General features: G+C 40.9%; 4 protein-coding genes across 4 annotated transcripts; 1 reads left to right on the forward strand and 3 right to left on the reverse strand.

Annotated features, from left to right (window-relative positions):
- Window positions 1–22,921: 22,921 nt before the first annotated feature.
- On the reverse strand, window positions 22,922–27,044 carry LOC117558695 (sodium-dependent neutral amino acid transporter B(0)AT1-like). The gene is made up of 12 exons (XM_034235043.1): window positions 26,849–27,044; window positions 25,732–25,872; window positions 25,514–25,651; window positions 25,246–25,427; window positions 25,017–25,127; window positions 24,827–24,939; window positions 24,567–24,695; window positions 24,140–24,296; window positions 23,856–24,060; window positions 23,612–23,771; window positions 23,247–23,409; window positions 22,922–23,065 (listed from the first exon to the last, which is right to left on the reverse strand). Exons 1-12 carry the CDS (start codon window positions 27,042–27,044, stop codon window positions 22,922–22,924), a joined length of 1,839 nt encoding a protein of 612 aa, XP_034090934.1.
- A 2,204-nt stretch (window positions 27,045–29,248) lies between these two features.
- Window positions 29,249–35,573, reverse strand: LOC117558697 (sodium-dependent neutral amino acid transporter B(0)AT1-like). Its single transcript, XM_034235045.1, has 12 exons — window positions 35,375–35,573; window positions 34,459–34,599; window positions 33,786–33,923; window positions 33,494–33,675; window positions 33,258–33,368; window positions 32,304–32,416; window positions 32,089–32,217; window positions 31,837–31,993; window positions 31,521–31,725; window positions 31,242–31,401; window positions 30,100–30,262; window positions 29,249–29,458 (listed from the first exon to the last, which is right to left on the reverse strand). Exons 1-12 carry the CDS (start codon window positions 35,571–35,573, stop codon window positions 29,249–29,251), a joined length of 1,908 nt encoding a protein of 635 aa, XP_034090936.1.
- A 1,983-nt stretch (window positions 35,574–37,556) lies between these two features.
- On the reverse strand, window positions 37,557–49,297 carry LOC117558683 (sodium-dependent neutral amino acid transporter B(0)AT1-like). The gene is made up of 12 exons (XM_034235027.1): window positions 49,099–49,297; window positions 41,622–41,762; window positions 40,760–40,897; window positions 40,484–40,665; window positions 39,981–40,091; window positions 39,781–39,893; window positions 39,527–39,655; window positions 39,280–39,442; window positions 38,419–38,623; window positions 38,151–38,310; window positions 37,836–37,998; window positions 37,557–37,757 (listed from the first exon to the last, which is right to left on the reverse strand). The coding sequence occupies exons 1-12, from the start codon at window positions 49,295–49,297 to the stop codon at window positions 37,557–37,559; spliced, it is 1,905 nt and encodes a 634-aa protein (XP_034090918.1).
- A 6,175-nt stretch (window positions 49,298–55,472) lies between these two features.
- Window positions 55,473–116,583, forward strand: fhod3a (formin homology 2 domain containing 3a). Its single transcript, XM_034235050.1, is given in 28 exon segments — window positions 55,473–55,967; window positions 60,701–60,810; window positions 64,496–64,563; window positions 82,136–82,203; window positions 83,003–83,108; window positions 88,023–88,117; window positions 88,656–88,767; window positions 88,935–89,029; window positions 89,634–89,777; window positions 89,956–90,188; window positions 94,268–94,681; window positions 95,498–95,557; window positions 96,071–96,205; window positions 96,668–96,718; window positions 98,364–98,587; window positions 99,866–100,219; window positions 101,077–101,747; window positions 102,467–102,607; window positions 105,611–105,769; window positions 106,092–106,274; window positions 107,569–107,688; window positions 108,435–108,596; window positions 108,881–109,071; window positions 111,664–111,868; window positions 112,833–112,856; window positions 113,505–113,715; window positions 114,451–114,612; window positions 115,195–116,583. Coding segments are annotated over 28 exon segments (4,740 nt in total). The 5' UTR covers window positions 55,473–55,802; the 3' UTR covers window positions 115,272–116,583.
- Window positions 116,584–144,179: the final 27,596 nt, after the last annotated feature.

The raw sequence follows: 144,179 nt of genomic DNA on the forward strand, positions 1-144,179 counted from the left end.
TCATGGAGAGGACTATGATGATGGGTGGAATGCACCAGCAGCAGCAGAGCCTGGGGTAGCAGTGGCTCAAGGTGCAGAGGAGGAGGGCACTGACATCAGAGAGGGTTTGATGCGCTACCTGAATACCTAAATATGCATTATATTGTATTCATTGTATTGAACATAAATAAATCCTTTTTTTTTCATATACATGTGTTTGTCAAATGTTTTAAACAAATGTTGTTATCTGAATTGAATATTTAGTAAATATTTGAATTTCAAGCACCAGTAAGTACTGCCCCATAATAAGAACATTTGAGGAAATATCAGATCATGAAAAGAAAATCTTTCTAATAAATTAAGCGAATATCAAAGCTAACTATAAACATAAATACTAAAGTGTAAAACACAGCAAAACTATATTCATAAATGCAAGTGTAAAATAGTGTGGACAATTGTAAACATGGATGGAGGCTAAAGTATCCACAACATAAAATAATATATTAAAATATAACCTCAATCTTTCTTCTAGACATGTTAAAAGCTTGCTTGAATGGGTTATAGGTTTCTTTTGTTCTCTTGTCTTTGAAATATATAAGGAATGTGTTGTTTGAGTCTAGTAGAACGAGGGTATTACAATTGAGCAATTTCTACATGTATTATGTATTTATCATGTATTCTTAATACTATTACAAAATAAACATGTAATAATGTTTTAGAGGAGGACCTCAAGCTAGCAAACTCAATTTCTTGCTTTAAATCTCTTAAAACTAAGGGGCTTTTTCCTAACTGATGGTGTTTGTTATTGCTTTATAAATTCATGTATGTTTATATCTTCTCTAAATCAAGATTATGTGAATCTGATTTTTTTCTGTTGGGTGCAATTCATTATCAACAAGAGATAAGATAAGTAAAATAAGTACTTTATTGATGGCAGTATAAAAATACAAAAAAAATGTTATCAAAAAGGCATGCCATTAAACAATACAAATAAAAAAATGTAAAACTGTATTGCAGCCAGCATAAATATACATGGCATTGTAAAAATAAAATGAACATTTTAAAGAAAATAAATAAACAAGAAAGTACAAATGTTGCATTTAAAAATTAACTAGATAAAAAATATATAATATGTACCATAACTATTAAGGTTATTTAAAGTATCACGGAGGAGACGGGCCACGTCGGCTGCCCAGTCCCCCTAGCACCTCGCCAAGAGTGCGCAGGAAGGCTAGGTTGAAGGTCTCTGCTTGAGCGGCCTCCTCCCTTCTCAAGGCCGCATCCAACTCCCATCTCCGCTCAGCAGACGCTTTGGCCCAGTCCAAGTGCCGTTCCTGCTGGGCCATGTGCTGTTCATGGTGCTGTTCATGGTGCCGTTCCTGCTGGGCCCGATCCTCTCCTCCTCGTTTCCTCTTGCCTGGGTGACAATAAGATAATAATTAGCAATAAGGAAAAAACACAGGACAGGTACAGGTCACACAAGGATATAAGAATAACATGTATAAACAGAACAACAGTAAGGTGAACTAAAGAAAGTTCTGGCCCTAGATGTTTACAATGATTGTGAAAGTGAATTACATTATGTCCAGCCTGTTGATAATGAATATAAATATATGTATATGATAGGATGTCACACACAACTGTACTAGCTGCTTACTAGCTAAGACTTTACTTGTAACAGAGCATTTCCACACAGTGGTATAGCTTATTTTAATTACTGACGATGGATGATCCAAGGTTTAAAAAAAAAAAAACACAATTCCAGTCGTTTTGCCATTTCTATTTCTTACCTAGAACCACACGCTGCGGTGTCGTGATGGCACTCGGCGTTGGTGGTTGAGTTGGTGTCGATTCTTCGGCTGGTGTCTGTGGTCGAGCTGGGGTCCGTTCTGGATTCGATGACGATGTTGTGGACGGAACACTGCCATCACCCGTTGTTCGGGAATGTTCCTCCTCATGAGTCCCAATGTAATCATCGAGAACAGCAAAATGACTTGTTATTTCCACAAACTACTGCAGCAGAATACTAAATAGCAACAACAACTATAGAAAAGAAAAACTGAACGTAAACAATGGCACATATGGTGTTAGCAAACAATAGCTCTAGCTAAGGCTATCTGCCTAGGCCAGGGGTTGGCAACCCGCGGCCCACGGGCCGCATGCGGCCCTTTAAGCCCTCTGCTCTGGCTCCCTTGAGCTTAGACAAAAATAAGAAGGAAATAAAATAAAACTATTTGTAGGACTATTTATATTTTGTTGCACGGTTGAAAATGTTACGTATCTTGTATTTTGAGGTGATGCTGTGACACATAAATAAAAAACAAAAAGGTTTTAATTAGGTCAACTAAAATATGCGTCACATCCTGCTACGGTCCCGCGCGAGCGCCTTTTCTTAGAGGCGAATAACCTGGCCCACGGCTCGATGAGCGAACTATGGATAAATCAAAGAAAAGTACCGGAGGAACACAGGATTTAATTCTGTGTGGACAGAGTTATATGCTTTCACAGCAAACGATGCTGGTTTACCGGTATGTTTGATATGTAGAGAGAAGTTGTCAAAGGTGCTGCAGCCTTTACGTATCGACAGTGGTGTAGTGGGGATTTTTTTACTGGGGGGACAGTATTTTAATTAGGTCATCCCAAACAATGCCACACAAGTGCGCAGTGCACTCACAAAACGGGCAGACAGGTCCACAGAAACTACCGGTATGCTTAGTCCTACTTTAGTTACTGTACTGAAAAAAAGCAGACGGCACTGCGCTCAACACACACACAGACTCAAAACCATGGACACACTGGCACATAAATTACATAAACAATTTATAGGCCTAAATTGCATGAGCTACAGGGGTTCCCAAACTGTTTCAGCATGAGACCCAAAACAGAAATGTTGTGGTCCTAAGGGACCCAAGCTCAACAAATATCATGATTTTCCATAATATCTACAGTTATAAACAAAGAATGCAACACACCATGAATTTAAAATGAAAATATTTATTTAATTATAAAAGTGCATCGAAGCAATTAGGTTTCTCACCATAACAACCTTCCCTTTGGCTTGCCCAGAAAAAATAAGGATCAAAGCAGAAAGACGAAACATGGGAAGTGCAGTCAAGTATATACAGTACAAATCAAATTTAAATTATACAATTATCAAAAGTGCAATATTAAGTTTGTCACTAGCTCAAAAACGATGTACACACCATTTTAAATGAACAAAGAACACACATGTTATAAACAGAAAGGGACAAAACACTAGGAAGTGCAGTATACAGTACATCACAGGTGAAACCACATTTAAATTATCAGAAGTGCAACATTAAGTTTGTCACTAGATCAAAAACTATGTACACACATTTGTTAAACACTTTTAAATGAACAGAGCTGTTGTAAAACACTGAGACAAAAAAACTCCAACACTTGGCAACTGATTAACTTTTTTTTTGTGGAGGCTTACTTGATAGGATGCCCTCAGTGCCCCTCTGTTCCCTTTGAATGCCATACAATAACAGAGAAGATATTATCATTAACATTGCTGGGTTATTGGGTGACTTTTAACACCAGCCGGCGTACGTATACCCAATGTGGACCTGGCAACCACATTTATAGCGCATTACATTAGTTACTTGTTAGACGCTTTTATCCAAAGCGACTTACATACTCAATACTGTGGGGAATCCCACAGAGGGATTTTGACAGGGTTGTTGCACAAAAGATCCAAGCGCGCACAGAAGAAATCTGAGATCAGACATTTCACGAGCGCACAGAAACAGCCTGAGTGCGAGGAGAAGGTTTTAAGCTGGAACTTGGAAATCTGTAAGCAGCAATATATCTGAGTGCAAGCGTACAGTTTGAGCAGAAGCAAAGCAAATCTAAGCGCAAGCAGGCACTATTTGAGTGCGAGGACAGGGTTTGAGGGAAAAAAATACATATTCTGAACGTGAAATCAATAAAGTATGCTCTCAAATTTAAAGTCCACGCTCTTGAATAAAGATAGGGAATAACCCCCATATGTATTCCTATGTGCATCACATTGCAGCAGTCACGTCTGTGCGGCTGATACTTTCTCTCGCTTTCCTTCTCATACTGCCTGTCACTTTCCCTCTAATCTTCCTGTGGTTATTGTTTCTGTTTTTCTCCCGGCCGTTTTAAAAACATTTCAGGCAAGTAAAAGTTGAAACACCGCGGGAGCGAGTAGAGGACGCGCGAGAGCGCGCATCTGGCGGTCCGCTCCGGGGCTCAGTCTGCATTTCATCCAACTTTGCATTAACGAAACAATTTCACAACAGACCCTGACAAGCTCACAAACACACAAAACAAATGATTAAAATTAGTGATTTACTTTTCCGCCGTCAAAACACCGCTTCTTGAAAGACTCTTCTTTGCAGATGAAAAAATCCTTCGATTTGTCCCGATGCAGAGGATGTTTTGTTTGGAGATGTCAGTTCAATTTACTCATTTTCAAGCTTTCGTTACTTAGCACCTCTCCACATAAAACACACTGAGGCCGCTCCTCTCCATTTCTAACAGCTTTTGTGAAGCCAACGTTTAAAAACTCCTCTTTGTATCGTCTTTTTGTCATCATGTACGATCGGGATTAATCAACAGACAATAAACAGACGGCGCGAAAACTTTCGCGGGGGACGCGTCAGAGCTGATACAATCTTTTATTTTTAGTGTATTTCTTTCTTTTTTTTTTTTTATATTTTTATTCACATGTAAAAAAAGAAAAGAAAGTGTAACAGTGAATTGTATTACAGCAATTAAGGCATTTTCATTTTTTCCCTCCCAAAAGAACCCTTACTCACTTTCCCTTAACCCCGCCCCATCCCAACCACCCCTCTCCCGGAGCACTGAGGCAACAGTACATCAATACAATACAAAATGATAGATACAATAATATACATATACATACATACATACATACTAACACATATCCAGGGATGTCACATGGGCTGCCTATGTGGTGGACAGGGGAGTAATCATATCAGAATTATAGACGGATAAATAAAGGGAGAATCCCTACAGCGACACCATATCAGGGGGAAGACGGTCTACATAGCTGATCAGTGGCCTCCAATGAGCGTAAAACTTATCTGAGGAACCCCGGAGAGTAAACTTAATTTTTTCCAACTTTAGAAGAGACATAGTATCACTCAGCCACATTTGAAAAGAGAGAGGTAAAGGAGATTTCCACAAAAGAAGGATTTTCCTACGAGCAATCAAGGAGGTAAAGGCCATGACATTGGTTTGAGTGTTTGTAATGTTGATTCCATCTGGGGGCCTACCGAAAATAGCTACATGAGGGGATGGAGAGATTTTTAGACCTACAATTTCAGAAATACATTCGAAGAAAGATTGCCAGAAGCTAGATAATTTAGGGCACGACCAGAACATGTGAGTCAGGTCGCAGGGGGCCTGGGAGCATCTATCACACCGGTCATCCAATCTATCTGGATAAATCCTGGAGAGCTTAGCCTTGCTATAATGTAGTCTATGGAGAACTTTAAACTGTATTAGGCTGAGTCTAGCGCAACTGGAGGATGAGTTAACGGCTCTCAGGGCCTTCTTCCAAAAGTCATCAGAGAAGGTGAACTGTAGTTCCTTTTCCCAATTAGTTCTAATCTTGTTAATGGCAGATTCATCAACCGGAGAAAAAAGATCATAAAAGTAAGAGACATGGCGCCTAGACAAAGTTCTTGCTCTAAGTACAAGATCCACTCCACTGGGAGGCAGGGATTGAGGGAATTGTGGAGAGTGGGTCTTAGCAAAATCCCTTAGTTGAAAGTATCTAAAGAAATCAGATCCTCTTAGATTAAAGGCAACCCGTAGTTGGTCAAAACTGGCAAACAGGCTATCAATGTATAACTCCCCTATGCAGCGGAGGCCTTCCCTCTTCAAGTGAGAAAATCGGGGGTCAATTGTGGCTGGTAAAAATAGATGGTTGTTACAGACAGGAGTTGCTTGAGGAAGAGTAAGCCAACCAAAGTGACGTCTAACTTGTGCCCAGATCTTTAAAGTGCCAATTACAACGGGGTTAGATGTGAATTGTGAGGGGGAAAGGGGCAGAGTGCTACACGCGAGGGCTTGAAGTGACGTGGATCGACATGAGTTGGCCTCCACAAGACACCAGTCACTCTGGGGTGAAGTGAACCAGAGCATGATCTTGTGTGTGTTTGTGGCCCAGTAGTAACCCATAAGGTTAGGTAAACCAAGCCCACCCAGGAACCTGTCCCTCTGCAGTAATGGTCTACTAGCTCTTGCATGTTTACCAGCCCAAATAAATGAGGAAATAATATTATCAATAGCAGTGAAAAAAGATTTAGGCAAAAAAATAGGTAGGCATTGGAACATGTATAGATATCTGGGCAGTACATTCATTTTTATTGTCTGAACTCTTCCTGCTAAAGAGAGTGCCAGATGGCCCCACCTCTGCAGGTCAGATTTGACTGTTGCCGTCAGGACAGTAAGATTTTGTTCCCGTAGCGCACTAAAAGACTGCGTGATTGCAATGCCCAGATATTTAAACCCTGAGTTGGATATTCTAAAAGGCAACGACAACGGAGGTAATTCTGTAGCCAATTGGTTGATAGGGAAACATTCACTCTTTTGGATGTTTAATTTGCATCCTGAAAATGAACCAAAAGTGGTCAAAAGTGAGAGAATGTGTGGAGTACTAGCTATAGGATCGCGCACATACAGAAGGAGGTCGTCAGCATATAACGAGACCCTGTGTTCGATATCCCCTCTCTGAATTCCCTTAATTCCTCTCTCTGCTTTTAGAGCAAACGACAATGGCTCGATAGCAATTGCAAATAGTAGTGGGGAGAGCGGACACCCCTGACGCGTCCCGCGAAAAAGAGGAAAGAATTTGGAGCGCTGGGTGTTCGTACATACAGAGGAGTGAGGAGAAGAGTACAGAAGTCTAACCCAGGAGACGAGGCATGGACCAAAGCCCAGCTGTTGAAGGACAGAAAACAGATAGGCCTTCTCAGCATCAAGAGATATGACAACCTCCGGTTCAGCAGGAGAAGGCGGGCTGTGGATGACGCTGAGAAGTCTTCGGACATTTGTGAAGGAGTGCCTCCCCCCTATGAATCCTGTCTGATCTTCCGAAATGATGGAGGGTATAATAGATTCCAACCGGCGAGCAAAAATCTTCGCAAGTATTTTCACATCTACAGACAGGAGCGAGATTGGGCGATATGATGCACAGCTCAACAGGTCCTTACCCTTCTTAAAGATCAGAGAGATAGAGGCTTGCATAAGGGTAGGCGGCAGTGAGCCTTGGACGTACGACAAATTAAACATATCTAATAATAATGGGGAAAGTTGATTTGAGAATTTTTTGTAGAATTCTACCGGGTATCCGTCAGGTCCCGGTGATTTGCCACTATTCATGGACTGTATTGCCTCTTTAATCTCAGCAAGCTGCAGGTTGGCATCTAGTGTCTGTTGGTCGTTAGTCGAAATCTTGGGCATATCCAATTTTCCAAAAATGTATGTAGCTGATCTTCGTTATCAGGGGATTCAGACGTGTAGAGACGAGAGTAGTAGGTTTTAAAGATGTTATTAATCTCTCCCGGGTCAGAAGTGAGAGAGCCCAACCCGTCCCGTATCTGGGTGATTTGGTTCGAGGCCACCCTAGCCTTTAGTTGGTGGGCCAGGAGACGGCCAGCTTTATCGCCATGTTCATATATAGACCCTCGTGAGTGTAGAAGGAGTCGTTCAGCCTCTCTTGTTAGGAGAAGGTCAAGTTCTGTTTGGAGCCCCATCCGTTCTTTAGATAGATCAGGTGATTGAGTGGAAAATAGTTGGTTGTCTAGATTAATGATAGATTCTTCCAGTTCTCTTTGGCGTGCTCTACGAAGTTTATTAACATGAGACGTATGCGAGATGATCTTACCCCTAAGAAAAGCTTTAAGGGTTTCCCAGAGTAGGGACGCAGAGGTCTCTTCATTTTGGTTGGTCTCACAGAAGAATGCAATTGATTCCGAAATACACTCACAAAAGGCTGCATCAGAAAGTAAAAGAGGGTCAAGACGCCAGAATCTAAATTCCTTAGGCTTATGATCAAAGTGAAGGTCCAGGATCACAGTTGAATGATCTGATACAGTTATCGGTGAGTATTGAACGGAGACAATCGACGAAATAAATGTTTTATCAACAATAAAATAATCTATGCGAGAGTATGAACGATGTGCATGGGAAAAGAAAGAGTATTGCCTAGCCGAGGGGTGTAAAAATCTCCACGGGTCGACGTAGCCATAGTGGTCCATAAAAGCAGAGAGAGTCTGTGCCGTTTTAGAGGGCGCCACAGTTCTGGAACTAGATCTGTCTAGTGTTGGGTCTATAACACAATTCATATCTCCTCCCAGTATCAATAGATGGGAATTCAAATTGGGGATGGTGGAGAATAGCGATTTCACAAAATTATGATCATCCCAATTGGGAGCATACACAGAAACTAAGATGACCGGCTTCTGATAGAGAGTACCAGAAATGATGACATAACGTCCATTTGGATCTAAAATTGTATTAGTAGGGGTGAAATTTACTTTTTTCCGAATTAAAATGGCTGTGCCCCTTGTCTTTAGGTTAAATTGTGAATGAAACATTTGTCCAATCCACGGCCTATTCAGCTTTCGCTGATCAGATTTACAGAGATGTGTCTCTTGTATAAACATTATATCCGCCTTCAGGTTTTTAAGATGTGTCATAATCTTTGTGCGTTTCACCGAAGCATTCAACCCACCAGTGTTCAAAGAGAGTATCCTGACCGCCTGTCCACCACCAGTCCCTGTACCAGTTATATTAGCCATGACACTGCATACAGCATCGACGGTGTAAGATCAGCCCTAGAACATCCACAACTAAAAATGGAGAGAACAGTGTACATAAAGATGACAAAACAGAATATAATTGAAACAGCTGCCTCAAACAAATGGAAACCTGTAGCCCCATCAAGATAAATGCCCCACCCTCTCCCTCCCATCCTCTACTCCTTCCCACCTCCTCCCATGCCCTAGACCCCCTCCCTCCCCACCCCTGAGCTCCATCTGCCAATGAAATTGGCAATAACTTCCCTACCTGAATCATCTCTCCTTCTTCAAGGTGTCTCAGTACCCACATCATGCAGATACAACCTCCTTAGTAAGTGTAACAATTGTGAACAGCAAATGTTAACAAGAACATTGCAAAAGTGCAAGAACATCCCGGGTATAGTGTAAATACAAAAATGAAAACAATTAAATTAAATTAAAATAGATGTAAACATGTCACATCGTCTGCTGACTTGGCCGAGCAACGTTAGTTATAAAATAAATGACGTCCCAACAGAACGACGGCTGTAAAGTGCCCAGAAACAATTGTGCACAGCATGAGTTAACAAGGACATTCGAAAAAGTGCAAAAAACACCCCGGGTATATAGTGTAAATATACAAATGTAATCATACAAAAAATAAATGTAGACAACATGTCGCATTGTGCGCTGTCATGGCTAGGTAACGTTAGATTATACAATCAATTGTGTCCCAACATAACGGTTGTAACGTACCCAGTCCACCATCAATGCAGCGCCAGCGCGGTTTAGCCTAGCCTAGCTTAGCTCAGCCACCACTAGCCTAGCACAACATCAGTGGTTAGTTAGCCGGCTCGCGTTCATAGCCAGCTGCAAAGGCTACAGCCTCCAGGGGCGAGGGGAACCTTTTCTTAGCCCCACTTCCAAGTGTGATCTGCAGGCGAGCAGGGAACAGAAGAGCCGGTCTGAGGCCTAGGTTGTACAGCTTTGACATGATGTCTCGGTATTTCGCCCGCTGTTCGAGAACCTCCTGTGTGAAGTCCTCGTAGATCTGCACTGGTGTCCCACGGTAGCGGAGATCCCGGACAATCAGGTCCTTTACTTGGTAGCGATGCAGCCGCAATATCACAGGTCGCGGTCTCGTCCCTGGCTGCGGCCTAGCAGCCGGCGCTCTGTGTGCACGGTCCAGCTCGGGAGGGGATGAGAGAGTTTCATTGCCTAGCAGCTCCACCAAAAATTCAGAAAAGAAGGTTGTAGGCCGGGGTCCCTCAATAGACTCAGGAAGTCCAATGATTCTAATGTTATTTCTGCGGCTCCGACCTTCCAGATCTGCGGTCTTCGCAGCTAGCTTAGCATTGCTATCTGCTAATACCGCACACTTCTCCTCGAGTATACGGAGTCGCTGATCTTGCAGATTGGCATTGGTCTCTATTTGTTCCCCATGTTCTGCTACTGTGGTCTGCGTTTGGTTCAGCTTCGCCTCCAGTACCGCAAAGGCAGCTTTGAAATCAGCTGAAATGCTAGCTCTGTGCTCTTCAAGCAGGCTAATTATGCTAGCCATGTCCGCGCCAGCAACTTCACTTGCACTTGAGACAGCAGTTTCGGTCTTTTTTGCCTGTTTCGTCTCCGTTTTCAACGCAGGTTTCGGCATCACATCGGCTTGTTCTGATTTATAGTCCAAATTATGTTCACACAATACGGGTTTAACTCAACTTCGGTGGTTTTAAATTAAATGTAGAAAGTAAAATCGTGGGAGAACGAGACAACGCAGCCCTCACCTTTAGTGTATTTCTATTTAGAAAATTAAATCATTCAATATACAATGCTATATTGCATAATTTCATTTTCAAAATAAAAATAAAATAAAAAAATTATAAAAAAATTGCAACGCAGCCATCAGCTCTGACGCTGTGTGTGTGTGTAGCAATGCATTTAACTGGCGACCCAATGAAAACGGGTCCACGAGCGTGATGATGAATCATACTTTAAGGAAATCGTTTTTATTTTTTATTATAATTACTGTGAAATGTATTATATTTTCGTCATTATTACAACTAATACTGTACACACTTGCAACTGATAACCAGAGATGGGGTCGTTACAAAAAAAAAAGCAATATATTACCTATTACATATTACTTTTTAAAAAAGTAATATATTACACTACTTCGTTACTCTCTAGATAAAGTAACTCGTTACTTTACTCGTTACTTTACTCGTTACTTTACTCGTTACTTTACTCGCAGGGCCGGCCCGCCCCTACAGGCAGATCACGCAGACTGCTGCGCACCTACAGTGTAAACGCGCCACAGTTTTGCCTCTGCGAGACTCCACTTGCACCCCCAATTACTATTGCATTAAGGAAGACATAACACAAGTCTTTCTTTTTATATGCTCTAAAATAGGCTACCAGCCTACCACAACAAGCTAACAGTCTGTGAAACGTCAAGACACTAATTAATTAAACCAGTTCAAGACGCATTATTCTTATCATTCTTTATGAGCGCATAACGGTAAGGTATCTAATTACTTATTTATTTAGTATTCCATAATTTAGTAACAGAGATGGTCAAACTAAAGTGGTAGAGACATGGCATAATTCCTACAATGAAGCGGGGCATTGAACTGTTCACCCGTGAGAGGGCGATCAACAAAAGAGAGCGAGCGGCCCGTTGAGGGAGTTTACAGATGAAAAGACTCAGCCATGTTTATGCAGCACTGCACGTGGAGATGTGGTCTCGCAAATCGCGCAGATTACATAGGCCTACATGTATATAAACCGATATAAACCTGCGGCGGAAACCCCTCTTGTCTGTCAGTGAGTGTGATTATTTTATACAAGTAACGAAGTAACGCGTGTCGGGGCAATGTTAGTAACTGTAGTGTGATTACTGAATTACACACTACTCCGTTACCGACATAAGTAATATTACTACAGTACGCGTTACACCCAACTCTGCTGATAACAATGATTTTATATTTATTAGACTTAAAAAAAAGATCATGCTCCAAATAAGTGGGGGTACGGCGTACCCCCGCGTCCAACGCCCACTACACCACTGCTATCGAGGAACAACAAGGGACAGGAAGACAGCTGACGATCTTCAGTCATAATTCCATGGGGTATGTAATTTATTTCAGAAAACACTTTTTGTTATATTCCATGGAATGCTCTTAACGTCCCGATAGCAATGAATATATTAAATGCTTTAACAATAAATCCATACAAAAATATCATCTGTGGAAGCCGTAGCGCTGTAAAAAGCACGACCAATCATCTGAGCCGGCCCGGCTAAAGTAACTGGATGGCCTACCTGCCTGTCAGCCTTCCATCTGTGCACAAACTTATCTCGTGCCCTCATTGGTCATGTGCGCGTTCGTGTGTGTTGGAGGAGGGACTCTGTAAGAAAGTCTGAAGGAAGAGGCATATTTTTTCCGGTTGTGTACTTTCAAATTCTAGCGCACTCTCAATTCTAGCTGGTTTCTCCATTCTTACCTACCCTACCTTTAACAAAAAACAAAGTGAGTGACATCCGGTTTCGCTATGAGTGGTCGCATTTTCGAGAGCTCCCGCTTTGGAGGTTATTCCTCACGATTTTTTACATATTTCATCCTCCTGACAATATGGATTATGGACTCCTACCTTAACTCATCAATGAGGCAACATCACTTAGAGAAGGAGAGTAATGAAAGCGGGGATAAAATGAACCACAATGACTTTTACCTTCTCAACGGCTGGGAAAGGAAACACCTCGCTTTTGGAAGTGCAAGCATTCATGCATTATTAACTGCAAACCCGACGCGAAAGTACTTACCCCCGTCAGGCAAACTAGACCGAAGAAGTATGATCGTCTTGGTCTTATTGTTAGCGGGAGACATCCATCTGAATCCGGGCCCGGTGCAGACAAGAAGCCAGTCCTGCAGGCTCGAGGAGCTAGCATCTCTTCCGCTGCAGCAACAACTACGCGACGACAACAGAGACCGTGGAGACAGCGGAGACTGAGGAATTAACGGAGACTTCGACATTCCCCCGGGGACGCCTCGGCAGACAGACACGCATGAGGCAGTGACGAGAGGAAGAGAACCGAGATCCGAGGGAACGCAAAGATGATTTCAGTCTAGCAAGGGTAACAACAGCAGAGGTACTCATTAAACTGAGCGCCCTCCAACCTAACAAGGCCACTGGCCACGACAATATCCCCTCCAAATTCCTCAGAGACACAGCAACCGCCATCTCACCAGTCATAGCTCACATAATTAACCTCTCCATAAAACAGGGAAAAGTACCCAAAGACTTCAAAATTGCAAGAGTAACCCCCCTGCACAAAAAGGGCAGCAAATTGGACCCAGGCAACTACCGCCCTGTTTCTATACTTACCTCCATCTCGAAAGTCATGGAAAAAATAGTATATGAACAGGTCGAAAAGTACCTCGCGGAAAAGAAACTAATCTATGAATTTCAATCTGGCTTTAGAACATCCCACTCCACTGACACATGCCTTCTTTATTTGAGCGACCACATCAAACAAGAGGTGGACGAGAGCAAGTACTGCGGCATGGTGATGCTGGACCTACAAAAGGCTTTCGACACTGTCAATCACCCCATTCTGATTGACAAGCTAAAAGCAATTGGTTTTGATAAACTATCGGTGAGCTGGATGCAATCCTACCTGGAGGGGAGAGAACAGATGGTGGAGGTAAACGGTACTCTGTCCCCCCCCCTCCCAGTGAGCTGTGGTGTTCCACAAGGAAGCATATTAGGTCCGTTACTGTTCCTAATTTATGTAAATGACATGTCATCAGCATGTGACTGCAACTTGTTCCTGTTCGCGGACGACTCAGCCCTGCTGGTCTCTGACAGGAGCAGATTGCAGGTTGAAAAAACCCTCAGCTCCGAGCTCGGCAGAATCTGCACCTGGCTCGCCGATAATAAATTATCATTACACCTGGGTAAAACAGAGTCCATTCTCTTCGGTTCGAAACATAATCTCAGCAAATCCGACGACTTCTCAGTTGCAGTGGGCGACATTATTGTCACAAGTAAGAAGGAAATTACATACCTAGGATCTATTCTTGAGGCAAACCTCTCCTGTGACAAAATGGCATCCAATGTAATAAAAAAAAGTCAATCAAATAACTAGATTCCTATACCGGATCTCCTCTCTGGTAAACAAAAACACCCTGAAAACTCTGGCAGGAGCACTCATTCAAGGGTACTATGACTATGCTTGCACGTCATGGTACCATAGCACCTCCAAGGCGCTAAAAATAAAACTTCAAACATGGCAAAATAAACTGGTCAGACTACTGCTTGACCTTTCATCTAGAACCCACCTCACCTCTGCCCACTTTGACAACCTAGGATGGCTTAGAGTAGACGACAGAGTACAGCTACTTGCAATGGGCCTGGTCTACAAGATCCACTACACCTCTATGGTACCCATGTACATGTCAAAATTCTTCCCAAAGGTCAAGGAATACCATGATCATAACACCAGAGGGAGCTCCACAAATCATGTGAAACCCAGATTTGGCACAAAAAAGGGGGAATACACGTTTCGCAATTATGCCACATCAAGGTGGAACGCTCTTCCCACAACTGTAAAGGAAAGTAAAACTATACTTACCTTCAAAACCTCTCTTAAAGAGCACCTTCGGGGGAGAGCATTGCAAAACTGGCCCCGGTAATGGTACAAATCTCAACCTGTCGTTCAATGGATTGCATGTATCCCAGTCTAAGTGTCATTTCTCTCCACAATTCCACACTTCCACATAATGTTAACCGTACAGATTCCCCACTCGCTGCCCCAGTTGTAACTCCAGTAAAGGAAGCAGCTAGTGGGCATGCGCATGTGAGAGTGATAAACCGCAGGAAATGCTATCAATGCGCTCTGCGGGTACAGTGGCATTATGGCCGTCGTGTTATTGTTAGGAGACACACCGCGCCTATAGTGTAAAAACTCAGATTAATGCATTTTACCGTTTGGGTGAGGGCTGCATTATGGCGGAGCGCACGCTCTCCGCGGTGCGTTCAAGGACCTCAGTAGAAAATCGGCCCTTTCTGTGTCAACCCCCCATGGGCCGAACTTCCTTTCATGGAGAGTTTGTCGGCGGAGTGGGTCACCAGGGAGTACCATAGCTTCCTAGCTGTCCAGCTGATTGCTTGTCCCCTAACACAGTGGTATGGGGAATGGAAGCTCATCTGTGTATTAACAAAGTGGATGGACAGGATACTGAAACGGGGTTACTCACTCCAGATTTGCAGCGTCCCTCCTCCATTCAATGGCATAAGAGAGGCAAATCTATCATCCCAGGAGGAGATAGGTTTCCTTTCGGCAGAGATTCAGGCCCTGTTGCAGAAACAGGCGGTGTCTGTTGTGCACCCTGAGCACAGAGAGAAGGGGCTTTATTCCATGTACTTCCTGGTTCCCAACTTCCTGGTTCCCCATTCTAGATTTCCGCAGCCTGAATCAGCAAATTGCCTGCAAACAATTCTATATGTTAACTATAAAACAGTTATTGGAACTAGTGCAGCCGGGCGATTGGTTCACAACCATCGACCTGAAGGATGCATACTTTCATGTCGAAATTGCTCCAGAGCACAGAAAGTATTTGCGTTTTGCCTTCCAGGGGATAGCCTACGAGTACAACAGATACCGTTCGGCTACTCCCTATCCCCACGCACGTTCAGCAAATGTGTGGCCACAGCGCTTCAGCCGCTTCGCGACCATGGCATGAGGGTTTTCTTTTATCTGGACGACCTCATAGATTTCCATGGCTCGGCGGGACAATCCGCCCTTGGGGGTGGACACGTTTGCACACGAGCCATGGCCAAGAAAGCTGCTCTATACGCCTTTCCACCGCTGTGCCTCATTCTCCTCCTCCTGGAGAGGGTGAGACGAGAACGTCTGTCAGTCATCCTAGTGGCCCCAGATCGCCGCGGGGCATCGTGGTTCGCAGAGGTGACACAGATGATGGTGGGCCAGCCCTGGGCGATTCCTCAATTCTGGGGGGCGATGTCTCAGGAAGCAGGTGCAATAGGGGCGTTACCCCACTCTGGGCCAACCTCTCCAGGCTTGGCTCCTGAGAGGGACAGGCTAAGACAGGGGGGACTGTCTGACAAAGTTATTCAGACTATCCAGGCAGCAAGAGCAGGATCCACCACAGCCTGTTACAGTCCAAAGTGGTTGGGATTCCAGCGATGGTGTGAAGAGCGGAGTCTAGAGCCCCTATCTTGTACGTTGGGCTCTATTCTGTCTTACTTGCAGTTATTGGTGGACAGGGGGCTTGCTCATTCCACAGTTAAAGTGTATGCAGCAGCCATTTCGTCCTGCCATGAGGGATTTGGCTGCAGGTTAGCCTTCAGTCAGCCTTCAGTCAGCCTTCAGTCAGCCTTCAGTCAGCCGCGTATGTCGTGGTTTTGCAGGGGGTCAGGAGGCAGCGCCCAGTAGTCCATGCCTCCTCCCCGCAATGGGACCTGCCGTTGGTGCTCGAAGCTCTGGTCACAGAACCATTTGAGCCTCTGGAGCTCTCCTCCCTGAAAGCACTGTCATAGAAGACAGCGTTGCTACTTGCCTTGAGTAGGTATCTGTTTTCCCATGCTCCTTAGGGACCCGTGGAACATGGTGTGCTGTAAGCCCCATGCAGGGCTGGAAGACTCTCCCCGCCTGCCTCACTATTTTCCATGCACACTCTTCACAAGGTAAGTGTGTCTGAGTGTGCTCTACCCAGCCAAGTAAGCTGCAGCCCCGACTTCTCCACGTTCGCCATGTTGTTGTTGGACGACAGGGCGTTTATGCATCAGGGTTCCACCCACTGTACCCATAGAGTCCAGTAGAGGGCGGAGCCTGTGTAAGATATAACTAGTTATATAAGCACAGGCAGAGCCCTCTACTTGGGGCTGAAGAGGGTGTAGGATGACAGTCAGGAGGCGTGGCCGCCTTATATACGGTGAGCTTGCGCCCGCATTCAGGTAGGCCCGCCCCGAGGGGCCGGCTACGTTTATAGATATCTCAGTAGGTGAATGTTCGCATGGTTGAGAGGTAGTACCCATAGAGTCCAGTAGAGGGCCTCGTCTGTGCTTATATAACTAGGGTTACAATACGTAACCCCCCGTTATGGTTGAATGTCTGAGACTTTGAAAGACAAGAGACGTTGCATCCTACATTTTTCCATTCAAGCAGCGGCGGGGGGTGTGTGTGTCTACAGAAGGTCCAGTTGTGATAGACACGGTTCGCCACTGCTCAACAACACCCATATGAAACAGAACTGTAAACAGATTTTCTTTTTCGTAATGGATATTTTACAAATCACTCCCCTTTAACTCTATTCTTGTTTTACTGTCATATAGTAGGCTATTTCATTTTTAGTGAGTTACTCAGATGAATACCAGGAGACAGCGTTTGGTAGGCCTACTCACCCCACACGAAGCGTGGTCCTCCTCAGTGTCTCCTTCACTGTCCTCTATTTACACTTCTTGCATGCTAGATGATGAAGATGATGAAGATGCACCTCCCTGTCTCCTTTTAAGCCTCCGATTTGCTTTCTCCAAAACTTGTTGCCAAAACTGTGAAGTCCTTGCATTTCCTGAGGCCAAGTTGAAGGATCAAATACTAAGAAATTATCACATGACTTGAAGTCATATCTGATTTCAGATGTGGGAAGTTACTAAGTACACTTATTCAAGTACTGTACTTAAGTACAATTTTGAGATATGTGTACTTTACTTGACTTTGATGCTACTTTGTACTTCTACTCCACTACAGTTCAGAGGTAAATGGTGTACTTTTACTCCACTATATGTATTTACTTTAGTTACTTTACAGATGTGGATTAATGATGTGAAATATAATCAAGTCTTGAATCAGACTTTAGTTCCACCTGGAGTAAATTCACCAGCTACCCTGCAGTATACAAAGTTATTACATTACATTGCATTTAGCTGACGCTTATTAAAACTATAGCTGCACCTTTACCAGCTTTGAGAACACTTTAATGATCAATCATTATAAAACATATCATATATATTATTCTGAAATGGACCAATCTGCAAAACGTTTTACTTTTGGTACCTATATTTTGATAATACTTTTCTAATTTTTCTTGAGTAACATTTTGAATGCATATTCCTACACAAGATCTGAGTACTTCTTCCACCTCTGTCTGATTTCAAACTCTTCCATTAACACCCTGAGTAAGTTTGTTGTAAATAAAACTGCAGCAGCTTGACCACAGAACGTGAACGTTGTGATCAGCTGATTTTGCGCAGTTCTCCAGTGTGTGCGCGGGGCACAGAATGTGCACAGGGGAGTCTCCCACTGCTGCCAGTTGGCGGAGTTTTGGCACAATTCTGTTGTTCATACCGACGTTAACCCTGTCTGTGCACACGGTGAACAACACTGTCGTCCTGTGATTTTGTTGTATGTATGTTTTGAGTGTGTGAGGACCCCAGGAAGAATAGCCAATGCTCATGCTAGTGCTAATGGGGATCCTAATAAAGACATATCTAAGCCTCTGCCTCCTGTAAAGCTTCACAGGTCCGTCGGTTATGTCCTGCGCGGATCGGCCAGCACCCAGGTCAATCAGTCATAGAAAGTCCGAAGATTTTTTTTGCAGGGAGCGAAACGGCAACGTAGCTGCTTAACCCTTGTGTGGTGTTCGGGTCAAATTGACCCGATTTCCAGTTTCAATGAATAAAAAAAAATATAAGGATATTTTCGTTCAACCTGAAACTCAATGGCCGGGGCTTATTTATTGTGAAGGACATGTGGAATTGTTTTTATTTTTTTCCACTTATGAAAAAATGCCCACCCGCATTTATGTCCTTCATAAGAGGTTCGGGTCAATCTGACCCGGATACAATACCGGGACAGACAGACAGAGAAAAACACACAGAAACACACAAACTAAGGCCCATTCCCAAACCGCCCCCTACACCCTACCCCTCCGTTTGCGCGTTCACGCGGAGGGTCCGCCATATTGAGGGCTGTTCCAAAGCAACGAGTGTGTAGCGATGTGGAGGGGGGAGTGGGCTATCAAGCCCTCAAACAGCGAGTCTGCAGCGGTGCTGACTTGAGACCGGTCTCTACCATGGATGTATAATAAGAAGGTCTCTACCTGACCGGAGTCACGCTGTGTGTGTCCGTCAGGAAACACGCTGTTTACAAGTAGTTCCAGCAAACATCCACTGATAAATTGCGATGTTAATAACCTCATGATAACCTCATATGTTTTTAACTTAGGATCAAACTTGTGTTTAGTCTAGAAAAAGGTAAATGTGTGCATTTTATTATAAAGTTGTGTATATTTACAAACCGTTGCAAAAACTAGGATGCTTATAAACATCAGGTTTAAAACTAAAAGAGCTTTGAAACACAATGAAAGATGTTTGGAGTTTTATTTGAGTTATTCATTTAAACTTTTTGTCAAAGAGATGCTGATTTGAAACCGTTGTTACATTCAGTTATGGCATTTCCTGTTTCTGCCGGAGAGAGGGGAGGCCGTCCCAAAGCTTGCTGCTGTATTTACTCCCTCCATCCGACAGGAGGGAGCCTCGTTGAGCTGCGAGTGTGGCTACAGACGGAGTTCACTCCATCACGGAGGGGTAGGGTCGAGGGAGTGGTTTGGGATTGGGCCTAAAGACACACACACAGGGCCGCCCCTGGCCAACTTGGGGCCCCAAGCGACATTGTGAGATGAGGCCCCCCCCCCCAACCGACAGTTGTTTTTGGAAACAAAGTAGGCTACTTTGCAAATATAATTCCTGTTTATTATTATTATCAACACAGTTACTTTTGTATACAGTGAGGTAAATGGTAAATGTGCATGTAGTTCAGTATGCGTTTACAGTTGAATACGTCTGCATTTCCTGCCAAATACTAGCCTCAAAAAGATTAAAATATAATTAATGCAAATAAACTACTTCTACTAATAATAATAATCATAATCAATTCAATAATATAAATATATTATTTTATTATAATATTGTTGTAATATAGTCAAGACAAAACATGCTTATGACATGCTCAAAAACTGATATTTCTTAAATCTGTCTTCAAATGTAGTTCCCTCTGTCAGCAATGTATCAACAACTACACACACATTTTTATCAGTATTTCTCTGTGTTGTGGTTGACATGATGATGACTGTTAGGAGTAAAAGTTTACTTTTTATTCATGTATTTTTTCTTTTAATGTTTCTTTTATTATCTTTTACTGTTTTTAAATGACTTTGTCTGAATGTCTTTCATTTTTGTAAAGCACCTTGAATTGCCTTGTGTTGAAAGGTGCTATATAAATAAACTTGCCTTGCCTTAAGGGGAGAGGCTGAGCGTCACCATGAAATGTGCAAATTGACATAAAAGGGGAAAAAATGCTCCATGTTTTTTAGGCTGCAAACTTGAACTGTTATGTAAGCCAACTAGACAGACAGTTTATCACTCTTCCTCCTGTACATCAGCAGATAAAAGGCATAACATACTTGAATTAATGTTAAATAAAGAATGCTGGAAATAAATGCATCTCCATTAGCCTGTATGCTATGCAGAGACTGCCTTCTTCATGTCGTGAATTGCAGCTGATGTTTTAATATGGCAATTGGCAATTTGACTTATACAACATTCGCAAGTTGTATATTTGACAATAACCCACCTTTGAGTGATGCTCTAGTTTCTTCAAGTTTTGTTTTTTTCCCCTCTTGCTTGCCCCGGACTGAAACTGTCTTTTCACCGACATGTCTTCACCTGCACTAGTGGCCGTATCAAAGCCGTGATTGGTCAGATGTCGATTCATTGCAACGGTGTCGGGTTACACACGTGCTCCCCTTGTCACCTCTCGCGGGGGGTGCGCGGAGAACTGAGCGGAGAACTGAGTGGAGAACTGAGCGGAGAACTGCGCGGAGAACTGCGCACAGCAGCTGAGGCCCTCTGGGCGGGGCCCCCTGCGCAAGGCGGGGCCCCATGCAGCCTGCGTGATTGGCCTGTAGGGAGGGGCGGCCCTGCACACACACACACAATTGTATGCATAGAGAAGCTGTTTGATCCTGTTTTCCCTTGATCTTTACCCTTTGTAGTGTGTACACAAAACTATCCTAGAACATTATAAACATTTTAGATCTTCCAGAAATGTATAAACATTTTACATTTTCTCGCACTGTCCCCCCTCGCACCTGCATGCCGGAGGAGGGACTAAACGGAGACATAACCTCAGTGTAGTAACAGTGTAGTGTAGAACTACAATTATCTACCAACAAAATGGCCAAAAGATATTCCGCTCAGAGAGCCTTGGAGCTAATAATGGATGAGAGTGAGTGGAATGCATTAGAAGAACACGGTGAAGTGGAACAGGAAGACATTTCGTGTGTGGTTCTTGTGTTCCATTTGCTGATAAATTGCTGTATTTCCTTCAGGGCTTTGATTATTATATGACAGATTAAAAATAATAAACATTAATGAAAATGTTCTTGATTTACATTAGTCCTAGAAAAGCATGAGCAAAATGTAAACCTAGTTTTTATTACAGTGTATTTTTTTTAACATAAATTACATTTTTATCACAAAAAACGATGGACACTTCCATTGTTAAATTTGATCTAGCAAAGAGTATTTTCAAAAACTAATCATATATTTCATTTATATTGTTGGGGAATTAGTTAAAGACAATATATATAAGGAATTGTGCATGTTGAATTTAGTTCTGTATTTTTTTTAACCCTGAAATATGTCCCGGGTCAATTTGACCCGAACATTACCAAAGGGTGCGAAATGTGAACATAACACAAGGGTTAATGTCTTGTGTAGACGAAATATGTGATTTGTTTTGAGGTACGCAAAAGCGCGTAGTGACCCAAGTGACGTTACGCAATTCAGATTTGCGTATGTGCACCCCCTGATTATCTTATTGAGGGAGAATTGTCCGGGGCTACAGAAAAAAACGATTAATTAAATGATCAAGGAGCAATGTTCAAATGGATGGAGAATGCATCCATAAAACAACTTTTGTTAATTATTAGTTCATTAAGTTAATTATTGTTAGTGTACTGTATGAACACTACAAACATCATTCCATCTCAGTTTGCATGTGCTTACTGTTAGGGAAATAATTGTCCTAGACTCCTAGATATGACGTACAGGACCAACCCTGACGTCTGTTGACCTCCTTTAAGGACACAGGCTGTTTCAGCCAATAATGTTATTGTTCCCATTCTGAGACCGGTCAATACTGGGTCACAGATGGTCTGTATTGTGGGTACACTGGGACACTTCCTTCTCTGTTGTCTGAGGACTCCAGGGCATGACATATCCAAGGCCATAAGTGGCGGAAGCTGGTAACTTAGTGTGCCCAAACTATCTAAAGCTATCTTTTCAAAACATGTTGATGACTCTCTGTGGAACCAGTTAAATGGGCTGGCAAGAGAGAGGCTCTCCAGAATTGACGTGGCAACTCTACCGTGAAGTCAGAACCTCTGGCTCTTGGACTTGTGATGTGAATCCTCCGGCCGTAACTCCAAATAAACCATCAGTGTTTGACATCAAAGCTACTGCTCCTACCGTGTCTCCTTCCTGAGTCGGTGACTCCCATTGCATAGCTACACAGAAGTTTCCTCTACACTTACTAGTGGGAAGAACTATAGTTTAACAACATAAAATAATGTTTGATTGAATTAACTATACCATACACAGGTAAAGGTTTGAATAGAGGTTTTATTATTGCAGTAATAGTGGTTTATTTACACAGTTTAAGTACTTTTCCTTACAGTATGTTGTGCTTTGTTGGATCAGCTGACCTTACACAACCTGCTCTGTCAGTGTGAAGTCTCCCTCTCTTGGCCAATTTGCTGCTCTACACCATTTGCCTACCTTTTTTAAAACTGACAGCAAAGAGCTAATGCTTTGAAAGACCATCCTTTTCTCTTCTGTTAAATATTTATACTGACCATACCACAATATATTTTTAAATATATTAAAAACTACTGTCCTAGTAGTTTTTAATATAACAAAATCAAATGAGCAGTAGGTATGCATATTTGCACAAAGCATGGTCACAAATAAGTACTTTACTGATGTGCATCAATAAAACATCATGTTGTTAAAAAATTATCAATTTTGTAGTATTCTGATACGTCTGACTTTAAAACAGTGCTTTATTAATTTTTGTTCTTACAGCAAACAAAGACAAATCTACATAATGCATATACAGGCACTGCCAGACTGGGAACTCCTGCCAACAGAAAGATGATCACGTATATCCAAGAAGGGTAGGGTATTGAAGCCAGAGACGGGAACTTCTCCTGTTAACCACAATACAATATGATTTAGCCCATTTGGTATGCAATGAATATCCAAATGATGGAAGTATGATTGACCAAAGTTAGTTTGATTATGATATACTGTATCATTGAGAAACAACATGTACTTGAAGATATTGAGCATGTGAGATAGAGTGGCTGATCACAGAACTTGTCTACTTACAGAGTCGGGATCCCAAACTGAGTATGTGAGCGCTTCTTGGACTTGTGTCACCAGGTAGAAAACTAAAATAACCAGCACAATTAGAGGACTGGTGAACCTCCATGAAATCTGCCAAAAGATAGAGGGCTTGTATCCAACCATGAACTCAAAGTCCTCATTGAACCTGCCACATAAGAGGGTTTTAGTTAGTTTTGAAATGAGTCATGAAATCAAGCCTGTATTATTGGATTTCGTTTTACCCATCTCCATCAATTTCAGTTTAATAACTGGCACAGCATAATGCTGCTTATGCATCATGGTTATTTTCCAGATGATTAACCAAACATAAATAAACAATATGTGCTAGCATATGTTGAATCACTAACCTATCAATGCCGTAGATGTATACAACAGCTATCATCTCAAACAATCCAATGGTCAGGAGTGGAACAGATCCAGCAAAGTTGTCAAAGAGAGTTACCCAATAAAGCCCTGAATTCTGGGCAAACAGGAGACAGATGATGAAGGCTATGGCACATGTTAAACCTGAAACATACATACACAAGCTTGTGTTAAAACATAAACCAGGGACGAATACCAAAAGTGTTTTATTGATTGAAACCAAGTTACCTGTCAGTACTTCATGGGGCCAATTTTTAGGGAATACATTCAAGTCTTTCAATGGGACCACCACTCCTTCGATGTTGCCAAACAGGGTCGAGAGGCCTAAGCTCAAAAGCATGACGAAAAGGAGTACGGACCAGATTTGAGAACCAGGCATCTTGGTTATCGCTTCTGTGAACACAATGAAGGCCAGACCTGTTCCCTCCACTCCCTGCACAAACACAAGGAAGTCATAATGCAGGTAGGAGCAAATAACTGGCAATATGGCCGATATTCATCAATATAGTCACCTCACTAAGAAGTTTCTGCATGTCACAAGTTTTGATGTCCAATCCAATAACTATATCAGGATAAGAGCTGTTGAGACTATTAAAGGCCTCCTCATAGTTGCTTGTGGTGATGTTGTCTTCAGGGAGCTCAAATTCATTTAATAATTTCATGATGTTACTATAGGAACAAAAGTCACAGATTAGCACATTTATATTGTACATGAGAAGATGAATACAGATTTGTCTATTTTACTACATTATTTAGATGTCAACTAGTAAAGTGAAGAGTCCATACTACAAGTGTAAAGGGACCCTTACCTTTTTTGACTCAAATGTCCACAATCTAACCGATACAATTGTGACGACTTCAAAGTAAAAGCAAGGTAGAATATACTTGTAGGACTTCTCATTTATAAAAACATTGAAACCGAGGCATGTGACTACTCACTCACTGATACAGGTATCATATTTTTCAGTTGCTCTGAAGCCAATGATGCAGTAAGTAACTGCTGCAGCATACACTGAGGTGAGGCTAGTCACGACCGACAGGATCACAGCATCTTGCACGCAGTTGTTGCTTGGGAAAGGAAATAAGCAAAATAAATACTTTGGCTTCGGTTTTGAGAACGGCTACTCCAATCAAAGTGTGCAAAATGAGACTTGAACTTTAAATTAAGAATCATCACATGTCCTCTAAATGTGTCTTACTGAACAGGGTTGTAGCTTGAAAAGGAGATGAGGCCTCCCCACCCCAAACCAAAGGCATAAAAGACCTGGGCACCTGCATCCAGCCAAGTGGATGGTTTTATCAACTCATTCACCTGCAAAGGAGAGGCACACATTTGAATGCGCCTCTGAGTTATGAGATTCAACGTTCCTATGAAGATTTGAAACATACGTCTGGTGTAAAGAGGAACTTTAATCCAGTCGTGGCACCTTTTAGAGTCAGTCCTCTGATCAGGAAGATGCCCAGCACTATGTAAGGCAAGATGGCTGTGACGTACACTGCCTGATGTCAATGACAAGGAAACATGGAATTATTGATATTTGGCAAAAGATTGAAGTTCTGAAAGTAGTGGAGTAGATGGGTCTTGTTTACAATTTGAGTTTCTTTAAGTTCAACAAACCTTTCCTGCTGTGCTGATGCCCCTTATGCAGCAGATTGCCACAATTGTCCAGGCAGTTAACAGGCAGAGTACTATCGGCCAGTTGATTCCTCCAGAGTCAGCTATAGAGGTGGTACTATTCAAAGTCACTCGGTAGAAATAATAATCAACAGTGGAGCTCTGTTCACACTCTGGTACAAATCCTAAAGGGGCAACAAATACAAAAACAATTATGAATTGTGGATGCTCTCTGTGTGCATATGTGTGCTGAAACTGTATGTATACACACCTGTCCCATTTTCATTAAGAGGGCACTGGGTCCAAGGCAGCGGGTTTTGAAAGGAATTGAAGAGATACCAAATGATCCAGGCTACTAGGGTGTTGTAATACAGTCCAACCAATAAGGACACCAGCATTGATGCTATACCTAAGAGACAACATAATTAATTATGATTCTCCCAGGAAGCCAAATACTTGTTGATAACTTGTGTGATGTTTTTAACTTACCAACACCTGTCAGATAAGGGCTGATGGACCTCCACACTCCCACACTGCCTTTCCTGAGACGCTGACCAATGGCAAACTCCAGCAACAAGAGAGGCATTCCTTCCAGCACCATCAGGATCAGGTAGGGAATCAGAAAGGCACCTAAAACATTTCAAGTGGTTGGGAGGTTGGACATTTATGATAATATGCATGAAGAACAGCTTGAGTGCAGGCCATTTTGCTATTCATGCATAAACATTGGATTGGTTGGATTTTATTGATTTGTTGTTTAGGCTAAATTAAGTTCAAGTTGTCTGATTAACAAAAGTGTGTGGCCATCACTATCCAGATATCTGCTGCATTTCAAGGTATTATGCCTGTGTAAGTAGAGTGTTGCTGATAACAACATCCTTATAGGCCTTCTATAGGTTGAAATGTGACATGTATATAAATGTTTAACAGAAGTTAGGTATTACAGTAACTACTGAATACTCTTTAAAGTTACACATTTGTTGTTATAAGATGCTATGTGTATGACTTTAATTGTTTTAAGTTTTCTTTGTACAATGCACAACACATTAAACACTTACAGCAGGCTAAAGTATAACATTGATTTATATCCATAAGGATTGTTTCCCTTTGCTGTAAAGCTGCTTCTACTTTAAGCGTATGAATGTCTTTGAAACCTGTCCCACTTCCTGTGTCTAACAGTGAACCTTTTAACACTACACTTTTGAAAACAGCAACACATTCACACAGATGTATGCAGTATGAAGGAATTCTTATCATTCATTTTCAACTCAAGCCAATAAAGAGCTCTGTCTTTAGCTCAGGCCAAAGGTCTTTCTACCGAAGACGTCTTACTTTTGAGAATCATTAATGTACAGCAACTTGAAGGAGAATTAGGACACTTGGTCTTCTGTGAATGTCTTATTTAACTTTCCTTTTAGCTTTAGGTCGGTAGCCTTTTGCAGGACCAGTTATTTTGTTAGAATTATATTGTTAATTTATCAGTTTAGATAAACACAGATACATCGAACAATGCCTTTTATTCCCATTATATCTCAATAATTTGACCCTCGGTACATTTTCCTCACTCTAATCTGTCAAACATTAATTCCACAGCTTTCGGTCTTACCTCCTCCATGACTTTGACACAAGTAAGGGAATCGCCACACGTTGCCGAGCCCAATGCAGAAGCCCACACAGGTTAAGATGTACTGGGCTTTGTTGTCCCACTTGGGCCTGTCATCCTCCTCCTTATCCATCCTGTCCAGATCCTCATAACTAGGGATCCGGAGATCCAGTCCGGGGTTAGGAAGTACCAGCCTCATGCTTACCAGAACCAGAGAAGTAGAGTCTACTGTGTTTGAAGCATTTGTGAGTGGTTGGGGTGCATGTGATACACAGTAGCACTTAGCAATGTTGAAACAGGTTTATGATCTTTTACTTTATCTGTTGTTGGCCATAAATTAGCCAGTGAGTTCACTCTCTACTTTGAGCTTGATGTACTTTTAAGTAATATGTACTTTTCAAATGTCCAACATTTCATGCCATTCTGCAAGATTTAAAACAATGATTGTTTATATAACAGGTGAGAAAAGATCATTCAAATACTTTGATAATTTGTAACTCCAGTGTTTATTTTTAAGTGTTTTATTTACACTCATTGTCGATGTAAATGGGATATCAAACCAGAGATTTCATTTGTTACAACTGTTGCCAGGAGGATCCTTAAGAGCGTCTGTTAACTCATGAAGTTCTGCATGATTTATTTTAATAGCATATAAATTCTCTTAAGTCTCAACTGCTGAGAGGATTATTAACAGATCATAACCCGACAGTTTATGGCAGTTTAAGTGCAGTAATAAACTGAAACTTAAAAATGCTTTACAATAGCCCTCTACAATAAGTACAACAAGACAACAGTGTTATAAAAAGCTCTTTTGCCATTTCGCTTTAAATATCTAAAACATACCTACATATTGTTTACATTCTAACATAAAACATTATAATTTGTATATTAGACAATTAGATTAAGTAAACTCACATTTATCGAAACAGAAGTTAGACACAGAGAGTTAGATTTGAAAATCCTCATGTTTTCTGTTAGCTAAATGTGAATAGCTACAGCCAATAGCAGGTTAGTTTAGCTTTGTTTGAAAAGTGGAAACAGGGACATAGCTAGCCAGTCTCAACTGCTTCTTTTTTTTGCAAATATTTAGAAAATAGGATATAGCCAGGCTTGCTGTTTCCCTTTGCCTGAGCCTCTATGCCAGTGGTTCCCAACCTGGGGGGTTGGGAACGCAGGGGGGGTGCCAGGGGGGGTGCCTCAGATGATTTGAGGCCAAATATCATTTTTAGACTTTAAAAAAAAAAAAAATGTTATACATATAATTGTAACGCAATACATGATTGTCACTAAAGGCCTTGTCTCTACATTACAATAAAATATAAAAAATAATTGATTCATTCGAATAAAAATTGAAGTTAGTAGCTATTAAAGGCATAAAAAGACAGAAATGTATAATTCTTTCTTTAATATAAATGTTTCTTCTGCCCGTAAAGTGTCCAAACCAGGCTTTTCTGGATAAGCGCATTTTTAAAACATAGTCATTGTCCATGCCAGTTTCAGTTGGATTATTTGTCACAGTTGCTCCAATCAGATCGGTCTCCTCCATTTTGTAGATTATTTACGACTTTTGAATCCACATAAACACATCGGCAAAATCCGGCTTACTTTGAGCATGTGTTTTAAACAGTTTAATCCCTTTGTGAATTGTTTCCACTTGTGCCGTCCTTTAATTTCTTCATACAGCGGGAATCCAAATGAATTAATCCTGAGTCTAATAACCATCAAAGTCACTCCAATAGTGCTCCTTAATTACGCTTTCATCTTCCTTTAACAAAATACGTCACATTCATCCAGTTTGTGACAGTAGTTGTAGCATTTTTGAGATTTTTAAACTTGAATTACCGCTGTTGCGCCCCCCCCCCCCCCCCCCCCTCACACATTAGGGGGGGGGAACCTTCCAACAGGGGGGGGGGGGGGGCCGCAACTTCCAACAGGAGTCATTTGGGGGGGCCCTTGGGAAAAAAGGTTGGGAACCCCTGCTCTATGCTACTAAGCTAAATGGCTACTAGCTGTATATTTTATATTTAGAGCACAAACTGGTATCCATCTTCTCATCCGACTCTTAGCAAGAAAGCAAATAGGAACCCAACATATCCAACTACTCCTTTATTTTTACAACACCCACTTACAGGTCAAACATGATATAGCCAGAAACCAATATCACAGTAGTACGAAAAGTTAGCAGCAATTATTGTTTTCTCCAAAATTATATTATTTTACAGATTCCAATTCACCCTCGGCTTTTCACAGATAAAAGTCAGAAGTCATTAGAGTGCTCTTCTGTGATTGTACCAACCCATGAGAAAGACAAAGTATGTAAGCATAATACACAAATAACAGCACCACAAGTCCATATTCATGTTACTATTAAATATTCTGTTATTCAATGTAAGTAAAAGATATCTACATCTTCATTTTGTCATTCATTTCTACTTTGGTAGAGATAGTGTCCACTGTGTCATCACTGTAGTCCTCCTTTTTGCAGCATTTATTCTGGATGAATTTGTAGAGGGCGAACCCTGGGACAGCTAAACTGGGAACTCCAGCCAAGATGAAGATGATGACGTTGATCCAGGAGGGAAACGGACGTGCTTCAAGGGTTGGGAAATCCACCTATGGTAAGAGTAAAATAAATGTACAGAAACGTATGAGGTCTGCAATTACAAAGGTGGGTTACTATCACCATCAATTTTAAAGTTATTTTAACATAACACATTTAAAAAACATCTTTAAAGGTCCCCTATTATACTGTTTTTCATCAATATATCATAGGTCTCAGATATATACAAAACATGTCTCTGAAGTGTTTGGCTCTAAATACCAAACAGATAATAATAATCCCATAATCCCCTCTGTTTCAGCCCTGTTTAAAAAGTGCTGATTCTCTGTCTGTTACTTTAGATGAAGATAAGGAGCCCCTCCCCACACCCCTCTGTGAGATATTTGGTTAAAAAGAACTCAATGGTGCTCTAGGAGGAGATTCAGGTGATAAGGTGGGGGGGGGGGGGGGGGGGGGGGGGTTACCTTGGTGGGTTATTGGCTAATGGTTACACAAGCCAAAAAATCGTTATAACATCATAAAGTGGCCAAAATCTGATCAGCTCATTTTCAGACAGGTTTTTTTATATAAATGGATCAGGACAAAAAGTGAGTGGATCTTTTTTCCTGAAACTTTCAGAAGCTCTTTACACAGAGGGGACACATGTTGATGTAGAAGAGACGTGAAAAAGTGAAATTTTGATGAGTACACTTACCGCCTCCTGGTCCCACACCAAATATGTGAGACTCTTAGTGATTTGGGTTACAAAGTAGAAAATCAAGATGACGACCATAATGAGTGGACTGACCACCCTCCACGTCACCTGCCAGAAAAGATTGGGTTTATGGCCGATCATAAACTCAATGTCCTTGTTAAACCTGTAGGAAGCAATAAGAGGGAGACATAATGTCAGCTTAGAGTGTATGAAGTCATCCATGGTTGATAACCTTGAACTTTTATGAGTTACAGTAAATGAAGCAGCCTGTGGGGCTCTGTGTGTGTTTTACATGTTGAAGCTAAACAAGGAAATACAAACTCCACTCTGTTACTTCAATCACTTTGTGTTCTTACGTAACAGAAAGACTACAAGCAGGGGAGAAAATAAAGCAATATTTTTTACATATTAAACAATATTACTTATAAGCCACATTTTTTACTGCATAGATCGACAATGTTATTGAAACATTTATTTTCAACATTCCTTAGTGTCGCTACATCTTAAGACAAACTAGTTTGTAATCTCTCCTACTGTATGAGGACTGTTCTTTATCTCTGTTCCATGGTCAGAATTCAATACCCATTTCTTTGTTTCAACTTCACAAAGAATTGTCTAACTGAATATTTGATACCCTCATTGGCAATAACAATAATTGATCATGTCCATTGATAGCTCCATACATTGCCCATCACTTGCAATCACTATCTCAACGTCCGATTCCCTAAAGATATTACGCTAATGATATAACAGTATCAACATGGCCATAAAGATTTGCAGCTGAACTCGATTTGCTATTTTTTAATCTGATTGCAAACATGTGGCAAAGTGTAAATGTTGTCTTTGCGCCAAGAACTCCGTTGGCAGAGAAAAAGAGAAACAATACATTTTAAATAAGCTAGCTACAAGTCCTGACCAACGAGGCGCTGGGGCATTTCTCAGAACTTCAGTCAGGGAATTGTAATCTGAAAAACGTGTAATATCGTATGATCAGAGGAAAGTCTGCATGTGACACCCCTTAAACAACGAACATTTGATCTAGGGAAAACATTGCTGAGAAAATATAATATTAAAAAAGGTCTCGTTAAGGAGGCTAGAGCTTGGATACATATACACTTCCAGCCATGCAAGCAAATACTCACCTATCTACCCCGTAGATGTACATCACAGCAATCATTTCACATAACCCGATGACCAGCAGTGGGATAGAGCCAGCAAAGCTGTCAAAAAGAGCTAGCCAGTAGTTTCCAGATTGCTGGGTAAAGATCAGTCCACAAGCGCAAGAGATTAAGCAAGTCAGACCTGAAATAAAACAATACAAAGAAGTGGGTTCAACCTTTCTGTAAAGCTCTTCAATCAAAATCCTAACCCTATCAAATTGAAAAATAATGCTATATTTATTAGGACATTTGGGAATTTACCAGTGAAAATTTCTTTGGGCCAAGATTTAGGCAGTATGTTGAGGTCCTGCAAAGGAACCACCACTCCTTCTATGTTCCCAAACATAGTCGAGAGACCAAGGCAGAACAGCATGACAAAGAAGAGGACAGCCCATATAGGAGAAACAGGCATTTTGATGATGGCCTCTGTGAACACGATGAAGGCTAGACCTGTTCCCTCCACGCCCTGAAGGAGAACACCAAATATTTCAAACATTATCCCTCTGCTAACTCACTGAGGTCAAATAAAAAAGTCTATATTCTAATGTCAAATATTCTATACAGTATATCTACTGACCTGACTGAGGAAAGTCTGCATGTCACAAGTCTGTAATTGCAATCCTTGAATGATGTCTGGATTTGTCTGGTTGAATTGGGACAGAACCTGATCGTAGTTGCCATCTGTGATGTTGTTTTCAGGATAGTTAAAGGCATTCATCAGCTTCAAGATGTTGCTAAAGAAAAAAGCACAACGAGATAAGTTCAGTCCTAGTAAGTGAACTCTAAATATATCTTAAGGCTGCTTTTTTTTGTTCAATTGAAAACTTACTCTGATGTGCAGTCGTCAAATTTCTCTGTGGCCCTAAAGCCGATGATGGAGTAGATGACAGTGGCGGAGTACACAGAGGTGCAGCCATTGATGATCGAGATGAGAACGGCATCTTGCTCACAGTTGTTGCTAAAAAGGCAAAAATTGGGTCATGTGAGGGGAGAAGTTCATAAGAAGGTTCATTATATGATGTGTAGTTTAGGCAGTATACTCACTGAATAGAGTTGTAACTGGAGAAAGAGATAAGACCTCCAAAGGCCAAAGAGAAGGAGTAGAAAACTTGAGCACCAGCATCCAACCAGGTCGATGGATTCATTAACTCATCTACCTTAAAGAGAGAACAAAATACCTTAATAAAACGCTTAATTAAGCCAAGATTTCTAGAGTAATTATTTCCTGTTTAGATATCTGAACTGTGAGCAAACAATATACGCACTTACTGTCCTGGATTTTGTTCATAATTAATATGTGACGCACAATAAAGTCTCCTTCATGTGAGATCATAAAAAGTGAATGGACGATTAATCAATTGCTAAACAACATACACTCAGAGATGGTTTTAAGTATTTTGAACCAAGTCGAAATCAAGCTAGACTTTCAGCAATGCTAGTATGGAAATTATAAGAGAAGAATGGCCTAAATCACATCAAATACTTGTTTTTTTCACATGGCAAGATCCAGTTGCCAAATTAATCAAATCATAGCGTCAAATGCTAATGAAGGTATATCTTCTTGTCTAACACTTGGCAAGGGTGGTGTAATCTCATATTTTATCGTCATATTATTTAACTTTTGCAGCCCAGCTATATCCATGCCTTTTTGTGTAGTAGTGTCTGGTAGCGTTTTGGTTAGGTTTAGGCAACAAAATGACCTGGTTAGGTTTTTAAAAAGATTACAATTTGAGTTGAGTAAGCTATTAACGTCACGGTGTGTAACGGTGACATAGCTTCAGTAAAAAATATTTAGCTTTTGATTTGACACAGGACATGATTTCTGGTTCCGTCTAAGATGGTCGCAGATGGGTATATATTGGAGTTAGTTAAGCCTAGTGGGTTTCATACAGATGCTCAAGGGTGCAAATGCATCAAATAATTCAAATAGTTTTTACATTTTTTACACTATATTAGTTAAACTGACAATTGTATGTTTTTCGTTACAGCAGTGCTTACATCTGGTATGAAGAGGAACTTAATCCCCTCTATAGATCCTTTCAGAGTCAGTCCTCTAATGAGGAAGATGGTGAGGACCAAGTATGGCAAAGTTGAGGTGATGTAAACAGCCTGAGAAAAGACAAAAAAGAAGATATGATCCTGATACATACCTTTTTATATGTGATTGAACACATAAGCACATAAGCTGGCATCAATTTTGCATCAAACATTCAGATGTAATGTCATATTCAAACCTTTCCAGTGGTCTCGATGCCCCGGATGCAGCAAACATAAAGCAAAGTCCAGGCAGCCACCAGGGAAAGCACCATCCACCACTGTAAACCTCCTGACTCATCGATAGCTGTTGAAGTGTTCAGAGTCTCTCTGTACCAGAAGTAGTCAACAGTGGTGCTCCGAGCACACTCTTCCACCAGACCTGCCAGATAAGCAGACGGCAATGGTCAGATCAAGCGGCCTTGGAAAGACATGTTTCAGCAGCTTTTTTTAGATTTGTTCTGACTGTTGTCTCGATGTATGAACGCATACCTGTCCTGTTAGCATTTAGAGGACATTGGCTCCAGGGCAAAGGACTTTGGAAGGAGTTGAAGAGATACCACATGATCCAGGCCATGATGGTGTTGTAGTACATGCCCACCAGAAATGAGACAAGCAAGGATGCAATACCTATAACAAAAAGAAAAAATTAGAGTTGTGGTGTTTTTTGTTTTGTTTTACAAGCAGTTATCTGTGAGGTGCTTTGAGCTAAATGCTAACTTGCTCACAATGGCAAAGCTGACAAGCTTATATTTGGCTGTAAAGTTTTCAATGTTTCATACATGTAAGCATGCTACTATTTGTTTATTGGCTCTAAACATTTGATAACTGTTCTCGATAATGAGAATAACATTAGTTTTAAGGGATTTGGTCTTAAATCACACTGTTGAACATGGTGAAATTTGGATTTGATGATGGCATTAGATATGAAAAAAAGGATAAAACCACAAATCTTAACCTCATGGTGATGATAAAAGAGAGGTCAAAGGATCACCAAATTGACTAGGATTCATCCTCTGGGGACCATGAATGCCTGCATTTGAGAGTAAATCCATTAAGTAATTGTGTATAAATGTAATTTGGGAACGGTTGATAGATCGACATATCAGTCATCCATTGAGCACCACAATCTAATGGGCATGTTTCTTCAATTTATTTTACCCACCAACTCCAGTCAGGCATGGATGGATTGATCTCCACACCCCCACGCTGCCCTTCCTCAGGCGCTGACCGATGGCAAACTCCAGGTGCAGCAGTGGGATGCCCTCCAGGACCAGCAGGATAAGAAACGGGATCATAAATGCTCCTAAATTGTCAACATTGACATCGTTATAATGAGTTACCAATGTGACAAGTCAAGTGACTCAATCAATTGATTTATTCAGTTTCAACTTTAATGAAGGTAAGTGTGGCGGTGTGGTGAGGGTAGGTGTTAGAAGTCGGTTGCGGACAATGCCACCTGGAGGCGAAACTCCCCCAGGTGGCGTTGTCCGCAACCGACTCCTAACACCTACCCTCACCACACCGCCACATAACTGTACCCATAAAGACACCAATAAACTTTTAGTACCATATAAACCATTAATAGGAGTATCACTATTAGCGATCAAGTTTGAGAGAGAAAACGTAAATAATTCAAGCAACAGTTGATATTACCAAAGATAAGTTGGTAGACTATTTTAAAGATTCATTCATAACTTTGGAAGACTCAGTCTAGAAAGAAACAAGCTTTTTTTAGAGAGCAAGATTAAACACCTTACTGCTAAAAAATATATATTTGTAAAACTCTTACAGAACCTTATACAGTGCACAAGATCTACAAAACTCTGTTAACCCACCATAAAAAAGATACTTAATTTCAAGCTTTCAACATGAGTTGTACTTAAAATATATATTCAATAGGGTCAGTTAATGTGTGACAAAACCCTGTGTGTTATGGGTGTTAGGTGCTAGGTTACATTTTGACCAAATTTTTGAAAATCCTCAGTTACTGAAAACAGGTAAAGGCACATAAAGATCCTTTAATAATTCATGCACACTGCTCGTTTTCTTGAAACTATAAAGGAGAACAATCAGCCTACCTCCTCCGTGGCTCTGACACAGGTAAGGGAACCTCCACACATTGCCAAGTCCCACGCAGAAGCCCACACAGGTGAGCAGGTACTGGGTTTTGTTGTCCCATTTTGGCCTGTCCCCTGCCTCCTCCTTCTCCATCCTCTCCAGTTCCGCATGAGACGGGATTCGGTCATCCAGTCCCGGGTTTGGAAACTTCAGCTTCATTGTGTCTTCTTTTAAAATTCACTGGACTCAGAAAATCCGTTGTGTCTCCCTTTGGTAAGTAGCTGTTGGTTTTGCTACTTTCCTACAAGCCTTCGAGGTGCTGCGTCCTTTCTGGTATATTCTCCTCTGTGAAAACTGTTGCTGATTCTTGTTGAACTGTCTCTTTCTCTGAGCCCTTCACCTCTACTGTATCCTGGGAAAGGGCACTGAGGTATTAACTGCGACCTATGGCACCTGAACCGAAGTTATCAGTAGCTCACTTCATTCTGTGGGGTGTTACGTAATGTCAGCAAGGTTAAGCTGAGAAAGGTGCAACCTCCTTGATAATGGTTAATACATCACATGAGGTCACTGACACTTCTCCCTGGAAGATGAGTTTAGTATTCATTAGTTTGTGAGGGAAATTGAGCACTGTATTGGCTGTTTATTTACTTATTTGAACACTCCTCAAAACTCATAACATCCCAGGACTACAGTACTTACTGAAGAATAAACTGCTGTACAAAACAACCATCATAGCAAAACGTTACTTCTTGTTCAAACATTATTACATTATTAATTCATATCATCTGAGTTAATAGAAATATATATTTATTCTATTAAACGTAACAGTTATTTTGCATATTGCTGAGCACTGCTTTGTTTCTGTCTCTTTCAAAATGCCACCTGTTAGTGTTGTACTTTAAATGTGATCCCATTACAAGATTATCTAGTTATTCTATTGTATGTATTATAAGACTGCAACTGGGTGTTTTTGACCCCTTAATACAATACATAAACTGCTGTTTTTAGTAATAACTAATTGAAACTAAAAACATTGTTATGACATTACAAGAAACTTAAAATGTTGATAAAGTTAGCTCTGAGGTCTGTGGGGACCCAAGTTGATAGGATGAGGGTTAAGTTTCCAAAATATGTTGCAAAAAGTAAATAAAATTACCCACAATCTTTTGGACAGACAGGGTTAAAACTCTGTACAGAGGCAACACATTTTCCATCATAGATTATAGTATTGACCAGCCCTTTTAGAAATGTAATTTTTATTGCACAGGGATCTACAAGCGTATCATATCGATGTCCACATTATCTCAGGATGGAAAATCTAATTCTAAACGGTTCTAATCCTGATTATTTTAGTAGTTATCACAACTGAGTAGAGAAGGAAGTTATTTTCTGTTTGTGTTCATACCAGGGAAAAAATCTGCCATGTAATTGTTGAGCGATTCAGAATGCATATACACCTAATCAGTGTTTCCTTCTAATAGGATTACTAACCAAATGCAGTCACTTACAGAGTGGTGTTTGATGACTGGTGATCTATAGCTGGTCATTTAAAAGATGTACACAAAGCCATCAGTGTATAAAAATAGAATACAGTTTAATAACATTTGAGTAAAATGGACATCGCACAGATTTTTCTGGTCATTGCCCATTATATAGGAAATTGCCAAATGTTGTTGCTTGTTATTGTAAAACCACATGTGGGCGCAGCTCACTGACAGCTGGCTATCTATCAGCTTGCTAATTCTGCCATGTTTTAAAGCTACTTCTGTTACAGAAAACAAGCTGAACAGTGTTATCGCTCAGCTGGTGTGTGGAAGCATTAAAGCATTAAAACGGTTGAATTTTATAATCGCTCTGACCCTTCTCCAAGGTTGATTTGAATGCATTAGTCTGTTCTATTCTTTGTCTTTTTCAATAGTGTATACACTATGTGCATCATTTAAAACTTAATTTACATTAACCTTTGCCTCTACCCATATTGCATAGTATTTCTGGCCTGTTTTCAATTGTTTTAATATACTTGTTTCATTCAATGTTCATATCTTAGATTAGAGGGTTGGAGCCAATCCAAGCTGACATCGGGTGAAAGCAAGTGTACACGTTGGATTTTGGGAGGAAACTGAAGCACCCTAAGAAAAACCCACACAGCCACAGAGCATCCACACAGAAGATCCTTCAGTCAAAGAAATGTAAGACAGTTTATTGATTGTCATACATGTTGACTTTGGCTGATACAGTGTTGAGCTCAAGGATATTTATGTTTTTCTTGCAGCAGCATCTTTGGAATAATTTGAATAAAGCAAATCCTGGGATAAAAAGACCTGGAAGTCCAGCCAAAAGGAAGATGATAATGTAGACCCAGCTAGGATAGGGTATCACCTCCAATACGGGGAAGTTTTCCTGTAAACATGACACAGAAAATATTCTTTTAATGTGATCATTTGGAGGAATATATCTTACAACAGTTGTGAAACATACCGAGTTTGGATTCCAGGTGAGGTATGTGAGTTCAGAGTTGACTTTGGTGACAAAGTAAAACACAAAGATGACCAAAACGATCAAAGGGCTGACCACTCTCCACGCCGCCTGCCAGAAGATGTTGGGTTTGTGTCCAATCATGAACTCAATGTCTTTGTTAAACCTGTCAAAGAAGGTAGATTTGACTTAGGACTCTGTAGGAATGTCATAATAATCAATTGTAAAAGACCTATAACTTCCATTTTGGGATTATTGCACTAAATTATGGGATTATTGCAATAGGCTCAGCTATCTCCTGTTGTCTTAACTTTTTACCTGTCCATTCCATACAGGTAGGCCACGGCAGTCATCTCACAGAAGGCGATAATGAGCAGCGGGATGGAGCCTGCAAAGCTGTCGAAGAGGGCTAACCAGTAATTTCCAGACGGCAGAGCAAAGATGAGCGCAATCGAGAAGGACACAAGGCATACGACTCCTAAAGAAATGCGAAAAACATCTCATTGTGTGCGGTACCTTATTCACAAAGTTACTTAACCCTTACTCTGTAGAAATGTGCCAGCACACATGGTGAAGGATAATTTACCTGTGAGCACCTCTTTAGGACAATTCTTAGGAAATATTTGTAGGTCCTGCAGGGGGACCACGACTCCCTCTATACTTCCAAACATGGTGGAGAGCCCGAGACAGAAGAGCATGATGAAAAAGAGAACGGACCAAAGAGGAGAAACAGGCATCTTTGTGATGGCCTCTGTGAACACAATGAAGGCAAGACCGGTTCCCTCCACTCCCTGGAAGACAAGTGCACAATTACCATTTCGTTATGAAAGCCCTTTTAGAAGAAAATCTAAAAAAAGATGCACATTAGCTTTGTGATGAAAAAATTACCCATGAAGTCATTATAAAGAAAAACCTTCTGGAATATTGAATTAGCATCTCAACAGAATAACATAATGTCTCAAAATTAAGAGAAACTTATTTTAGGATAGCATTTTTATATTTTGAGTCATTATTTTTGGAGAGAGTTTCTCATTATAATGTGATACTAGGTCATTATTTAGAAAAAGTCTATTATATTTAAGTATATTTTAGGATTACAACTCATTATTTTCAGATACAAAGTCATTATTTTGGACAGTTTCCTATTATCTTGAGATAGAGTAAAGTCCTTTTAGTTTTAGATACCAAGTCATTATTTTGAGAAATGTTCTCATTATTTTTATTTTTCAAACATTAGGTCATAAGACTTTAAGAATAATTCTTATTATTTTTTAGATATTTTGACTTTATTTTGACACTTGCTTGAGTTATTATCTCGAGGAAAGTCATTATGACCTACAGGATTATTTATTTTTTCAATATAGTCTTAAATAGCCTTTCATTCTCAAAAGAATTGTTAACTGAGTAAAAAGTAAAAACATATTGATGCCTCCCAAAAAAGTCATACTTCACTAAGAAAGGTCCTGAGGTTGCAGGTGCTGAGGTCCAGCCCCTGAATGACCTCTGACCCCGAGATCGTGCTGTTGAGATTCTGCAGAACTTCATCGTAGTTGCCCTCTGTGAACGTCCCCTCAGAGAGATCAAACGCATTTAGCAGCAACAGGATGTTTCTGAAATGGAAAATGTTTAAATTGTGTGACTGAAAACGATACTTTTGCCTTGATAACAATTAACATAATGTTCCATGCACATACTCATGAAGGCAGGCATCAAACTGCTCCGTTGCCCGGAAGCCGATGATGGAGTAGATGACAGTGGCGGCATATATAGAAGTACATCCATTAATAAGAGAGATGATAACAGCATCTTGCTCACAATTGTTGCTGGTAGAAAAGTACAAAATGAAGAGTTTTATTAGACGTTTTTATTAGAAAATGCATTAAATAAGAATATTACATTCATGTCTCATGGCACTTTATTCTGTTATTTAGAGTCAACATGGTCTTACTGAATAGAGTTGTAGCTGGAGAATGAGATGAGACCTCCAAAAGCCAGAGAGAAGGAGTAAAACACTTGGGCTCCTGCATCCAACCACGTTGCCGGGTTCACCAACTCATCTAGCTAGAGATTGATAATATCATCATCAGAGTGGTGAGTGTGTCTTCCAATGCAAATGTCAGGAGTACTACATCTAATGATAATACTAACATCTGGCGTGAAGAGGAACTTGATTCCATCTACCGATCCTTTCAGGGTCAGTCCTCTGATGAGGAAGATGGTGAGGACCACGTATGGCAGAGTGGAGGTGACGTATACAGCCTGGCAGAGAGGTAAACCATTTTACAATAACATTAAATTATCTGTTGACACTTCCTGTTATGGCTGAACTATGGCTATTCAGGCATAGCACTCCCAGAGACTTGTTATGCGTGATGGTTTATTGGGTCATTGGAGCACTTACTGGAAATGAGCCATCATTTACAACATGCTGTTAGTTACAGCCAATACTTGCCTGGTACGACTTGCCAACATAGTTGCTGTGGTAAAACTATCATTGCCTTTTAATTATTTTTCAAATGGAGCAACAAAATAAATAACAATATTCTGATTTAAAACTCTAACCTTGGGTCGGATACAGTATATCGTCATCATCTGATGTGAAGCATGAGACATCAAACCTGCCAAATAATAGAAAGTGAAGGCCACCCTACCTTGCCTGTGGTCTCAATCCCTCTGATGCAGCAGATATAGAGCACACTCCAAGCAGTCGCCAAACACAGCACCATCCACCACTGCACACCCCCGGCGTCCTCTATAGTCACCGAGGTGTTCAACGTCTCTCTGTACCAGAAGTAGTCCACTGGAGAGCTGCGTTTGCACTCAGACACTAGATCTAGAGGAAGGGTGAAAAAACAAGAAATCCCCTTAGAACATATTCGGAAATATTAAACTGAAATTGAAAATGTGTTTTTAAAATGGTGACATGCCTGTGAGATTGTCATTGAGAGGACACTGGCTCCATGGCAGGGGGCTCTGGAAAGAGTTGAAGAAATACCACATCACCCAGGCGATGATGGTGTTGTAGTACATGCCCACTAAGAAGGAGACAGTCATGGACGCAACACCTGAAATAGAAGGGGAAGAAACGGTGTTAAATATTGCACCACAGAAATTAAACTGTAATACTTCCATAGTGCAAAAGGATCTATTATAGAGTTCTTTAGAAAGGGAGTCTTTAAATCAGGAAATAAGTCAGCGTTTTTGCACTCCTGGTTCCTTTGATTTGAAGTATATGTTTTTTTTTTTTTTTTTTGGATTTTGGTTAGATCCCATAAACAAGGTCCATGGTAAACATAAGGATTACATATCACGTTTCTAGGAAATCAAATGTGTCTGTAAATACAGTACCATTTGGGATTTTTTAAGCTACTTGATGTCAAGTGGCTGAATGAGACTACAGAGGTTGTTGGTGACATTAAGAGTCATCATGCCAAGCAAGTGGAAACTCAACTACTGTTGAACTACTATGTGGTAAGGTCATTGGACCGTAGTATTGACATTTAGTGCTTAAAGTTCGATGTTTACTTGGCAACTACATTTATGCTTTAAAAATAATAAATGTGGTATTCCTTTGTGAAGATTATCTCAAACTCTAGTTGGCCACAGATGGAACCCAATGGAAAAATCCCATTAGCCTTTGTCGAGGGAACCAGGGCGATGATAACTAATGGGTTAGCTATACATTTATGTCAAAGATCTGCGTAGGGCAAGTATTTTCAACATTTTACCTCAATACCAGAAAACCAGATTTCCATTATTTCAAATAGGACTACAAATGAAGGCACTCACCAACTCCAGCCAAATAGGGGCTGATTGCAGACCAAACCCCTACACTTCCCTTTCTGAGGCGTTGGCCGATGGCGAACTCCAGGTACAGCAGCGGGATCCCCTCCAGGACCACCAGGATAAGAAAAGGGATCATAAAAGCACCTGGGAGACACCCACGTTATCAGATATAGAAGGAACATGTTAGTGATAACATAGTTAAAGCTTGTTTACTGTTACCAGGTGTGATCGTTAGATTTAGATATTTTTTACAACACCTCAATTCATTAAAAAAATCGTTGTGCTTTTTACAGTACTACGGCTTCCACAGATGACATTTTTTTATGGATTTTTTGTCAAAGCACTTAAGATATTCATTGCTATCGGGATGTTAAGAGCATTCCATGGAATATAACAAAAAGTGTATCTCGAGCCGGTTTCTCAAACTTACCTACCCCACCTTTAAGTAATAATATAATAATTACCTTCAGATGGGTCTGTTAATGAGTTACAATCCATTATAATGAGAGATGAGGTTACTAGGTTCAACTTTGACCAAATGTGGACTGACCAAGTTTTGGAAAAGCCATCATCAACTTCTGGAAACAAGTAGATACATTGAGATCATTTTTTATAATTTCAGCACACCCGGATCAAGACAACCAGACTCAGGACAGTATTTAATTTGACTTTCTGTTTTATCTTGTCTTTTTGTCATGGACACAGTTGACTTAGATTAGATTATTCCTGCTGTACCATTGTGTGACTTGCAGAATTTGATGTCTTTTCTTTTTATGTCTTAAGTTTATTGTATGTTGCATTCTTGGAGGAACCTTTGAACACACTGAGTTTACAGAAAATGATCCTCATCCCAGCCTACCTCCTCCGTGGCTCTGACACAGGTAAGGGAACCTCCAGACGTTGCCAAGTCCCACGCAGAAGCCCACACAGGTGAGCAGGTACTGGGCTTTGTTGTCCCATTTGGGCCTGTCCCCTGCCTCCTCCTTCTCCATCCTCTCCAGGTCCGCATGAGATGGGATTCGGTCATCAAGACCAGGGTTTGAGAGAACCAGCCTCATGGTGTTTGTCGAGTTAATCCAAAATGCCTGACAGCCTTCAAAGCTGAGTGATTCTCAGTACTACTGGCTAACTAAGAACACCGAAGTTTTGTGGGACTTGCAGAATCTGCTCATCTCATCTACCATCTATGTGGAGTATGGGTGTTAACATCATAAAATATTCCTTCCTATCAGAGTTAAATGAAGTTAGACTTCTTGTATCACTGGTCTGATCCATACTCACATGCCGAATGGTATCAACATGGATTATGAATTATCATAGCAGGGGAAATCAACTAATTAAAGTAATTATAGCTGAACTATGGCTATTCAGGTATAGCACTCCCAGAGACTTGTTATGTGCGTGATGGTTTATTGGGTTATTGGAACACTTACTGGATATGAGCCATCATTTACAACATGCTGTTAGTTACAGCCAATACTTGCCTGGTACGACTTAGTCAGCCAAAATAGTTGCTGTGGTAAAACTATCATTGCCTTTTAATTATTTTTCAAATGGAGCAACACAATAAATAACAATATTCTGATTTAAAACTCTAACCTTGGGTCAGATACAGTATATCGTCATCATCTGATGTGAAGCATGAGACATCAATGCTGCCAAATAATAGAAAGTGAAGGCCACCCTACCTTGCCTGTGGTCTCAATCCCTCTGATGCAGCAGATCTATATCTGCTGCATCAGAGGGATTGAGACCACAGCACACTCCAAGCAGTAGCCAAACACAGCACCATCCACCACTGCACTCCGGCGTCCTCAAGACCTTAACCTGCCATCAGGCCCTGGGGCTGATAGTTTTTGTAGGCCCCCTATTTAAACAACAAATCAAAGTCATTTATAGCCTCGGCAGGCTCTGTGATCGCACTTCTCCACTCTGCTCTATGCGCGCCTGGTTCTCTCCTCCAGATGAGTGACGTATCCATGTATTTGTCCGGTTGCCGTTGGCTCCCCTCCACGTAGCAAGTCCTCGTCGTTCTCCCATCTCCTCCAACAGATAATGTCCCTCCTGTCTGTTTTTCCTCTCCCGCTACTCCATCGCTATCAGAACCAGACGGCCTACTTGGCTCCAAGGCCCCGCGACCTGCAGCGCTGCTGCTCGGTACAGAACTAATCTGTCCTTCCTCCTCATCCTGGCCTACAGGTTTAAAATAACCTGTAAGCTTCGACATGTTTTGTAATAGCTGCTTGTCTCGAAACTCCTTTTCCCTCAACAATTTCCTTTTCCGAGCGCCACTCTCAAACTTTTTCTTCTCCGACATTTTCTCCTAAACAACCTTCATCTGTCACTCAATCACTCGCAATTTGAATAAGTCAGATGTGAAACATATTCTCATTCTGATTGGCTGTTAAGTGGTGCCCACTGTCTGTTACGGAGTCATCATTTTTGAGAAAAATCTCTGGAATCTGGGTGTGACCCTAGATAACAACCTGTCCTTCACTGCAAACATCGCTGCTACAACCCATTGCTGCAGATACACGCTTTACAACATCAGGAAGATACGTCCCCAGCTGACACAGAAAGCGACTCAGGTTCTGGTCCAGGCTCTCGTCATCTCATGCCTAGACTACTGCAACTCCCTCCTGGCTGGTCTACCTGCATGTGCCATCCGACCTCTGCAGCTCATCCAGAATGCAGCGGCTCGTCTGGTCTTCAACCTTCCTACATTTTCCCACACTACTCCGCTCCTACGCTCGCTTCACTGGCTTCCGGTAACTGCTAGAATCCACTTCAAGACACTGGTACTTGCTTACCATGCTGCGAATGGATCTGGCCCTTCGTACATCCAGGACATGGTTAAACCGTACACCCCAGCGCGTGCACTACGCTCTGCATCAGCCAAACGACTCGTTGCGCCCTCGCTGCGAGGGGGACCCAAGTTCCCAACGGCGAAAACACGTGGGTTTGCTGTCCTGGCTCCAGGATGGTGGAATGAGCTCCCCATTGACATCAGGACGGCAGATAGCTTGCACATCTTCCGGCGCAAACTGAAAACTCATCTCTTTCGACTCCACTTCGAGCGATAGAACTATTAACGAAGCACTTTTATACTAATAAAGGACTAGAGTAGCACTTGAAATGATTTTGCTCTATGAAACCTGATGTACTGATATGATTCTGTTTTCTTCAAGTTGTATTTTGTTGGACGAACGCACTTATTGTAAGTCGCTTTGGATAAAAGCGTCAGCTAAATGCAATGTAATGTAATGTAATGTAATGGAATATGTGTGTGTGTGTGTGTGTGTCCTAGCATTACTATACTTGTGGGGACCTAAATCTGTTTACACAGACACGTGTGGGGACTCGCCTCTCTTATGGGGACAAATGGGAGGTATATAATAATTAATAATTAATAATTAATTTTAGGGTGAAAACTTGGTTCGGATTAGGGTTAGGGTTAGGCATGTGTTGGTTATGGTTAAGGTTAGGATAAGTCTCCAGGAAATGCATGTAAGTCAATGTAATGTCCCTGAAGTGATGTATACATGGTGTGTGTGTGTGTGTGTGTGTGTGTGTGTGTGTGTGTGTGTGTGTGTGTGTGTGTGTGTGTGTGCGTGCGTGTGCACGCGCCCCGGGGAAAACACTCACCAGAAACACCGGCTGTTGTTATGCCTGCTGTGACGTCAAGTTACTCCGTTCTCCGCTTGTAATTATGCCGTCACAAGCTAGATATTCTTTACAACACTTTACAACTCAATTCATAAAAACAATCTTTAGTTTCTGCCCTGCATGAAATAATCACTTTTTATCAATGTCAACACAATCCCAACACAACACAAGTTAATATATTGTATTTCAAAACAGCATGTGAATAATTTACAGAAACAACTAAATATTAAATTGGCAACACATTAGGGGGGGCAGGTTCATGGCCAAACAGGTGGACATTTTAAACACATTTAATTACATTGAACAGCTATTTTCAATACTTGAATTTACATCTAACTTGTGCAATTCCTTTTTTATTATTTCTTATCTTCTACGTTGCTATCACCATGTCTTTTTTTATCTCGTTCTCTTGCTGCCGGTCACTAAAAGTTACCAAACATATAATTCTTTATATGTGTAGAATTACGATATAATGTCTTATTTCTTGGGGTAGTTGGAGTTGGGCCATTTTCGACACATTGTAGCCCAGGGGATGTTATAGTTTACTAGAGATTGTTGTGAATCTCTCAGTAGTAAAATGGGCTAAATGTTAACGACTTGAGATGAATATGCAGTCTCTCCCAAACGGCAGTTCATAAACGAACCTTGACATCAGTGGCACGAAGATTGTTGGGAAATCGGATTTCCACCTTCAAAATGTTTTCAGCTTATCTCCACATTGCCTTGAGGGTTGACAGAAAGTTCAAGATAACAAGCTAAACGCAATGTACAATAACCTTTGTATGTGAGTCACCTTTTCCTGTTGATCACGGCATGAGTGAGTGTTTAGCGCCATCTTAAAAATGTTGGCTTTTAACTGGAAATGCACTGAAGTAGCTTAACCATCATAAAATTGATTAGACAAAATATACTAAAAAACAAATGTATATAGTTTCCTTTTTTTTGTCTGAAACAGCTTCAGTTAATGTGAGTGGTGCTGTTTGCCTGCTTGGACATGCAGTGTTATGCTACTCATACTTAGAATCATGGTAATATGTTTGTATATCCAAAATAAATCAGAGTGAACAGTAGCTTAGTCAGTCCCTCCATGATCATGTCAAGGCTTTAAACATCTATTTGCAAAATCTGCCACAAAGTGTTAAGTAGTCATCGGTCATCTTTTTGTTGTTACAGCAGTTTAGGTCTAAAGCAGAAATTAGCAAACGTATGCCTGCGCAAAAGACTGTGGTGCCGATTCATTTTGAATCAATTCAGGTTTCACCTTGCTCTACACTCAGTTACATTACATTAGATGTTACTTGTTAGACGCTTTTATCCAAAGTGACTTACATACTCAATAGTGTGGACAATCCCCACAGGAGCAATTTGGGGTGAGGTGTCTCAGGGACACAACGACATGCTGACTGCAGTGGGGTTTGAACTTGTGACCCCCTTATCCCAACACCAAGGCTCTGTCCACTGCGCCATACGCCTCCCCGCCAGTTGTGTGTGTGGGTGTGTGCTAATTCCCTCAGATCAAACTGCAGCCAATCGGGAAGTACAGGGGATACTCTGAACCGGGGCAGATGCACATAAAAACTCATCGTTAAAAAATCATCGCTTATTGTACTGAAGGTGTGTGTATCGTTACTTTATTGTACCTTGGCAGAGGCAGGAAGACGCAGAGGGGCATATAGCAAAGTGGCTGTGTTTGACTAGGGAACTCAAAGGCTCTTTTTTTATGCCCAGAAAACTCCCAAACAAAAATACAGGTTCTCTTCATATACAGACACAACCACATACTTACTGTACAGTTGGCTCTAAAATATGAATAAATCTATGGGTTGCACTTAAATTGTAAGTAGGTATTCATGTTTCCTAAAGTATAAAGCCCACCCAATCTGATTATTCCCTCATTTTCCTCAAGCGCCACTAGCAAGTATGTTTTTTAAGCTTTGCTGGTTTTTGATGACCTTGCAGGATGAATCATTAAAACTTTGGATATAACATTAACTTCCATCTCGCTCCATCTACAGGTCGAAAATGAATTTGTCTTTGACCAAACTCCTGCAAAACTGACTTCCACATCAGCCTCAATTGTAGGATACTTTGTGTTTAGTGCGAGTTAGAAAATGTTAGCATGTTAACACAAACATGGTAAACATTACCCCTGAAAAACATCAGTAGCCTATGTTACTGTTGTGGTACCACTTTACAATAGGGCTACCCTTATAAAGGATTCATAAAGGGTTTATAATTAGGCTATGAATTAGGTTGTAAACACTTTATTAATCATTTAGAACTATTTAAAAAACAGTTTTAACATAGTTTTCATACATCAACACAGGCTCACTATTTGGCAAGATGACTAAGCCTTATATTGGCTATAGCGAGAATCAACTCAGTGAGCAACAGATACCAAGGATGCTGGCTGATGAAGGGTAGTCTTATTGTAAAGTGGTACCGTTATTGTTTGCCATCTTGAGATATACTAGTTTGTCTGATAAGTGATATATCAGTGATGGTGATATCTAAGCACGGAACAAGGCAATGTTTATATGTGCATGTTATGTCAAAGCCAAGGGGTAAAGTTCAAGGAATCGGAAAAATCACATCAAATGCTTTCATAAATCCAGTTTTCCGTTACTATTTCTTCCTAATTTCTTCTCCCATTTGTGTTTTTAAAATGTACAAGCTCGGAAAATGTCCATGTAAAGAAGTTTGGCTCATCTGTGGGTCTTTAAAGTGAAACGGACATTCTGTCTTTAATGGCTTTCATTCACCACTTAAAGTTAATATGTAACCTAAATCACCCTAAGTGCAGATATTAGGCCCAAGATTATGCATCATGGTTTAAAGCACCACTTTGCTCATACATATGACTTTAGCCTTTAAAATTTCAACCCACACCAGAACATTTGTCAACAAATAAATACTATAATAAGACTATAAAGACATAATTTTTTTAATTACAATTATTATTATGGCTTTTTGCAAACTTGAAAAAAACATGCTTATTTTTAACCTTCAAATGTTTTAAAAATCCATCATTAATTTCTTAATTGATGTATGTCTAAGAAAAAAGGCATTTCTATAATTGTATTTGTATATTTGTTAGTGTGCCAGATTAAGACAGTCTGAATGTGTACCGCTATAAATACTGTATCTTTGTACACATATAAAATACAATTTAAAAACACAGTACGCAAGTTCAGGTCAGGTTGCTTTGATTGCATATTCTAACATTCAGTTTGAATAAATAATTACCTTCAGATGGGTCTGTTAATGAGTTACAATCCATTGTTAGGCCGTTGTGTCCTTGGGCAAGACACTTCACCCGAATTTGCTCCTGTGGGTATTGTCCACTGTAGATGACCATTACATGTATGATCTGTATGTGTAATGTGTATTTGTAAAGCGCTTTGAGAGTCTTTGATAAAGCGCTATAATAAATACAAGGATTATTATTATTATTATTATAATTATAGATGTGAGGTTACTAGGTTAAACTTTGACCAAATGTAGACTGACCAAGTTTTGGAAAAGCCATCATCAACTTCTGGAAACAAGTAAAGACGCATTGAGAACATTTTTTATAATTTCAGCACACCCGGATCAAGACCACCAGACTCAGGACTTTAATTTGACTTTCTGTTTTATCTTATCTTTTCGACATGGACACAGTTGACTTATTCCTGCGTTTACCTGTACCATTGTGTGACTTGCAGTATTTTATGTATTTTCTTTTTGTGTGTTAAGTTTATTGTATGTTGCATTCTTGGAGGAACCTTTGAACACACTGAGTTTACAGAAAATGATCCTCATCCCAGCCTACCTCCTCCGTGGCTCTGACACAGGTAAGGGAACCTCCAGACGTTGCCAAGTCCCACGCAGAAGCCCACACAGGTGAGCAGGTACTGGGCTTTGTTGTCCCATTTGGGCCTGTCCCCTGCCTCCTCCTTCTCCATCCTCTCCAGGTCCGCATGAGACGGGATTCGGTCATCAAGACCAGGGTTTGGGAGAACCAGCCTCATGGTGTTTGTCGAGTGAATCCAAAATGCCTGACAGCCTTCAAAGAGTGATTCTCAGTACTACTGACTAACTAAGAACACCGAAGTTTTGTGGGATTGCAGAATCTGTTCATCTCATCTACCATCTATGTGGAGTATGGGTGTTAACATCATAAAATATTCCTTCCTATCAGAGGAGAATGAGGTGGTCATTTTGACACAATCACACATCTAGGGGGAATTTGCATCCTTTAATGCAATTGTGGAAACTGCCAGGACCATTACCTCACACCACAACACATGTTACTCTCATCTTCAACTGGATTACCACCCTTTGTTTAAATTAACTGCATGGTCATTCTGAACTGTACTGCAGAACGTTACAGAGAAACAGATAAGAAATTATACTGCTGGAAGTTCGGAGGGTCAGGTTGCCTCTGAACTTTGTTCTTTATTTTACAACTGGTCATTAACTTTCAGTTAGATGCACATTATTATGATAGAAAGCTGATTGTCTCCGTACGATTGTTAAAAAACTAGATTTCCTGCACTCCAGTGATAATGTCCTCTGATTCCCCACTTAGAGATTTAATGGCATGTTACAGGATGTTTGCAACCTACCATCCATCCAAAAAGCCCCTTAAACGCATGGCTTCCTCCTGTTAAACGTATTTACTTCATGACACCGCTTGTTGTAACTGCTTTCTGTTAGCGTTTTATTTCTTCTAGTCCGTTTCATCACATCCTATGTTTTCATTTAAGTGTTTGTTTGTAAGCTTGTTCGAAAACTTTTAATTTCAAAGTGTATTTAAAAGGGACTTATTTTATGCATTATATTTATTCAGCTTCATCTTTTACTGTATTTAATTTTTTTCCATGTGTGTTTAATTTCCTATTACTTTCCCTTTATTCTGAATTTCTATCCCTCTTAAGATGTCCCTATAAATCTATCATTAATGATATTGTTATTGATATTATTTATTTAGTTTTAATTTGTATTCGTATTATTATTTTAACTACACGTGCAGTTTTCAACAACTACTTTTTTTATGTAGTAAATGAGAGATACTGTTGCACATCAGTACACAAGCTACCTCCTATTCACTTCCTTAACAATACTGTATATTTGATTTGATTATTTCCAAGTACTTTGCAATAGTATACTGCACATATTTCTTTTGTTTATCCAGATTTCATGTAAATACTTTCTTGTATAATAGTTTCACTCGTTTTTATTTAATTTTTGGTTGTTTTTTTCTTACATTTTATCTTCTTTATCTATGCTTATGTAGCACCATTTACACCAGTACGAATTCCACGTATGTGTCAACCTACAGTACTTTAAATACAGTGACGTGCGGTGAGGTTCATGGCTGGTGAGGCACTGACTCTTTCAGAGTCAGATTTACAAATATTATATTCTGACCTTAATCGAAATATTCTGTTATTTTCAAAAGCTTTTTTGGTCTGATGTTTCGATTCATTTTAAACAGACCGTTCAACAAAAGGATACCCACAACCTAAATATTGGATTGTTCTTTCTTAGTCCATCCATCCATCCATCTTCTCCCGCTTATCCGTGGTCGGGTCGCGGGGGTAGCAGTTCCAGCAGAGAGCCCCAAACTTTCTTTTCCCTGGCGACATTAACCAGCTCTGACTGGGGGATCCCAAGGCGCTCCCAGGCCAGCGAAGAGATATAATCCCTCCACCTGGTCCTAGGTCTACCCCTTGGTCTCTTCCCAGTTGGACGTGCCTGGAACACCTCCCTAGGGAGGCGCCCAGGTGGCATCCTAACTAGGTGCCCGAACCACCTCAACTGGCTCCTTTCGACGCGAAGGAGGAGCGGCTCAACTCCGAGTCCCTCCCTGAAGACCGAACTTCTCACCTTATCCCTAAGGGAGACACCAGCCACCCTGTGGAGAAAACCCATCTCGGCCGCTTGTATCCGCGATCTCGTTCTTTCGGTCATGACCCATCCTTCATGACCTTAGGTGAGGGTAGGAACGAAAATGGCCCGGTAGACAGAGAGCTTTGCCTTCTGGCTCAGCTCCCTTTTCGTCACAACGGTGCGGTAAAGCGACTGCAGTACCGCTCCCGCTGCTCCGATTCTCCGGCCCATCTCACACTCCATTGTTCCCTCACTCGAGAACAAGACCCCGAGATACTTGAACTCATTCACTTGGGGTAAGGACTCATTCCCTACTTGGAGTGGACAGTCCATCGGTTTCCTGCTGAGAACCATGGCCTCAGATTTGGAGGTGCTGATCCTCATCCCAGCCGCTTCACACTCGGTTGCGAACCGATCCAGTGAGTGCTGAAGGTCGCAGACCGATGAAGCCATTAGAACCACATCATCTGCAAAAAGCAGTGGTGCAATCCTTAGTCCACCGAACTGCAGACCCCCTCCCCCATGACTACGCCTCGAAATCCGATCCATGTATATTACAAACAGGATTGGTGACAAAGCACAGCCCTGGCGGAGGCCAACCCTCACCGGAAATGGGTCCGACTTACTGCCGAGGACCCGGACACAGCTCTCGCTTTGGGAGTACAGAGATTAGATGGCCCTGAGTAGAGACCCCCTCACCCCATACTCCCGCAGCACCTCCCACAGTAACTCCCTGGGAACTCGGTCATACGCCTTCTCCAAGTCTACAAAACACATGTAGACCGGATAAGCGTACTCCCAGGCCCCCTCCAGGATCCTTGCGAGAGTAAAAAGCTGATCCGTCGTTCCACGACCAGGACGGAATCCGCATTGTTCTTCCTCAATCTGAGGTTCGACAATCGGCCTGACCCTCCTTTCGAGTACCTTAGAGTAAACTTTCCCGGGGAGGCTGAGTAGTGTGATGCCTCTGTAATTGGCACACACCCTCTGATCCCCCTTTTTAAAAAGGGGAACCACCACCCCGGTCTGCCACTCCTTCGGTACTGTTTCCGACTTCCACGCAACGTTGATGAGACGTGTCAACCATGACAGTCCCTCAACAGAGCCTTCAGCATTTCCGGGCGGATCTCATCCACCCCCGGGGCTTTGCCACTGTGGAGTTGTTTGACGACCTCAGTGACCTCCCCCCGGGAGATTGGTGTTGACCCCCCGTCATACTCCAGCTCTGCCTCTAAGATAGAGGGCAGAGTTGTCGGGTTCAGGAGTTCCTCAAAGTGTTCCTTCCAACGCCCTAACACTCCATCAGTTGAGGTCAACAACGTCCCATCCTTACTGTACACAGCTTGGATGGTTCCCTGCTTCCCCCTCCTGAGGTGTCGGACAGTTTTCCAGAACAACTTTGGTGCCGCCCGAAAGTCCTTCTCCATGTCTTCTCCGAACTTCTCCCACACCCGCTGCTTTGCCTCGGCCACGGATGAGGCTGCTGCCCTTCGGGCCTGTCGGTACCTTGCAACTGCCTCGGGAGTCCCCCGGGATAACAAATCCCTGAAGGCCTCCTTCTTCAGTCGGACGGCTTCCCTGACCACCGGTGTCCACCAGGAGGTTCGAGGGTTACCGCCCCTTGAGGCACCTAGGACCTTGAGACCACAGCTCCCCGCCGCGGCTTCGGCAATAGAGGCTTTGAACACCAACCACTCTGGTTCAATGTCCCCAACCTCCACAGGAATGCCCGAAAAGCTGTGAGTTGAAGGCCTCCTGAACTTGGGCCTCCTCCAGACGTTCCCAGTTCACCCCAACTACACGTTTGGGCTTACCAGGTCTATCCAGAGGCTTCCCCCGCCACTCGACCCAACTCACCACCAGATGGGGATCAGTTGACAACTCCGCCCCTCTCTTTACCCGAGTGTCCAAAACATACGGCCTCAGGTCCGATGATACGATAACGAAATCGATCATGGACCTTCTGCCTAGGGTGCTCTGGTACCACGTACACTTATGAGCATCCTTATGTTCGAACATGGTGTTTGTTATGGCCATGACTAGCACAGAAGTCCAGTAACAAACCACCACTCCGGTTCAGATCAGGGGGGCCGTTCCTCCCAATCACGCCCCTCCAAGTGTCTCCATCATTGCCCACATGTGCGTTGAAGTCTCCCAGCAAGATTAAAGAGTCCCCTTCAGGAGCCCCATACAGGACTCTTTCCAGGGTCTCCAAGAAGGCCGTATACTCTGAACTGCTGTTGGGTGCATAAGCACACACAACAGTCAGAGTTTTCCCCCCCATAACCCGCAGGCGTAGGGAGGCGACCCTCTCGTCCACTGGGGTAAACTCCAACAACAAAGCACCTAACCGGGGACTTGTGAGTATCCCCACACCCGCCCGGCGCCTCACACCTTGAGCAACTCCAGAGAAGAATAGAGTCCAACCCCTATCCAGAAGTAAGGTTCCAGAGCCGACGCTGTGCGTAGAGGTGAGCCCAACCAGATCCAACTGGTAACGCTCCACCTCCCGCACAAGCTCCGGCTCCTTCCCCCCCAGAGAGGTGACGTTCCACGTCCCCAAAGCCAGCTTCTGTCGCCCGGGTCTGGTCCGTCGAGACCCTCCGCTTTCACTGCCACCCTTCTGGCAGCGCACCTGACCCCATCGCTGTTTCCCGTAGGTGGTGGGCCCGCGGGACGGAGAAGCGGAGGTGTTGCCCACGTTGCCTTTTCGGGCAAGCCCGGCCACCAGACGCTCGCCGACGAGTCCTCCTTCTGGGCCTGGCTCCAGAAGGGGACCCCGGGCTTCCTCCGGGCCGGGTATCCTCACTTCTTGTGTCGTCTTTCATGAGGTCTCTTGAACCAATCTTAGTCTGGCCCCTTGCCTGAGACCAATTTGCCATGGGAGACCCTACCAGGAACACAAGGTTCCAGACAACACAGCCCCCAGGTTCATCAGGGCACACAAACCTCTCTACCACGGTAAGGTGCTGGTTCTTCAGAGAGGCTTAGTAAGATCCCATTTTCATTACCAATGTGGTCTTACCTTGACTTGAAAATGAAGTCCATGCTATCCTTCTGGACAACAATCTCTATTACTTTTTTGTAAAAGTCCTCCTTATCTTCCTCTAGTTTCAAAAGTCTAGTTTGTTGTTTACGTCTACGGTCTACCGTCTCTACGTAGAATAACAGTAGCAACAAGGACCTGTGGGCTCACGTGCGCCCCCTTCAGTGCGGCAGAGATGATGTCCTCTGGTGCTTTTTTCATTGCCGTTGTACGGCGAGCCTAAATATCATATACGTGAAATAAGTTATTTAGAGACTATGGATGGCGAGGATAAATGTAATAAAGGGATCTATCTACAAACATTACATTGGTGACCTACAGTGAGATGGTAACAGGCATGCGCTTAGTGCCTGCTTTCCAGACAGTTTCTGTGAGGTGACGCATTTTGAGGTGAGGCAGAGCTCATCTGTGCCTCACCTTACCACACAGTAACTGGCTTGAGCGCGCTCACAAAATAAGTGCCCGCGCTAAATTAGTGCCCGTGCTCCAGCAAATTACTGTGGGCTTACGTGAGGCAGAGCTCGTCCCTGCCTCACTTCTCATCGCTACCCGTAGTTGTAGCGGAACTCGGCAAATTTGCTAATTTTGACTATAAAAAGCTATTAGAATCATACATAAATCACATTTACAACACAGATCAGTGGAGACATTTTATTATGATTACTATTTAGTTTTTCTTTAGTTGTTTTTCCGTACATTGTAGTATGGCCAGTCTATGAGTATGACAGGTGAGGCTCTTCCTCCCCTGCCTCCCCTGACTGCACGTCGCTGTTTAAATAAACCAGTAAACCAGTTTCTGATTCTGATTACTGTATAACTTGCATTTACGCCTCTTAGCCACTAGAGGTCGGCATTTGTCAAGACTGCAGTTTAACATGCACCAAAAAGGAACATAATTATTTATCCCTGTGTTCATCTGATCTGGACTTGTAGTGTTGTGACTTGTGAGTTTACACCAAACCAAACAAATCTACTTTATTTGTTAATTTATTATATTTTAAGCTTAAGATTTTCCCTTTTCTTTAATCTAATGTTGCACTAACACAGCTGTAGGTCCTTATTGTCCCTTAATTAGTTAAATGATTTATAAATATACTCGTTTTTTTAAAGGATTAATGCAGTTCATTTTCATATAGGAAGCCACTGCTAAGCCGGAGACAGTGATCTGAAGGGAGGGGGGGAGTGAGGAAGAGAGGAAAATAGATATGGGGTTGTGGGGGGGAGGAGGGGGGTGGATTTAGTGTGACTCAGACAGACAGCAGACCGGCTGTCCCAGGCTGCGCTGATCCTTCACTCTCCGGCCGGCTGCAGTCCGCCTGCTGCCTCACTCTATCACCGGACACCTGCCTCTCCGAGAATAACACAGAAACATCCCAGCAAAGCAAGAGGAGAAAAGCGAGACAGCCAGGACACACAACCGGTTTCTAGTGCCACTTTTTCGGCTTCCAGCAAGCCCCCTCCCTCCCCTCTCCTCCTCCCTCAGGAGCGCGCTTGGAGACCCGGGTTTGTTGTCGTTACCGGGAGAGGAGCACTCAGCGACCCGAGCCTCACACCACGCTGCATCCCCTCAGAGGAGATACTTGCATGGATGCACCATGGCCACGTTTGTCTGCAGGGTTCAGTTTTTAGATGACACCGATCCGTTCAACAGCACCAACTTCCCAGAACCGACGAGACCGCCGCTGTACACCTTCAGGGAGGACATCCCGCTCATCAACCAGCTAGCAGGCATCCACCGGCTCCTCAGGGCTCCACACAAGGTAGGGTTACCATCAAATAATCTGAAATGTATGTTACCGAATTAATCCCATAGTAGGATGTTGTTGTTATAAAGCCAAAAAAACACTGGAAACAACCAAAATAGCACAACATTCATATTCAATATTACATTGTTTTCCTCTTTATATTCTAACACATAGGCCTATAGGTTCAAATCAGGGCTGCATGAGGTTGTTTTGAATGCTGTTTTTACTTTAAGCCTTCTTCAAATAAACTTCCATACCCACCATTCAGAGGCTATTTTGAGAAAACAAGCAAGCACAAGTGATTGGCTCTCCAGCCTGAGGACTCGAACAGGGTTGCAAAAGTTTTCCTTGAAGCCCGCAGCAACATTACACATGGGTTTAGTTTGTTTTGGACTCAATATTCAGATTGATTCCAGTGTTGGCAAAGGCTGACAATCCACCAGCCCTAAACAGACTCCTAATTTAAGAACAAGGATGCATTCTCGTCTTAAAATAAATCTTTATTTGTTCTGAATATGTGCAATGTCACAGAGACAGGTGTGCAATGGCATCAGTGAAACCAGATCCATGTGACAGTCAGTGAAAGCTGTTTCCCAGCCAAAAGCATGAATCACAGAGGATCAGATTTAGTGGCGAGTCAGATTATAATGGTTTATTATAGTACCCTGATAGAAAGTGTCTGAATTTCAGTAATAAAAGCAACACTGAAAAACAACACACATTCCTTACTTATGAGACTAGGTCACAGAAACACACAGAGAGGTAAAGCAGATGCTGAGCTTGTTTTTATTCTTCATTTGCCATAAAATTCAAGCTGAAAACATTGAATTAAAAATAAAAGTGAGACACCAAGAGAAAAAAGAGAGGTCCTCTTCTGGCTCACAACCCTGACAGCAAACCAGCGTTCGACAGCAGAGTGGTTTTCCAGACCAAATAGATGTTTTGCTGCCCCATCTTTAAAAGCCACAAAACAAATGAAAAATGGCCCACAGCACAGAAAAGCTTATGATTACAACCTCCACACAGACAGATGGCACAGCCCGCGTTCGTGTTTGCTATTTGGTTCACATCAGAAGGAGGAGTGTGCGCAATGGCAACTGAATATTGTGCTCAGATTATAGGGATGAAACTGAACGGTTGCAAATCTGTCCGTCAAACTGTCCGCATCTAAACCTTGGTGTTACAATATTATTGGAAAATGTCAAAGCTTGCAAAAGGGAACATTTTGGTCTTTCTTTGTTAAAGCAGCTTTTTGTCTTAACTTTCTGTGCTCTTCTCTGAGAAAAGCCTACTGTATGATTATGTTGAGATGGTGGAGCTCTGCATTTAAAGTATAGGTCACTTGTCCCAGAATTCCTGCGGCCATGGCCTGGATCCCTGCGACACTTTGTTCTCCTCACTTTGGCTGCTGTGGTTTTCCTGACCTCTTCCTCCAGCTCCTCTTCCACCTCTCTGACCATGCACCCGTTTGTAGACTCAAATGCAAACACACACACGGTTAGGCTAACGTGCCAGGGCTAAATCAGTGCATCCCTGGTTTATGTGAACAGTATGTGTCATTTTATCCAAACTGCTAAACTACTACCTTTCATTTTCACAGAATTACAATCATCACTTTCCTGTTAAACCTAAATTGACAATATGAGGCCCAACAAAGTTCATCAAAGTTGAACTTTCGAATGTTAAAGATGATGTCAAGTAAAGATGTTTGAGTTAAATTTAGCCTTAACATCAGCAGTAAAAAAACTCCCATTTCCCTCAAAAACAACAAAGCACACTTAACAGCTCAGCTAGTATTTCATTACCTAAGGGTTCCCATTAAAGCAAAACTGGGAAATGTAATAGCTGTGTAGCACCCACCCTCCTGCACGCTCTTCAAACGGCCGTATCATCTATTGCTCTGATTCTGACACAAAAACAGTTCCTAAAAACTTGTTGGAGTTACGTAAGGTTATTGTTAAGTGTTGACCCAGCGTGATCGCCAGCAGGCTCAGTGTTGTTTCAACGTGGTAGTAATTACTCCCCTACCCCCACTTTGTTCTCTTTGCCTCGCTCTTTGGGGAGAATTTGATTAAATGAGTGTAAAGTATACTAGCCACTAAGTGTTCCCTTGGCCCAGCCCAGAGTGTGAAGAGCTTGCGGTTCCTTCTGGAGCCACCTCTCAGCCGGCTCCGTCCAGCATGATGTGTTTTGTTTTGATATTACTGCTATTACCCACGCAAAGTGTTTTAGGAACGAGACACCCTTTGGAAGGGGAGCTGTTAACATATTGGGTTTCTGAGTGGTCTCACTTCTCGCTGTCCAAGCAGTATTTCTACGATTGAGTAATGTGTCTAGATAAAGCTGAGCAGCAAAAAAAAAAGCAGGGACAAGGTGTTGACATGTGTAAGACACAAATGGGGGATTTTCAGAGAAGGCCTCATTTAGGGATCATACAGACTCTTAATTATTAGTGGATAGAAAATGCTGAATAATGCTAGATGATTGAGCACAATAAATGCTTTTGTCTTGTGCTGCATAGAAAGCAGGGCAGTAGGACAGGGCATGATTAACTCTCCTACTTTCTCTACCCCCCCTCCCCTATTGGCACGAAATCTCTAAATAACAATGGAATTGCACTAGGGTTCAATAGGTGGTGATACGGGTGTTAGACTTTAAATTTGAACCCTAAAACATGTTAAAGTGGTGCTAGAAGGCAAGATTTTAATGATGGCAAAGTTGGCTTGATAAATAATGACGGTGAGGTTGCAGATTGTACCAACTGAATACCTCTTTGCCCACCCCCTCCCTTTCTAAGCCTGCAGAGAATATACGGGTCCTAAGGTAATATAAAACATTTAATAAAATATTAAATTTCTTCCGATAGATACTCCAAATTCTACACACTGCTTCTTTTCATTTTAATTTGCCATCATTAAAACGAAACGTAATCATCAGTCCAGGATGTACTTTGTATTTAATGCTAACGAGCACATGTCAGCATGCATACAGACAAAAGTACGATAACAAACTTGTCAAATGTTAAACATATCAACCTATTGTCAATTTGATCATCTTGCCATTAGCTTTTTAGTAAAAGTCCACTCAAGGTCCACTTATCTTTTTACTTAGCTGTCAGCCTCATTTCACAAGTCTCTTCCTAATTTATAACTATCAACACAATATCATAGTGGTCTATCTTGGAAAACATGGCCATGACAGTCTTTTTTATTTGCCTGAATGACTGAATTTGGATCACTTTTGCTTTGCGGATTATCTTTTTGGCACACATGGATTAATGTTGTTGTGAGGGGAAACTGGAGCAGAACCCAGAGTCACCTCTCTTAATTATGCCACATGTTTCCTTGCTCTGAGCTTGGGATTACTTAAAGAAATTATTATCTCCTTTGCAACACTTTGGCATTGGCAGTGACCGTCACCCCCCTTTCAAACTCCCAGCCTTTGCGGACACACCCACCCTTGAGCTCTTGTGCGCATGCTGCCTCAGTGCAGAGTAAATATAGCAAGGTTATATTTATGCTGTGAGTCCATCCGACAGTCCGTCTCTCTGTTTCCCAGTGAGAAGGAGGGACAGACGGAGGGCAGCAGCAGGTCTTATGATCTGTGGTCGCTGCTGGTCAGGGAGTGTCGTCACGCAGCTCGCCCCAGACAGCCATGGGGCGTTTGGCAGCACACCAGAGGCTAGGTTAATCCTACCCATAATATAAAGGTGCTAAATCCTAACTCAAATCCTGACAGTGATCTCATTCACCTATTCATATATCAGCAGCTTTGACAATAAGTCGCAAAGCTCTTTGTAACAATAAAGACGTGATGCATGTTACTTTTTACGAGTTGTAGCTTGAATGGCTGCTTGCACCTGCTATCAACATGTGACCATACCCATAAACATCAATGCCAGTGGTGTGCAGATATATTACTGTGCACCTGGCCTCAAACTCAGCATGGTTTCTCATTACACAGCATAGCGGCTTGATTCTGATGTAGGCTATTCTGCATTGCTTTCTTAGATCATGTATTTGCAGATGGCATGGGTGCAAGATTGGTCAGTTTTAGAGCACGTACTAAACAGAATTTGCCAAGTGCATGAATGTAGGCATGTCAATAAAGTATGTAGGAATGACTAAAGAGAACTATATGTTCTGGAGCTTCAAAGTTGTACACATTATTTAAGTGTTGTTTTATCGGCTGGTATTGAAACGCACGTAAACCTTTCTTTATTTCAGTGTTTCCCTCTGGTTTTGGTTTCATGTTTTGCTGCCTTTATTGCTTTGTTTCTACTACTGTACTTAATTCCCTTTACAGCTTTGTAATGCTGAAAGCAGAGCCGCACCATGGCTCGCCCACTTCTCATGGGCCACTGTACACACTTTTTTTGAAATCCATACCCCGTAAAGTTGCTTTATTTTACAGGCTCAAGTTGTTTCAAAAAAGGGTGTGAAACACATGCAGAGACATACTGCAGTGAAGGACTATTAAAAATAGTGAGCCCCGAGACCTTTTTCATTCCTGTGGGTGGTTCATGTACGCACATCACAGCATGGCCAGGGAAATTTCACATGCCATCATGTAGCCTACTGTATGTCAGAGCGCTCAATCATATTTTCCATTGCTATTTTAGGTATGAAAGCCAATTTTTAAGTTGGCCCTCAGTTTTGTTTGATGAAATCCAATACCTTGTATCAAGTCTATACTGTATCTGTCATCAGGACTTGTATTCCAAATATATTTTCAATTTTTTTCCATAGCTTGATGACTGCACGCTACAGCTCTCCCACAATGGCACCTATCTGGATCTGGAGTCATCTCTGGCTGAGCAAAAGGACGAGCTGGAAGGCTTTCATCAGGACGACACAGGGTGAGACTGATTCACAGTTTGAAACTCAAACACTATCACTCTTCACTGTTCAAAACATTTGAGATGAAGTAATGACCCACCCCCCCCCCCCCCCCCCCAGCCTTTACTCTCCCCCACACAAACACACATGTCTCTTCTTAGTTTCTAAATTTGTATAAAATGGAAGGAATCACAACTGCTGGATATGAATTTCTTGGAACCACAAGTTCATGGAAAGTGTGAAACACTGTGGAAAGCAGGACAGATGTGCCCTCTCTTTCACAGCTACGGCTCTCTCTCTGTGTTTTTGTTTTACAATAACTCATAATTTATCGACGTTGTGTGACACAATATCACAAACCTGTCAACTGTAGAACAACTTGACCACTTGGTAACAGTGGGTCTCATATATTAGTCTCTTACTGGATTTTACCAGCAGAAGTTCTGGAGTCTCTCTTTGGGTCAACAAGAGAAATGGAAAATGGAAATCTGCTACTAGGGCTCATAATTTCCACCTCAAACAGTTTTGGTAGTGAGCAATCTAGATGGTGACACACATTGTATTGTGATCAATAGGTTTGGTAGAGATTGTGACCCAAACAATATAGCAGCCACACTTAAATGTGACCTTTTCTGTGTGAAAGGTGTCTTTGTAGTCATCAACATCTTTTCAGGGTTTGTCATTTATTTCCATTTTATGCTAATTAGTTCTTCTACTTCAATACATTGCATTAGTAAATATGTTAGGCTACTTTTTATTCTACTATATTTATTAAGTTTTAGTTACTAAATCCTTTGAAAACATACATTTTTAATACACATTTAAAAGTCAGATTCAACATTGTTTTGTACTCTATGGATGTATTGATACTTGTATTCGTTTCGCCAGGGCTTTTAACTCTGACATAGTATTTCTAGAATGTTTTATTATTGCATCTTTTCTTTACTAATGTAGATTATCTTCCTCTACCACGGCTTGCTGTCTTTATTATCAAATGTCAGTGAATAAGGGCAAACTGACCGTGGATCTGCTATTATGGAGAATGATCCAATCATATTAGAGTTAGCGCATCTTTTTGCGCACATTGTCACCGCAAACGTGAAGGCTGTTTGAAACCTCGTCAATTTGTTCAAAAAGGGAACCGTTTAAGAACAGTTACAGGTCATGACCGATGTACAGTAAGTAACCGAAAAATAATCCCTGCATTTGTTTGCAATTGCAAATAATGTTATTGTAAAATATATGTAGCCAGTAATAACGGTAAAGCTAACAGCACACATTGTAGCTAACCTAGTTAGCGCAGTTAGCTAAATTAGCTTCTATTAGTTTCCGTATATCATTTTAACATTAAATGACCAGCAAGCAAGTTAACTAAGCCACCCATTACGTTGAAAATAAACCAACAGGTACGTGTACCATAATTTAAACTACTAGTATACTGTATAGGCTAGCATCATAACTTTAGTGTTTGCTAGCTAACTGTTGTGCAAATCCAGCCGTTTAAAAACGAGCCTGTGCGTTTTAATTAATGAGCTCAACAGGTGTTGTTACTTTAGCTTATTAGCACAACAACCAGTTGTGAATTAATTAAACTATCTTTAATTCCTAGTATCAAAACAGTAGCACTGTGTTTAATGCTGCTGTTGAGAAGTCCTTTGCAGTGTATTTATTTGTCCTAGGCCAACTGTTATCTGTGTCTGTGTGTGGTTGTTGCCATGTGTACATGTCATGAAGTTGTTTATCAGTGTTTATATATACAGTCTATCTATGGTGTGTACCTGGTAAACCCTGTGACAGATTATGGACAGGTGTATAAAGACCTGTGCGTGTGTTTGTGGGAACTGGCTGGATAGGACAGGCCTGTCTATCATCTAACCAAGGTCATACTGCACTGACAGTAGGAAATGAATCATGCATTGGCATGACAAATCACAAAGGTTTATGATAGACGCTTCTGACAAAGTCTTATCCATCCTCTGTTGGATGTACACTGTATGCGGTGTCACAATTTACAAATGAATACATTAGCAGTCAAACTCAGTATCTCAGCCTCACACTACATATTTCACTTTTAAATCACGCAGTTCTCATTGTATTTTGAAACATTTGCATATTGGTTTTAAATGATGGGATTGACTGCATGTGTCTTTTATTCAGCAGTGTACTGTACTGTAGACACACAGTGTTTCCCCTACCATTGTCGGTAGGGTGCCAAAGGAGCCCCACCCCCCTTCAAGGTGTTTTTTTATTTACATTTTTTTAATAATACAAATGTATAGCACCAAATTGCAACTAATCTATCTACTGTCACTTTTGACAATGCCCTTTTATTAAATAAACTAAACACTTTCATTTTAAGTTGTGAGTTTAGTGTTTGTGACCCTAAGAAACACGATGCATTAATCAATAACAATAATCCACAGCTCCTCTCTCTGCTCCAGAGGATTTAAAAAAATAAAATATCCCAACAACACCCCCCAAAGCAGTAAACCTAGGGGAAACACTGGACACATGTATTTAAATTGTATATAATTAAGGCTAAGCCTATTGTTCTGCTTTTTATGGATAAACCTGAACTGACATTGAAATAGCCTTTCACTGAGTGTTACACAGAGTAGTGATATAAAAGGATTTTCACCCAGAATTTTTTCCCACGCATCAACAATGTATTGTGATTCCACTTGTGGCAGGACACTGCTCACCACAGTTGACAGTAAACAAGGTCCTCTGGTGACGAGGACAGCTCAAGAGTCAGCTCTCACTAAAGAAAAAGTGAAAAGATAAATTGGGAGGAAACTGCTGTAGATAACGATGCTGGCTAACCAAAGTCCGTCAAACGTATAAAATAAAAATGAATCCTATCCCTCACATCTCACTAGCATTTTAATCCAAAACATCCATTTGAACTTCATAGTAATATAGTCTATCATTCTTACACAATACTTTATCAAACAGCTTCAGAAAATGAATCTGCAAGAAAAACACAGTTTTATCAGCATCTCGGCAGATCGTGTTAACATTTTGCTCTATTTCCGAGCAAAGCTGATAACGCAGCTTAACAGGAGGATAGGAGGCCAGCTGGTCTCTTGTTTGGGTGTGTGTTATCCCCATTGCATGTTATGCGTGATGATTGTATTGCAGCTGTGTGTGTTATCAGAGCAGTGCTTTCCCTGCTTGGATTGAATGCTATCACCGTGTTAGCGATGGACGTTAGCGATTAGCTCCTGAAGATTGGAAAGATTGAGTTTGAGGTGCTCTCAAAATACCATGCATTACTTTATGTTTGTGTGCTCATTTTGTTTTCCCAATATGCTGTGTATGAATGTGTGCTGGCCATGATGGCACGCTGGTATGTGGAGATTTGTGTGTGTGTGTGTTGTGTTGTGTCCTGCACTTTTGCTGTCTGTCCTCGAGGCTCAGAGATGTGTATCAGTATAGGGGTACAAGTTCTATTCAGGCAACTGTTTGTCTGCACCATTCCCGTCATGCCATCATTAAACAAAAAATATATTTTCCTTAAAGTAGTAGCCAAGGGTTTAGATAGTGTCTCGTCGTTTTCCAATAGCGTTTCACTTGTTGCAGGATATTCTTCCCTATAATTAAATCCCACAGTTGACCCACATGAGATGTACTGCAAGTCAAATGATTGTGTAGAAACGAGACAAAATACCCGGTTGCTTATATATTTTCTTCTTTCGTTGTCAGGTCCAGAGGGAAGAAGCACAGTGTTGTTCTACGGACCCAGCTGACTGTCCGTGTACATGCCTGCATTGGTGAGTGTGTTTGACATGTTTATATATGTGTTTAACATCGGTCCCCCCCAGTGGCCACACACACACACACACGCCCCGCCACACACATCAGCAGGTCTAAGAACATACTGTACTGCACGCTTGGATGGCTGTCCAGGGGTTTACACGTGGTGCATTCTGGGTCAGACCCGAGACCTCCCACCCAGAGGCAGGTTTGACTGGTATTTGAAAATTCTCCAAAATTCGACATGGTATTGTGATCACGTCAGTAATTGCATTACACATGTATGATGGGAGCTTTTATAGAGAGAACAAAATATTAATAATAAAAAATATTTGATTTTGTAACTTTAGGATTGTTTTCTTGCCTGCTGGCTTATTACAGTAGTTCTATATAAATAAGAACATCATGTACTGAGAGCTCATGGATGATTTTGATGTCTGTTGTTCTCATTACATTCATCTAAGTTCACCAGCATCCCGTCATTTAAGAAGCGATGTATTCCTTTTTCTATCTGCAGCCCCCTCCTCTGAATCAGCCCACACTTTGTCAGTGCTCAACCGTTTCCTCCATGACTTGTCTGCATGGTCCACATTCTCCATGCCAGTGATAGCAGCGCTAATTCTGTCCCCTAGAATCAGTGCCACGGATTGGTCGAGAATGTCATGAGGTTAAAGGTCACTAGGGCTGTGACTAATAATGTTATGTAAAGAAACACGTGTACAGGATTTGTTTTCATCATTTTTTCAATTTTACATTATGACATAACAGTTCAGTTGTTAAAAAAAAAATAGATGGTTCTGCATTCTAACAGTCCCTTTTAGGAGATATTATTGCAACAAACTGTAAATAGCAGTTTGCATTAACCCAATTCTCGGGACATGAACCCCTGAACTTGCCCCATATTTGCCTGTTTTAGTTGATTGCTTTGGACATATGGCCCCTGTTGTTTCTAGAATGAGTGACCTCTTGAGTCTCACAGACGGGCTCTGCCCTTTCTGAGAGGAGAAAACCTGACCTAAACTGCAGCCACCTGCTTATTCAAATATATTTACACAAATGGCTGAGTGAATTAAGTAGGAGGTTGTGTATTACAAGTCTTTCTCTCACACTCGTGCCCATGTAATACACACACCCACGCTCAAACACACACAAACAAGCTCTTATGAGGGATCTTCCCATGGCTCATCTTGGTTTACGAAAAAAACAAAAACCGAGCCGGGCTATATTTGCTTGCCTTGGCATAATTTGAGCACAACTTTTAATGGAGAAATAGCTGCATCATCCCCATGAGACATGCCTTTCCTTTTGATGGGTACGAGTAAAACCTGCACTTTGCCCTGTGCCAAGGCTTGATGAAAGAGTTTGCCCGACATATCGCCCGCAATCCAGATTTCATCATGCATGGCACAGATGCTGAGAAGCAAACCAGATCCTGACTGGAGTTTATACTCTGGAGTGTAATTCTGCTGCATTAGAGAGACGTATAATCAGACAGTGTGAGCGAGTCAGGGCAGATTCACTTTAGAGATCTAAAGACCATTTTCCACCCCCTCTTAGTGTTGCTTCATCGAGTCAGTTCTGCTATCCACTCATCTGGCCGTTTAGCGCTCTCTAATCCTTCAGGGTCTTGACCTTCAGCCTGAGTGGTGGTCAGCATACTATCCACTACTGTACATGAAAAGTCTGCCACTATGAAGGATACCAATTGCTTTTGGAATCAAGTCTCTTTTACTCACAATAAGTTGGTCAGTAAAGACTGGATTGCTGATTGTGCTACTAATGTTTTTGTTGACTTGATTGAAATCCAGGAATGAATCATTTCCTTACAGATCTTCCTAATCTTGTCGTCTTCATCAGTCTCCAGGTTTGATTGACAAGGATCAGGATTTGATTGTCAAATTAAGGTCAAATGTCAAGCAGATTTTAGGGTTGGTGTCTTCAGTTGTTTATTGATCTTCTTTCAGGGCCACAAGGTTGAACAAAAGAGTGAGAAACACCGCTCTCCTTAGGCGCATTCACACCGCAGTACTTTTCCCACAAAGGATCATGTGAACTTAGTTCATGAGAACTCTTTAGTCCTCATGAACTAAGTACAGATCGCGTTCACACCGGAATAAGTCCCTGGGGGTGGATTAGGCAAATGAAGCCGCTGACGTCACTTCTTCTTCTTCTGCTTTGGGTTTACTGGCAGGCCGCAAACCACTTCACGGCGTATACTGCCGCCCAAAGTCCCCGGCCGGAAGTCCCCGGAGTTGGGGACTGGCTTCAGTAGAAGCTGCTGGGAGTCCGAGCAGCTTCTACTGAAGCCTTCCGAGTAAATCGCCAGAACGCCGACACCTCCTCATCTCCACCGCTCCCATGTTTTATTTTGTGTTGCCATAAGTTAGTCTCTCTGCGTTTCTGCGCTGGGCTAATGCTAATAATGCTAATGCGAGGATAATAAAATGGCGGCTTCACAAAACTTTTTGGGAGTTTTACGGGGCGTGGTTTGCAATCCGCCCAGCCAATCAGAAATATAGCTCTTTTCTCACAAGAGAGCTGCACGAAAGTCCCTGCTCTCTAGCAGCTCTCTGCTCTCTAGCAGGGACTTTCGTGGGGGTAAAAAGGTTCTCATGAACTAATTTTAGTACCGGCTCTTTTTGGTGTGAACGCGATAAAAGAGTTCTCATGAACTAAGTTCTCATGAACCTTTGTGGGAAAAGTACTGCGGTGTGAATGCGCCTCTTGGCATGTCTTGGCTTTACTGCTAACAGAGAGATCATTCAGGCTGGCCAGCTTGGGATTACTGATGCTCTGTGATGCGTGTATGTGTGAGTGAGGGTGTGATAATGTGTGTGACTTAATGAGTTTTTATGTTGTACAGGAAAAAGGGAACACATGTGCATGGTCAGCATTGCTCAACAGTATCTGTCCTGGAGAGGCGTTCATGGCTCTTCAATGATCCAGCTCTTCTTAGTACTCACTGCATTTACCCTACTAGGAGAATGGGGTCAATTCAAAAGGAAAATATCTCCTTTTATGCAGTCCTCAGTGTCCTCATGTTTGACCTGAGCCTCATCGATTTGCCCATCTACTTTTATATCGCTCTTATTTGTTCTTTTGTGCCCTGTTTCCTATATTTTCCTCGCCTTTTCTCAGTTGTTCCCGTGGTCTTCAATCTTGTTCGAGTGGCATTCAGAAGTTTGTTTAAGGGTTAATTTTAGCAGTCTCCATTGCAGCAGAGTTGTTTCGAGGGGGGTGGTTCAGGGGTGCGGGTGAATTGCAGGTGTTATCTTTAGAAAGTGTTGACAGCACAGAAACATGCGAGGAAGACAACATGGTGCTGCACCTTTCTCACTAAATGTGAGAGTTACAGGAAGTGAGAAGGGTAACAAAGGTGCTGATTGAGGGAGATGGAGGATAGTTGGAAGGAGTAATGAACTCGTATCAAGTTCTTCTAAGCAATGACTTTATGTAGCAAGACCCAACAGCCTGCAGCCCCGTCGGCACCATCAGTTGCACCTGGAGGCGTTGGTGCTCATTACATCCCACGAGCGTCAAAACAATCATCTATTAGGGGTGTGAATTTTTCCGGTATTTGTAATATCTGTCTTCCTTAGAGCAAGCATGACTTTGATCTACTGGGTTCACTAACAATGTTATTAAACTGTTGCCTTTTAAATCGACTTAGTAACAATAGCATTTCTTTTGGGGCATGTTTTCTGAACATTCTGGTGAATTTAGTTTCATTATGAAATGTCTTTACGCTCTTTTTTGTTCTCCACCACCTCCACTATGTTGACCATAGCGTTGCTTGCTTTATTTGTCAAAAAGTTGCCATGAAGCTTAAGTTATATAATGTAATGTAATTAGCACTTTTGCTTTATTGCTTCTACTTTTTTCATGATCCTTAGCTTTCACCAAAGTTAGCAAAACATAAAACAACAATGATGAAACTCTATATAAAGCTGCACTGGCTGAGTACAAACTGTACTTTTTTCGAAGCTTTTATTTCCCATGTGGCCCCATTTCCCAGCCTCCCATGAATTGAAAGAATATGCAGTAATTAAATACAGTTTAAGTGATCAAATAAAGAGAGGGTATGCTATCTGACAGGTAAAGCTCCCAGCAATGATTAGTACAGCAGGTGAAACAAAAGAGTTGGAGTGCAGAACAAAAGACCTGGCATGTGTTTTGGCGCCTGTTCAATCCCTTGGCACTTACCTCTGGAATTTAGCCCTTATTCCAGAAATGTGGCTCCTTTACCGCTGGATTTCTGTGCCCCAATTATCCGTCTCTAATCACCCCCCGCAGTATTGTAAAGGAGAGGCAGGGGTCGGAGGTGGACTGAAAATTGAGTTGCTTTGATTTTCTCTCGTTGAGCTGTTGCATCACAAATTAGCAACATGTCGAAAGATTGTGTTTCATCTGTAGCTATTTCCCACCTCACATTTAGTTACTTACTCTTGCTTTGATTTGATTTCCAAAAAGAAATAATAGGCCCCTAGTACAAAAACAAAGGTTTATAGTTACTGTATTTATACATTGAAAGGATATATTTGAAGGATTTGATAGCTTTAGTGAGTTACACAAATCAAAACCTCTATAAATATTAGCTTACTTGCATGGTGGTCTCTCGTAAAATAAGCAGTAGTCTATGTTCAGTGTTGCTTCCCCGATGCGGTGTTAGTGACAGCAGTCTGGGCTAGGGATGCTGCAGAAAGAGATGGCTACAGCTGGTTCCAGTAGTGATTTACTGTGTGCGTTTCCCCCGCTGTGGGAGATAAGGCCTGGTGATGGCGTGGTGTGACAGGGAGATAATGCTTGGTGATGGGTAAGCTGTGAGGGGACAGCGGCATTGGACATCTGAGGCAAACTCTACTACATCATATGGTTTTCCTGACACGCTACACTCCAATATCTGTGACAATATGTTCTCACCTTTCATCGAGCATCACTTTACTTACTAGTTTCACTCATAGAGCTGCACAATTTAGAAATATTGCAATAGAGACAGGATCACAATATTGGAGGGATTGATCTTTTTGTAATCATCATTTCCATTATAATTGAAGATACATTAAAGGTGGGGTAGGTAAGTTTGAGAAACCGGCTCGAGATACACTTTTTGTTATATTCCATGGAATGCTCTTAACATCCCGATAGCAATGAATATTTTAAGTGCTTTGACAAAAAATCCATACAAAAATGTCATCTGTGGAAGCTGTGGCGCTGTAAAAAGCACGACCAATCACCTGAGCCGGCCCGGCTAAAGTAACTGGATGGCCTACCTGCCTGTCAGCCTTCCATCTGTGCACAAACTTATCTCGTGCCCTCATTGGTCATGTGCGCGTTCGTGTGTGTTGGAGGAGGGGCTCTGTGAGGAAGTGGCAGATTTTTTCCGGCTGTGTATTTTCAAATTCGAGCGCACTCAAGCTGGTTTCTCCAAAATGACCAACCCCACCATTAAATGATTTTGGCGTGTGTTTTTTTTAAAAAGCATCTTTACCAAACATATGTGTTTTATTTAGTCTGTAGACGTTTGTAGGCCGGGATATCTCTGCAGCTTGACATTATTTCAATCATTATGGTATTTGAACACATAAGATAAGATAAGATGGACCTTTATTAATCCCCGTGGGGAAATTCAGTTGTTCAAGCAGCAACAGGGTAAGGGTGAAAAACAGGACAGCACAGATGAATCAAATCAAAAATAAAATCAAGATAACAATTAAAATAATAATAATAAAAAAACTATGAAATAAGAAATTAATAAAAAATAAGAATACTAATAAATGTCAGCATATATACATATTTAGTCATATAAACTGAAATACGAAATGAGTTCAAGTGTAAATGGACATATATACACATAGGGACATATATATACATATTACATATTAGATATATTAACATGGGTGTGTGTCACCTATGGTCATAAAGGATGGGTCATGACCGAAAGAACGAGATCGCGGATACAAGCGGCCGAGATGGGTTTTCTCCGCAGGGTGGCTGGTGTCTCCCTTAGGGATAAGGTGAGAAGTTCAGTCATCCGGGAGGGACTCGGAGTTGAGCCGCTCCTCCTTCGCGTCGAAAGGAGCCAGTTGAGGTGGTTCGGGCACCTAGTTAGGATGCCACCTGGGCGTGTTCCAGGCACGTCCAGCTGGGAAGAGACCAAGGGGTAGACCTAGGACCAGGTGGAGGGATTATATCTCTTCGCTGGCCTGGGAGCGCCTTGGGATCCCCCAGTCAGAGCTGGTTGATGTCGCCAGGGAAAGAAAGTTTGGGGCTCTCTGCTGGAACTGCTACCCCCGCGACCCGACCACGGATAAGCGGGAGAAGATGGATGGATGGATGGTGTGGAAACAGTGTTTAGCCTTTAACAAATACTGTGGTATCTGCAATTTGAATACCAGTCCATATTGTGATTGTGATAACATGTAGAATCATTGCACAGCCCTAATACTCTCCGCTTATGTTCTTTAACCCCTGCAACCTTTTTATTTTCCTGGCATGCCCCTGCTTTCTAAATCTATATTTACTCTATTCAGCTTCACAGACTGTTTTTGCTTCTTTGGCTCATAGAGTTGTACCTTTTTAATCTCTCAGTGTGCACGTGTGTGGCTCAACAAGGACATTTTGCCATGCTTATTAATTGTTGACCAGTTAAACCTTTTCACCATCTCATCATTACCTGAAATCAGCAGTCATGCATTCAGGATACAGGACACGCTGCTCTGTTTTCATCTGTTTCCCAGAGAGAACGAAGGAATGAGAGAATCACTTAAATAGTTTCCCCTGTACCCTCACCAGCAGCTGAGAACATTGCGCCCACATGAGTCATGGCTAAGTTACTGCTGTGGGAGATGGAGAGATGGAGAGATGGCTGATGAGGCATTAGGGATGGAGGTGCAGAGCAGTGGAAGTGGTGAAAAAACTTTATAGCAGTAGCTGCTGTAGCAAAACACATAACACACATCTATCCTGCAGCTGTTCTCAATTATTCCTGCAGTAGAACTTTCCAAATTGTCTCTTACTGTAAATAACTTTCCCTCTTGCTTTCTTACAGCTAAGTAGTAGATTGAGGGATACCCTGGTCTAAACAAAGTTAAATGTTGCAGTACGCAATACGCAGATATAAATAACAACGTTGCATATAGCGCTGCTTAAACTCATCCCTCGAGCTTTACAATTCCCTGCAATAAAAAAACGAATATGATTATTTATGGCTTTATATGTTGCTGTGCAGCCGTGTCTATCGTCACTGTAATCAGTTGTTGTGGTGATCCTGTCTGTATATACAGTGTGTGCTTTGTGTAGATGTGGCAGGGTTTTCCCTGAGCTGTAGTTTGGCTGAAAACCCTAAGCAGCCCAAATGTTGTGTGGTGGCACAACACACCGCTGTTTGAGGTTTGCTCTCCCAGGCCTTACGCTCCTATTGGAGTAGTAAGAAATATATATCTACATGTTTGTGTGTGTAGGGCTGTGAGTGCGGCTGAATGTTATGTCTGGGCTTGTTCATATGCAACTAATGTGCCTGCAAAAAACCTCTGGCTGGTCTGTTTGAATCATTTAGAAACTATTTCATAATGCAATAAAACATTACAATTACCTCAAGCTAAACATCCAGCACACACAGTGGAGAATCTGCAGGCTTGGCATGTTATCCAGCCGTGGGGTTTCAGAGATGATGGGTTTAGGGGATGTGTGGAGAGAGGCGAGGTGAGAGGGATGATTTCCAGAGAAATGGTAAATCATTTAGGGAAGGGAACACAAGGGAATAACAAAGCAAGGAGGAAATGCACCTGCCAGACAGGCCAGTTGCTCCACTAGTTATGTCATAGCGCTTCAGTCCACCAGCTTACAGGTGAGGAGAAGGGAAGCTTTGCCAATGTGCTACAACTCTGCTCTTTTCTCCCCAGTTTAACAGACGCTGAGGTTATTCTACTATGTTGCTTCTATTTTGGGGTTGGACAGAATAGTTGTGGAGTTGGCTCTAAACCTCAGTTAAAATGCTTTCTCCAGTTTCATCTAGTGTATTTTATCGCCTCCATTTAGTTTATCTGCAGGACAGGTTCATTTTGATCCAGAGGTACAACTTTGCACCCCCCCATAGTGAGACTCCTTTATATCTGTCATTACAGGCTGATGTGGTATGAGTCAGGGCAAGATTTCACTTTGCTAATCCTTTCTGCAAGCAGCACATATCCTCACAACATCTTCTCTGTTTACTCACTCTGACTGTTGTTAGGCCTGCACTGGGTCCCCGTAGGTCTTTTCTGTTTGCCTTTCCCACTCTCTTAGGGTCTGTCTTTCTCTCCTATGTTTTAAACTCTGACCAATTTATTTGGATGATCGACCATTGAAACCACTGTTTTAACACATTTTCAATGCCGATAAATAGCAGTTTAGACACTTAAACCACCTTTAAATAGTCATTTGACAATGCATTATTAATTAATTATTATATAGTGCTCAATATTGATTAGTACTCATTGTACTTCCAAAATGTAGAACATGTAAGCCTTCTATAACAAGCACTGGTTTAATTAAATATATTTGTTTGTCTGCTATTTCTTCAGTCTTTTCCCTAACCTTAAATGGCATGGGTCATGCTCATAGCATTTTTGTTAAAGAATGCACTGAATCACTTAAAATTCAACTATGGTTTTTTGCTTTTTCAATAGTTTGGCAACATTTGAATGTTTCCACTGCAAAGCTAAACTATCCAGCTGCTAGCTAAAGCTTCACATTTAAAACACAGACATGACAGAGGTATCAATTTTCTAATCCTTCATCTCCTTTTGTCCTGTCGCTGGCACGGACTGTCATTGCTCATGCCCAGTGGATCGAGTCGATTAACAATGACATCAGAAGCAAGCCTGAGAAGTGAGAGAGGAAAAGAGAGACAGGCAGAGAGCGAGTGACACAGGAAGGCAGAGGGTGAAGGGAGACCAGGGGAAAACACTGGACGCTTGTTTCACACATGCTTTTGTTTGTGGGATTGAACAATATTTCCCACAGCCTTTGTGTCTGGCTGCACAGTGCCGGAAATCAGGTCGCGCTTTATAACAATGCAATATCACAGATACAATCCAATTACATAATGTCAGCTGCATGCAACACCTGGTTAAAGATTACAAAGATTAGATGATTTAAATATTTAAAAGCTTTTTTGTTTTTACAGTGAAAGGAATATTTTTGCTATTTAGTCAAACTATAACAATAGATTTCTGGAGCCTAGTGGTTGTTTTTGAGTTACCTTTCGGGGACAAAACCAGGCTAGCCACTTCCCTCTAGCTAAGCTAACAGGCTGCTTTCTGTTGTTTCACATGACTGAACACACAGTTAAAGGTAGGGTAGGTAAGAATGGAGAAACCAGCTCGAGTAAGATAGAATTTGAAAATACGCAGCCGAAAGAAATCTGCCCCTTCCTTCAGACTTCCTTACAGAGCCCCTCCTCCAACACACACGAACGCGCACATGACCAATGAGGACACGAGATAAGTTTGTGCACCGATGGAAGGCTGACAGGCAGGTAGGCCATCCAGTTATTTTACCGGGCCGGCTAAAATGATTGGTCGTGCTTTTTACAGAGCTACGGCTTCCACAGATGACATTTTTTTATGTATTTATTGTCAAAGCACTTAATGTATTCATTGCTATCGGGATGTTAAGAGCATTCCATGGCATATAACAAAAAGTGTATCTGAAGTGAATTACCTACCCTGACTTTAAGTGTCCATCTTCTTATCTAACTCTCATCAAAAGAACATATACGATTAACTGCAAGCACAACATGCTGTCTGAAAGAGAAAATGAGAAGAAGCTGCTTTTCTTAAAGTGGACATTGTTTTGGGAGCGGAAATCTATAGCATTTATATTATACTATTTAAAAACGTTATGTATTCCTATAAAAAAAAACACGACATACTTTATATGCAGATGTGGCAATCATCTCACCATAGTCTCATTTGTTCATGATCATTCTTGACGCTTTCAATATATATAACGTTTTTTGTAATCCCACTGTGTAAAATGAACCCAGGAAGGAGATACAATACAGTGTGAAGATATAATGATTTGTCTGGATACAGTATCGTATCTATGGTAGTCTGTGTGAATCTGTACTGTAGCAGCTTGTTGGCTCTGACCTGTCATCAGCGTGGTAACATCGGGTGCCTGTAAGAAAAGCTGGGTGTGTTTGTGTTGTGGGTAACTATTCCTGTGTGTGTATGTTTGTGGACACATTAAGAGGTGACAGGGGCATGTGAAGGGCACAGGGCACGCTCTGGTCTTTGAGTTTGTCGGGACATACTGCGTTTGTGAGCGTGTGTGTATTTTTATGTGTTTGAATGTGTTTATGTGGCAGTAGGTTTCCTTCCTGAAGACATCTGCTTCTGAGCTTCCCTCACAGCTGATGTCCTTCATCAGGGTTCAAGGTTACAGTCTGGAGATGTTTAACTGCGTGTGTCATTATACGATAGTGCATGTAGGTATGTACTTTATATTGGTGTGTTAACTCTAAAATATAGCCGCCATTTGCTTTCATAGGGGAATCGCATAAAAAGTTTGTTTTCATGTTCTCCCAAGTGTTCTCATTCTCAGTGCATTTGCATTTAGGTTCTGTTGTTGCACTGCATCAGAGCTTGTGTGTGGGTATGTGTGTAGTGAAATCTCTGTTTATGTCCTTCGCCACTCTTTAAATCTTCTGAAATCTTACAGTGAAACCTTGGAGGTCTTCCTCTTCTTCGCTTTTTCCTCTCTGTCTGGCACACTGAGCTCATGGGGCCTCTATCGTCATCTGTGCCATCAACAGCCTCAGTACTCGCGCTGTAGGCCAAGACCAACAGACAGAAAATAGAAAGTCGCAAAATAACCGAGTTATCCTCAGCAGTGTGGCCTTTGCTGCCTGCCAAACGTTCCTTTTCACTTGACATGAGACTGAAATCATGCATTATTGTCCAAACTATATTACATTATGATTGATGGACTATTTATCCTTTTAACTCCAACAAGGAAATTCCACCGACAGTATATTTGCACATGGGTACTGATATAAAATGCAAACCTTTTTATAGAGACATTTTAAAGGATTCATTTTAAGGCGTCAAAGAAGAATCTGCCAGTGGTGTGAAATTCCTTGTTTAAGAGGATCAGTTGGAAACAAAAGTGTATTAGTTGATATAAGAAATCACGACAGGTGAAACTGCATTGGCAACAACTGGAATTGTATCGTGCATTTGACTTTCCTTCGGGCTGCACACACGGCGCACTGCATGACCTGTCCACAGATTGAACTCAGTCTCTCGGCTTGTTACAGTAGAACACAACCCACCCACCTATATTTAGCATGATATCAGCGCAGAGAGGGAAAGACTTCCTGGGATTAAATGAAGCTCTCCAGCGTGCCATTATACCAAGGGCTCCTCTCACTTCGTTATTTTAGATCCCACTGAAGACCTTGTCTAAAAGCCAGCTGACTGATTGGCCCAGACAGCCGTGTGGGGTGCAACGAAATCCTCCAGAAACACAAGTCAGCGGGTATAACTGGGCTTACATGTAAGACCACCAGCTGAGACCCTTCCCTCTCTCGCCTGACCCATAGACAGTTGTGCCGTCCTGAGAATATTACCCTTGGTTGACCTCAGTGCCTCCTTCTGATCAGATTTACATGCATGCTGTGGGCGAGGAGGTTCCACCTTTATATCTGTGATGTTGGTGATTGGGGTTTGCCTCTTTGAATCTATTTATTTATGTGTTTCTGCCACTCATTACATTATATTGCATTTCATTAAGTTCATGATTTTATCCGAGTTGACTTACAATGAGTAAAATCAACCATAAAGCAAATATACTTGCAGTTACATCAGCACACCGTTTAAAGTGCTACTGCATTGGCTTTAAATAAACCAAACTTTTACAGTTTCAATACATTTAGTTTTTTAATTGGCCAAGCTGCAGATGGAACAGTTGGGTTTTACAGATACGGATCTGTCAAATCTGTTGTTTTTACACTTCTTATGATCCTTTGGGAAATTAGGCTCAACATCTCAGCTAAACACTTGCAAAGAAGCATCACCTGTCTTAACGTCCCGTATATGTATTTATATTTTGCAAGTTAGATAAAGTGCGGGAGCCTATTACCAACGTTTGAAGAAGTTGTATATCTCCTACCCATCTCCCTTTTGAAAAACATGTTAGGTGGTTTCTTCGTAGTACTAGAAAGTGAATTTGGAAGTGATAAAACAGGCTATTTGATCTTTTACTTTTACTTCCAAGATTGTAGAACAACATGAATTAAGCGTCTGTAACCTCAAGTTATTATTATACCCTAACTTCCTCAGCAGAGAAACTGCATGTTAAGATAACCTTGCAATGGCTTCAATAGTCTTCTTCATTAGCCCTTTCATTTCTAAATGCATTTGAGTCAGTTGCATGTTTATTTAAACCTGCGATAACACATTCCTTGACCACTAGGGAGCAGTGAAAACATGCTATAAATACAGCTGAGCATGCATACCATCTCCCTCAGGTTTATATGGAGAACATGTTAGCAAACAGTGGCACAATCAGAAAAATACTACGCAACATTAGCATTCATTTCAAGTTGGGCCAGATCAATGTAAGTCCAACAGTCTGTTGCTTTTATTTCTGTATAGTCTTTAATAGCTAGAGATAAATAGAGTATCTGGCTCTTTAGCTGCTTAATTCCCTTCCATTTCCGCTATTTGTAATAATCTGTTTTCCATTTGTTGATGGGCAGATTGTGTACTCCAGGTTTTAAGAGCTTTTTAAAAAACAAGCTGCTGCTGTGGCCAACAATTACGCTCTGAAATACAGAAAATACACAAACATACTGTAGGTTTTTGATGCTTATGAATGACTTTAATAAGCTCATGTTGAATGCCAAACAGATAATCAAAATGTTCTTCTCAGCCTGCAGACTCTCACCTTCACACCACTATTTCTGTAACCAGGTTGACTTCAAGAAACTTCTGCTGAGCTGAGCTATTGTTCGATCTCCGGGATTAAACATAGTAGTAGTAGTAGACTGTTGGTTCCATTTACTGAGGCCAACTAATCAGAATTAGACTTCAATCAATTAAATAACTTTGCGATTTAGCATCGATATGTCGCAGCAGTTCAAATAAGTACTGTGCAGTTCTGAGTATAACTGCTGTGGAGTAGGCCTGCTGTAGCCTGAGATGGCCCGTGTGTTTTCCTGTGTGGAGATGGTGCAGTAAATGTTGAGGGATTAGTCGAAGCTGAAGGGTCACAACACTAAGCTCATTATGGCGGGAGGAGAAGGAGGGATCTGACCATTCCTGAACGAACTAGCAGACAACCTCGGCCCTGGGGAAAACCCTCTCACACACACACACACACACACACACACACACACACACACACACACACACACACACACACACACACACACACACACACACACACACACACACACACACACACACACGCTAATGCAAATACGGGTTCTGCCACTGTTTTTACTCTATATTCTGAAACAAATGCATTTGCTCTCTTCTTTTCTGGAGGGATTTTAAACTCTAAAAGAATGATAAATGAATACAATAATTGAATACATGCACAATAGACATCTTTTCATATTTCTTGGGTCCTCACACAGTGTTTCGGATGTGATAAACCCTATGAAGCTCCCACAGTAACTGGACTCCATGTCCCCATAAAGCTCTAATTATAGAAAAAGCCGGGGCCCCTGGGAGAGGCTCTTTAACTTATGGAGAATAGACACTTAGTGTACAGTTCATAGGTTGTGTGTGTTGTTAAATATCATCAAAGCCATATGGACCAAGAGGTTTGTTTGATAATAAGTTTAAAACAGGAACAAGTGGATTCATAATTCTGCTGGTTGATTTTGCCCCCGCTTTAAGAAAATGTAATATTTAAAGACGGACATATTGCAGTGCATGTGAGGTCATGGATAGAACTGCAATTCCTCCAAAACAAAACAGTAAAACTCCAAGCGAACCTATAAAGAAAATGTGCCTTTCTGTCTTTCCTTCATCTGTCTGTCTGCTCTCAGTGAACACACACAGAGGCTAACACTCTCTCATATACACAAACACACACGCACTATACACAAGCTGCGTACAAACCACAATGACACATCCCAGTGAGTGTTTCAGCTTTTCTTGTGACAATAATAAAATCAAGGGCCAGGAAAAAAGGAGAATGACCAGCAAGACACGTTGACAGGCAAATCCTCACTTCGAAAACCTCCCATCTTTTCTCAGATTTGACTAATCTCTCTCTTAGACCCGAAGATGGCACCTTCTTTACAGGGCTCAGCAATCATGCAAATCATGCAAATCATTTGAGTAGACAACTGGTGAAAAAAGAATGAAACGCATACTTTTTCTGAAGCTGATAATGGAAGTAGCTTAAGAGAGAACCATCTCGCTTCCTTTTCACATGTTAAAGGTTGCACATGTGAAGATAGGGCACTCACAAGAAATGCTGGTAAAGTTGATGAGCTGAAATTAGTATTTAAATTAGCCTGGAAACAGGAGTTTAGTTGTCAGCTAACTCCAGATGTATTTACTTCATAACTTAAATACTTTGTTTTTATTTGATAACTAAAAAAACATTTGTTAAGAGGCAAACAAATGGACTTTAGGCAAGTAAAAAAAAAACTCACACCAAATGATGATGTGTTATCTTCCTAGTTTGTGTTTGGTTTGTTATTTCAGTCTCCCTCTGGAGAAATGCAGAGTTGTTAGGCCAAGCTGTTTGGCCCAGAAGTTGAAGGTGAGAGTCATTTGTTTGAATTATTTCCAGCTTGAAAGCACCATCGCTCCAGACACACAGCGTTAAGACAGCTGGAGCCTTTTGTGCCAATGGGAAATTGGACCATTGATTATTTAGCGTGTCAAACTCTGATGACTCTGGAGCAGAGGGGTAATTATGTTGACAAGACTTTATTAGCCACCATCAAGTGACTACACAGTATCGCCATGGCAAACTTAAAGTTGGCATGGATGTGAGACTGTTTTTCGCTGTGCAAAAAACATCTTTTCATGTCAGCAATTTAAAAGAAATGGTATCAACAAATTAAGACATTTGGTTCAAGAAATTCTGTTAAAGAAGGGGACCTCAACCAATAGGCAGAGTACATGAATTGTCTCTTAAGATATTATAGAGATGGTACATTCTTACATAAAACTATGTGAGTGTGTGGAACCATTTCATATTTCATGTTTACATTTGCTGAACATTAAAGAATTGTTGAATTCCAAAATTGTGTTCACTGAACTTTTGATTTAGTGTGTGTTTACATTGTAGATGGTTGTCCCTGTACAATCTAGCTAATAATAATACCCACCTTGTCACACCTGACTGCATCACCAGCAGCAGGCTACACCATAATGAATCGCTTATCGCTACTGCTGACATGACCCTGATGGGCAGCAGACGTTTTGCTAAAGGTTACTCTGACAGCACCTGATAAAGACCATGAACATTACACGAGACCGACTGAACGTTGACCTTGAAGGGCCGAGTGTTCCTCGAATCACTGAGAGGCCACTTCATTTCCAGGGAATACTAGACAAACGAGAATAAGGAAAATGCAACAATTGTTTGTTTACCCAAATGAGGGGTCGATTATATATTCATTGTTTTTTTTAAGTGGTTCTGTAATCAAAAGGTTAAGGGGAAAAGTGAATTGAACAGGTTTTTCTCTGTGCCACAAAGTGATTATGCTTAAATGACCCCTGTCATATTGATTTTGTTTATATCAGCCGGCTCAGAAAAGGTTACAAATTCCAAAGTTTTATTTCAAATACATGGCAGGAAACATATTTAGTTTGTGTATCTTTGGAAGGGGAGTTCCATGTCACCTCTGCCTCAATTACCCAGAAGCTTTTGGCCTCAATCATACCCTTTCCTTTCCTTTCCTTGCCTTTCCTTTCCTTTCCTTTCTTTTTCAATCCTTTACTTCCTTTTTCTTTCCTGACCTGTCTTGCCATTTCATTTCCTTTCCTTATATTCCCTTTATTAAGTCCACATCTTTCATGCCTACTAGTATCTATACATATTATTCCCTCTATTTTCCTGCTATTATACCTATTTGTGAGAATCACTCGTTTCCTCCCACTGACACTCATCACCAGCTGCCCCTAGGCTCTAATGATGTGGTTCATTTGATTATCTCTGCTGTAGACTACCATGATGTATTTCATGAATGCTGCTGCTGAACTCACAAAAAGCGTCCCGCAGATGGAGAAACAGAAAGGCTGGTAATTTGTAGTCTTTGTGCGTAATGATAATGATGTTGATCTTGTGTTAGCCTCGTCTAGCTTAGCGATGGTTCCCACTTAGCTACAGACAGCAGGCCCTTACCTCTGTAGACTTTTAACCCCTCCCTGATGGAGTGAAGATATATCATCAACATACAATCTCTGGTTTACACACACAGTCTCCCAGCCCCATCTGACACAGACCTGCACACAGTTCATACACACAAATGGACAGTATGGACACAGACTCTGGGTTTAATGCACTTAATATAAAATATGTGTTTCTGTCCGATCATTGTAGTGGTATACTATGTACATGCAAATAATAGTACTATTTGTACAGCAGTACAGCCTCAAAAACGTTATTGCACATTATTTTCAAAAATATGTATTATGTTTCACATGAAAGGTATATTTTTTTAATTGTAAAGCCCCCGTACGTATATATATGGATACACAGATATACACTCGGGACACTAAGGATTCCACAGTAAGACAAAGTGAATTGATGCGTGCCCAACACCAGGCAACTTGAAAGCTTGTATTGAAACTTGTGGTTTTAATTAATGCATTTTCAGATTAAATATCAACAGCAAAATATACCCACACCTTTGCTCCTACTAGAATTATGTTGATTCTAATGGTGTCAGGGTAATACATACTTTATATAGGATAGGGTCGTAGAAATATATATTAAACTCGCTATTTAATGCAATGCTACCATAGGAGATATGAAAGTACACAGACTTTTATGGCCCTGTAGTTTGATAGAAGTCTATTAATGATGTCTTGTGGTCATGTATAGAAATAATAAGGCTAAATATCAGATGTGATGGTGTTAGAGCTCGTTGGTTCTGAGTGCTTTCCATGTCGTGACCTGAATACCTCACCGTTGAAGCCCGGCCAGCAGCTCATTAACATTCCAATACAGCTCTAATCACCACTGCAATGTGTGTGTGTTTGTGCATGTGTGTGTGTTTGTTATAAAGAGAGAAACCATGCAAAGTGTGTGATGAAGTGCCTGCCTCAGGTGATCAGAGCTGAGCGGTGCGATTGGTTCCATCTACCTCCGGCCTTCCTCTGCATATCAAACTATTGCGCAAGTCTTGCACAGCTGAGACTCATTTCACTTCCAAGTTTTATTGACTTAGTCATGACTCATGAGACATATGAGGATTGTGTGAGATGAAAGGTGCACACGGAAAGGAACAATACAAACAGATTATGTAAAAAACACTTGCTTAAAATAATGGGGAAACAGTTTTTTTACATGAGCTTTTTATTCCTGTTTGTTGAAAATGACCACTCCCTTGTCTCTCTCTCCCTCCAGAAAGACTGTATAACTCCAATGGACGTGACTTGAGAAGGGCCCTGTTCTCTCTAAAGCAGATCTTTCAGGTAACACGCATATTTCACATGCAATTACTGTCCGTTTGTTGTTGCAGAATACAGTTAGTTATTGTGGCCACCATGCGCCTCCCTGATGACAGGGATCTCCATCAACGTGGCGTTTCTCTCCCTGTGTGTGTGTATATATGTGGGTGTGTGTAGGCCTTTGTGTGTGGGGTGTATTTGTACTCTGTGTTTGTGTGAATCTTTATTTTAAGATGAGAGGAGTGAGCCACATAAAACACCATGTGCTTTTTCTGGAACACAAAAGATCACAAGAATACCGAACTATAACAAAAATAAATAAATAGCAATGCAAGTGCTTGCTAATGCAGCATTTAAGTACAATTATTACATTTGCAAACACTTAAATTCACCTCCAAAAATGTTCATTTTTTCACGAGACAACAGCATAAAATATCTTGTCAGTTCAATTAAAACATCTATCTCTTCTCTTTGTCGTTCCATTGCTGCAGCTTGGTTAAAACAATTTAAGAAAAGGCAGTTTTCTCCCAGATTCCATGCTTATTGTTTACCCTAGACACATGGCAGTCTAAATTGACAAATTGCTAAACACATGTGGAGTGTATGTATCAGCTGTTCTGGGGAATGAAACATTGATGTACTGTTGTCTTTAGTCCTAGCACTGACACCATGTGGTAACAAAAGAGAATACAACCTGCATTTTCTAAAAATAGATTACAATTGTGAGTTTTAGGAGGGATTTTGTGTGATTCTCAAAGTATAAAACCAGTGTTTACTGTGCTTACTTGTCCGATGCTTTCTTTTCCCCCCTGTTTTACTCCAGGATGACAAAGACCTGGTCCATGAGTTTGTGATGGCCGAAGGTCTGACCTGTCTCATCAAAGTGGGCGCAGAAGCTGATCAGAACTACCAGAACTACATATTGAGAGGTAAAGTTTCCCTGCCTCTTTGATAACTGTAATCTGATACAGTTTTACAAGTATGAATAATGACAGTTATGGTAAAACATATTTAAATGATTGTTGGGTAAAGGCATGAAAAAAAGCAAAGAATACACAAATATAATCAGAAAAACCTGAATGCATCAGCAGATTTTCCATCTTAAAAAATCAACATAAATGTTTACTTGTACTAAACATTAACAAAGGTTTGCAAACCATTTTTTAACAGAATTTGATTTTGAGTGTGGAAGTACAGCTCTTCTCTCTATCTCAGTCTTTCTTTCCCACATCCTTCCTGTCTCTGTCTAACTCTCGCTTAAACATCCTCCTTTGTCTCTTTACTGTCTCTCTTTTTAGAAATACATACAGCATTGTATACAGTTAATTAAAGCTTAAGTGTGTCATATGTCAAATAATAACAAGAATAAACGATTCAAAGTGAAATAATAAAATGTGTGAAACATAAAAATATGGATTACTTACTAAGAGAGGCCTTTGCTTCCTTTTTCACACTTAACCACATTTGTGAACAATCATAATATCACGAGAGCTGATGATTTGATCAAATAAGTTGAAGATAGAAAGCTATAAGAACAACTATAATAATAATAGTAAAAAAAAGAAACTTTTATGATGAGAGAATGAGATATCTACATAACATATCTAGGGAAAAAAACGAGTTATTTCTCCAGTCATTGTTCAATATTTGTTTTAAATTAAATGTCCCTGATCAGAATGCCATATGGTCGAATAGCTCTCTCTACTAGCTGTTTCTCATTACTGGCAGGCAGTCCTTCCATAAAACGAATAACCCAGTATCTAGGTTATTCGCAGATGTGTCTTACAGTAGGTTAGGGTTGATTTGATTTTGCAGGATCGCTTTGTAACTTTTCCCCGTCGTGTCCGATGTGAAGATCTTGGCATAACAATCTCTTACAGTAGCAACACGTACACTATATAGACAAACGTATTGAATTCAGGTGTTTCATTCAGTCCCTTGCCAGTTGGAATGCATGTTTCAATGCCAAAGGGTTTAACGGGAAGTCCAATAATTCAAGATAAAACTTTCATGTTCAAATATGTGGTTGAGGAGGATTGGAGCAAAGTGTCTCTGTTCTTCTCTTGTTCACTGTGTGTGAGCTGAACTCTGTCTTCACAGAAACTTTAGTGCAACATTTGGTGTCCGTGTTTGAACAGGAAACTAGGGTGTGTGCTATTTTAGAAAGTTTTTTTTTTTTAGCACTAAGCTCAAAGCTCATTCAGTGAGATGGGAATACTTTCATAACAATACAAGTGACGGTTTCTGTTTATATATTAATTTAAAATGTTTGTTTCTCATAACGATTCAGGATTTGCATTATTATCCTGGGTTTATTTCATAGTTCAGAGTTTTCCATTTATTACACTTACGAACTTTTCAAATAATTTGCACCAAAGTGGTGTGGTCTGTATCAGCAAATAGTAGAACTGTCCATTTAAAAACTTGTAGGAAATCCCCCAAGATCCCTGAAATAAAAATCTGAACTAAAGAAATTCAACAAAATGTCTCTGAATGTTAGTCAGGTCAGTTCACATATTAATACCTATACATTGACACTTTATATGAACCAAACGCAAGCAAGATCAGATGGTAATGTAACTTTTAATAATAAGACACAGACAATCAGTACTCTATAATAAACAAGGTCAATAATAACTCAATTTCTCTATTACATCTACTGTGTAAAATAGTTATATTTCCAATACAGTTCAAAGCAGCTGACACTTAGAAACATAAATTAATCAGATATTAATTTGATTAAACAACATTTTGCAAAAAGTTTATAATTATTACCGACAGTTGTTAAGGCACCTAAACACTGTTTTAAAATCAGCTTTTCTCCATCGAAGTAGGAACAAATTAAGTAAACATTGAAATTAGGTTTAATTTGTTGTTACTAAGGTAGAGATTTTTGTCCCTGTGGTTGATCAGCTTTGTTCATTGGTTTATTCAATAGGTTAAAATAAAAGTCAAGCAAATGTTAAAATTGTGTTGACAAAATGATAACAGTCAAAGTTACGAAAATAGCCTTGAACAAAGCTTTTGAAAGCCCCTTGAGAACCAGTCAACTAGAAATATTCAACGTCTCTAGTCAAAGATCTTTAGAACTGCAGAAAATAAGGAAAAAACTTTGCCAAGTATACCATAATCTTCGCCATCGTCGTCGTTACCGTCATCTCCGTCGTCGTTACAGTTGTCTCCGTTGTCGCCCTCGTCCTCGTCCTCCATCTCCTGAATCAGAATGCCGTAGGGTCGAATAGCTCTCTCTGCTATCCATTCCTCCTCCCAGGCAGGCGTTCCTTCATCAACAGGAATCAGCCAGTAGTCAGATCTTCGGCATACCTCTCTTCTTTCAGGATTGATTCGATTTTGCAGGATCACTTTGTAGCTTTTCCCCGTCTTCTTTGATTGGAAGGTCTTGGCATACAGCTCATTCTCAGCAACATGTATGTCTGGTGTTGAGTAGATTCCTCTTCCATATAAAGCTCTATCTCCAGCCTTGTAGTGACTGTTGATGATGCCTCTGGCTCCATCTGAGCTCGTCCCATGGTAGGAGACCGGCCACTCTCCAGCTACAGAGTGACTCCTCCATCCGTCTGGGCCCAACCAGGAGTCTCCATCTGGATATTTGCCTCTGACCTTCAACGCCATGCGGTACCAACCATTGGGGCGCTCGTAAGGCTCGTCACCTCTCATGCACACAGCAAAGTCAGAGAGATCAGTGAAGTCGCGGTCATACTGCGGGTCAAAAAAGTATTTCTCATCGATGAACAATTCATTCTCAACCTGTTGTTTCACCAAGATTTGTCGGAGGTGAAAGTCCTCAAGAGACAAAATATTTGCTCTTGTCTTGTTTGTTTTGTTGTCATAGGGTTTAACCACCTGTCCAAGAATGGAAGATAAAACTTCCATTCTCAAATTTGAGTCCAAATACATGGTTGAGCAAAATAAAAGTTCCACTCTTCTTCTCTTGCTCTGTGTTTGTAGGCTCTGTTGGTCCACTGCGCTTGTCACAAAAACTTTTATTTAACAGGTGAGATGTCTCTTTCACTTTCAATGCAAGGGTTGAATGTAATACGATCCAGGCTGTGCTTTGACAGCAACAGCTGGGACAGTCTATGACTCAAAAGCAGCTGAGTTTCCTCTCAAAGAGCACGTTTGTGTGAGTGTATTTATAACCAGTTAACACAGTTAGTGCCTTAACTTTAAACACACTTTTACTTAAAGAAACCACAGAGACCATTGGATTTATCCACCTGTAGGATGCTCGTCAATCAGACAAGTGTTAGTCGGACGTACACTTGTCTCTTACCTTTTCCAATAATATCTTTCAAATGCTGTATTGCAAGGCTTCTTACCTACTAGTATAGGATACTCAGTATTATAATGTAAAGAAACACACCACACTCACTTCTAAATCTATTTATACAAGTATTACTTAGACAACCCTCCTATGAGATACAAAAAAGCCTGAATCACTACTACATATCAAAGTACATTTTTTTGTATTCTACTTTCTGACTAAGCTGCATATCCAGCTTGTGAATTGCCCCAGGCTCTCATTAGTCTTCATTCGTAGACATTTGTTTTGTTTTACCAACTTCCAGAAATCCACTTTAGGTTGTTTCATTTAAAAAGAAGTTTCTACTCTCTACGGTTTCATAGTTGTGAGGCCTCAGCAGCTTCTTTGCACCTCCGGCCGGTATCTGCCCTCTGCTCCTTCTGTCCACATGTAAAAGTGTGTCTTGAATTTGAGGCCAAATGCAAAGTAGAGAAAGATTGAAGCACAGTTGCTCCCTGCTTCTCTCGCTCATATTGAGTATGAATTCAGTCCACCTGCCACAGAAACTAAGATTTAACATATTTTGAAATTAGATCTGAGGATTTCCCTCTTACCTTGACTCATGCTTTCTGTGTAACGCAATCTGCAGTGTGCTTTGACCCACAGCAACAGCTGACATCTAAAACGGGGACTTCAGTGTTGCTTTATTGACTTTCATTCAATTATTTCTCAAATGTGGGAACTGCTGTTGTTTGATGATGAGTGCTACCCACTTCCTCTAGTCACAGTCTTTACTATAGTAAAAGTAGAAATACCACAACATTACATGACTCCATTACAATTAAATGACTTTTTGTCTTTGTTTTACAGAAGTGTTATTAGCTTAATGTACTCAAGTATTAAAATACTTTCTTTTTATCGTATATTCTTCATTAATGTACAAGCAGGTTGAGGTGTAACTTTATGCACTATTGAGTATTCTAGTGTTTCACAATACGACCTAATTCAAAGCTGTTAATGTTTTGTCTGTAAACTCCTTCCTGCAAAGTGTTGGTAGCTAGATGTCAGATGCATTGAGTAAAAATGACAATATATCCTCTCAAATCAGACAAAATAGAATTGTATAGCATATTTGACTAAAACAGAATACATAATTGTATTCATACAAAGTACTTATACTTAATATACCTTGTTGCTTTCCATTTTTGATAATCCTAAACTGTGTATAGCTTCTGAAAACATAAATATTGAGTACTGCGTGGTCTGCTAATTCTTAGTAGGAAAGGTCAAACACATGTCGACTCATGTATATATAAAACAAACGTAATGCTCTTTTCTGCAATGGGAACATCTTTCAGAAACGATACCAACTTAGTCTGAAAACAATTTACTTTCCAAATCTCTTTCATTTTCTTCTCTGAAGCTTATGAGAGGAAAGTCCCTTTCTCCCCCTGATATTAATAGCAACTGTACATAATGCTGTAGGCTCTAATGTTTCCACTCAGTGTGCTTGGTTTGTCATTCTATTTCTGTCACGAGCCTCTAACTTTTAGTTTTGTTTTCTTTCCCTTCTCCTCAGCTTTGGGGCAGATCATGCTGTATGTGGACGGGATGAACGGTGTCATCGCGCACGCTGAGACAATCCAGTGGCTATACACTCTTGTTGGCTCAAAGGTACAGCTGAGCATACACACAATAAATCCCCCCAAAAACCACCACACACTCTGAGCGGCCCATTTATCGTTTTGCAAGCATTATTTTTGTTATTTAAACCCAGAAAAACATACATGCTTTTTCTTATAACATGTCTTTAATTTTATTTGCTTTCAATACAAAGATATGACAGCACATATACGACACATAAACTCCCTATCATTAAACTATTTGTGGAATTACATCTACATCGAGTCATCTAAACTAAAGCACACGTAACATGGACTTCATTGTTAATGTATAGGGTCTAACAAACATGTAAACAACATAATATTCACAAATATAGATTAAGCATTATTTGAACAAATTAAGATGGACCGTTTTATTTGTGTATATAATTTTAATTCTGGCCTAGAAGCCCATAAATAAGAAGGACTTAAAGATGGCTTGTGATGCGAACATAGGAACAAATAACAGATTTTTAACAGGCTGGTCCACATAATGCATACATCTTTTTGTATGTGTGTCGGTTTTTAACTTCCTATTCCCCCCACTCTAGTTCCGTCTGGTGGTGAAAACAACTCTGAAGCTGTTGTTGGTGTTAGTGGAATACTCCGAGTCCAACGCCCCACTGCTGATAGATGCCATCACCTCTGTGGAGACCAAGAGAGGTAAAAATAAAACAACATCGGACCAGCTGCTGATCCATTTACTCTCAGTCATTGTTCTGTGAGCTTATGTCATTTTTTCTGGACAAGATGGACCTACTGTATAGGAAGGGGTGGTTGGTTAGACACAAAGCTATTCATGTTTTTGTTTCTAATGCAAACGTTTCCAGGATGCAAGTCGTGGTCCAATACTATGGAGATCTTGCAAGAGAAGGATGGAGTGGACACGGAGCTGCTGGTGTACGCCATGACCCTCATCAATAAGGTGTCAATGTCTATACTGAATGTTTATGTACTTTTTATCATCATTTTGAACTACTCTATATAACTCTGATATGACCACCGATACTATAAAATATGCTTTTCCTTTGCTATTTCCTTATAAATGAAAAGGTTTGTAGTTGTATTCTTCAGTCATGCACAAAATGTCCAATATCAGTGGTAGTGTTTCAGGGAGTTTTCCCATCATGACAGATATCAAATAAATATAATAAGTGCATTGTTTCTGAAACGGCGACACAAACAACACCGTTTGGCTCTCGTCTCATTACAAGGTGGAGCATTCAATGTGGATTCTAGTAGACTTTAGATTGCAGTTTATTGTGAAAGTTTATCTCTGGACAAAGTCAATTGTTGGCACTGTTACTATTTCTCTTTATTTAGCTTACTCGTCTAAAGTTAAATTAGAAAGATCACCAATTTAATGTCCTTGAAGTTCCTGAAACAAAACATATTGAGCTTTGAACAGAACCGTGACTGGGATAATTTGTACACCCCTTCTGAATATGCAATATTTCAACAAATAGCTGCCAGAAGGTTCCAAAACCTCTGATACAATTCGACTCATCGGTCTCCTTTTCTTCTTGTAGACGCTGGCTGCACTGCCTGATCAGGACTCATTTTACGACATGGTGGATGGTCTTGAGGAACAGGGCATAGACACAGTGTCCCAAAGACATCTGGGCCGGAGAGGAACTGATCTGGATTTGGTTGAGCAGCTCAACATCTATGAGGTTTGTAAAACACTTAGTCAAAAGATAACAGGGAAAATATTGCAAGCTGATATTTGCCTTTCATTAAAGATCAGATACCAGCCAGTGAGTGCTGCTTACGTCCAGTATTTCTAATGAATTTATAGCACATTTGGTTCATCCTAAAGTTCTGAAGCACCCTTTATGACTCCCGCTTCAGATGACCCTACGGCATGAAGACGGGGACGATGACAGCCAGCCTCCACCAATGGGACGCCAGGACCGCCGACGAGTCAGCCTTGGGGGCGGGGACAAAAAGCACGGCCTGGAGAGGAGGCGGAGCCGCAGGGCCTCTCTGGGGCGATCAGGCCACGCCTCCCCCTGCAGCCCCGCGTCCCCACAGAGAGGCCTGCAGTCAGTCTATGGACAGAGAGCCGAGGACATGAGCGAGAGGTGAGATAAGGCTCACAAGTAAAAGTGCAACTTAAAGGTCACCTATTATGCAAAATCCACTTTTTCATGTCTTTTATACATCAACATGTGTCCCCTCTGTGTAAAGAGATTCTGAACGTTTCAGGAAAAAAGATTCTCTCTCTTTTTGTCCTGATCCATTTCAATAAAAACCTGTCTGAAAATGAGCTGATCAGATTTTGGCCACTTTATGATGTCGTCACGATTTTTTGGCTTGTGTAACCATTAGCCAATCACCAACCAAGGTAACCCTCCCCCACCTTATCACCTGAATCTGCTCCTAGAGCACCACTGTGTTTTTTGTAACCAAATCTCTCTCAGAGGGGCGTGGGGAGGGGCTCCTTATTTTCATCTGAAGTAACAGACAGAGAATCAGCACTTTTGAAACAGGGCTGAAACAGAGGGGATTATGGGATGCTGCAATGATCTGTTTGGTGTTTGGAGCCAAACACGTCAGAGACATGTTTTGTATATATCTGAGACCTATAATATATGGATGAAAAACAGTATAATAGGGGACCTTTAAGAAAGTGTCAGTAGGTGTTTGTTTCACAAGGTATAAACAAAGATTGATGCCAAATATTTAGTGATCACCTGTTACCTGAGCCCAAGGATGCAGTTCTGACTGTCTGTACCGAATCATTCTGCTCCAGAGCACTTTCAGGTTTCCTTCAATCCATGTAAGTCCAGATGTCTCTGCAAAAAAGGCCAGCAGCTGTGACCTTATGCTTAATTCCCACTACCGCTGCTCCTCACCTAACAGCTCCCTGGTCACATAAAAAACTCTTGAGTGTTCTTTTAACTCTATTTATTAAACACTTGTTCAGATAAAAGAAAAAGTTATCCCCAGCTGCACTAGCCTTTCGGGGATTGCAATAATACAAGCTTACACGTTATTAAACCAGCACAGGCTTATTTCAGTGCTGTGTGTGCGCACCAAAAAGAGAATGAGGAGCTGGCTGTAGCTGGACTCAGGTAAATCTTTGTTACTCTCTATGTCCTCCCTTCATCTCTTTATCCTGTCAGTGTGTAACGTTACATAAGCAGATTAGGTCCCCTGCTTTAGCTCATATTATTCAATTCAACATCCCAAAGCACAGAACGATACAACAATAACAGAAAAGTCTCTTGCATATTGTTCATTGAATGGGGTGATGGGTGGAAGTTGTTTAAGTTCTGACATTACCGGTATTGGCAGCACCATTCACAACACACACACACACACACACACACACACACACACACGGTTCTGGTCTTGTGGAAGCTGGCAGCACGCGTCGACTCGACTGCAACAACAAACATCTTGTTTCTCCAGATGAGGCTGTTTGGTGACACTGATCCCAAGTCAGTTCTCCAGCGTCACCTTTTTCTCCTCCTGCCCTCCTTCCCCTCTTCCTTTCCATCATATCTTGTGTACTTGTGCATGTTATCTAACTGGAGGCATGGCGTTTGGAATGGGAAACATTCATCCCCTTTCTACCATGTTGTCTTTTGTCTTGATCCTTTCGTTTTTCTACTACTTTATCTCTGTCTGATGTCATGTCTTGTTTTTTGTCTTTCAGCATCATACACATTTGTATAGTTTTAATAATAGACCTGCAACTAATGATTATTTCCATTATTGATTTTGACCATTTTAAAGATTAGATTAATTTATTAGATTAATTGTTTGGGCTCTAAAACTTCTGAAAAGTGTGAAAACATTTTCATCACGGTTTCTCAAAGTCAAAGCTAATGTTTTTAAAAGTCTTGATTCCCAAACTTTCCCAAGCAAAGTGTTCAAAATATGGAAATCAAATGTTTCCATATTTGAGAGGCTGCAACTGAATAATCTTTAATTTGTCTTAATCTCTTAAAAAAAGAGAGAGTGTTGCAGCTCTAATTTTGTGTGCATTTTAATAATTATTTCTCATCTAACCCCTCGATCTCTCTCTTTACCATTTCCTCTGTTCCATCTCTTTATTTCTTAAAAAACATGTTGATTTCCATGTGCCTGCTTCTCTTTTGTATTGCCTCATTTCTCCCTCAACCCTTCCCTTAAATACATCCATTCATCCACCCACCCCCCTGCCTCCACAGAGAGGAGGAATGTGAGGGTGAGATAGAGGATGAGGAAGTGGAGGAAGAAACTCCAGAGACTGAATCTGACTCGGATGAGCCAAAGGGGGCTGATTCAGTGTCTAAACTGAGCACCCTCAGGTATTTTAGGAAATGGTGGTAACATGAGAATAAGTCATATCCAGCGGTTTTGTAATAAACAATATCTAGGAGGTTTATATCACAGTTTTGGGTTGTTTTGATCTCCTGGGGGCCTACAGTATGTATGTTAAAGGGGATAGTTCTAATGTTTGAAGTGGGGTTGTATGAGGAACTTATTCGTTGTCAGTGTATTCATTCATTAGATAGTGGCTGGCACGCCCCCAGTTTGGACAAGACAGGAGTACCAGAACTACAGCTAAGCAATGGAGCAAGAGGAGTAGCAAACATATTTTATTCACCTTTGAAAACAACGTAACCAAAATATCATGATCAGTTAGTGTACTCTTTAATGAGATGTCTTCACCACTTGCTGTCAGACATGCCTGAACCTGAACCTGAAGTAACTGCAGCTGTTTTATCCATCTCAGAATCAGAATACCTTTATTAGTCCCACGGAGGGGACATTTGCGTAGTTACAGCAGGAAAAAGAGCCACAGAGAGCTTAATGTTACATATGTTAAATATGTGACATACTAAGTTATGATATAATAAAAGAATATAATAAAAAGTTACATCATTAAAAAAAATACACATCCTGTAACAGTTCTGAGGATTTAGCAACCAGGTATATATTACACAGTTATTAACGGCGTCTATATATATATTGCACATCTAGCACATATTGCACATAGGTGGTTGGTATTTAACAGCAGCAAGTTACACCATTTACAAAATACAAAATACACACCTTGGAACAGTTCTAAGGATTTAGTAGCCAGGTATATATTACACAGTTATTAACGGCATTTATATATTGCACATATTTCACATAGTTTGTTGGTATTTAGCAGCAAGGGGTGATATAGTCTGTGTTGTGGTGTGTGCTCTTTTCAAAGCCAACAGACTTGTATCTGCATTTATCTTGCAGAACACATAACGGCCCGTCCACACACAGGCATGAAACAAATCTTGAAAAATCTTGATGCTGGGCGTGTCTGAAGCTTGGCGATTTTTTGCGAGCAACGCGACCAACAACCAATCACATGAATCTCCCGCCCCCGACATACAAAGCAATAGCAATGTTAAAACGAAGTAAACTGGATATAAACTCCCCAAACAGGCGAAAACCTACCAGTTTCACCCACTGTCTCTGCCACCTCCCTCCATGCCTGGTTCCTCCGGTTTGTATCCCGGTAAATAGTTCTGGTCGTAAAGAACCGGGTGATTTGCTACCGTAATTTCTCGTTTGGAATATGAGGAAATGAACTGCGGTCTGGCTCTCCCAGCTTGCACGCGGTTTGATTGGCTTGCGCTTGTACTGGCGGGATTTGCATAAACAGGATTTGATTGGCTGATGCCAGCTTCGAAAGCATCGGGAGCATCAAAAGTTGAACATTGCTCAACTTTTAATGCTCACGATGCTTGCAAAACCATGCTCCGCTCCCCACAATGCAGTTCGGCGAAGATTCAAAATCTTCTACGTCACCCCATTCAAGTGAATGGGCGAAGCTTTGAAAGATTTTTTTCATGCCTGTGTGTGGACGGGCCATAAGTCACTAGCGTTCCATTGCCTTGATTCGTTTTTTTTTGTTGTGTTAATATCTGACTTTCGATATTTTGGATTCACAAAAGTACCAAGTCCCAAGCGATAGATGTATTTTCTCCTGTGATGTAACTTCTGTCTGTTTCTCCAAACTGAGAGCCTGCCGACCAAAAATAGAAGGCAAAGTACCTCATGCAATCCCTCTTAAAACATTTCAAACTATCCCTTTAAGTCTCCCAGGGGAACATATGGTATTGCTTCTATTTCATTTGCCAAGTTTCATCAATGTATTCCTCTCGATCCATTCCTCTGTTCCTAGCCCCGCCACACATCTTCCATCTACAGCTCACCGATCCACCGTGCAGTCCATCACCATCACTTCCAGGAAGGAGAGTCTAAGAGAAGAGGAGCAGAGGAATCAAACTGATCCACCCGCTATCCACCCCCCCATTACCCCCACCTTATCTCCTCCCGTGTCCTCCCCTCTCAGCCCCCCCGCCCCACCCTCCCTCCTGGCCTCCCTGCTGGCCAGGAAGAGGCCCATCGTCACTGTCCCGGCCACCAAGGAGGTCAGCCCGCCATCGCGCGGCAGCTCCCGCCCCTCCCCCGAACGCATGCCCTACCTGCCCCACTCACCCTTCCACCTCTTCTCCTACGACCTCGATGAGGAGCCGTCGCCCCCGGCTCCACCCAAACCCAGCGAGGAGTCACCCAAAACAGCAACGTCTCCCAGGTCAGGCGGACAGCAGAACTCAACCTCCCTCGAGTTCAAGAAGCACAGAAAACTGCTTTTTCATTTCTCACTTGTGCTTCTAGCTTTTATCCTTGCTCCAGCTTGGTCTCTTGGCACCACGTTTGTTTTTCATCACCTTCCCTTTACACCGGTTCTTTTTCACTTCTTTGACTGCACAGCTTCTCACCTTCAGCCTATCAACACTCTTGTTATCACTTATTGTTTCTTCACATTTCTTTTTCTTAGTTCTGTCAACGCGTTGATTGGCCACACTTGTTTAAAATCCACACTTTGTTTCCCTTTGTCACAGCTTTTCACTCCTTGTCAACCACACCTCTAGTACAGCACCTATATTTCTTTGCTTCGTTGTATGATCATTTTCTGCATTTTCTAAACTTCACTTTTTGTATTCCTGTGTGAGATGTTTAGCCTAAACTTATTTTGCTTGTTATTATTCGATATTCAAATGCTTAGATCTAAAGTCCTGTTTGCTAATCGTGCATTTTTATATTCTGTTATTTTCGTCTTGTTCCAAACACTTAAATAACATAGCTTCAAAAAATATATTCACTTGAGCAAAAGTTATTTTCAGTTTCACAGCGGACTGTAAATGAAGTGAGACACCTTTCTGGAATTGTCCACAAACATAAGCAGATAAACACCACAGCAGTTATAAATACATTCGGATCACTTTAGTGTCGCACACACAGCATTCCTGTTATGTAACACGGGCTTCATTTCTCGCCACCAGCCCTGCACTGGTCAATGATGCACTGGCGGGGTCACTTACTGTCAACTACTTTCTCTTTTCTCCAGGAATGGCGGTCTCTCGTCCTATTCCTCTCTCAGCACTCCAAGTACGCCCACAACCTCCAGGTGAGAGCCTCCACATGAAAGCATGCTTAAAATACACCCACGTGCACTCTAAAGGTAAACATACAACATCTTCACATGTGTTTGCACGACCAAACATAAACACACTCACGTGTAACAAGTGTGGACTGTGTGCAGCCATGTGGTGAATTCATGGCCATGACGTACTGAAGGGAAAGTGATCTCAGCTCTCTGGTCCCCTTTTTACTAAGCAGCTGCTCCTACTTCCTCCATGGAGAATACAATCATTAAAGCATAACTGATGGCGTGTCAAACACATATAGAAGCTCTGTTGATGCAGGAAACATGTGTTGTGTTTTAGACAGATTTAGCTATTTGTATGTTCATATTGTCCCACAATGTTGCAGAAGGATAAACTAGCATTTAAGAACAGATTTTTAGGAAGAATCATTGACATTTCTCGCTCTAGGAAGAAATGTTTAAACTTTGTTTCTGAAGTAGTGTGCTTTATAAACCCAATGTATCACTATTAATCACTGCATCACACTTGTTCAGGCCTGCTTTGGGAGGTCTTCTCTCCTCCTCGCATCGACAACACCAGGAATCTCTGGCGGCCGAGCGAGAGCGCCGTCGGGGGGAGAGAGAGGAGCGGCTGCAGAGGATAGAGAGAGAGGAGAGGAACAAGCACAGGTGAGATGCCACAGGAATCTGGATTATCCAAATAGACTCCAAGTCACACATTTGGATTAGGGGTTCTTAAACTTTGGTAACTTAAAAGCCACTTCTCATTGTTAAAAAAAAACAGAGAACCACAAACAAACTAGAAAAATCATATCATGACAAAAAACACTCAAACAAAAACTGGTCTGTAAATATGTGCCACTGTCAGCTGTGATAAAGGAGTTAAAAATACTGCTTACCCTCACACATCACTGCTTCCAATATGAATACAAATGAATGTATTTAGGGTCATATCATTTTTCCACAAGCTTTGGAGCTTTAACTGGCGAAGTGTTGTCTCCCATTCGAGGGAACGTTAGCTAGCTAACAGCGGCAAAACTTCTTTATCTGAATTCTTTAGCAAAGTGGACAATCCTGCCGTAGGGTATGACTATTGTTCTCTAAATTGTTTTGTTTGTGTGTCTCTCACAGCCGTGACTATGTGGATAAAATGGAAGAGGCCAGGCTTGCGCGGGATGAGAGGTAAGTGTGTGCACTAAGTTAAAACAACACACACTCAACATCTGAACCCACAGGGAATATGTTTCAGCCTGTGGTTTGGGAAGTCCGGTAATAGAGTAATTGTTCTCAGGTTAAAAAGGTTGGGGGGATGCTTAGCCGATTTCTCTTTGCTCTGTTTCTCCTTTCTTAAAGAGCAGCATTTTTAACTAGAGCACTCTGCCAAGGGCTTGTTTGTTTTGGCTTCATTCTGAGAGATTTGTTAAGCTCTTCACACAGAATACACATTCCGACACACACACTCGTTTTACTCAAGCACATGTACTTTTAAAGACACACAAAGAATTTTCATGAGGCTCATTTTTATGTTTCTATGCAAATGGGACTCACGAGAAACAAGACGTTACTCGAGAGGGTAAATGAGGTCACGCTTAGATTCAGGATCACACTAGAATTACCCTTACATTATATAGTGGTTCAGTTTATCCCCCTACCTTCTTAACCTGACAAAATCTGTGTACAGCGCAGTGGCAAAAAGTGTTATGATGGCCTAAATATCAGTCAACAGTCCAAAAATAATTGTTCATGGCGTATATAATAGAGTTTACCGGAAACTGGTTTCCTTAAGCTTCTACAGTAGCAAACGCTTTAGGTTTGTTGAAGCCACTAGACACTGTTTTTGTGTGCTAATTGGTTAGCTGCTGGTTACAAAGTGCTAATTAGCAAATGACACAGAACAGCTACTGTATATTTAAAGTGCAGCTTATAAAACACTCGCCGCAAACGGCTTATCAAAAAGTGATTTATGGAAGTAAATAGCATAACTACAATTGAACTAATTTTATATCTAAGTGTGTTAAGAAATACAGCCAAGTGAAGCACACAGCACACGTGTGTCACTTGCTTTCTGTCACTCGTATTAACACACACAGACACACACATATGTGTATTAGTATCCAGTTTCATCCGACCTGTGAAGTGGCTTGATGCTAATGAGCTCTGAACAGAAGCTCTACACATTCATGATATGGTGGGAAAGAGGAGTGGTTAGAGAGAGGGAGAGGTGGAGAGAGAGAGTTTACAAAGTGCCCGAAATCTGTGTTTGGCTCCCAGGGTGGATGGTAAGATTTAGTAGGGAAGGAAGGAGATGAAGAGAGAGAAAAAGGACAAGGGAGGAGAGCTGATCGAGACACATCTTGAACAGGTTTACTTTGATTCACTTCTGATGGTTGGCCTTTCCGCAGCCTCGCTGACATTAACTTCTCCTTATCTCTTCTATTCTTCTCTGAGGTTGTTCTTCTTTCTTCAACACGCTTACAGTTTCTCTTATTTTTCAAACTCCCTCTGGTCGCACATTAGGACTGCAGGTGATAGGTGAACATTAAGCTAGACAGGATGGTGGATCTCTAGACTGCAAGAAATGAGTGATGAAATGCGTTGTGAGGCGAGGTGTAGGTGTGAGGTTGGTCTTATGTGGTGGCATGAGTGTTTCGAAAAGTAAAAAGGTTGAAAGTTTGTGATGAATTTAAGTAAATGGACAACAAGTGGTAACTAGTTTAGTTTAGGGCATTTTGGCAAATACCAAAATTGAGTTCAGCTCTGCTGAGAAAGGGCAACACAGAAGGTGCATTGTCTCCTCCTGCCTCCTCTGATCCTCCCTCTCCTTCAGGTATAAGAACGTGGAGCGCCAGGCGGCGGAGGAGTACGAGAGAGAGCACGTCCGGGTGTCCAGGACTCGCCCTGACCTCGGCCTGACCTTCGAACCCGCGGAGGCCTGGCCCTCGTCATCGCGCAGCAGCACCCCATCCTCTTTCGCCTCCCATGAGGACGCAGACGCAGACGCTGACCTCGAAGCGGAGACCCCCGCCACCCCCTACACCGCCTCTGAAACTGGTAGGTGAACTGAGAATACTGTATGATGGAGTAGCTCTGAAATAATTTGTGTCTTTGTGGGGTTTTGATTAGATGACAAGATGTTAGACTGACATGTAATCAACTAAACATAGTATTGTGAAATGTAACATTGTCTCCTTGTTTGTTTAAAAGAGGTAATTACAATACTGTTGCTAATTGTATTAGGTTTTGTATTAAAACATACATGAGTAGTCGGTATCACTTCAGCTACTAGACTACAACATGTTCTCCTGCTAGTACCATTACTATTACTTTAAATACTCATGAAAATATATTTTAAAAAGGTTACTGTGAAACAAATCTGGTTTTAATTGCGTAATCGTGGATGAACACGAAATAAAATCAACGTGTTGTTTTTTAGAAGTAATTGAATAAATTATTTCTGTCCGCATGTAAAGTCAGGCAATCTAAATCCAGCGTGAGAGTTAACAATTAAAATGACTATGTAAAGGTGATAACTGAATATCAACGCGTTGAATCGCTCCGGCTGAAAGATGTTTTAGAGATTTCAGAGCATTTGTATGACTTTGAATTCTTCCTAATGTTTGGGGGACTTATAATTCAAACCAGAAGGTCCCCGGTGCAACTCCTAACAGTGCGCCCCAAAGCAATCATGCTTAACCTTTAAATTGTTTCTGCCCTTTAAACAACAATGTTGGCGCGAGCAAAAGAAGGCGAGGCGAGACAGAGTGTGGAAAATACTGAGGGAGAGGAGGGGAAACTGTCAGGGGGTTAGAAAGAAACAAATACACAGAGAGAGGAAATAGGTGAAAGGGTCAGATGGGTTTCTGAAAGGCCTTTTTGAAAGTGTAATGCCAAAACATCTTGTGTAAGAAAAAAAGCCTTGTTTTGGAGCCGAGCGCATGCACAGCCATGAGCTGAGGTACTGTAGCTCACTCAGGTGAGTGTATGAGGCCTCACTGTGTCGTGTTATTCTAAGCCGCCTGCATCACTGCATGGACTGTACTGCAGAGTGACGTGTTTGTGTGTGTTTTCACATAAACAGGAACTTAATTCTTCATTTCCTGTTCATATCCTGGTCCTGCAACAACTTGGCTTTCTGTACCTGCCATATTGTTTACATTAGTGCATAGGGCGGTGTGTTTTTTTCTTATCAGTGCGTGTGAGAGTGTGTTGATATAGGGGCGTCCCATGGGCAGAAATCAAAGACAACCACGTCCCAAACCGTATTTCATTGCATAGATAAATGTGAATTTTAGGGAATTAAGTAACACTGATTGGTTTTGTTGGTGACAGGAGAGGCTGAGGACTCCAGTGCCAGTGTAGAAACAGAGGAAAAAGAGGCCACTGCCGAAGAGGAGGAAGAACAGAAAGAGGAGGAGCTACAGGAGGAAGTACAGGAGGAAGTACAGGAGGAAGTACAGGAGGAAGAACAGGAGAAGGAAGCAGCAGAAGAAAAGGAGGAGGAAAGTGAAGAGTGTGAGCCGGAACCGGAGAAGGACAAAGAGGAGGCGGAGGAGGACAGCGGGATCCTGAGTGACAAAGAGCGACAGAATGAGGAGGTGAATGAGAAGGACAACTGCTCGGCCTCCAGCATCTCCTCCGCCAGCAGCACTCTGGAGAGAGAGGAGAGGGGAGTCAATGACAATGGTGGGTAGATTTGTTTTTGCAATTTGAATCAACATTCGAGTTGCATTCCTTGTAAAGTTCTGATGTGAATCTAATCCTTAACGAGACCTTCATTGTATTTTGTTGTGTACTTCGATTATCCCAAATGTCTCCAAAAAATTTTAGACATCTAGTTTTTGGACCGTTTCATTTGGTTGCCTATAATGGAGTCTTAGTCTGTTTGAACAGCAACTCGTGCAGCTTCCAGAAGCTGCCATAAATGTTTTTTATCTAGATTCAAGCCACAATTCTATAATTAACATTTTAGGATCTTGGTCTTTTCTAACCCTATATTTTAACCATAAGAATGATTTTACTTTTTGGGCACCACTCCCAGATCTCCACAACATGTTGTGCATAAAAAGGCAAGTTCACTCCGATTAGGATGCGTGTTTAAAAGGAAAACAAAAACAAACATTGAAAACACCTGAATCACTTTTCCGACATGCAGCCTAGAGAAGTGTAAATCCAGCTTGAGATATATATGCTGGACCAAAAAAGAAAAAGCACAACGTTTTGTGGAAATTATTGAGAGATAAATACTTGATGTTTTCTAAAGGTCAAGCTCCAAAAACACCAAATGCTACCGTTACCGTAATACATTCAATAGCCTCTTTCAGCAGACCCTCCTGCCTCCTGTATGCCTTCTACCTCTTAAACAACACCTCCAGTTTGAGTTGCAGGCTGGCTGTTCAAAACTTAAGGTTTTTAGTTTAGCCCTAATTAGGTGGTTATAGTTTTATTAATTTAACAAAACACTAAACCAGTACTATTAACAATTAAAGTGTGACGTCTTTCTAATATATTTCTCCTCTCAACACCATCGAACTCCTTCCCAGGCTTGAAGGAGGCAGAGGTGAACGAGCCGTGCGGCAAACTCCTCAACAGCAAGCTGTTCATGCTGGACATGCTGTACTCCCAGAACAAGAAGCCCAGCGATGAGGAAGAGGAGGAAGAAGAAGACGTTGAGAAGGAGAAAGAGAAAGGAGAAGGGGAGGACAAAGAAACTCAGGAGGATGCTGACGTGCAACTGGGCGATAAGCAGGACAGCGAACACAAGGCTGACAAATCAGATCACCACTCCAACATCCGACCGCTGGCCGAGAGATTTGGAAACTTAATCAAGGACCTCAGTTCGATCCCCCCTCACCACGATGTCCCGGCCAATGAGCCCCCTCCTCCCCCACCCAAAAAGGAATCGGACACGATCTGGGACCAGCTCCTGGCCAGCCCTCGAGAGCTGAGGATCGGAGACATCAACTTCACCGACCTGACGGACGAGGATGACAAAGACATTCTGGATGCTGTTTTGATGGGAGGGTGTGGTGACCTGCCGCCCCCTCCGCCTCCCCCGCCCTGCATCCTCCGCTACCCTCCGCCCCCCCCCCCATGCTAGGCTGCTGCCCCCCCACCCCCTCCTTGCTTCGGTGCCACAAATCCAGCGCCTCCTCCCTCGGAGCCGCCGCTCTTCAACAAGAAGAAAAAGACAATCAGGCTCTTCTGGAGCGAGGTGAGTCGAGAAAAGAACACCATTAACATCAGTCAGATCAATATTATCATCCAGTGTTACACATCATCTATACAAAGGAGGATCAGTGGAGACCGAGGGTCACACAAAATGCCCAAAGACTATATTTAGTATGACAGGAAAAATTCCGTTTGTTCTGATCGATCTTAAGTCTTACCATTTTAGATCTAATAAAACAAATGAATTTATCAATAGTCAAAGCCAGGATATTTTAAAAAGAAATTCTATTTAAATCTTCCATATGAGATCATTTTTACGTTACACAATTATTATTATTATGATACTTGTTTTTAGTTCATAGATACCAGCTTTGTGATTGTGATACTTGTAGCTTCTGGGTAAGAGCCAATATGTTGTCTTTAGAAACATGACATACAACTACATTCCTAAAATATAATGAATTGTAAAGAAAAACAATAGCCCCGTGAGCCCAACCACAAAAAATAGTACGCTAAGGAAAACTCTTTAAAAAGGTCAGGCCAATCAGACAGCTATCACTTCCTCTGGGTGCAGGGAGAAATTAAGTCAGAGTGCCGTGTTTGCTTTGTCAGAAATGTTGGACCTGTCTTTTTGGTTGGACAGGAGTTCCCACAGATTAAGAGTACTTATAAGACGGCATGTTTTAGAGCCAGTCAACACGGATGAAATATTTGTTGTTGTTTGTCTCTCCGTACTTCATACAGTGTTTTTTCTGTGATCAGGTGCGCCCCACAGACCCTCAGTACAGGGACTACAAGCGGAGCGGAGATTCGTTCTGGTCCAAACTGGATCCAGTGAAAATGGACACCGCCAAACTGGAACACCTGTTTGAGACGAAATCAAAGGAAATGCCTGTTACAAAGGTAAACAACAAGTGCTAATAGTCTCACTGTTAGATACTGAACGTAAGCCTTGACCAACTATTTATCACATTGGCATCTAACGGAAGTGCTGTTAGTTCTTTCATTCATTTTACAACACACTACGGTTGTCACGATGTTCCAGACGATAATCTTGATATTTGAAAAAGGAAATATTGATCTCATGTTAATAATAAACATCAAAATATCTCCAGCGTACATTGAATGACCGTATAAGTAGTAGTAGTAGTAGTAGTAGTAGTAGTAGTAGTAGTAGTAGTAGTAGTAGTAGTAGTAGCAGCAGTGGTAGCGGTGGTAGTAGTAGTAGTAGTAGTAGCAGCAGTGGTAGTAGTAGTTGTAGTAGTAGCAGCAGTAGTAGCGGTGGTAGTAGTAGCAGCAGTAGTAGCAGCAGTAGTAGCGGTGGTAGTAGTAGCAGCAGTGGTAGCGGTGGTAGTAGTAGTAGTAGTAGTAGCAGCAGTGGTAGTAGTAGCAGCAGTGGTAGCGGTGGTAGTAGTAGTAGTAGTAGTAGCAGCAGTGGTAGCGGTGGTAGTAGTAGTAGTAGTAGTAGCAGCAGTGGTAGTAGTAGTTGTAGTAGTAGCAGCAGTGGTAGTAGTAGCAGCAGTGGTAGTAGTAGCAGCAGTAGTAGCGGTGGTAGTAGTAGTAGTAGTAGTAGCAGCAGTGGTAGTAGTAGCAGCAGTGGTAGTAGTAGTAGTTGTATTTCTATAGATATATCAAGTAAACATTATATGTATTAGAAATATAATATTCATCACACATTGCATAAAATTGAAACTTCATGGTCTTCAGACAATTTTCCTAATGAATGTAATACATGTTTAATTTGTCTGTCAGTCAGTGTTCCCCAAAGCTGATTCTAACATGATAAATCTGACATTTTTGTAATTCTAAAATGTAAAAACTCATCTTTATCAAAAACACTTTGCCAATAACAGCCACAAAGTCAATGGGTTTGAGTCCATTATCTCCAGCACATGAAGGTCGTTGAAAGATTTCACGGTTAATCTAGGTCGCTTGTGTTCTGATCATGATCAAACATGGGAGTTTTGAATCCTTCATAATTCTCCCAAAGCCTCTAAATAAGAAAAGTATGGAGTGCAAAGATGAGGAGCTGGCCTCTCACACTTTGAGCTCCTGAGCTGCTGCTTCAAAGCCACAGCGTCTGTTAGAGCCGTAGCAGTAAGTGGCTCGCCTCCGTCGGCTTCTGGCCTGCACATAATGTGACGGAGTGATGGTGGTCTGCAGCTAGACACTCAAAACAGCTCAAGCAAAGCTGTCTAAATGAGAGAATCCAGGATTTACAGTACCACCAGAAAATCAAAGCCATCAGAGGTCAGAGCCACCTCTTCTGATAGTTCTTTATTATTGCTTTGGCAGACTCTCCTTTGTTCCCTTCTTTAGGTTCTATGGTTTTCTTACCTAACCCATCAGAATGTTAAGTATGTGCTTTAGATATTTTAGATTAGAGATTGCAAGGTTCAAACCAATTTCATGCTGGTTTTCATCTTCGTGATTGGTATAATTGTGTGTATTCTTCAGGTATACATCCATCAGTCTTTACTACAGGGTGTCCGCGGGGTCTTCAAAAGTATTACAAGTTGATAAATCAATTTAACGAAAATTAAGGCTATTAAAGTATTAAACGCCATTTTCCAAGGTATTACATTTTGTAGCTTGTTTTCAATAAGTATATAAATGGTCCAAAGAGGTTGTGTTCTACAGTCTGCCTGAATGTAATCATTGCGTAGGTGTGTAGTGTGATTCTGTGTAGTTTATTTATGGCATCCCGTTGGATTGGACGTCATCTGAACAGGACATCGCACGCTCACTGCTTGATAGCGCGAAGCTCCGTTTACGCCGGTTGTTAAACAACATCGTTATGGGGAAATGCAAGTCTGCGTCCAAATGGTTGGAAGATAAAGAGGAAGGACAATCAATACTGAATATAGTCAATGTGAGGTAAAGTGTGTCGCCAATGTAACCGGTTAAAACTCCAAGTGGCGATGAGGTCTTAAAATGTATGGAAAGGGTCTTTAAAAAAGGTCTTAAAAGGTTTTACATTTGACTTCAGGATTCCTGCATATACCCTGCCATCAGTCTTTGGTAGTTTTCTATATGTGCTCCTTTTTATCTATCTATATACGTATGTATATCCATATTGTTTGGTCTGAAGTAAAAGCTCAGAGCGTGACAAATATGTGAGTGAAAGGTAGGTTGATGAGCTCAGATGAGACGGCTGTTTCCTGACCACAGAAAGCACAAGTCTCATTTAATAATAGCATGTTTTTGCTTTAAAAACTGACGTGTTCAGTACAGAACTTCCCCAACCCCGAATATAGTGCTTCCTCCAAAAACATGGTGTAAAGTGAATACAAGATTTAACCATGCATCTAATAGTTTCTGTGTAACATTATATAGAAATGATGTCTAAATGACGTGAATTAAATTGGTATTTCATTACTTGGTACAAAGACTTCAAAAATGGCAGATCTAACTCCTCAGTGGTAGACAAGAAAATGCATCATAAAAAGTGTGAGGAAGTCTTACACTTAACAGCATAAACAGTAAGATATAACACATTGTGCCAGAGTGATGGTGTAAAGTAAGTCTTCCAGTCTGCATATGGAAAGGATATTATTACCTCGTGGCAGTAACCAGGTCTTAGCAGCTACTCTGTTACACTTTTATGTGCCGACATATTACGACTTCCTTCCATTTATAGCTTATAAAGTGCTGGTGAGGTAATCTGTTCACATTCAGTGACAATATGGCTGCAGACACCCACAAAAACACACACACTGTAAGGTATTTCCTGTTCCTACTCAAAATATAGTTGCCACAGCTGCAGTCAATGTAACCTGAGTGATTATCCCTGTAATCCTTACAAGCCCATAACGCAGACCACACTGACAGAAGAGACAGAGAGAGGCGAGGGAGAGGGAGAGGGAGAGACCCAGCATTGACCCTCTCTGTCTTTTTATGTCCTAGAAAACAGCAGCAGACGGGAAGCGGACTGAGATCATCGTTTTGGATTCCAAGAGGAGTAACGCCATCAACATCGGTCTGACGGTGCTTCCTCCTCCTCGCACCATCAAGACAGCCATCCTTAACTTTGATGAATATGCGCTAAACAAGGAGGGCATTGAGGTGAGAGATACAGACTATTTTTCAAGATTCAAGGCTTTTATTGTCATTCGTACATAGCTACAGTTTAGTTATGTCGATGAAAATCTTAGGTCCCAGGCTCCTCCAACAGTACAACACAATAAAACAGTGCAAGTAAATACAATCAAATAGAATAGAAGTAGTGCCATAAGAGTCTATATACAAGTGATACATCATTTGTAAGTTGCAAACAGGTGAATGTTATGGATGTTCTTAGTTCAGGTGTTTAACAGGAAAATAATCCTATATCTTTTTCACTCGTATCCTGCTGTCCTCTCATATTCTTCTATGTCGTTGCTCTCAGAAAATCCTGACGATGATCCCCACAGAGGAGGAGAAGCAGAAGATCCAGGAGGCCCAGCTGGCCAATCCTGACGTCCCGCTGGGCTCGGCTGAGCAGTTCCTCCTCACTCTGTCCTCCATCAGCGAGCTCTCCGCCAGACTCCAGCTCTGGGCCTTCAAGATGGACTACGAGACAATCCAGAAGGTCTGTATCAACACGGGACAGTGCTGTTGTGATGAGATCACACTAAAACTGCTCTCATGGATCAATAAGCTCAGACAGAATCCTTCCTAAAGCATTATAAAGTATTAGTCAAGTAGTAGTTTGTGTACAGTGTTCATTTTGAATTCTTAAAGGGATCCTCAACAGGCTTTGAATTATCAGCGAGCCATTATGTAGCAAAGCTGTCCTTGTATGATTTAATAAATATCAAATCTCAATAAACTCATAATAATCTAGTATGGGTTTATAGCATAGACTGTATATATAAAGTTTTATAGTCATTTAATTTGACCTTGACTGACGTGATACAAGTGCTTTCCAATGTATAACTATTTGATAAAAATAAAATATAGATACTTTTCATGTGTATGCAGAGAAGGAAAGGCCAAGCCAAACACATTTAAAATTAAAATAAGCACGTTTTTTTGGTTTAATTCAAGAAGAAACAGATACATATACAAAGCCAAACAAACTCAGCACTCTAAAGCTTTGATTAAATGTGCAGAGCGTGTGTGTGTGTGTGTGTGGTGATGTGTGTGTGTGTGTGTGTGTGTGTGTGTGTGTGTGTGGTGTGTGTGTGTGGTTGTGTGTGTGTGTGTGTGTGGTGTGTGTTGTGGTGTGTGTGTGTGTGTGTGTGTGTGTGGTGTGTGTGTGTGTGTGTGTGTGTGTGGTGTGTGTGTGTGTGTGGTGTGTGTGTGTGTGTGTCTTGTACCCGTGTCAGTGGGTATCAACATCCCTCTTAGTACAAAAAACATCCGCCAAAACATCATCATGGTTACATCATAACAAAATATGCACGCTTATTAGCGGCACCTCGTCTAATCTTCCTCTGGAACGCATCCAGGAGGAGAAGTTCAAAGGGAAAAGCCAGAGAATGAAAAACACACCACTGTCCTGCGCATTTTAGGGCTTTCCGCAGGACGCAGTTGTCTTTAATCTCCATGAAAAGCATCATTCCTGAGCGCGCTCTCGGTAGAACGGCGTTCCCGACTCTTCTCTGTGGGACGGATTGTTAGCGGGAGGTTTAATGGAGGGCAACGTACCGTGCAGGCACACAAAAACACACGCACATAAAAGCAACCTGCTGCTCAAAAACAAGATCTTCATATAATCAGAAGCACGTTTTGTAGTGAAGGGTGACCGCGATAGCAACCGGTTCATGACCTCAAACAAGCACCTGTTCAACCACTTTTATCACTGTAGACTCAAGAAACACATGTCTTAATTGACCCCACTAATGATGTGCGTGTTTATGTGTGTGTTTGCCTTCTCTCAGGAAGTAGCAGAGCCGCTGCAGGATCTGAAGGAAGGTATGGAACAGCTGGAGAAGAACAACACTCTCCGATACATCCTGGCCACTCTGCTCTCCATGGGGAACTTCCTCAACGGCACCAATGTGAGTCACCATCATTACTGGTTCATCACACTGGGACATTATTACAAGCTTCTTTTGTCTGCAGCAGTAGTTTGTAGTAATTGTGGAGATGCTCAGTGATTTTAAGTGTAGATATTCTAAGCCTGTCATTTGTAGATTCAAAATGACATCCTATAGCTACTATAATTCACAGTGAGAACTAGGGCTGTGCAATTAATCGTATTTTAATCGCAATTACGATTTTGGCTAGCCACAATTACGAAAAAAACGATTATTTTGCTTTGCTAATGCTTAATTGATTTTCTGAGAGCAACGACATAGATCCAGTTAGATAGATCCAATTAATTTTAGTCTAATTTGTTTTTATTTACCATATTTATATATGTTTAGTAGCTTGTGGAAGTGCGCTCCAAAATATTTGTTGATCTTGTTTATTGGTATTTATTATTTTGATATTATTTATTTAAATGTATCATTTATTTAATTTATATTTGCATTGGTTTTTCAGTTGAATTATACGTTCAGAGTAATCAACAGTTAAAAACATACTGTTCAAATAATTATTTGTTTTAAAGTTCAATAAATGGATATTTTCAAAGTCAATGAATAATCATATCTAATAATCGTGATATCAATTATTGACCAAAATAATCGTGATTATGATTTTTGCCATAATCGAGCAGCCCTAGTGAGAACACAGTGTACCTTTATATCAGTACTCCAGATGTATTCTTTACTCAGTTATGTTTCTTTGGCTTTGTGTCCAGGCTAAAGGCTTCGAGTTGACATATTTGGAGAAGGTTTCCGAGGTGAAGGACACAGTTCATAAGCAGTCTCTGCTGCATCACGCCTGCTCCGTGGTGGTGGAGAACTTCCCTCAGAGCACCGACCTGTACTCTGAGATCGGGGCCATCACACGATCTGCAAAAGTACGCTCAGCTCTCACTAAAGGAAATCTTGTATTAAGACTATTTTGCATCCCTGCACTGTAAAAGCTTTTCAATTTGGTTCAATTTAAAAGCATTTAACTTCCTTTGCTGCCTTAAAATGTGAGTCTAAACTCTAAACTTCAAAGTCTTCTCACTAGTTCTTGCTTCAAACAAGCCATTTTAAGTACGACAACATTCCAAAAAAGTCAACAAAACTTCTAATAATCAGTAAATGTCTATGCAAAAACGTTACGTCTGATTCACCTCCACATCTGTCCCGCCAGGTGGATTTCGACCAGCTGCAGGAGAACCTGTGTCAGATGGAGCGGCGCTGCAAAGCCTCATGGGACCACCTGAAGGTGATCGCCAAGCACGAGATGAAACCTCAGCTGAAGCAGAAGATGTCTGACTTCCTCAAAGACTGCGCTGAGAGGATCATCATCCTCAAGATAGTCCACCGCAGGATCATCAACAGGTACCTCTCCTCCTCCATTCAACAAGACACAACCTTTACATATGATACTGACTGAGTCACCGTTTCATTGATTACAAAATTCCGAAATAAAAAGCTTATTGATATGCTACTGTTACTTAAAGAGCCTGTGACAGCCTCCCAACAACTATTGTGCAATGAAATATTGGGCTACTAGTAATCTCGAACCGTCAGTTTAAAAAAAAAAAGCGATACCGTTCCGTTAAATATCAATAATTTCGAACATCGCGGGGAAATTCCTTCGACTCATTTTGAAGTTTTGGGGGAAGCCGGAAGTGACGTCAATGCGGGAACGCTTCACTGTGCGGCGAGAGAGCCAAACACGGACAAAGTGTGTTGTCATGCGTAGAAATAGTGAATTACTGAGTTTAGGCACGTTAATAACGTTTTAATGAAGTTGACTACGGTATATTCATATTTGTCAGTGCTTTCATGTCAATTCGGCGAACATAAACATAAATGATCGTGGTGAAGATGATGATTACATTAGGATTAAAAATCGGTAGTGACAGCTGCTGAATTTCCTCCCGTAGGATATGATATAAAAACAAATCGATTATTTTTGTAGTTGTAAACTCAAGTGGATGAAACTACATTTATTAGTGCTTTCATGTCAATTCGGCGAACATATGATAGATTAAATGATTGTGAGAATGATGATTAAAAATCGTTTGTTTGAGCCGGTCGGCATTTCCTGATGAGAAAACAAACCGATGCTTTTTGTAGTAGTACACCAACATGGATTAAACGTGTGTTTTTTTCACCACAATGTTGGGGAAATTAATGGATAAAATGCACGGATTATTATTATTATTATTCCCACTCCGATCGGGACACTAGGTCCACCGTTTCCCCGCAGCGAGGCTCCCCCGTTGACAGTTTACGTGGGCTGGGTGCAGTGGCGGACTGGCCATCGAGACGAATCCCGATGGGCCGGTACCGAAGTGGGCCGGTCGGATAAGTCACTAGCACATCCCCCATAGGCGGCGCGTGAGGCCCAGGTTTGGGAAGGCTAAATAACTTTTTTTACGCCTCCGGCGTCTATAGAAAGGAGATCAACTCTGTGCGGAGTTTACATCTCTCAAGTCATATTACAGGATAAAGGAAATACAGTTTAAACTGCCGTATGCAGAGAAGACGCCGACGTGTCGCACTTATCATTCATATTACATCATCAATCAGATCATCGATCATATAATATCATAATATATCATATATTTCCTTATCTGCCGTGTCTGGCCGTGCAACACTTACAGTGTCACATACTGTATGCAGAAGTATTATTTTAAGCAACACATTATGTTGACGAAACACTCGAGTCAAATGTAATTAAAGTCAGATCCACTCGTGTCTTAGACGTGAACGCGCTCTCAGCTGGAGAGAGAAACCCTGGCTTGATTTACCGAGTTGATAACCAGCGTCGTAGGACCGCTTAGCGAGATCTCGTTTGTTAGTTTGTTGTTGTTAGTTTGTTTGTTACTCAAACATATCCAGGGTCTGTTGAACTGGCTTCGTAGTACAGGGCACAGGTGGCTAGCAGCGCTAATGTCAAAGACACAGACATTGCATTATATTTGTATTTTACGAGGATGCAGTGAAACAAATATTTACATATTTACATTTACTATCTACAGCACCCGCCGCCCCTGACATCCCCCACTCCCCCCGTTGATAATTTACTAGCGGTACCGAAGTGGGCCGGTCGAGAGTCCCGGGATGATTTTTAGTCCCATTCCACCACTGGCTACATGACCGTATGATCGCCCATATTGACGCACCTAATTCCTAAACTTCTAACAGATACAACATAAAGCGATCCTTCAGACTCATATGAGCTCTCAGACACGTTCAACATTAAACTGTCATCGCTGTCTGAGCTTGCTGCTGTGTGCACCATCGTGCGTTTACATGCAGATGCTGGGATCCTGAACGGTGCAGCTGGAGCGCTGTGCCCGCAATGACGTCACACGTAATTTGGCGGGACTTGAAGAATCCCCGAGAAGATCCAGAAAATGGTCAACATTGAAGGGCAGATTAATGGTTATCAAAGTACAAATATCCAAAATCAGTTCAGTAACGGTTTTCAAGGGGACAATATTTACTCAAATTGATGGGTTTGGATGATGGGGGAAACTCGTGTCACAGGCTCTTTAAAGACGAGGATCACAGGAGTGTTTAGTGGAGCTAAAAGGATCCTCTTACACACAATACAACTAAAACTATACAAAACCCCACTAGAGGCACTTACAATGTCCACAAAGACACATGAAACATCCATAAAGAGACTCAAAATGACTACAAAGAGACACAAGATAACTAAAACTAGACAAAAAACACTTATAATGTCCACAAAGACACATAAACCCACCTTAAAAAAGACTCAAAATGAACACAAGGAGACACAAAATGACTAAAGAAACAACTTCAAACTTGGAAAAATGAACTGTAATTAGAGTGTCACATTTTGGTGTACAGTAAAACTGAAAATAGATATTTAAAATATCTAAATAAATGTCATTACACCGAGAGAAGTACAAGGACTTTGAATAAAATGTGATGTTCTCCTTCTGGCAGGTTCCACTCCTTCCTGTTGTTCCTCGGCCACCCGGCCTACAGTGTGAGGGAGATCAGCGTCCACAGGTTCAGTAAAATCCTCAGTGAGTTTGCGCTGGAGTACCGGACCACCCGAGACCGCGTGCTGCAGCAGAAACAGAAACGGGCCGACCACCGAGAACGCAACAAGACCCGAGGGAAGATGATCATGGACGTCAACGCTCCTGTGAGCATCACACACACACACACACACACACACACACACACACACACACACACACACACACACACACACACACACACACACACACACACACACACACACACACACACACACACACACACACACACACAAACACACAGAATCCTTTACCCACACTCCGACTTTCAAATCTTTTTACTTTTCCCTTTTTTTCCTTAAAGGTCACCTATCATGCTATTTTTAGGCAATAGCATGGGTCTCAGATATATAAATATATATAAAAAACATGTCTATGAAGTGTTTTGCTCAAAACACCAAACAGATCACCCATTCTAGCCATGCCTCATATCCCTCTATTTCACTTCCTGTTTCAAAAGTGCTGATTTGGGGTATAAAGCTTAAAAAAAATTGATAACAAAAATAAAAAGGAGGGGTCTGAGCTCATGCGGGACCCGGCAGCTACTGTCTAAACTAAATACTGCGGTGATGAAACGCCATATCATGGATTATCAAGGATTATTTCTGAAACAGTATGGAGCTCAAAGGCTTTCTCTCTTGCCGGTTATACCACAAGGTGAGTTCCTTTTTACTTCCTGCTTCTTCACACACATGCTCTCCAGTACAGGTTAGCTCTGAGTGTTAGCGATGCTAATGTAAAAATGCACTGACCATATTACGTCCAGAACAGTCGGGCATTGTTTCTGATAGCAACTTTCTGATAGTGCCGTGGGTCCACATTTCAGATATTACGTCATATCGGACGCAAATCTGGATCAGCTCCGTTGTATCCCCGTTTCTAGAGATTTGGGTACGGAGGAAAAGAGAGAGGGTTTTATTTTCTGACGCTGCGTGAGTTTCCCGAAACACCTGAGACATATTTATGTATAAAAGACATCAAAAAGTGCCGTTTGCATGATAGGTCCCCTTTAATCTAAAGCTGCCTTATTCTTCATTTTCTTTGACTTTCACTCCTTTCTTTCCCCTGTAGTCTGATGATGAAGAGGAGAGTGAGGTATCCACATAAGTGCTGACTGCCTGCATGTGTGTGTGTGTGTGTGTGTGTGTGTGTGTGTGTGTGTGTGTGTGTGTGTGTGTGTGTGTGTGTGTGTGTGTGTGTGTGTGTGCGTACGTGCGTGCGTGCGTACGTGCGTGCGTGCGTGCGTACGTGCGTGCGTGCGTACGTGCGTGTGTGTATGTGCGTGCGTGTAACCACTAACCTTTTCTAGACTTCTCCAGGATGGTGACAGGTTGGATGTGTAACCGTTTATTATTATTATTAGGTTTTTAATTGAAAAAGAGGAAAGAAAAGCGATGATTTATGCCAGATTTAGCTTTTAGTTCATTTCTCTCTGCAGTCCGTTGACAGGTACACACACAACAATCAACATACATTAAATACATGACATCTTATCTATCGCACTAATAATAATAATAAGGACGGATTGGAGCATGGATCAACATATCAGCACCTTTATAAGTACAACCATACAATTACAATTCATTTCAATTCAAGAACCGTCAAAGGAAGACTAGTTACTGAATATTCATTGTTGCTGAATGGGTCTGTGCACCTTGATTTTCAGTCTTGGCTTGTTTGAGTCAAATAGTAAATACAAGCTGCTGATTTGTTATTCTCTTGTATTCTGTCTCTCCCCCCCAGTGTGCACGGTATGGCTCCAGCAGCAGCACCACCAGCGCCCCCAGTGGCAGTCAGGAGTGTGAGCAGCCTCAGGGTCTGGGCCACACTGAGGATGCTGCAGAGCACGAGCACATGAAGACCATGCTGAGGACCACCCTCAGCGGGGGGGACAAGGAGGCCAGTGCCGTGCCGGGGCTGCGCACACGGACGAGATCCCGGCCCGGAAGAGGAGGTACGACGATGATGATATAATGTATATCAGGGCTGTCCAAACTTTTTTCACTGAGGGCCACATACAGAAAAATATACGAAGGGCTGGGCCGCTCACTAGAGGTGAGGTGTATCCGTTCAGTTATAAGTGAGCTAAATCAATCAAATGTAGGTAAATAATGCTTGATACTTGAAAATGAAACAGCTACATCACAGCTCTCCATAGGGTTTCATTTATTTATTTTGTTGGCAGCTCATTCCTTAAAACAGAAGCTTCAGATTGCTTATACAAAGAGGAAATATGAAGGGTATATTTCAAGCTTGTTATGTAATTAAGTTATTGGACTTTTATCAACTAAGATTTGTTTGAGAATGTTTCCGACTTGAATTGATTGAATTTATTTGAAAAGTGGGCCTTTTAACACATATATATATACTGGGTAATATATGTTTACATATATATTTAAGAAGTACAATATATGACAAGCACAAGTTTATTTTTGTGGGCCATATTTCATTATACTTTTGGAATTAGCTGAGGACCGTTTCTAAATGGGCTGCGGGTCGCATTTGACCCCCGGGCCGTAGTTTGGACACCACAGATGTATATGAATGAATATGGGATGAATAAAGGATTTCTGATTCTCAATACAGGAAGTTCCTGATATGATCACACCAAGGAGGCCAAAGTCAAACCAGAGTCACTAAATCGGTCTTGTTTTTTTAAACCTTGATCAACATTCTCAATTTTTTTCAGGTCGCATTATGCCTTCAAGGACTCCGCCTGTGGAGGACACTCCGATCGGTGGAGACGACGACGCAGATGCAGACGAGATCATGGAGCGGATAGTGAGGTCGGCCACGCAGGGTCCAGCCCAGCCCAGAGAGAGGAGGAGGTCCAGAGCCAACCGCAAGTCCTGTAAGACCTGAACCTCTGTCCATAAACTGAACCAGATACTCATCCTCAACAGGGCTAGCATCGGTGATCACACGGAAAGCTGCTTTCATATAATGCTAGAATACAATCGGTTGATCACTTTTACAATGAAGTTTTGTTAAGGAGTTACAGTTGCATCATGTCTTTTAAACAGTAACATTAAAGCATGGAAACATGTCGCAGTAGAGACACAAAATACAAATACGAAACCGGATCTCACCTTGTCTGATTTAGTGTTGTGCCGTTAGTAAGTCATTGTTTTACTATCTCATTATGATATGGTTAATCCAGCAACCAAGTAATGTTTTCTTATACAGTTGGCATACTTGTTGTTGAGGGTTTAAAAACAGAAAGATCAAAGGTGATGCAGAGATATGGTGTGGCACAGTATGGGTGAAGCTCCAAACACACTTGACTCTGAATTTACCACAATGCAATCAGATGCATTCAAACATTGTCTATATCACCGGGAAACATGAACGCTGCGACGTAATTAGCAATTGTATACATGCTGTTGTCGTTATAAACATAATCATAGATCATGTATTTTGTCTCTCCTCACAGTGAGGCGCACTCTGAAGAACGGTCTGACCCCAGAGGAAGCTCTCGCTTTAGGACTTAGCGATTCTCCAGATGGATAAATGGGATCTTCCCGCCGCCTGTCGTCATTTCCGTGGAAACACCGTGACAATCATTCAAATCGACATCTCTGTCCGCCGCCTGCCTTCGCCTCACTTTACAGAGTTGTATTCCACCAGTCACAGACCCCTGTTTTTGCCAGCTGCTAATGTTGCCTGATGTGTCTGAGTGATGAAGCTGCAGCCGTGATAGCGCTTAGTTTTTTAATGCAACCGATGTATTTAACTTGACAAGGAAAAGGACATTTCAATTCAGTGCCGCTGCGTCTACACTGAATGGAAAAATGTTCGCGTTAGTCCTAAGGGAAACGTTTTGCTTGTGAGTTTTTGCATCTGTGACGTCACTATTTTTCATTTATTTAAGCTGTGAATTTCAGTTGTTTCGGATGACAAAGTTTGATTTGCTCTCTAATCCAGTTTCAAAGAATCCCAGGAGATCCTCAAACAAAGAGGCGAATGCTTCTGCAGCTGCACGTTTGTGTTGAGTAAGAATGAGAACGGTTTTCTATCCGATGTGATGTGCCTTTCATTTAAAAGGGACGGTACTGTGCTTTTAGCCATCCCTCCCTCTTGTTACAGTCACCTCCTATTTCTCAGATAACTCACAAATATCACATTCACAGGTGCGGTTATATCGAGTACAACTGTTCGTTACATTTCACTTTTTTATTTTGGCAAAATATTTATTTGCAAAGCTCGGACATCTTGCACTTTACTCGACATTATACGTTTCTAGTGCTGAAATGAATGACTCGTACAAAACAGACAAAGGAAGTATTTATCTCAGAGGAACTGTTTGTAAAGTGTAAAAAGACAAAAAGATAAAGACCTTTTTAAAATTGTAATCTATTTTAGAAAATGTGTAAATGCCCTTTTCAGCTGCCAGGTACTGAGTACTGTAGATTACAGTGTGCATGATTAGTGCGGTTCATTTGATGTAATATTTTTGTAATTTCTGTAGAAACTTGTATTATAGTCTGAGAGAAAAGAGGCTATTCTGTGAATTAATAAATGAAAGATGTGGTCAAAGCTGAACTATGTTTTCAAGGAGATGCTGAGAGGAGAGCAGGGTTCAGCATTCACTCTGAACTCTGTGCATTGTACTTTATATTAACTTGAAAAGTTTTTGGATAATAATAAAACGTCTCAGCTGAACCATCTGCTCCTCTCATGGTACAACGGAAAACACAGGGAAACATCGCTGCATAGATATAATGTGGTGAGCTGAACATGAAACCATGGTTACACTTTCACTTGAAATGCTGTGTATAAACACTCTGCAATAAAATACGAAAAACATTGAGTGAAAAAAATATCCAAGTGTCGTTCTTCTATGCTTTCACTTCTGGAGCACACACTTAAAACATGTAAATAAAATCCCTGAGACAGCACAATTTACACTGAACAAAAATATAAATGCAACACTTTTGTTTTTGCTCCCATTTTTCATGAGATGAACTCAAAGATCTAAAACATTTTCTATATACACAAAATAACCATTTATCTCAAATATTGTTCACAAATCTGAAAAGATCTGTGATAGTGAGCACTTCTCCTTTTCCGAGATAATCCATCCCACCTCACAGGTGTGGCATATCAAGATGCTGATTAGACAGCATGATTATTACACAGGTGTATTTACACAATAAAAGGCCACTCTGAAACGTGCATTTTGCTTTATTGGGGGGGTCCGAAAACCAGTCAGTATCTGGTGTGACCACCATTTGCCTCACGCAGTGCAACACATCTCCTTCGCATAGAGTTGATCAGGTTGTTGATTGTGGCCTGTGGAATGTTGGTCCACTCCTCTTCAATGTTGGTGCAAAGTTGCTGGATATTGGCAGGAACTGGAACACGCTGTCGTATAAGCCGATCCAGAGCATCCCAAACATGCTCAATGGGTGACATGTCCGGTGAGTATGCTGGCCATGCAAGAACTGGGATGTTTTCAGCCTCCAGGAATTGTGTACAGATCCTTGCAACATGGGGCCGTGCATTATCATGCTGCAACATGAGGTGATGGTCGTGGATGAATGGCACAACAATGGGCCTCAGGATCTCGTCACGGTATCTCTGTGCATTCTCAATGCCATCAATAAAATGCACCTGTGTTCGTCATCCATAACATACGCCTGCCCATACCATAACCCCACCACCACCATGGGCCACTCGATTCACAACATTGACATCAGAAAACCGCTCACCCACACGACGCCACACACGCTGTCTGCCATCTGCCCTGAACAGTGAAAACCGGGATTCATCCGTGAAGAGAACACCTCTCCAACGTGCCAGACGCCATCGAATGTGAGCATTTGCCCACTCAAGTGGGCAAATGCTCACAACAGTCGAGTCAGGTCGAGACCCCGATGAGGAAGACGAGCATGCAGATGAGCTTCCCTGAGACGGTTTCTGACAGTTTGTGCAGACATTCTTTGGTTATGTAAACCGATTGTTGCAGCAGCTGTCCGAGTGGCTGGTCTCAGACGATCTTGGAGGTGAACATTCTGGATGTGGAGGTCCTGGGCTGGTGTGGTTACACATGGTCTGCGGTTGTGAGGCCGGTTGGATACTGCCAAATTCTCTGAAACGCCTTTGGAGACGGCTTATGGTAGAGAAATGAACATTCAATTCACGGGCAACAGCTCTGGTGGTCAGCATGCCAATTGCACGCTCCCTCAAAACTTGCGACATCTGTGGCATTGTGCTGTGTGATAAACCTGAACATTTCAGAGTGGCCTTTTATTGTGGCCAGCCTAAGGCACACCTGTGCAATAATCATGCTGTCTAATCAGCATCTTGATATGCCACACCTGTGAGGTGGGATGGATTATCTCGGCAAAGGAGAAGTGCTCACTATCTCAGATTTGTGAACAATATTTGAGAGAAATGGTTATTTTGTGTATATAGAAAATGTTTCAGATCTTTGAGTTCATCTCATGAAAAATGGGAGCAAAAACAAAAGTGTTGCATTTATATTTTTGTTCAGTGTATTTCACTCTGTAACTCTGCATGTCTGCACTTTGCACATGCTGCTGAGAGCATGCAGCCTTTTAATTTGGCTGCATGTATGTGTGATTTCCATATCTATGCAAGAGTAAAGCTCTTTGAGGCAATAACTTGACATGTGCTGTAAGATACTGTGCCAAGTTTGGGGTATGTATAAACTCCAGTTCCAAGACTTTTAGCAGTAGTTTCAATTAACTGGAAACCAAATTGTGTTTTTCCAACTGAATAAGTTAAATACAGTATACAGTGTTGAAAGCTGAACACACACATTTAAAAGTAAAGAAAGACAAAGAATTTGAATTTTATACTTGAATTGTATTTCAAAATTGTACAAAAAGATCTAAAAAGTTGCAGAAGGAAAAACTCCACAAAACCCTTTAACAGGAAAAAAGTGGAGAAACCTCAGCCAACCGAGACGTCTCCAGAACGCATCGAGGTCCAGCTAAGATAGGAATAAGATCTGGAAAATAGTGAGAGAAAGGGCAAATATAGGATAGAAAGAAAACAGAGACATGAACCAACAAACGTGACATTTCACTTTACTTTTGCAAAACAAAAAAACACTTTGACATGTTGACCACCTGAGACACATCCGCCAACCATTTCTGTTTTCTTAGTTACCGACCTGTTGGAGAATAAGTCATAGAAACAGGGAAAAACAGAGCTTATTCTCCAATACTTATCATACTGTGTTAACGTCCGTGTGAGAGGAAATGGTCATTGTGAGTCTTCTGGGTCTTCTTCCACATTACATGTCATTTAACTGACGCTTTTATCCAAAGCGACTTACATACACTTCGATACCGTAGACATGCCTACGGGAGCGATTTGTGCTAAAGTGTCTTGCTCAAGGACACATCGGCATGTGGCCCAAAGTCACATCCGCATAGGACTTTCTGTTTCTTAATGGCTTACCTGGTAGAGAATAGGTAAAGAAACAGAAGAAAACAAACCCTATTCTCCAATACTTACTTTGTGCAAACGTCGGCACATGATAAATTCCCTTTCTCACATTTTGTGAATAGAGATGGTCACATCTCAAGAATGCAACATCCACCAAGGATTTCTGTTTTCTGAATCAACTATCTGCCAGAGAATAGGTAAAGAATCAGAAGAAAACTAAAATGTATTACATTACAAACACTTCAATACCGTAGACATGACTACGGGAGCGATTTGTGTTAAAGTGTCTTGCTCAAGGACACACCGGCATGTGACCCAAAGTCACATCCGCATAGGACTTTCTGTTTTCTTAATGGCTTACCTGGTAGAGAATAGGTAAAGAAACAGAAGAAAACAAACCCTATTCTCCAATGCTTACTTTGTGCAAACGTTGGCACATGATAAATACCCTTTCTCATATTTTGTGAGTAAAGATGGTCATGTCTCAAGAAGGCAACATCCGCCAATGATTTCTGTTTTCTTAATGCCAGAGAATAGGTAAAGAAACAGAAGAAAACTCAAATATATATATTACATTACAAACACTTCAATACCGTAGACATGACTGCGGAGCGATTTGTGCTAAGGTGTCTTGCTCAAGGACACATCGGCATGTGACCAAAGTAACATGCATATAGGACTTTCTGTTTTCTTAATGGCTTACCTGGTAGAGAATAGTTAAAGAAACACAAGAAAACTCAAATATATATATTACATTACAAACACTTCAATACCATAGACATGCCTACGGGAGCGATTTGTGCTAAATTGTCTTGCTCAAGGACACATCGGCATGTGACCCAAAGTAACATGCATATAGGACTTTCTGTTTTCTTAATGGCTTACCTGGTAGAGAATAGGTAAAGAAACAGAAGAAAACAAACCCTATTCTCCAATACTTACTTTGTGCAAAGGTCGGCAAATGACAAATTCCCTGTCTCACATTTTGTGAGCAGAGATGAACATTTGAAACATATTAATTTACAAACACTTCAATACCGTAGACATGCCTATGGGAGCGATTTGTGTTAAAGTGTCTTGCTCAAGGACACATCGGCATGTGAGCCAAAGTCACATCCGCATAGGACTTTCTGTTTTCTTAATGGCTTACCTGGTAGAGAATAGGTAAAGAAACACAAGAAAACTCAAATATATATATTACATTACAAACACTTCAATACCGTAGACATGACTACGGGAGCGATTTGTGTTAAAGTGTCTTGCTCAAGGACACATCGGCATGTGACCCAAAGTCACATCCGCATAAGACTTTCTGTTTTCTTAATGGCTTACCTGGTAGAGAATAGGTAAAGAAACAGTCGAAAACAAACCCTATTCTCCAATACTTACTTTATGCAAACGTTGGCACATGATAAATTCCCTGTCTCACATTTTGTGAGTTGATTTGAACATTTGAAACATATTAATGTACAAACACTTCAATACCGTAGACATGCCTACGGGAGCGATTTGTGCTAAATTGTCTTGCTCAAGGACACATCGGCATGTGACCCAAAGTAACATGCGTATAGGACTTTCTGTTTTCTTAATGGCTTACCTGGTAGAGAATAGGTAAAGAAACAGAAGAAAACAAACCCTATTCTCCAATACTTACTTTGTGCAAACGTTGGCACATGATAAATTCCCTCTCACATTTTGTGAGTAGAGATGGTCACGTCTCAAGAAGGCAACATCCGCCAATGATTTCTGTTTTCCTAATGAACTATCTGCCAGAGCATAGGTAAAGAAACGGAAGAAAACTAAAATATATATATTACATTACAAACACTTCAATACCGTAGACATGACTGCGGAGCGATTTGTGCTAATGTGTCTTGCTCAAGGACACATCGGCATGTGACCCAAAGTCCTATGCGGATGTGACCCAAAGTCACATCCGTATAGGACTTACTGTTTTCTTAATGCCTTACCTGGTAGAGAATAGGTAAAGAAACAGTAGAAAACAAACCCTATTCTCCAATACTTACTTTGTGCAAGAGTCGGCACATGATAAATTCCCTGTCTCACATTTTGTGAGTAGATTTGAACATTTGAAACATATTAATGTACAAACACTTCAATACCGTAGACATGCCTACGGGAGCGATTTGTGCTAAATTGTCTTGCTCAAGGACACATCGGCATGTGAGCCAAAGTCACATCCGCATAGGACTTTCTGTTTTCTTAATGGCTTACCTGGTAGAGAATAGGTAAAGAAACAGAAGAAAACAAACCCTATTCTCCAATACTTACTTTGTGCAAACGTTGGGACATGATAAATTCCCTTTCTCACATTTTGTGAGCAGAGATGAACATTTGAAACATATTAATGTACAAACACTTCAATACCGTAGACAATTCTATGGGAGCGATTTGTGCTAAAGTGTCTTGCTCAAGGACACATCGGCATGTGACCCAAAGTCCTATGCGGATGTGACCCAAAGTCATATCCGTATAGGACTTTCTGTTTTCTTAATGGCTTACCTGGTAGAGAATAGGTAAAGAAACAGAAGAAAACAAACCCTATTCTCCAATACTTACTTTGTGCAAACGTTGGCACATGATAAATTCTCTTTCTCATATTTTGTGAGTAGAGATGGTCACGTCTCAAGAAGGCAACATCCGCCAATGATTTCTGTTTTCTTAATGAACTATCTGCCAGAGAATAGGTAAAGAAACAGAAGAAAACTAAAATATATATATTACATTACAAACACTTCAATACCGTAGACATGACTACAGGAGCGATTTGTGCTAAGGTGTCTTGCTCAAGGACACATCGGCATGTGACCCAAAGTCCTATGCGGATGTGACCCAAAGTCACATCCGTATAGGACTTTCTGTTTTCTTAATGCCTTACCTGGTAGAGAATAGGTAAAGAAACAGAAGAAAACAAACCCTATTCTCCAATACTTACTTTGTGCAAACGTCGGCACATGACAAATTCCCTGTCTCACATTTTGTGAGTAGATTTGAACATTTAAAACATATTAATGTACAAACACTTCAATACCGTAGACATGCCTACGGGAGCGATTTGTGCTAAAGTGTCTTGCTCAAGGACACATCGGCATGTGAGCCAAAGTCACATCCGCATAGGACTTTCTGTTTTCGTAATGGCTTACCTGGTAGAGAATAGGTAAAGAAACAGAAGAAAACAAACCCTATTCTCCAATACTTACTTTGTGCAAACGTCGGCATATCATAAATTCCCTTTCTCACATTTTGTGAATAGAGATGGTCACATCTCAAGAATGCAACATCCACCAAGGATTTCTGTTTTCTGAATCAACTATCTGCCAGAGAATAGGTAAAGAAACACAAGAAAACTCAAATATATATATTAGATTGCTAAAGTGTCTTGCTCAAGGACACATCGGCATGTGACCCAAAGTCCTATATGCGGATGTGACCCAAAGTAACATCCGTATAGGACTTTCTGTTTTCTTAATGGCTTACCTGGTAGAGAATAGGTAAAGAAACAGAAGAAAACAAACCCTATTCTCCAATACTTACTTTGTGCAAACGTTGGCACATGATAAATTCCCTTTCTCACATTTTGTGAGTAGAGATGGTCACATCTCAAGAAGGCAACATCCACCAATGATTTCTGTTTTCTTAATGAACTATCTGCCAGAGCATAGGTAAAGAAACAGAAGAAAACAAAAAAATATATATTACATTACAAACACTTCAATACCGTAGACATGACTGCGGAGCGATTTGTGCTAATGTGTCTTGCTCAAGGACACATCGGCATGTGACCCAAAGTCCTATGCGGATGTGACCCAAAGTAACATCCGTATAGGACTTTCTGTTTTCTTAATGGCTTACCTGGTAGAGAATAGGTAAAGAAACAGAAGAAAACAAACCCTATTCTCCAATACTTACTTTGTGCAAACGTTGGCACATGATAAATTCCCTTTCTCACATTTTGTGAGTAGAGATGGTCACGTCTCAAGAAGGCAACATCCGCCAATGATTTCTGTTTTCTTAATGAACTATCTGCCAGAGAATAGGTAAAGAAACAGAAGAAAACTCAAATATATATATTACATTATAAACACTTCAATACCGTAGACATGACTGCGGAGCGATTTGTGCTAAGGTGTCTTGCTCAAGGACACATCGGCATGTGACCCAAAGTCCTATACGGATGTGACCCAAAGTCACATCCGTATAGGACTTTCTGTTTATTTAATGGCTTACCTGGTAGAGAATAGGTAAAGAAACAGAAGAAAACAAACCCTATTCTCCAATACTTACTTTGTGCAAACGTTGGGCCATGATAAATTCCCTTTCTCACATTTTGTGAGCAGAGATGAACATTTGAAACATATTAATGTACAAACACTTCAATACCGTAGACAATTCTATGGGAGCGATTTGTGCTAAAGTGTCTTGCTCAAGGACACATCGGCATGTAACCCAAAGTTATATCCGTATAGGACTTTCTGTTTTCTTAATGGCTTACCTGCCAGAGAATAGGTAAAGAAACACAAGAAAACTCAAATATATATATTACATTGCTAAAGTGTCTTGCTCAAGGACACATCGGCATGTGACCCAAAGTCCTATATGCGGATGTGACCCAAAGTAACATCCGTATAGGACTTTCTGTTTTCTTAATGGCTTACCTGGTAGAGAATAGGTAAAGAAACACAAGAAAACTCAAATATATATATTACATTACAAACACTTCAATACCGTAGACATGACTACGGGAGCGATTTGTGTTAAAGTGTCTTGCTCAAGGACACATCGGCATGTGACCCAAAGTCACATCCGCATAAGACTTTCTGTTTTCTTAATGGCTTACCTGGTAGAGAATAGGTAAAGAAACAGTCGAAAACAAACCCTATTCTCCAATACTTACTTTATGCAAACGTTGGCACATGATAAATTCCCTGTCTCACATTTTGTGAGTTGATTTGAACATTTGAAACATATTAATGTACAAACACTTCAATACCGTAGACATGCCTACGGGAGCGATTTGTGCTAAATTGTCTTGCTCAAGGACACATCGGCATGTGACCCAAAGTAACATGCGTATAGGACTTTCTGTTTTCTTAATGGCTTACCTGGTAGAGAATAGGTAAAGAAACAGAAGAAAACAAACCCTATTCTCCAATACTTACTTTGTGCAAACGTTGGCACATGATAAATTCCCTCTCACATTTTGTGAGTAGAGATGGTCACGTCTCAAGAAGGCAACATCCGCCAATGATTTCTGTTTTCTTAATGAACTATCTGCCAGAGCATAGGTAAAGAAACGGAAGAAAACTAAAATATATATATTACTTTACAAACACTTCAATACCGTAGACATGACTGCGGAGCGATTTGTGCTAATGTGTCTTGCTCAAGGACACATCGGCATGTGACCCAAAGTCCTATGCGGATGTGACCCAAAGTCACATCCGTATAGGACTTACTGTTTTCTTAATGCCTTACCTGGTAGAGAATAGGTAAAGAAACAGTAGAAAACAAACCCTATTCTCCAATACTTACTTTGTGCAAGAGTCGGCACATGATAAATTCCCTGTCTCACATTTTGTGAGTAGATTTGAACATTTGAAACATATTAATGTACAAACACTTCAATACCGTAGACATGCCTACGGGAGCGATTTGTGCTAAATTGTCTTGCTCAAGGACACATCGGCATGTGAGCCAAAGTCACATCCGCATAGGACTTTCTGTTTTCTTAATGGCTTACCTGGTAGAGAATAGGTAAAGAAACAGAAGAAAAAAACCCCTATTCTCCAATACTTACTTTGTGCAAACGTTGGGACATGATAAATTCCCTTTCTCACATTTTGTGAGCAGAGATGAACATTTGAAACATATTAATGTACAAACACTTCAATACCGTAGACAATTCTATGGGAGCGATTTGTGCTAAAGTGTCTTGCTCAAGGACACATCGGCATGTAACCCAAAGTTATATCTGTATAGGACTTTCTGTTTTCTTAATGGCTTACCTGGTATAGAATAGGTAAAGAAACAGAAGAAAACAAACCCTATTCTCCAATACTTACTTTGTGCAAACGTTGGCACATGATAAATTCCCTTTCTCACATTTTGTGAGTAGAGATGGTCACGTCTCAAGAAGGCAACATCCGCCAATGATTTCTGTTTTCTTAATGAACTATCTGACAGAGAATAGGTAAAGAAACAGAAGAAAACTAAAATAGATATATTACATTACAAACACTTCAATACCGTAGACAGGACTGCGGAGCGATTTGTGCTAAGGTGTCTTGCTCAAGGACACATCGGCATGTGACCCAAAGTCCTATGCGGATGTGACCCAAAGTCACATCCGTATAGGACTTTCTGTTTTCTTAATGCCTTACCTGGTAGAGAATAGGTAAAGAAACAGTAGAAAACAAACCCTATTCTCCAATACTTACTTTGTGCAAACGTCGGCACATGATAAATTCCCTTTCTCACATTTTGTGAATAGATTTGAACATTTGAAACATATTAATGTACAAACACTTCAATACCGTAGACATGCCTATGGGAGCGATTTGTGCTAAAGTGTCTTGCTCAAGGACACATCGGCATGTGAGCCAAAGTCACATCCGCATAGGACTTTCTGTTTTCTTAATGGCTTACCTGGTAGGGAATAGGTAAAGAAACCGAAGAAAACAAACCCTATTCTCCAATACTTACTTTGTGCAAACGTCGGCACATGATAAATTCCCTTTCTCACATTTTGTGAATAGAGATGGTCACATCTCAAGAATGCAACATCCACCAAGGATTTCTGTTTTCTGAATCAACTATCTGCCAGAGAATAGGTAAAGAAACACAAGAAAACTCAAATATATATTACGTTGCTAAAGTGTCTTGCTCAAGGACACATCGGCATGTGACCCAAAGTCCTATATGCGGATGTGACCCAAAGTAACATCCGTATAGGACTTTCTGTTTTCTTAATGGCTTACCTGGTAGAGAATAGGTAAAGAAACAGAAGAAAACAAACCCTATTCTCCAATACTTACTTCGTGCAAACGTTGGCACATGATAAATTCCCTTTCTCACATTTTGTGAGTAGAGATGGTCACGTCTCAAGAAGGCAACATCCGCCAATGATTTCTGTTTTCTTAATGAACTATCTGCCAGATTATAGGTAAAGAAACAGAAGAAAACTAAAATATATATATTACATTACAAACACTTCAATACCGTAGACATGACTGCGGAGCGATTTGTGCTAATGTGTCTTGCTCAAGGACACATCGGCATGTGACCCAAAGTCCTATGCAGATGTGACCCAAAGTCACATCCGTATAGGACTTTCTGTTTTCTTAATGCCTTACCTGGTAGAGAATAGGTAAAGAAACAGTAGAAAACAAACCCTATTCTCCAATACTTACTTTGTGCAAACGTCGGCACATGATAAATTCCCTGTCTCACATTTTGTGAGTAGATTTGAACATTTGAAACATATTAATGTACAAACACTTCAATACCGTAGACATGCCTACGGGAGCGATTTGTGCTAAAGTTTCTTGCTCAAGGACACATCGGCATGTGAGCCAAAGTCACATCCGCATAGGACTTTCTGTTTTCTTAATGGCTTACCTGGTAGGGAATAGGTAAAGAAACAGAAGAAAACAAACCCTATTCTCCAATACTTACTTTGTGCAAACGTCGGCACATGATAAATTCCCTTTCTCACATTTTGTGAATAGAGATGGTCACATCTCAAGAATGCAACATCCACCAAGGATTTCTGTTTTCTGAATCACCTATCTGCCAGAGAATAGGTAAAGAAACACAAGAAAACTCAAATATATATATTACATTACAAACACTTCAATACCTTAGACATGACTACGGGAGCGATTTGTGTTAAAGTGTCTTGCTCAAGGACACATCGGCATGTGACCCAAAGTCACATCCACATAGGACTTTCTGTTTTCTTAATGGCTTACCTGGTAGAGAATAGGTAAAGAAACAGAAGAAAACAAACCCTATTCTCCAATACTTACTTTGTGCAAACGTTGGGACATGATAAATTCCCTTTCTCACATTTTGTGAGCAGAGATGAACATTTGAAACATATTAATGTACAAACACTTCAATACCGTAGACAATTCTATGTGAGCGATTTGTGCTAAAGTGTCTTGCTCAAGGACACATCGGCATGTAACCTAAAGTCATATCCGTATAGGACTTTCTGTTTTCTTAATGGCTTACCTGGTAGAGAATAGGTAAAGAAACAGAAGAAAACAAACCCTATTCTCCAATACTTACTTTGTGCAAACGTTGGCACATGATAAATTCCCTTTCTCACATTTTGTGAGTAGAGATGGTCACGTCTCAAGAAGGCAACATCCGCCAATGATTTCTGTTTTCTTATTGAACTATCTGCCAGAGAATAGGTAAAGAAACAGAAGAAAACTAAAATATATATATTACATTACAAACAATTCAATACCGTAGACATGACTGCGGAGCGATTTGTGCTAAGGTGTCTTGCTCAAGGACACATCGGCATGTGAGCCAAAGTCACATCCGCATAGGACTTTCTGTTTTCTTAATGGCTTACCTGGTAGAGAATAGGTAAAGAAACAGAAGAAAACAAACCCTATTCTCCAATACTTACTTTGTGCAAACGTCGGCACATGATAAATTCCCTTTCTCACATTTTGTGAATAGAGATGGTCACATCTCAAGAATGCAACATCCACCAAGGATTTCTGTTTTCTGAATCAACTATCTGACAGAGAATAGGTAAAGAAACACAAGAAAACTCAAATATATATTACGTTGCTAAAGTGTCTTGCTCAAGGACACATCGGCATGTGACCCAAAGTCCTATATGCGGATGTGACCCAAAGTAACATGCGTATAGGACTTTCTGTTTTCTTAATGGCTTACCTGGTAGAGAATAGGTAAAGAAACAGAAGAAAACAAACCCTATTCTCCAAATACTTACTTTGTGCAAACGTCGGCACATGATAAATTCCCTTTCTCACATTTTGTGAATAGAGATGGTCACATCTCAAGAATGCAACATCCACCAAGGATTTCTGTTTTCTGAATCAACTATCTGCCAGAGAATAGGTAAAGAAACACAAGAAAACTCAAATATATATATTACATTACAAACACTTCAATACCGTAGACATGACTGCGGAGCGATTTGTGCTAAGGTGTCTTGCTCAAGGACACATCGGCATGTGACCCAAAGTCCTATGCGGATGTGACCCAAAGTAACATGCGTATAGGACTTTCTGTTTTCTTAATGGCTTACCTGGTAGAGAATAGGTAAAGAAACAGAAGAAAACAAACCCTATTCTCCAATACTTACTTTGTGCAAACGTTGGCACATGATAAATTCCCTTTCTCACATTTTGTGAGTAGAGATGGTCACGTCTCAAGAAGGCAACATCCGCCAATGATTTCTGTTTTCTTAATGAACTATCTGCCAGAGAATAGGTAAAGAAACAGAAGAAAACTAAAATATATATATTACATTACAAACACTTCAATACCATAGACATGACTGCGGAGCGATTTGTGCTAAGGTGTCTTGCTCAAGGACACATCGGCATGTGACCCAAAGTCCTATACGGATGTGACCCAAAGTCACATCCGCATAGGACTTTCTGTTTTCTTAATGGCTTACCTGGTAGAGAATAGGTAAAGAAACAGTAGAAAACAAACCCTATTCTCCAATACTTACTTTGTGCAAACGTCGGCACATGACAAATTCCCTGTCTCACATTTTGTGAGCAGAGATGAACATTTGAAACATATTAATTTACAAACACTTCAATACCGTAGACATGCCTATGGGAGCGATATGTGTTAAAGTGTCTTGCTCAAGGACACATCGGCATGTGAGCCAAAGTCACATCCGCATAGGACTTTCTGTTTTCTTAATGGCTTACCTGGTAGAGAATAGGTAAAGAAACAGAAGAAAACAAACCCTATTCTCCAATACTTACTTTGTGCAAACGTATGCACATGATAAATTCCCTTTCTCACATTTTGTGAATAGAGATGGTCACATCTCAAGAATGCAACATCCACCAAGGATTTCTGTTTTCTGAATCAACTATCTGCCAGAGAATAGGTAAAGAAACAAAAGAAAACTCAAATATATATATTACATTACAAACACTTCAATACCGTAGACATGACTACGGGAGCGATTTGTGTTAAAGTGTCTTGCTCAAGGACACATCGGCATGTGACCCAAAGTCACATCCGCATAGGACTTTCTGTTTTCTTAATGCCTTACCTGGTAGAGAATAGGTAAAGAAACAGTAGAAAACAAACCCTATTCTCCAATACTTACTTTGTGCAAACGTCGGCACATGATAAATTCCCTTTCTCACATTTTGTGAATAGAGATGGTCACATCTCAAGAATGCAACATCCACCAAGGATTTCTGTTTTCTGAATCAACTATCTGCCAGAGAATAGGTAAAGAAACACAAGAAAACTCAAATATATATATTACATTACAAACACTTCAATACCGTAGACATGACTACGGGAGCGATTTGTGCTAAAGTGTCTTGCTCAAGGACACATCGGCATGTGACCCAAAGTCACATCCGCATAGGACTTTCTGTTTTCTTAATGGCTTACCTGGTAGAGAATAGGTAAAGAAACAGAATAAAACAAACCCTATTCTCCAATACTTACTTTGTGCAAACGTTGGGACATGATAAATTCCCTTTCTCACATTTTGTGAGCAGAGATGAACATTTGAAACATATTAATGTACAAACACTTCAATACCGTAGACAATTCTATGGGAGCGATTTGTGCTAAAGTGTCTAGCTCAAGGACACATCGGCATGTAACCCAAAGTCATATCCGTATAGGACTTTCTGTTTTCTTAATGGCTTACCTGGTAGAGAATAGGTAAAGAAACAGAAGAAAACAAACCCTATTCTCCAATACTTACTTTGTGCAAACGTTGGCACATGATAAATTCCCTTTCTCACATTTTGTGAGTAGAGATGGTCACGTCTCAAGAAGGCAACATCCGCCAATGATTTCTGTTTTCTTAATGAACTATCTGCCAGAGAATAGTTAAAGAAACAGAAGAAAACTAAAATAGATATATTACATTACAAACACTTCAATACCGTAGACATGACTGCGGAGCGATTTGTGCTAAGGTGTCTTGCTCAAGGACACATCGGCATGTGACCCAAAGTCCTATGCGGATGTGACCCAAAGTCACATCCGTATAGGACTTTCTGTTTTCTTAATGCCTTACCTGGTAGAGAATAGGTAAAGAAACAGTAGAAAACAAACCCTATTCTCCAATACTTACTTTGTGCAAACGTCGGCACATGACAAATTCCCTGTCTCACATTGTGTGAGCAAAGATGAACATTTGAAACATATTAATTTACAAACACTTCAATACCGTAGACATGCCTATGGGAGCGATATGTGTTAAAGTGTCTTGCTCAAGGACACATCGGCATGTGAGCCAAAGTCACATCCGCATAGGACTTTCTGTTTTCTTAATGGCTTACCTGGTAGAGAATAGGTAAAGAAACAGAAGAAAACAAACCCTATTCTCCAATACTTACTTTGTGCAAACGTCGGCACATGATAAATTCCCTTTCTCACATTTTGTGAATAGAGATGGTCACATCTTAAGAATGCAACATCCACCAAGGATTTCTGTTTTCTGAATCAACTATCTGCCAGAGAATAGGTAAAGAAACACAAGAAAACTCAAATATATATATTACATTGCTAAAGTGTCTTGCTCAAGGACACATCGGCATGTGACCCAAAGTCCTATATGCGGATGTGACCCAAAGTAACATCCGTATAGGACTTTCTGTTTTCTTAATGCCTTACCTGGTAGAGAATAGGTAAAGAAACAGTAGAAAACAAACCCTATTCTCCAATACTTACTTTGTGCAAATGTCGGCACATGACAAATTCCCTGTCTCACATTTTGTGAGTAGATTTGAACATTTGAAACATATTAATGTACAAACACTTCAATACCGTAGACATGCCTACGGGAGCGATTTGTGCTAAAGTGTCTTGCTCAAGGACACATCGGCATGTGAGCCAAAGTCACATCCGCATAGGACTTTCTGTTTTCTTAATGGCTTACCTGGTAGAGAATAGGTAAAGAAACAGAAGAAAACAAACCCTATTCTCCAATACTTACTTTGTGCAAACGTCGGCACATGATAAATTCCCTTTCTCACATTTTGTGAATAGAGATGGTCACATCTCAAGAATGCAACATCCACCAAGGATTTCTGTTTTCTGAATCAACTATCTGCCAGAGAATAGGTAAAGAAACACAAGAAAACTCAAATATATATATTACATTACAAACACTTCAATACCGTAGACATGACTACGGGAGAGATTTGTGTTAAAGTGTCTTGCTCAAGGACACATCGGCATGTGACCCAAAGTCACATCCGCATAGGACTTTCTGTTTTCTTAATGGCTTACCTGGTAGAGAATAGGTAAAGAAACAGAAGAAAACAAACCCTATTCTCCAATACTTACTTTGTGCAAACGTTGGGACATGATAAATTCCCTTTCTCACATTTTGTGAGCAGAGATGAACATTTGAAACATATTAATGTACAAACACTTCAATACCGTAGACAATTCTATGGGAGCGATTTGTGTTAAAGTGTCTTGCTCAAGGACACATCGGCATGTGACCCAAAGTCACATCCGCATAGGACTTTCTGTTTTCTTAATGTCTTACCTGGTAGAGAATAGGTAAAGAAACAGAAGAAAACAAACCCTATTCTCCAATACTTACTTTGTGCAAACCTTTGGCACATGATAAATTCCCTTTCTCACATTTTGTGAGTAGAGATGGTCACGTCTCAAGAAGGCAACATCCGCCAATGATTTCTGTTTTCTTAATGAACTATCTAACAGAGAATAGGTAAAGAAACAGAAGAAAACTAAAATAGATATATTACATTACAAACACTTCAATACCGTAGACATGATTGCGGAGCGATTTGTGCTAAGGTGTCTTGCTCAAGGACACATCGGCATGTGACCCAAAGTCCTATGCGGATGTGACCCAAAGTAACATGCATATAGGACTTTCTGTTTTCTTAATGGCTTACCTGGTAGAGAATAGGTAAAGAAACAGAAGAAAACAAACCCTATTCTCCAATACTTACTTTGTGCAAACGTTGGCACATGATAAATTCCCTTTCTCACATTTTGTGAGTAGAGATGGTCACGTCTCAAGAAGGCAACATCCGCCAATGATTTCTGTTTTCTTAATGAACTATCTGCCAGAGAATAGGTAAAGAAACAGAAGAAAACTAAAATATATATATTACATTACAAACACTTCAATACCGTAGACATGACTGCGGAGCGATTTGTGCTAAGGTGTCTTGCTCAAGGACACATCGGCATGTGACCCAAAGTCCTATACGGATGTGACCCAAAGTCACATCCGCATAGGACTTTCTGTTTTCTTAATGGCTTACCTGGTAGAGAATAGGTAAAGAAACAGTAGAAAACAAACCCTATTCTCCAATACTTACTTTGTGCAAACGTCGGCACATGACAAATTCCCTGTCTCACATTTTGTGAGCAGAGATGAACATTTGAAACATATTAATTTACAAACACTTCAATACCGTAGACATGCCTATGGGAGCGATATGTGTTAAAGTGTCTTGCTCAAGGACACATCGGCATGTGAGCCAAAGTCACATCCGCATAGGACTTTCTGTTTTCTTAATGGCTTACCTGGTAGAGAATAGGTAAAGAAACAGAAGAAAACAAACCCTATTCTCCAATACTTACTTTGTGCAAACGTCGGCACATGATAAATTCCCTTTCTCACATTTTGTGAATAGAGATGGTCACATCTCAAGAATGCAACATCCACCAAGGATTTCTGTTTTTTGAATCAACTATCTGCCAGAGAATAGGTAAAGAAACACAAGAAAACTAAAATATATATATTACATTACAAACACTTCAATACCGTAGACATGACTACGGGAGCGATTTGTGTTAAAGTGTCTTGCTCAAGGACACATCGGCATGTGACCCAAAGTCACATCCGCATAGGACTTTCTGTTTTCTTAATGGCTTACCTGGTAGAGAATAGGTAAAGAAACAGAAGAAAACAAACCCTATTCTCCAATACTTACTTTGTGCAAACGTTGGGACATGATAAATTCTCTTTCTCACATTTTGTGAGCAGAGATGAACATTTGAAACATATTAATGTACAAACACTTCAATACCGTAGACAATTCTATGGGAGCGATTTGTGCTAAAGTGTCTTGCTCAAGGACACATCGGCATGTGACCCAAAGTCCTATGCGGATGTGACCCAAAGTAACATGCGTATAGGACTTTCTGTTTTCTTAATGGCTTACCTGGTAGAGAATAGGTAAAGAAACAGAAGAAAACAAACCCTATTCTCCAATACTTACTTTGTGCAAACGTCGGCACATGATAAATTCCCTTTCTCACATTTTGTGAATAGAGATGGTCACATCTCAAGAATGCAACATCCACCAAGGATTTCTGTTTTCTGAATCAACTATCTGCCAGAGAATAGGTAAAGAAACACAAGAAAACTCAAATATATATATTACATTGCTAAAGTGTCTTGCTCAAGGACACATCGGCATGTGACCCAAAGTCCTATATGCGGATGTGACCCAAAGTAACATGCATATAGGACTTTCTGTTTTCTTAATGGCTTACCTGGTAGAGAATAGGTAAAGAAACAGAAGAAAACAAACCCTATTCTCCAATACTTACTTTGTGCAAACGTTGGCACATGATAAATTCCCTTTCTCACATTTTGTGAGTAGAGATGCTCACGTCTCAAGAAGGCAACATATGCCAATGATTTCTGTTTTCTTAATGAACTATCTGCCAGAGCATAGGTAAAGAAACAGAAGAAAACAAAAATATATATATTACATTACAAACACTTCAATACCGTAGACATGACTACGGGAGCGATTTGTGCTAAGGTGTCTTGCTCAAGGACACATCGGCATGTGACCCAAAGTCCTATGCGGATGTGACCCAAAGTAACATGCGTATAGGACTTTCTGTTTTCTTAATGCCTTACCTGGTAGAGAATAGGTAAAGAAACAGTAGAAAACAAACCCTATTCTCCAATACTTACTTTGTGCAAACGTCGGCACATGACAAATTCCCTGTCTCACATTGTGTGAGCAGAGATGAACATTTGAAACATATTAATTTACAAACACTTCAATACCGTAGACATGCCTATGGGAGCGATATGTGTTAAAGTGTCTTGCTCAAGGACACATCGGCATGTGAGCCAAAGTCACATCCGCATAGGACTTTCTGTTTTCTTAATGGCTTACCTGGTAGAGAATAGGTAAAGAAACAGAAGAAAACAAACCCTATTCTCCAATACTTACTTTGTGCAAACGTCGGCACATGATAAATTCCCTTTCTCACATTTTGTGAATAGAGATGGTCACATCTCAAGAATGCAACATCCACCAAGGATTTCTGTTTTCTGAATCAACTATCTGCCAGAGAATAGGTAAAGAAACACAAGAAAACTCAAATATATATATTACATTGCTAAAGTGTCTTGCTCAAGGACACATCGGCATGTGACCCAAAGTCCTATATGCGGATGTGACCCAAAGTAACATCCGTATAGGACTTTCTGTTTTCTTAATGGCTTACCTGGTAGAGAATAGGTAAAGAAACAGAAGAAAACAAACCCTATTCTCCAATACTTACTTTGTGCAAACGTTGGCACATGATAAATTCCCTTTCTCACATTTTGTGAGTAGAGATGGTCACGTCTCAAGAAGGCAACATCCGCCAATGATTTCTGTTTTCTTAATGAACTATCTGCCAGAGAATAGGTAAAGAAACAGAAGAAAACTAAAATATATATATTACATTGCAAACACTTCAATACCATAGACATGACTGCGGAGCGATTTGTGCTAATGTGTCTTGCTCAAGGACACATCGGCATGTGACCCAAAGTCACATCCGCATAGGACTTTCTGTTTTCTTAATGGCTTACCTGGTAGAGAATAGGTAAAGAAACAGTAGAAAACAAACCCTATTCTCCAATACTTACTTTGTGCAAACGTCGGCACATGACAAATTCCCTGTCTCACATTGTGTGAGCAGAGATGAACATTTGAAACATATTAATTTACAAACACTTCAATACCGTAGACATGCCTATGGGAGCGATATGTGTTAAAGTGTCTTGCTCAAGGACACATCGGCATGTGAGCCAAAGTCACATCCGCATAGGACTTTCTGTTTTATTAATGGCTTACCTGGTAGAGAATAGGTAAAGAAACAGAAGAAAACAAACCCTATTCTCCAATACTTACTTTGTGCAAACGTCGGCACATGATAAATTCCCTTTCTCACATTTTGTGAATAGAGATGGTCACATCTCAAGAATGCAACATCCACCAAGGATTTCTGTTTTCTGAATCAACTATCTGCCAGAGAATAGGTAAAGAAACACAAGAAAACTCAAATATATATATTACATTACAAACACTTCAATACCGTAGACATGACTACGGGAGCGATTTGTGTTAAAGTGTCTTGCTCAAGGACACATTGGCATGTGACCCAAAGTCACATCCGCATAGGACTTTCTGTTTTCTTAATGGCTTACCTGGTAGAGAATAGGTAAAGAAACAGAAGAAAACAAACCCTATTCTCCAATACTTACTTTGTGCAAATGTTGGGACATGATAAATTCCCTTTCTCACATTTTGTGAGCAGAGATGAACATTTGAAACATATTAATGTACAAACACTTCAATACCGTAGACAATTCTATGGGAGCGATTTGTGTTAAAGTGTCTTGCTCAAGGACACATTGGCATGTGACCCAAAGTCACATCCGCATAGGACTTTCTGTTTTCTTAATGGCTTACCTGGTAGAGAATAGGTAAAGAAACAGAAGAAAACAAACACTATTCTCCAATACTTACTTTGTGCAAACGTTGGCACATGATAAATTCCCTTTCTCACATTTTGTGAGTAGAGATGGTCACATCTCAAGAATGCAACATCCACCAAGGATTTCTGTTTTCTGAATCAACTATCTGCCAGAGAATAGGTAAAGAAACACAAGAAAACTCAAATATATATATTACATTGCTAAAGTGTCTTGCTCAAGGACACATCGGCATGTGACCCAAAGTCCTATATGCGGATGTGACCCAAAGTAACATGCATATAGGACTTTCTGTTTTCTTAATGGCTTACCTGGTAGAAAATAGGTAAAGAAACAGAAGAAAACAAACCCTATTCTCCAATACTTACTTTGTGCAAACGTTGGCACATGATAAATTCCCTTTCTCAAATTTTGTGAGTAGAGATGGTCACGTCTCAAGAAGGCAACATATGCCAATGATTTCTGTTTTCTTAATGAACTATCTGCCAGAGCATAGGTAAAGAAACAGAAGAAAACAAAAATATATATATTACATTACAAACACTTCAATAACGTAGACATGACTACGGGAGCGATTTGTGCTAAGGTGTCTTGCTCAAGGACACATCGGCATGTGACCCAAAGTCCTATGCGGATGTGACCCAAAGTAACATGCGTATAGGACTTTCTGTTTTCTTAATGGCTTACCTGGTAGAGAATAGGTAAAGAAACACAAGAAAACTCAAATATATATATTACATTGCTAAAGTGTCTTGCTCAAGGACACATCGGCATGTGACCCAAAGTCCTATATGCGGTTGTGACCCAAAGTAACATCCGTATAGGACTTTCTGTTTTCTTAATGGCTTACCTGGTAGAGAATAGGTAAAGAAACAGAAGAAAACAAACCCTATTCTCCAATACTTACTTTGTGCAAACGTTGGCACATGATAAATTCCCTTTCTCACATTTTGTGAGTAGAGATGGTCACGTCTCAAGAAGGCAACATCCGCCAATGATTTCTGTTTTCTTAATGAACTATCTGCCAGAGCATAGGTAAAGAAACAGAAGAAAACTAAAATATATATATTACATTGCAAACACTTCAATACCGTAGACATGACTGCGGAGCGATTTGTGCTAATGTGTCTTGCTCAAGGACACATCGGCATGTGACCCAAAGTCCTATGCAGATGTGACCCAAAGTCACATCCGTATAGGACTTTCTGTTTTCTTAATGCCTTACCTGGTAGAGAATAGGTAAAGAAACAGTAGAAAACAAACCCTATTCTCCAATACTTACTTTGTGCAAACGTCGGCACATGACAAATTCCCTGTCTCACATTTTGTGAGCAGAGATGAACATTTGAAACATATTAATTTACAAACACTTCAATACCGTAGACATGCCTATGGGAGCGATATGTGTTAAAGTGTCTTGCTCAAGGACACATCGGCATGTGAGCCAAAGTCACATCCGCATAGGACTTTCTGTTTTCTTAATGGCTTACCTGGTAGAGAATAGGTAAAGAAACAGAAGAAAACAAACCCTATTCTCCAATACTTACTTTGTGCAAACGTCGGCACATGATAAATTCCCTTTCTCACATTTTGTGAATAGAGATGGTCACATCTCAAGAATGCAACATCCACCAAGGATTTCTGTTTTCTGAATCAACTATCTGCCAGAGAATAGGTAAAGAAACACAAGAAAACTCAAATATATATATTACATTACAAACACTTCAATACCGTAGACATGACTACGGGAGCGATTTGTGTTAAAGTGTCTTGCTCAAGGACACATCGGCATGTGACCCAAAGTCACATCCGCATAGGACTTTCTGTTTTCTTAATGGCTTACCTGGTAGAGAATAGGTAAAGAAACAGAAGAAAACAAACCCTATTCTCCAATACTTACTTTGTGCAAACGTTGGGACATGATAAATTCCCTTTCTCACATTTTGTGAGCAGAGATGAACATTTGAAACATATTAATGTACAAACACTTCAATACCGTAGACAATTCTATGGGAGCGATTTGTGCTAAAGTGTCTTGCTCAAGGACACATCGGCATGTAACCCAAAGTCATATCCGTATAGGACTTTCTGTTTACTTAATGGCTTACCTGGTAGAGAATAGGTAAAGAAACAGAAGAAAACTAAAATAGATATATTACATTACAAACACTTCAATACCGTAGACATGACTGCGGAGCGATTTGTGCTAAGGTGTCTTGCTCAAGGACACATCGGCATGTGACCCAAAGTCCTATGCGGATGTGACCCAAAGTAACATGCGTATAGGACTTTCTGTTTTCTTAATGGCTTACCTGGTAGAGAATAGGTAAAGAAACAGAAGAAAACAAACCCTATTCTCCAATACTTACTTTGTGCAAACGTTGGCACATGATAAATTCCCTTTCTCACATTTTGTGAGTAGAGATGGTCACGTCTCAAGAAGGCAACATCCGCCAATGATTTCTGTTTTCTTAATGAACTATCTGCCAGAGAATAGGTAAAGAAACAGAAGAAAACTAAAATATATATATTACATTACAAACACTTCAATACCGTAGACATGACTACGGGAGGGATTTGTGCTAAGGTGTCTTGCTCAAGGACACATCGGCATGTGACCCAAAGTCACATCCGCATAGGACTTTCTGTTTTCTTAATGGCTTACCTGGTAGAGAATAGGTAAAGAAACAGTAGAAAACAAACCCTATTCTCCAATACTTACTTTGTGCAAACGTCGGCACATGACAAATTCCCTGTCTCACATTTTGTGAGCAGAGATGAACATTTGAAACATATTAATTTACAAACACTTCAATACCGTAGACATGCCTATGGGAGCGATATGTGTTAAAGTGTCTTGCTCAAGGACACATCGGCATTTGAGCCAAAGTCACATCCGCATAGGACTTTCTGTTTTCTTAATGGCTTACCTGGTAAAGAATAGGTAAAGAAACAGAAGAAAACAAACCCTATTCTCCAATACTTACTTTGTGCAAACGTTGGGACATGATAAATTCCCTTTCTCACATTTTGTGAGCAGAGATGAACATTTGAAACATATTAATGTACAAACACTTCAATACCGTAGACAATTCTATGGGAGCGATTTGTGCTAAAGTGTCTTGCTCAAGGACACATCGGCATGTGACCCAATGTCACATCCGCATAGGACTTTCTGTTTTCTTAATGGCTTACCTGGTAGAGAATAGGTAAAGAAACAGAAGAAAACAAACCCTATTCTCCAATACTTACTTTGTGCAAACGTTGGCACATGATAAATTCCCTTTCTGACATTTTGTGAGTAGAGATGGTCACGTCTCAAGAAGGCAACATATGCCAATGATTTCTGTTTTCTTAATGAACTATCTGCCAGAGCATAGGTAAAGAAACAGAAGAAAACTAAAATATATATATTACATTACAAACACTTCAATACCGTAGACATGACTACGGGAGCGATTTGTGCTAAGGTGTCTTGCTCAAGGACACATCGGCATGTGACCCAAAGTCCTATGCGGAAGTGACCCAAAGTAACATCCGTATAGGACTTTCTGTTTTCTTAATGGCTTACCTGGTAGAGAATAGGTAAAGAAACAGAAGAAAACAAACCCTATTCTCTAATACTTACTTTGTGCAAACGTCGGCACATGATAAATTCCCTTTCTCACATTTTGTGAGTAGAGATGGTCACGTCACAAGAAGGCATCATCAGCCAATGATTTCTGTTTTCTTAATGAACTATCTGCCAGAGCATAGGTAAAGAAACAGAAGAAAACTAAAATATATATATTACATTGCTAAAGTGTCTTGCTCAAAGACACATCGGCATGTGACCCAAAGTCCTATGCGGATGTGACTTTCTGTTTTCTTAATGGCTTACCTGGTAGAGAATAGGTAAAGAAACAGAAGAAAACAAACCCTATTCTCCAATACTTACTTTGTGCAAAGGTCGGCAAATGACAAATTCCCTGTCTCACATTTTGTGAGCAGAGATGAACATTTGAAACATATTAATTTACAAACACTTCAATACCGTAGACATGCCTATGGGAGCGATATGTGTTAAAGTGTCTTGCTCAAGGACACATCGGCATGTGAGCCAAAGTCATATCCGCATAGGACTTTCTGTTTTCTTAATGGCTTACCTGGTAGAGAATAGGTAAAGAAACAGAAGAAAACAAACCCGATTCTCCAATACTTACTTTGTGCAAATGTTGGGACATCATAAATTCCCTTTCTCACATTTTGTGAGCAGAGATGAACATTTGAAACATATTAATGTACAAACACTTCAATACCGTAGACAATTCTATGGGAGCGATTTTTGCTAAAGTGTCTTGCTCAAGGACACATCGGCATGTAACCCAAAGTCATATCCGTATAGGACTTTCTGTTTTCTTAATGGCTTACCTGGTAGAGAATAGGTAAAGAAACAGAAGAAAACAAACCCTATTCTCCAATACTTACTTTGTGCAAACGTTGGCACATGATAAATTCCCTTTCTCACATTTTGTGAGTAGAGATGGTCACGTCTCAAGAAGGCAACATCCGCCAATGATTTCTGTTTTCTTAATGAACTATCTGCCAGAGAATAGGTAAAGAAACAGAAGAAAACTAAAATAGATATATTACATTACAAACACTTCAATACCGTAGACATGACTGCGGAGCGATTTGTGTTAAAGTGTCTTGCTCAAGGACACATCGGCATGTGACCCAAAGTCACATCCGCATAGGACTTTCTGTTTTCTTAATGGCTTACCTGGTAGAGAATAGGTAAAGAAACAGTAGAAAACAAACCCTATTCTCCAATACTTACTTTGTGCAAACGTCGGCACATGACAAATTCCCTGTCTCACATTTTTGTGAGCAGAGATGAACATTTGAAACATATTAATTTACAAACACTTCAATACCGTAGACATGACTGCGGAGCGATTTGTGCTAAGGTGTCTTGCTCAAGGACACATCGGCATGTGACCCAAAGTCCTATACGGATGTGACCCAAAGTCACATCCGTATTGGACTTTCTGTTTTCTTAATGCCTTACCTGGTAGAGAATAGGTAAAGAAACAGAAGAAAACAAACCCTATTCTCCAATACTTACTTTGTGCAAACGTTGGCACATGATAAATTCCCTTTCTCACATTTTGTGAGCAGAGATGAACATTTGAAACATATTAATGTACAAACACTTCAATACCGTAGACAATTCTATGGGAGCGATTTGTGCTAAAGTGTCTTGCTCAAGGACACATCGGCATGTGACCCAATGTCACATCCGCATAGGACTTTCTGTTTTCTTAATGGCTTACCTGGTAGAGAATAGGTAAAGAAACAGAAGAAAACAAACCCTATTCTCCAATACTTACTTTGTGCAAACGTCGGCACATGATAAATTCCCTTTCTCACATTTTGTGAGTAGAGATGGTCACGTCTCAAGAAGGCAACATCCGCCAATGATTTCTGTTTTCTTAATGAACTATCTGCCAGAGAATAGGTAAAGAAACAGAAGAAAACTAAAATATATATATTACATTACAAACACTTCAATACCGTAGACATGACTACAGGAGCGATTTGTGCTAAGGTGTCTTGCTCAATGACACATCGGCATGTGACCCAAAGTCCTATGCGGATGTGACCCAAAGTCACATCCGTATAGGACTTTCTGTTTTCTTAATGCCTTACCTGGTAGAGAATAGGTAAAGAAACAGAAGAAAACAAACCCTATTCTCCAATACTTACTTTGTGAAAACGTCGGCACATGACAAATTCCCTGTCTCACATTTTGTGAGTAGATTTGAACATTTAAAACATATTAATGTACAAACACTTCAATACCGTAGACATGCCTACAGGAGCGATTTGTGCTAAATTGTCTTGCTCAAGGACACATCGGCATCTGAGCCAAAGTCACATCCGCATAGGACTTTCTGTTTTCTTAATGGCTTACCTGGTAGAGAATAGGTAAAGAAACAGAAGAAAACAAACCCTATTCTCCAATACTTACTTTGTGCAAACGTCGGCACATGATAAATTCCCTTTCTCACATTTTGTGAATAGAGATGGTCACATCTCAAGAATGCAACATCCACCAAGGATTTCTGTTTTCTGAATCAACTATCTGCCAGAGAATAGGTAAAGAAACACAAGAAAACTCAAATATATATTACGTTGCTAAAGTGTCTTGCTCAAGGACACATCGGCATGTGACCCAAAGTCCTATATGCGGATGTGACCCAAAGTAACATGCGTATAGGACTTTCTGTTTTCTTAATGGCTTACCTGGTAGAGAATAGGTAAAGAAACAGAAGAAAACAAACCCTATTCTCCAATACTTAGTTTGTGCAAACGTTGGCACATGATAAATTCCCTTTCTCACATTTTGTGAGTAGAGATGGTCACGTCTCAAGAAGGCAACATATGCCAATGATTTCTGTTTTCTTAATGAACTATCTGCCAGAGCATAGGTAAAGAAACAGAAGAAAACTAAAATATATATATTACATTACAAACACTTCAATACCGTAGACATGACTACGGGAGCGATTTGTGCTAAGGTGTCTTGCTCAAGGACACATCGGCATGTGACCCAAAGTCCTATGCGGATGTGACCCAAAGTAACATCCGTATAGGACTTTCTGTTTTATTAATGGCTTACCTGGTAGAGAATAGGTAAAGAAACAGAAGAAAACAAACCCTATTCTCTAATACTTACTTTGTGCAAACGTCGGCACATGATAATTCCCTTTCTCACATTTTGTGAGTAGAGATGGTCACGTCACAAGAAGGCATCATCAGCCAATGATTTCTGTTTTCTTAATGAACTATCTGCCAGAGCATAGGTAAAGAAACAGAAGAAAACTAAAATATATATATTACATTGCTAAAGTGTCTTGCTCAAAGACACATCGGCATGTGACCCAAAGTCCTATGCGGATGTGACTTTCTGTTTTCTTAATGGCTTACCTGGTAGAGAATAGGTAAAGAAACAGAAGAAAACAAACCCTATTCTCCAATACTTACTTTGTGCAAAGGTCGGCAAATGACAAATTCCCTGTCTCACATTTTGTGAGCAGAGATGAACATTTGAAACATATTAATTTACAAACACTTCAATACCGTAGACATGCCTATGGGAGCGATATGTGTTAAAGTGTCTTGCTCAAGGACACATCGGCATGTGAGCCAAAGTCATATCCGCATAGGACTTTCTGTTTTCTTAATGGCTTACCTGGTAGAGAATAGGTAAAGAAACAGAAGAAAACAAACCCTATTCTCCAATACTTACTTTGTGCAAACGTCGGCACATGATAAATTCCCTTTCTCACATTTTGTGAATAGAGATGGTCACATCTCAAGAATGCAACATCCACCAAGGATTTCTGTTTTCTGAATCAACTATCTGCCAGAGAATAGGTAAAGAAACACAAGAAAACTCAAATATATATATTACATTACAAACACTTCAATACCGTAGACATGACTGCGGAGCGATTTGTGCTAAGGTGTCTTGCTCAAGGACACATCGGCATGTGACCCAAAGTCACATCCGCATAGGACTTTCTGTTTTCTTAATGGCTTACCTGGTAGAGAATAGGTAAAGAAACAGTAGAAAACAAACCCTATTCTCCAATACTTACTTTGTGCAAACGTCGGCACATGACAAATTCCCTGTCTCACATTTTGTGAGTAGATTTGAACATTTGAAACATATTAATGTACAAACACTTCAATACCGTAGACATGCCTACGGGAGCGATTTGTGCTAAAGTGTCTTGCTCAAGGACACATCGCATGTGAGCCAAAGTCACATCCGCATAGGACTTTCTGTTTTCTTAATGGCTTACCTGGTAGAGAATAGGTAAAGAAACAGAAGAAAACAAACCCTATTCTCCAATACTTACTTTGTGCAAATGTTGGGACATCATAAATTCCCTTTCTCACATTTTGTGAGCAGAGATGAACATTTGAAACATATTAATGTA

Source organism: Gymnodraco acuticeps, unplaced genomic scaffold (genome assembly GCF_902827175.1).
Source record: "Gymnodraco acuticeps unplaced genomic scaffold, fGymAcu1.1, whole genome shotgun sequence".
NCBI classification, from domain to species: Eukaryota; Metazoa; Chordata; class Actinopteri; order Perciformes; family Bathydraconidae; genus Gymnodraco; species Gymnodraco acuticeps.

What these genes read in the sequence shown, in the direction of transcription:
- LOC117558695 (XM_034235043.1), bottom strand. Translation starts at nt 27,044, where the DNA reads ATGAGGCTGGTACTTCCTAACCCCGGACTGGATCTCCGGATCCCTAGT. An exon ending in TGCAGAAACTTCTTAGTGAG is followed by an intron (nt 24,061 to 24,139) that starts GTGACTATATTG and finishes GTGTTTGTGCAG; the next exon opens with GGAGTGGAGGGAACAGGTCT. An exon ending in CAGTTTGGGATCCCGACTCT is followed by an intron (nt 23,066 to 23,246) that starts GTAAGTAGACAA and finishes TGTGGTTAACAG; the next exon opens with GAGAAGTTCCCGTCTCTGGC.
- LOC117558697 (XM_034235045.1), bottom strand. Translation starts at nt 35,573, where the DNA reads ATGAAGCTGAAGTTTCCAAACCCGGGACTGGATGACCGAATCCCGTCT. An exon ending in TCCAGTTACAACTCTATTCA is followed by an intron (nt 32,218 to 32,303) that starts GTGAGTATACTG and finishes TTGCCTTTTTAG; the next exon opens with CAACAACTGTGAGCAAGATG. An exon ending in TGGTGTGGGACCAGGAGGCG is followed by an intron (nt 29,459 to 30,099) that starts GTAAGTGTACTC and finishes CTCTTACCATAG; the next exon opens with GTGGATTTCCCAACCCTTGA.
- LOC117558683 (XM_034235027.1), bottom strand. Translation starts at nt 49,297, where the DNA reads ATGAGGCTGGTTCTCCCAAACCCTGGTCTTGATGACCGAATCCCGTCT. An exon ending in GTGTCAGAGCCACGGAGGAG is followed by an intron (nt 41,763 to 49,098) that starts GTAGGCTGGGAT and finishes GGTGTCTCCCAG; the next exon opens with GTGCTTTTATGATCCCTTTT. An exon ending in TCCTAAAGAGGTGCTCACAG is followed by an intron (nt 38,311 to 38,418) that starts GTAAATTATCCT and finishes GCATTTCTTTAG; the next exon opens with GAGTCGTATGCCTTGTGTCC.